The sequence below is a fragment of the Lithobates pipiens genome, unplaced genomic scaffold (genome assembly GCF_037356315.1).
Source record: "Lithobates pipiens isolate NorthernLeopardFrog02 unplaced genomic scaffold, aLitPip1_a1.2 Scaffold_19, whole genome shotgun sequence".
NCBI lineage: Eukaryota > Metazoa > Chordata > Amphibia > Anura > Ranidae > Lithobates > Lithobates pipiens.
Genome location: NW_027507764.1, coordinates 162873977 through 163012351, shown reverse-complemented (window position 1 = coordinate 163012351; position 138375 = coordinate 162873977). Strand labels below are relative to the sequence as shown.

The 138375-nt window shown below is 43.1% G+C and overlaps 1 protein-coding gene across 1 annotated transcript; it reads right to left on the bottom strand.

The window, feature by feature from the left end:
- Nucleotides 1–17294: 17294 nt before the first annotated feature.
- CMC1 (C-X9-C motif containing 1) lies at nt 17295–116854 on the bottom strand. Its single transcript, XM_077491453.1, has 4 exons — nt 116751–116854; nt 92968–93060; nt 31245–31335; nt 17295–18246 (listed from the first exon to the last, which is right to left on the bottom strand). Exons 1-4 carry the CDS (start codon nt 116767–116769, stop codon nt 18126–18128), a joined length of 324 nt encoding a protein of 107 aa, XP_077347579.1. The 5' UTR covers nt 116770–116854; the 3' UTR covers nt 17295–18125.
- Between the last annotated feature and the right edge of the window lie 21521 nt (nt 116855–138375).

The window sequence follows — 138375 nt, the reverse complement described above, 5'->3', positions numbered from 1 at the left end:
ATTAAACATTTCTACATTTTTAATGGCTTTGTGTTTGGTGGAAATAAAATATTTATCTTAGGCACAGTACAGATGCAGGCAAATTATGCATACACCATGGGTTATAGGTGTGTATCATCAGGTATTGGATACTGGCAAAGCTTTAGTGGCCTCCCTTATAACCCTACCTCACACTATGAGTCCACAGTTTTGTGCTATTTTCTGAAGGTGATGGAGCTTTTCTATTTTACTGATAAAATCACAGTAAACAAAATTTATTATGTTTAATATTTTATCTTCCAACTCAATCAAGCCCTCGCTGTCTTCTAATGCCAACAGAGAAGCAGAGTATCTGGATTGGCACAATCTCAGAAAAAACTTGGGAACTTTATTCAGACCTGACACTGTGGGGGCGGCCTATTATGTTGCTTTGGACATTGGATCCTGCATGGGTCCTCATCTTGGCACTTGGTGCAACGTGAATTGACCACAGGGTACTATACACCGAGTTAGAGAGCACTGACACCACATCAGCACCGTGATAGAGAGCACTGACCAGTCCTTAAAAAGATCTTTGTCTTTTTAAGTATGTACCCCATACTCATTCACATAGGGTGGGGGGCTGGGATCTGGGGGCCCCTTATTAAAGGGGGCTCCCGGATTCCTTTAAGCCCCCTGCTTGCAGACCCTGACAACCAATGGCCAGGGCTGTCGGAAAGGGGCCCTTGTCCTCATCAACATGGGGACAAGGTGCTTTGGGGTGGGGGGATGCAGGGTGCACCCTTCCCCAAAGCACCCACCCCCCCATGTTGAGGGCATGTGGCCTGGTATGGTTCAGGAGGGGGGGCACTCGCTCGTCCTGCCCCCTTTCCTGACCGGCCGGGCTGCATGGTATGGATTTTGGGGGGACCACCACGCCGTTTTTTTTGGCATAGGGGGTTCCCTTAAAATCTATACCAGACCTAAGGGCCTGGTATGCCCTTGGAGGGGAACCTATGCCGGTTTTTTAATTAGAGAGGCAACATTGTCGCTTCTTTCTTGCCATCGCTGCAGTAGGAAAATGTGTTTTCTCTTATATTCACCGACTGACACAGCTCCTCTCTTAGCCATTGGGTTGTTACACCACCTTTAGGAGAAGACTAGGCATTACATGTTATGAAAAACACAGAAGTTTTAGTTCCGCCCAAGGGGCTGTCCCTTAGGTGACAACCCCCCATCCTGCCATGCAGCCATCAGTTTTATTTTGCCTAGTGAAGGAGAAGGACCTAGGAACCCTGACGGGCCCATCGGTCCGTGTTTTTTTCTGCAGCTTTGCTTTTTGTGCAAGATGAAAGATCCTGTGATCTGCTATCAACAGCTGACTGAGTGACAGGCTGGATATCCTTATCCTTGTAGTCTCCCAAGCCTGGCCAGCAAGCGTGCGCAGACCAGAACTCCGCGCTGGGTCGGCCACGACGTACCTCAGCTCCAGAGGTGGTCGGTGAACTTTTATGCTCCGGGGTGCACATATGACCGGGCTAATGATGGGCTAATGATGTCTGCATCACAGTGTGCCGAGGCCAACAGCCACCCCGTACTGATCGGAGAGTGGGCCTGTGATGGAATGTCTCCCAGCTCTGCAGGACTGGTAAGTACAGCTCTCCCTGCCTCGGTGGGGCTGAGCAGCTGGGCATTCCCTGGGGGTTGATTCGGGGATCCCTCACCTCCCTCTCTTCTCTCCCTGTCCCTATCTTCCCCCCTCCCTGTGGGAGATGCTGCATGTGGCTGCTGAGTGGTGTGTGTGTCTACAGGGGCTCTCCTGTGGGGGGGGGGGAGCTGCGCTGGCTGGCTGTGCCCTGAGATGTGTTTTTTATTTCCCTGGAGGTGTCTGTGATCTCTGCAACACTGATCACTGTAATTTTATATCACTGTCCCTCATGGTTTTTCAGTTGAAGCAGCCATCTTAGGTGTGGGCAAGGGACAGAATGCTCTCCTGTTTCTCGGCGGCTATTTTCCCTGTGGTTTTGTCCTTTATACTGGACGCCCGGCGGCCATTTTCTCGAAGCCTGAGCACAGTTTTTTCAGCATTCCCAGTGCTTTATGTCCCTATGCTGGATGCTTGGCGGACATTTTCTTTGAGCCTGAGTACATTGAAGAGCGGTTTCAGTGCTATCAGCAGCAGCTTTGACTGACACAGAGCGGATTTCTCTGCACCCGGGAGCTGACAGAGAGCACGGGCACTACTTGCTGGACAGCGCAGAACCTGTCAGGTTGGTGAGTCCTGCGGGAAAGAGCCCCTCAGCCAGCAGAAGTTAGAACGGTGGGACCATCACTGTCCTAAGTCCCCTTCAGGTGGCAGACAGGGTAGGGTCAGCATGGCTTCGGAATGCGCAGTGCCCATGGACACTTTGTGGGCGGTCCTGAATTTGTTCGTTGCCAAGATGGAGGTGGTGCATTGGCGCACAGGTGCTAAAAAGCGGCCCCTGCCCCCTGTCCTCTGGGGAGAGCTCTGACGCAGACTTGGGCCCTGCTGAGGCTGGTGACCCCTGCTCTGACGTTTCAGAAGACGCTGACCAGGACTGTTCGGACAGTGTGGATAAGTCCCCGTCCGGGTCCATGCGCGATAAAGCACTTGTTGGAGTTATCACAGCTGTGCATGATACCCTGAAGATTCAGGAGCCAGCAGATCCCTCTGCTGATGTAGCGGCCCCTTTTGGGTCCCGTAAGCCAGCCGTTCACCTAAGGTGTTCCCGTATCTGACTTATTTTGACAAGTTTGTTTACAAGGAATGGGGTCAACTGCAACGGACCTTTAAGGTCCCCAAATACATGGCGGTGCATTAGCCCTTTGAGGAGAGCCTTCTCAAAAAGTGGTCGGCTCCTCCGGTCATGGACCCCCCAGTATCCAGGTTAAACAAAGTAACCACGATCCCGGTAGAGTAGACTCCTGCATTTAAGGATCCCACAGACAGGAAGGCTGAGGCAGTGTCTTGGTCTTTGTTTACGGTTGTGGGGTCAACCATGCGTCCTGGGATTCGCACTTGTGTCGCAGACACTAAATGAGTGGACAAAATGGTTGCACTGCGAATTGGGAGAACAACAGGCTTCTCCTGTCTGCGTGGAACTAGCACACCAACTAGTGCAAGGCCTTAAGTACATTTGTGACGTGGCCCTGGATACCCTACCTCTGTTATCCAGGGTTTCATTGTCAGCAGTGGTGCTGAGGCACCTGATTTGGTTAAAATGCTGGTCTGCTGATCAGGCATCCAAGAAAGCCCTGACGGATCTTCCCTTCCTTGGTGACCGGCTCTTTGGAGCCTCTTTAGATGACATTATTAAAAATGGCACAGGTGGAAAGAGTACACTACTCCCACAGGCTAGGAAGGCTAAGGAGCCATGCCGTAGGCAAGGGCCCTCATTTTCCTCTCACAAATGGCTTTTTCGTCCGCGCGGAGCTTCGGGCCAAATGTACCCAGCCCGACAGGACGACCACGGAAGGACAAAAGCGTCCCTGGAACCGCAAGTCTAACAAGCCTGCGAACAAAAGTGCTACCACATGAAGGTTTGCCCCCACCCACAACTTGGGTGGGGGGTCGCCTTCGGGAGTTTGCAGCCGGTGGACCTCTCGACTGTCCGACCAATGGGTCTGCTATCTAATTTTCTCCGGCTACAAGATAGAGTTCCTCTCTTGGCCACAAAACAGATTCTTCCCCTCCAGCATACCAGTACTCCTGGCTCACCGGGAGGCCCTCTTAGGGGCAGTAAGGGACCTGCTGAATCGCGGGGTAATTGTACCTGTTCCGGAATCTGAACATTTCCAGGGGTTCTACTCAAACCTGTTTGTCGTTCCCAAGAAGGAAGGGGTATGTCCAATCTTGGATCTAAAAGCCCTCAATTACTTTGTAAAAGTACAGAGGTTCAGAATGGAATCAGTTCGCTCAGTAGTCGCTGCACTCCATCAAGGGGACTTCCTGGCATCCTTAGACATCCAGGATGCGTAAATGCGCACCTGCACACCCATATGCCTCCGGCATCAAAAGTTTCTGTGATTTGCAGTCGGGGAAGCCCACTACCAGTCCTCTGAGTCTTTACCAAGGTATTAGCTCCTGTTTTGGCATTGCTACGGCAATGCGGAATCGTGATCGTGGGTTACTTGGACAATCTCCTCCTGAGAGCTTCTTCCGCCTCAGAGTTAGAGGAGGATGTGGCGATCACCATGCAGACCCTGCAGGAATTTGGGTGACTTAAAAAAGTCAGTGATCGTACCGACTCAGCGTTTGGAGTACCTAGGCTTGTTGCTGGACTCCATGGAAGCAAGTGTGTTTCTCCCTTCAGACAAGCTGCAGACTGTCAGAGCCGCGGTAAAGCTGCTGATGAACCGCAAGTGGTCGTCGCTTTGCCTCTGCATGCGAGTCCTGGGACTCATTCAAGCCTCCTTCAAGGCACTACCATATGCCCAGTTCCACACCAGAATCCTGCAGAAGGAGATTTTGACAAAGTCGACAGATCCAGGTGAGCTAGTTAGTCAGGGATTCCCTGATCTGGTGGCTGAGGTCCCCGGTACTTCAGTCCGGGAAGTCGTTCCTACCTCTGAAATGGATGGTGATCACAACGGACGCCAGCCTATCTGGCTGGGGTGGAGCAATGGGACTCTGGTCAATGGAGGAATCCAAGTTGCCGATCAATCAACTCGAACTGAGAGCGATCAGGCTATGTCTCTCCACATGGTCGATGAGACTGCGAGGGCGTCCGATCAGGATCCAGTCACCAAGGAGGAACAAGAAGCTCGGTCACCGCACGGGAGGTCGCTCACATACTTCGGTGGGCAAAGCGGCATGTACCGGCCCTGTCGGCCATTTACATCCCGGGAGTGAACTGGCAGGCGAACTAAGTCACCAGATGCTGGACCCAGGAGAATGGGCGTTGAATCCGGAGGTGTTTAGGCTACTGTGCCTGAGGTGGGGCACACCAGACGTGGATCTTCTGGCCTCCCGTCTCAATCGGAAGGTGTAGAGATTCGTGTCCAGGACAAGAGATCCCTGGGCAGACACGTCAGATGCGCTGGTGGCTCCGTGGATCAGTACCAGCTGATCTACGCTTTTCCTAGACTGAAACTGTTACCACGTCTGCTTCGCAGAGTGGAGGCCGAGCAGATCCTAGTAATACTGATTGCCCCAGATTGGCTCCAGCGTCCTTGGTATGCAGACCTAGTACGCCTGGTGGCAGACGCTCCCTGGCGACTGCCCTGATGCTTCTGTCTCAAGGTCTGATTCTCCATCCTGCTTTACCATCGCTGGCTTTAACAGCATGGCTATTGAGAGTCAGGTGTTGAGGAACCGGGGTTTGCTGGACTCGGTGATCCCAACTATGTTGCGAGCACGGAAATCTTCTTCTTGGAAGATATATCATCGTACCTGGAAGGCTTACATCTCCATGTGTGAGGTGAAAGGATGGCATCTGCGCTCCTTTTCTATATCCAGGATCCTGCTGTTTCTTCAGCAAGGAGTAGACCAGAAATTGACCATTAAGGGACAAATATCAGCTTTGACTGTCTTTTTTTCAGCGATCACTGACAGCTCACTCTCTAGTGAGTACTTTTGTCCAAGGGGTCCGGCGTGTTGTTCCTCTGGTGCGTCCACCGTTACCTCCGCGGGATCTGAATTTGTTGTTGTCAGCGCTGCAAAAAAACACCATTTGAAAATATCAGAGAGATCCCTCTGTTGACTCTTTCCCAAAAAGTGGTCTTTCTAGTGGCTATCACAATGGCCAGGAGGGTTTCGGAACTGGCGGCCTTGTCCTGCAAGTCGCCCTATCTGGTTTTCCACAAGGATAAGGTGGTGTTGCGTCCGCAACCGTCTTTTCTGCCAAAGGAGGTCTCAGCGTTTCACATCAATGAGGACATTGTGTTACCATCTCTGTGTCCTAAGCCGACACATCCTAAGGAGGTGGCCCTTCATGCCCTAGACGTGGTTCGGGCTCTGAAGGTGTATTTGTCTGCCACGGCTCCCTTCCGGAAGTCAGACTCACTGTTTCGGTGGCTGGTCCAAAGAAAGGCATGGCGGTCTCATCGGCCACCATTTCCAGGTGATTAGGCAGATTGTAGTACAAGTCTATGCCTTAAAGGGGCAGGTGCCTCCCTTTCCGGTCACGGCCCACTCAACGAGGGCAATCAGAACGTCTTGGGCCTTCCGACATCAAGCGACTGTCACTCAAGTGTGTAAAGCGGTGACCTGATCGTCTGTTCACACCTTCACAAGATTCTACAAGGTAGATGTCAGTGCATCGGCTGATGCCTGTTTTGGCCGCAAAGTTTTGCAGGCGGCTGTGTAGTTGCAATTGCATACACGTTTTTTCCTTTTTTTCCTGTTTTTTGGGGTAAAAACGCAGTACCTTTTAAGTTAATGCACTGTGGCATTCGTTTCCGCAGTTTCGGTGAGGTTTGAGGGTAGTGTCTCTCTGTTGAGGAGCATCCTGTTTTTTGTGTAGTGTTTTTTTCCCACACACTGTTGTTTTTGTGGGTAAAGTTATACTAGTTCCCACTTGCCAAGGTGAATGAAGTTTTTATGCTGTTTTCCCACCCCTCGTTTTGGCACTGCTTGGGGATATCCCAATGGTTAAGAGAGGAGCTGTGTCAGTCTGTGAATATAATAGAAAATAGGATTATTTGACACTCATGGTAAAATCCTTTTCTCTGTAATTCACTGACTTACACAGCACCCGCCCCTCCTAATTTTCTTTACGCTGTACTGCTTGTTGACGTACTGATGGCTGCATGGCAGGCTGGGGGGTTGTTACCTAAGGGACCGCCCCTTGGGCGGAACTAAAAGTTCTGCATTTTTCATAACAGGTAATACCTACTCTTCTCCTAAAGGTGGCGTAACAACCCAATGGCGGAGAGGAACTGTGTCAGTCGGTGAATTACAGAGAAAAGGTGAATATAAAAAATACTATTTTTCCTATTTACTGATGTAAATAAGCATCTCACCCAGTTCTGCCTAGTGACAGTGGCACTGATCTCTGCTCCCTGTCTTCGGAGAAGAGATCAGTGATGTGTCACACACAGCCATGCCCCCCAACGTTTGAAACACGCCCCAGGACACACTTAACTGCCACCTAGTGGTTAACCCCTTCACTGCCAGTGTCATTTACACAGGAATCAGTGCATTTGTATAGCACTGATTGCTCTATAAATGACAATGGTCCCAAAAATGTGTCAAAAATGTCCGACATGTCCGCCATAATGTCGCAGTCATGATAAAAATCGCTGATCGCCGCGATTACTAGTACAAAAAAATTTATAAAAATGCCATAAAACGATTATAAACTTTGCGCAAACCAATCAATAAACACTTATTGCGATTTTTTTTTTAACCAAAAATATGTAGAAGAATACCTATCGGCCTAAACTGAGGAAAACGTTTTTTATATATTTTTGGGGGGTAATTATAGCAAAATGTCAAAAATAATGTGTTTTTTTCAAAATTTACACTGCAGGGGTGATCAAATACCACCAAAAGAAAGCTCTATTTGTGGGAAAAAAAGGACGGCCGTTTTGTTTGGGAGCCATGTCACACGACTGCGCAATTGCAAGTTAAAACAACACAGTGCCGAATCTCAAAAAGTGGTCTGGTCTTTGGCCAGCAAAATGGTCTGGGGCTTAAGTGGTTAAAAGGTGTCAGTCAGGAGAATGGTACAAAAGAATTTCCAAGGCATTAGATATACCATGGAACACAGTGAATACAGTCGTCATCATCAAGTGGAGAAAATATGGCACAACAGTGACATTACCAAAAACTAGACATTTTTTTTAATGAGTTTTATCCATATTGCCGAGACCCGACAATTTATTACAGCTGCGATCAGTTTTAAAATACTTTTTCCTTTAGAAATGTAAGTTTGCCACATCAGCGTTTCCAAAATTACACAATTTGCCACGCAATTAATACGTAATTTTGCTGTGGCACTGTTCTAAACATGGGAAAACTGCACCATTTTACAGGCATACTATAGACTCCCCCCAGGCATTATTAAAATCACTGCTCCCGAGAAAACATCAGTTTTTAAAACGGGGAGGGGGGGTGGGGTGGGGTGTCATCCTTAGTTCCAAGTACCTGCAAAAATTATACAAAATGACAGTGTAACCTCTAAGAAAGTATTGCTTGTGGGGTATCAAAGCAGAAAGGGTAGACTCTCAATTTGTTTTGTGAGTGAACCCTGCATTATGCGGACAGAGGGTAACCTGGAAACTACAGAAAAAGAAACCACAGAAAAAACTTATATACATAATAAACAGAAGCCTGGCCCTTGTGTGTGCCCCCATGCCTGCTGGTAATGGGGGCCTTTTGGAGTTCCCAGACCAAATTTGGCCCTGGCCATTTTTTTTGGATGCAGTGTTGGTGAGCTAGTATTACTCTGTTGTACTATAGAATGATTATTTTGATTTATATTTATTATGTAGTTTCCAGGTTATCCTCTCTCCTGATGAAGCATGGTATTCCATCCTATTTGAATATCCCACAAGCAATACCTTTTTTGAAGGTACATTGTTATCGTGCATGCTGCAACTTGGTACCAGCATGCAATAAAATCCATCTCCACTACCAAGAACTCTGGTGAAAATAGGCTGGTGCTTAGACTTTGCGCCTTTAGTAATACCACATCATTCACCTGGCTTAAGCATTGACTTAAGCATTTCAGCATCAGTTTGCAATTTGTGCCCATAATGCTAACACCATGGTGGAATATAACATGGGCAATCCTGCTGGCCATGGGTAACCACCTGGATTGCCCATATTAAAAGCCTACCCATTAGTAAGTAGGTTAAATGGTAAGCACATAAATTAGAAATGACTGGTGTAGGTGGTTCCATGTATTTATGGGGCTTGATTTACTGAAGACAATTAAACTGGTCACTTTCAAGGGAAGGTGCATTTTGCAAGGGAATTTTCTCTAGAGCTTAGTAAATGAGGTCAAGCTCTGCTGACATCTATCGTCCACTCATGTGCAAGCAAAATGTTTTTTTGTTTCTTCTTGCAAGTGATTGGCTAGTCTTTGCAAAGTAAACTTTCACCATGTTCCCTAAACTCTGGGGAAAACTGAATTGAATTGCCTTTATTAAATCAATCCCATAAAATGTTATGGAATTTGTGCTATAAATTAGTACTGTAAATGCTGCTTAGCTTGCCTATAGTATATCCAGTGACACAGATTTATTGCAGCTCAAAATATAAAAAACCGGATCCAAAACTCACATCATATTTCGGATAGTAAAAATGTAAATATATTTTCTTTTATTGACTAGATAATTTTTCATTGTTCTCCATACTAGATACGAAATGTATAGTTATTTTGATCCTGTATAGTTATCAAATACCAATGTTTTCTTTCGTACAAGTGAATGATATTCATAAACCATACATTATTGTTCTATTGATATCTTGTAGCTTTCCATTATCTTGCTCACATCTACAGTCTGTAAATAATGGGAGACGTATCAGGCACAAACGTATTGTGACCAGTGAACACAGCAGACTCGGGGGATTGCAATCTCCAACAAAGTAATAGAACAAAACTCAATATGCATAAAACAAATCCTGTTCACTAGGCTTTAGCTGATAGAATCAACTACCTGTGTAATAACAAAGCAGAAGAAGCCTTTTCTCATGTGGCTGAAAATATTCTGCCTCTGATCATTAATGTATCTTTTTTTAATTAATATACTGGCCACAATTTTCAAAGGTAATGAGAAAATAAACCTTGATGACTCTATGATTAAAGCATTGTTGTATGTATGACTGCACATGTACAAATTCTCATATTCTTTCAAATATGCTTCAAGTACAATTCAGTGGACAAGTTAAAACCCCTTTATAATATGTATTTGTATTATTATAGAGAATGTCTCTTTATTTTCTATAGGAAATAGGAATTTTTCTGCATGGGCAGCAGCAAGAAACCTTCCAGGAGAGTTTGGAGATGCTGTGCAGCTTCTTCTTGGCTGCACGCCCTGAATCTGGCAGCACCTTGGACATACGAGTCTAAACTTTGGAAAGCGGGGGGTTAGGCTTAAGAGAAGGGATGTCCTGTACAGACCAAGGTTCAGTTTGTGTGCCATGCAGTGAAAATAACAAGTTTGGATACTGAATTCAAACCCTATTGAAGTCAATACGAGCTGAATCTATGAAATCAATTATCTACATTTTCAAGGGTAATAAGCAAAAGTTGGGCAAAAACAGGCACGGGGGGCTGGGCACTGCCCTTGGGGACATGTACCAATGCAAACTTTTTTTAAATACCATTTTGCATGGGAGAGCCGATTATATTATTGCTTACAGCATTTCAATTTCACTATTCCTTGCACCCTGCTCAGCAGATTTCCTAAACCTGCCTCTGAATTGGTGCTTTTCTAGAATGTATAAAGTACGATATTTACAAAGAAAAAAAATTGCACTTAAATTGCTGGCTATTTACATTTCCCTGCAAACCTCCTTTATCTTGTAGAAAACGTCATGGGGCCCCTCAAAGTACATACCAGACCCTCATCAAGAAATATGCAGTTTTTTTACAAAAAAAAAAAAAGGAGGCCATCTGGACTATTTAAATTACTGCCCAAAAGTTTTTGTTTTATGCCACTTGTGCTCTAAAATAAAAGCACGCCCCTCCTCCAAATTCCATATGAGAACCTTCAGGTCTGGAGCAGATTTTTGGGGGTAGGCACACAAAAGAAAAGTAGAGGGTCCCCACTAAAATCAACTCCAGACTCTAGATCTGATATGGCTTTTAAGGAGGAACCCCACGCAAGAAAAAAAATGATATGGGTCCCCAAAAATCCATATTAGGCCACATGCCCTCAACATGGGATGGGGGGAATGTTGATGAAAAGAAAGGCTTCTTCCCCAAAACTCTGCCCCAGTGGTTGTGAGGTTTCGGACGTGATTATCAGAATCTGGCAGCTCCAAATAATAAGTAAATAAGGGTAATAAGTATGAAATGTTGTAATAACGTGCCACACCCTTATACATCTTTATGTATACATAGACCCTACCCAAGCTGTCTGGCACTGTCGGCCCCCTTATGGTGGCGGTCTTTTGACCTTGTTGCTATTCTGTTGTATGGTGACTCAACGGTTGGACATACTGTCTTGGGTACCCTGTGCACTATTAATTACTCCAGCGGCTTGCCATCTGAGGTGAACACGGCTCTTGAGGGCAGCCATTGTATCCGGACTATCACATATTTTGATTCTGTAAGCCTGATGAATCATCTTGATTTAGCTGTGAAACGTGTAGCAAATTAACGCCCTCTTTTCCCTCTGCCTCTCTCTCTGATTACGCGACTCCATCTCAGATTGATTGTTAGAGCTGTACACTTTCAACTGTTACTTGGTTATCTTGTATATGACAAAATATCTGTGATAGATGAGGGGAATGTGGAAACAATGGTATCCTGTCCAAATTATTAATGTGTAGACGTTTTTTCATATTTTATTTAACCACTTAAGGACCAGGCTTTTTTTTTCAGACTCTGTGTTTACAAGTTAAAAACACTTTTTTTGCTAGAAAATTACTTAGAACCCCCAAACATTATACATTTTTTTCGAACACATATTTTTTATATCGTGAATGATAATGTTACGCCGAGTAAATTGATACCCATCATGTCATGCTTAAAAATTGCGCCCGCTCGTGGAATGGCGTCAAACTTTTACCCTTAAAAATCTCCATAGGCATCGTTTAAAAAAATTCTACAGGTTGCATGTTTTGAACTACAGAGGAGGTCTAGGGCTAGAACTATTGCTCTAACGATCGTGGCGATACCTCACGTGTGGTTTGAAGTATGCGTTCGCTTCTGCACGCAAGCTCGTTGGGACTGGGCGCTTTAAAAAAAAAAAAAAAATTCTTATATATTTTTACGCTGTTTTTTTTAAAAAGAGAATTTGGGTCACTTTAATTCCTATTACAAGGAATGTAAACATCCCTTGTAATAGAAAAAAGCATGACAGGTACTCTTAAATATGAGATCTGTGGTCAAAAAGACCTCAGATCTCCTATTTGGGCTTAAATGCAATAAAAATAAAAATAAAAATAAAAATTGTCATTTGAAAAAATGACATTGAAAAAAATGTGCCTTTAAGAGGCATGGGCGGAAGTGACGTTTTGATGTCGCTTCCTCCCTGCTATGGTAAGGAGACAGATGGGGGCCATCTTAGCCTCACTCGTCTCCATACCCAGGCACTGAAAGGACCCAATCGCCTCTGCTGCTGCTGACGGCTCCGGTCAGCGGCGGGAAGGGGGTGGCACCTCTCCCGCCGCTGATAACAGTGATCTTGCGGCGAATCTGCCACAGAGACCACCATTATCATTTACCGAACCACCGCCTGAAGAGATTGATACCTCGGTTGTGGCAGCAGCTGCTGCCGTTACCGAGATATCCCTCTTCAAGAATGGATGTACATCGTCGTGCGGCGGTCGGTAAGTGGTTAACCACTTCCAGCCCAAGGACGTCATACGACGTCCTTGACTTTCAGTGGGAATATCTGAATGATGCCTGCAGCTACACTCATCAATCAGATATCCTCTTTTTCAGCTGGCGATTCTGCGCACCGTAAGAATGATCATAGTGGCAGTTCAGCAACTAGATCATTCTTACAGGCGATGGGAGGGGGCATTCCCCTCCCGCCGCCCTCCGGTGCTTCTTTGGGCTCTCCCGTGCCTCGGGGGCCCAGAGAAAGAATCGGCCGCCGCCGCATAGCAATCATAGAGATGTCTAGTGACCAGATGGTCACCAGTCATCTCTTTGAACGTTGGAGGCCCGGGCGCATCGTTATGACATCATGTTCGAGCTGTGCTTGTAAACAAAGCTGCGATCGTGGCTGGAAAGCATGGGATCATTAATTTTTTTTGATCTCATGCTTTCCAGCCTGGAGGCGAGATGTGGGGTCTTACTGACCCCACATCTCTCCATAAAGAGGACCTGTCACACATCAGTCCTATTACAAGGGATGGTTACATTCCTTGTAATAGGAATAAAAGTGATAAAAAAAATTAAAAGAGAAAATGTAAAAATAAAAAAATTAAATAAAATAAGCAATAAAAAGAAAAAAAAAGTAAAGCGCACCTATGCCCAGCTGCTCGCACACAGAAGTGACAACAATTCTAGCACTAGTTCTCCTCTGTAACTCTATACTGGTAACCTGTAAAAAAAATTAAAGCGTCGCCTATGGAGATTTTTAAGTACCAAAGTTTGGCGCCATTTATGAGTGTGCACAATTTTAATACGTGACATGTTGGGTATCGATTTACTCGGCTTAACATCTTTCACATTATACAAAAAAATGGGATAACTTTACTGTTTTGTTATTTTTTAATTCATGAAACTTTTTTTCCCCAAAAAACGAGTTTGAAAAATTGCGCAAATACCGTGTGACATAAAAAGTTGCAACGACCGCCATTTTATTCCATAGGGTGTCTGCTAAAAAAAAACATTGCTTGTGTTGGGTCTATATAAATAGCGGGCGCATGGTACATAAGCACACACAATGATTTGACAAGTTCTGCATTAAATAAAAAAATAAAATCTGCCATGGTAAATCTATCCTTGATCATGTCGTAAGGTCCTTGTCAATCATTATAAATGCTAATTGGGGAAAAAAGTCCTGCTGATTTGCCACACTCCTCACCACTAATTACAGCTCCCTAAGTTTTCATATGAAGTAAACAAAAGGGGCAGGGATGGTGCCTGACATCAATGGCCAACTACCAGTGTAGGGCCAGCTTTAGGCCGGCCAAAGACGATGCAAATTTCTTTCCTGCAACCACAAGTTGCAGGAAAGAAATTTGCACAATTCCATCATCCACACAGACACTGCTGACAGGGGAACCCCTCCTGCTGAGCAATTTTCCCCTAAACGTTCTCATTGTCTGTGTACTGCGCATGCCTCTGACTTCTGATTCACCTTTGCATTTCTAACTGCTAATTCTCAGCAGGCCAGGTCTGTACCTTAATGCGGGATTAGTCCTACAGAATAACTTCATAAATAATCCAAAGGGAAACAATAATGGTTCGAAGTCAATATTTATAGATTTATTTTTTTTAGGTTTACAAGCTGTTTACATTTTTATATTTCTATTATTATACAACCTATATTTTTACAAATATTTTGTTCTTTTTCAAAAGATTTTATTGTATTTTACAAAAAAAAAGCTGAACAGTGGTGTTGCCCACACAGGGGCTGTACATAGTAAGTAAAATACAGAACAAGTTGGTAGAATATTAAATGTAGGACAGAGAAAGGAGGACGTTAGAAACAAATGTGGAGTAGACCAGGGTTTGGGTGTCTCGGGTAGAGTGATTAAATCCATGACTTGGGTTTTGACACTAAAATCTAGCAAGGATAGGAACAGGTAAGACAGATAGTTGAATTGGGGATGGAAGGAGGTGGGGGGAGAAGGTACAGGTGTGTAAGTTCAAGAGTTCAGATTAATAAGAATGTTCAACAAACATTTTGTTTCTTAAAGTAAACAGCGGTAGCTTTTCCTTTGGAACAGGATGGGGATAAGTCATTTCTCTGATCAGTCAGCTGTGCATGTAATTTGAACTTTCGCTATTCAGCTCTGTAAACAGATCTTTTGTAGAAGCAGTTAAGATTACCCTGGCAAACATGTAAAAAGTGTAGAGCACCACCTTCTGGCTGGAGAGTTTGTATGACGTATTTTTTTTTGCAATATTTATTTATCGACCTAATATATTTGACACCATATATTTCCTTCAATGCTTCTTTCATCATTATTTCACACTGGTGCACACGCTCTTAAAAACTGATGCATTTCCAGAAGAAGTCTTCATACAAGTCTTAGGCCCCTTTCACACTTGCGCGACATACCAGACCCTTATCCGAGCACATGACCTGGCAGGTCAGGAAAGGGGAAGAGCGAGTGCCCCCCTCCTGAACCGTACCAGGCTGCATGCCCTCAACATGCAAGGTGGACGCTTTGGGGCAGGGGGGCTCTGCACCCCCCACCCCGAAGCACCTTGACACCATGTTGATCAGGACAAGGGCCTCTTCCCGACAATCCTGGCCCTTGGTTGTTGGGTCTGCAGGTGGGGGGCTTATTGGAATCTGGAAGCAGTCTTTAACAAGGGGGCCCCCAGATCCCTGCCCCCCACCATTGTGCACCCCTACCCATTCACCTAAAAAAAAGTGTCAAAAATAAAACACAGTACATCTGTTTTTAAAGTAATTTATTAGGCAGCTCCAGGGTCCCTTCCGACTAATTCTCCCCTCTCCGGCTCTTCTGCCTCCTCTCCTGATGTCTCCTCACCCTCTCTGGTTCTTCTCCATGCTCCACTGATATCCTCTAGCCCTCTCAGGTTCTTCTCAGTCTTTCTGCTGTCTTCTGCCAGGTCTTCTCCACTATCTTCTCGCTCTTTTGCTGGGTCTACTCTGCTGCCTTCTCCCTCTGTTCTTCTTACGATGTTGACTCAACACTCTCTCCCGCTCTAATGCTGGGTGCGCCCCATGCCAATATAAGTAGTGGCACATCACGTACCCAGCATTAGAACAGGGGAGAGCATTGAGTCAACATCGGAAGAAGGACAGAGGGAGAAGGCAGCAGAGAAGATCCAGCAAATAGTGAGCAAAAGAGTGAGAAGATAGCAGGGAATACCTGGCAGAAGACAGAGGGAGAAGAACCGAAGAGGGCTAGAAGACATCAGCGGAGAAGACTTGGAGAGGGGAGAAGAAGTCAGGAGAGACCCCGGGGGTGCCTAATAAATTACTTTAAAAACGTGTACTGGGTTTCATTTTTAACACTTTTTTATAGGTGAATAGGTAGGGGTACAGAATCCGGGAGCCGCCTTGGTAAAGTGGGCTTCCAGATTCCGATAGGCTCCTTGCCCACAGACCCCGATAACCAAGGCCAGGGTTGTCGGGAAGAGGCGCTTGTCCTCATCAACATGGGGACAAGGTGCTTTGGGGCAATCCCCCCCCACCCCCATGTTGAGGGCATGCGGTCTGGTACGGTTCAGAAGGGGGGGGGGGGGGGCGCTCGCTCGTGCTTATCCCCTTTCCTGATCTGCCGGGCTGAGTGCTCGGATAAGGGTCTGCTATGGATTTTGGGATCCTCCACACCCCTTTTTACAGCATGGGTGTTCCTCTTAAAATCCACACCAGACGGAGGGGCCTGGTATGCTCTTGGAGGGGGAAACCTTGCCATTTTTTTTTTTTTATTTGGTGTTGCTCTTAAAGATCATCAGAGCACAAGTCGCATGCCAAAGTCGGATCCGTTAATACAGCGATCCTACTTCAGTGATATTCAATGGGCTGAAGTAGGATCAAAGTCGGACCAAAATAGCGCATGGAATACTTTGAAGTCATACGAATATGAATTGTTGACATTGGAAATCATGGGGAACGACTTGTCATGCTATTTTGTAGTCCCAATTCATGGGACAAGTCGTACAAGTGTAAAAGGGGGCCTTAAAGGGGTTCTGCACTCATAATAACATATTTGCCCATTCTGTTGCCTCTAGACCGTACATTTGATAATGCCACATGTTTTTTTTTTTATTAATCTACCTTTTGTAATTCGTAGTTTTTTATTTTCCTCCCCTGCGGCGATGGGCGGTCTCTTGCGGGGATCAGCATCATTTCCTGCTGAAGCCCGCACTGTCTCCTGGGATCTCGTTCAAGTAATCCCAGGAGACATTGCGGCTAATGCACCCGGAATCTCGCGAGATTTCGGCTAATACACCCTAAATCTCGCGAGATTTCTGCTGTAATAGCCGAATTCACGCGAGATTTAGGGTGTATTAGCCGAAATCTCGCGAGATTCCGGGTGCATTAGCCGCAATGTCTCCTGGGATTACTTGGACGAGATCCCAGGAGACAGTGCGGGCTTCAGCAGGAAATGATGCTGATCCCCGCAAGAGACCGCCCATCGCCGCAGGGGAGGAAAATAAAAAACTACGAATTACAAAAGGTAGATTAATAAAAAAAAAAACATGTGGCATTATCAAATGTACGGTCTAGAGGCAACAGAATGGGCAAATATATTATTATGAGTGCAGAACCCCTTTAATCTTTATATTATAAACTATAATATTCCTAGTGGGATATTCATAGGGTATTCCATCACATAACTGTGTATTTAAGAAATAGCTTTAATTATAGGGAAATGCTCGGAGATGAAACAGAACACATTAAACCGAACCTTAAATTCATTTATAGTACTATTGATTGTTTTTTAGCTGTGGCCCAAATGTTATGACATTATCCTGAGACCCCAGTAAAATGTTAAAAAAATGTAACCACAAGCCAAAACTTTTTCTTTTTTTCCATTTTGGAGTATAGGAAGATTACACCTTTTTTGTGTCATCTGTGTCCCATAAGCAAGATTTCTCTTCACTTAGGAAAAAATAGGGATAGAGTGGATCTCCCCAACGGGGGCACAGACAGCAATACAAACTTGACAGGGTCTTCCAATTCCTCTTCCCTGAATCCAAAACTAAAAAAAAATGTTTTTCCTTTTATCACATACTGCTAAGTACCCTATCAAATCCATGCACAGGACATTGCTCACGTCTCTAAATGTATGCATATTTTATTTTTTTTACACTTATGCAGAAAAAAGGAAAAAGAGTGCAAGAATGTTATTATTCATTGTTGGTTATGAATTAAAGCTGGCCCGAGATTTTTAGTAAGCTTTTTTGTTATTCAGCCAGTGGACTTGGCAGGCAGAAAAAAAAAACACAAGCACAAGCCCTGTGGATGTCGAAAAGATCGGCTACACATCAAAACTCAATCCATCTATGGTATACTTTTAAAATATGAAAGTGAAATTTGAATAGTGGAGCATTGTTAATATGCGGCACATTTGCTTTATTCACGTCATACTATCAGGGGTTGACGAAATTTGGTTCTCTTCTCTAGAAAATCAGTTATCGACCCAAATCTGAAGTGAAATGTTAGTACTTATAGATCAGGCATTACTGTACAATAGATCAAGGTACAGATCTATAAACCACAAAATTATTTCACATACAATATCTTCCATTTTTTTTATTTTTGAAAAAGTAAAAAAATAAAAATAAAAAAAAAGATACACAGAACTCACAGAATCACCATGCAATTTAGGTACACATCATAATAGATAATTAGAAGGGTAAATGTTACATGCTGGTTGGTAATTTCTGTTCTCTTTTTCTGGCAGGAATACCAGTTCTTCTAAATTCTTCTCTTTCCTTTAAATATTCTTGCTTACATTCTTCATAAAAAACAGGATCTTTATAGCTAGGAAATAAATAAAGAACATTTATGTTTTAATAAAAAAAATTCTAATCTATATTAATTTAACAGATTACAGATAAAAAACGAAGCCCCATTTTTACAGGAGACACTGAAAGGCAAGATTTTTTAATTAATTCATACAGATATTGGACCTTTAGTGCCTACAAGTGTTATACTTGAATAAAAAACACAAAGGAAAATGTTCCCTTTTAACCACTTGCTGACCAAGCCTTTTCTGGCACGTTGTTTACAAGTTTAAGACCCCTTTCACACTGAGGCGCTTTACAGGCGCTAAAGTGCTAAAAATAGCGCGTGCAAAGAACCTCTCCCGTTTCTTCAGTGTGAAAGCCTGAGGGCTTTCACAATGGAGTGGTTGCGCTTGCAGGACGGTAAAAAAATGTCCTGCAAGCCGTATTCTTTGTAGAGCTGTAGGAGTGGTGTATACACAGCTCCTACCTATTGAAAACAATGGGGCAGCGGCGCTAAACCGCCACTGCAGCAGCGCTTTGCGGGCGGTTTTGACCCCTTTTCGACCGCTAGTGGGGGTTAAAACCACCCCGCTAGCGGCTGAATAGCACAGCTAAAACAACGGTAAAGTGGCGCCAAGAATAGCGCCGCTTTACCGCCGATGCCCGTCCCAGTGTGAAAGGGCTCTAAATCAGTATTTTTTACTAGAAAATTTCTTAGAACCCCTAAACATATATATTTTTTAGCAGAGATCATAGAGAATAAAATGTTGATCATTGCAATATTTTATGTCACACTGTATTTGTATAAATATATATATACGGTAGTTGTGCACATAAGTTTACATACCCTGGCAGAATTTATGATTTCTTGGCCATTTTTCCGAGAATATGGATAACACAAAAAAACTTTTCTTTCACTCATGGTTAGTGTTGGCTGAAGCCATTTATTATCAACTGTGTTTACTCTTTTTAAATCATAATGACAACAGAAACTACCCAAATGACCCTGATCAAAAGTTTACATACCCCAGTTCTTAACACCGTGTATTGCCCCTTTTAACATCAATGACAGCTTGAAGTATTTTGTGTTTGAGGCTCTTTATCTTCTCATGCGCAGCTTCCTGGCTGATGAATGCAAATATTCCTCCACTATTTTTTAATAACATACTGCATTAAATTTTGACCAAATTGTGCCTTTGTAGCTCACACATCCCCAAAACATCAGCGAAGCACCTCCGTGTTTCACAGGAGGAATGGTGTACCTTCGTCATAGGCCTTGTTGACTCCTCTCCAAATGTAGTGTTTATGGTTCTGGCCAAAAAGCTCAATTTTGGTCTCATGACTCCAAATGACTTTGTGCCAGGTTGTTTGAGGCTGGTCTCTGTGCTGTTTGGCGTATTGTAAGTGGGATACTTTGTGGCATTTGCGTAGTAATGGCTTTCTTCTGGCGACTCGACCATACAGCCCATCTTTCAAGTACCTCCTTATTGTGGGAAATGCAAAAGAGAACCCTGCGCTAAGATTGAAATACAATAATGTAGATAATACATTGAGCTGCTCTCCTCAAAGTGCAATTAACCAACTTTGTGAAATGTGGGTTGTATGTGATAAGGGGGCGCTAATATAGAAACAAAACACGATTGGTGAAATCGTGACAGATGCAGTGCAAATTAAAATAATGTACATATATGACATTAGTACCTCAATACAAAAATGCACATATAAGTGAAAATTACTACCTCAATACAAAAATGCAAATATTATAAGTGAAAACAAGAATCCAATATAAAGCAGCAATAATATCTTATTGCAAAATTAATCAGGTGCAAAAAAAAAAAGGGACAAATGATCAAATAGGTGAAACAGCAAAGATGTCCATATCACTGAAGCGAGTTGAAACTATCCACCATCACCAACGAAAACGATAATGGAAAACAAATGGACACCCAGTGAGTAATGGTAAGTAGCCTACTTACCAAATCACCATGACCCCTTTAGTTAACCACTTAACAACCGCCCATTGCCGATTAACGGCTTCAGGGCGGTTGTTTAACTCTGAGAGGCCGTTAATTAACGGCCTCCCAGAATTCTGCTCTCACGCGCCCCCTGGGGCGCGCACACGAGATCATCCGTGACCGCCGAGATCATCCGTGACCGCCGGGTCCACTGCATCACGGATCACGGTAAACGGCCGCTCGTCGCGGCCATTTACCACGTGATCACTCCGTCAAATGACGGAGTGATCACTTGTAAACAAACCGGCGTCATGTTATGACACCGATTCCTCCCTCCCCCTCTCTGTACCGATCGGTACAGCGGAGGGGAAAGAGATCGGTGTTAGCAGCGCTGTGGGCTGCATCTGCAGTGCCCACATCGCTGCTCACCGAATTTAACCCCTCAATTCCCTGCCAATACTCTGCAATACCCTGCAATACTCTGCAGTACCCTGCCATTACTCTGCAGTACCCCCCAATACTCTGCAGTACCCCCCAATACTCTGCAGTACCCCCCAATACTCTGCAGTACCCCGCCATTACTCTGCAGTACCCCGCCATTACTCTGCAGTACCCCGCCATTACTCTGCAGTACCCCGCCATTACTCTGCAGTACCCCGCCATTACTCCGCCATTACTCTGCAGTACCCTGCCATTACTCTGCAGTACCCTGCCATTACTCTGCAGTACCCTGCCATTACTCTGCAGTACCCTGCCATTACTCTGCAGTACCCTGCCATTACTCTGCAGTACCCTGCCATTACTCTGCAGTACCCTGCCATTACTCTGCAGTACCCTGCCATTACTCTGCAGTACCCGCAATTACTCTGCAGTACCCGCCATTACTCTGCAGTACCCGCCATTACTCTGCAGTACCCCCCAATACTCTGCAGTACCCCCCAATACTCTGCAATACCCCCCAATACTCTGCAATACCCCCCAATACTCTGCAATACCCTGCCATAAATTGCCATACCCAGCCATACTCGGAGATACCCAGCCATACTCTGTGATACCCAGCCATAGACACCCCCCCACCCCTCACCGCCCTCCGGTGCTTCTACCAACTTGCCAGTACGATCAAAGCCAGAGTCTTTTTTTTTATTTTTTATTTCAGGCTTCCCAGCCTAGAGGTGAGATGTGGGGTCATACTGACCCCCAGATTTCACTGTAAAGAGGACCTGTCACCCCATATTCCTATTACAAGGGATGTTTACATTCCTTGTAATAGGAATAAAAGTGATCAAAAATTTATTTTTGGGGAAAAAAATTTCAAACTAAAATAAATAAAGTAAAATGAACAATAAAAAAATAAAATAAAGCGCCCCTGTCCCCATGTGCTCGCATGCAGAAGCGAACGCATACGTAAGCCCCATCCACATATGAAAACGGTGTTCAAACCACACATGTGAGGTATCGCCACGAACGTTAGAGCGAGAGCAATAATTCTAGCACTAGACCTCCTCTGCAACTCAAAACATGTAACCAGTAAAAAAAATTTAAAGCGTCGCCTATGGGGATTTTTTAAGTAACGACGTTTGGCGCCATTCCACGGGCATGTGCAATTTTGAAGAGTGACATGTTCGATATCTTTTTACTCAGCATAACTTCATCTTTCACTTTATGCAAAAATTGGGCTAACTTTACTGTTTTTTTTGTTTTTTTTAAGCACAAAACTGTTTTTTCCCCAAAAAAACACGTTCGAAAATTTGCTGCGCAAATACCGTGTGAGATAAAAATTTGCAACGACCACCATTGTATTCTCCAGGGTCTTTGCTAAAAAAAAATATATAATGTTTTGGGGTTCTCTGTAATTTTCTAGCAAATAAATGATGATTTTTACATGTAGGAGAGAAATGTCAGAATTGTCCTGGGTGCTCCAGAACGCCTGATGGCGCTCCCTGCATGTTGGGCCTCTGTATGTGGCCACACTGTGTAAAAGTCTCACACATGTGGTATCGCCGTACTCGGGAGTAATAGCAGAATGTGTTTTGGGGTGTAATTTGTGGTATGCATATGCTGTGTGTGAGAAATAACCTGATAAAATGACAATTTTGTTAAAAAAAAAAAGGAAAAAAAATCTTGATTTTGCAAAGAATTGTGGGAAAAAATGACAACTTCAAAAAACTCATCATGCCTCTTACTAAATACATTGGAATGTCTTCTTTCCAAAAAGGGGTCATTTGGGGGGTATTTGTACTTTTCTGGCATGTTAGGGGCTCAAGAATTGAAATAGGCCGTCAGTCCTTCAGGTGTGATCAATTTTCAGATATTGGCACCATAGCTTGTGGACTCTATAACTTTCACAAAGACCAAATAATATCCACCAATTTGTACTTATTTTTACCAAAGATATGTAGTAGTATAAATTTTGGCCAAAATTTATGAAGAAAAAATTACTAATCTGCTAAATTTTATAACAGAAACGAAGAAAAATTCATTTTTTCGCAGAATTTTCGGTCTTTTTTCTTTTATAGCACAAAAAATAAAAAACTGAGAGGTGATTAAATACCACCAAAAGAAAGCTCTATTTGTGTGAAAAAAAGAACAAAAATTTCATATAGGTCCAGTGTTGCATGACTGAGTAATTGTCATTCAAAATGTGAGAGGACCAAAAGCTGAAAATTGGTCTGGTTATTAAGGGTGTTTAAGTGCCCAGTGGTCAAGTGGTTAAAAAGGCAGGTCAGGTGGGACTTTGACAGATTTAAGGAACTGTCAACCTATGCTGGCGAGATCCAATGGGGTATTGCCTGGGAGATCACTCCAATCCACAGTTGCTCAGAAAAGATAAAGAGAGCAGAACCATTTTGTAATAACGTTTTATTAAAAATACACATATAAAACAAATAGCCTCTTACATTAAAAAGTGCCTTGCCTCAGCACTGGAGGGAGATTGCATGTAGAACTGTGTGGATTGTGAAGCAGCTGTACCGCTTGCGTTGTTGGTAGTCGGCGTGAGTTCCACCACCTGGACTGTAGAAACCAGAAGTACAGAGAATGTGACCGGGATGCACCTCGACATACGTTTCATTGTGATGACGACATCAGGAAGCGCTTGTATTGAGGTACTAATTTTCACTTATAATATGTGCAATAAGATATTATTGCCGCTTTATATTGAACTCTTGTTTTCATTTATATGTGTATTTTTGTATTGAGGTAGTAATTTTCACTTGTAATATCTGCATTTTTGTATTGAGGTACTAATGTCACATATGTATATTATTTTAATTTGCACTGCATCTGTCAAGATTTCACCAATTGTGTTTTGTTTCTATATTAGCGCCCCCTTATCACATACAACCTATACCTTCTTATTGTGCATCTTGAAACAGCCACACCACGTTTTCAGAGAGTCCTGTAATTCACCTGAAGCTATTTGTGGGTTTTTGCATCCCAAACAATTTTCCTGGCAGTTGTGGCTGCAATTTTAGTTGGTCTACCTGACCGTGGTGTGTTTCAACAGAATCCCTCATTTTCCACTTCTTGATTAGAGTTTGACCACTGCTGATTGGCATTCTCAATTACTTGGATATCTTTTTATGTCCCTTTCCTGTTTTATACAGTTCAACTTCTTTTTCCCACGGATCCTTTGAAAATTCTTTTGCTTTTCCTATGACTCAGAATCCAGAAACATCAGTGCAGCACTGGATGAAAGATGTGAGGGTCTGTAAGGAGTCCAGAAAATAACTGACCTTTTATACACACACACTAATTACAAGCAAACAGATCACAGGTGAGGATTGTTACCTTTAATAGCCATTCAAACCCCTTTGTGTCAACTTTTGTGCATGTTATCAGACCAAAATCATCAGGGTATGTAAACTTTTGATCAGGGTCCTTTGGGTAGTTTCTGTTGTCATTATGATTTAAAAAGAGTAAACAGTTGATTGATAATAAATGGCTTCAGCCATGCACTAACCACGAGTGAAAGAAAAGTGTTTGTGTTATTCATATGCTCTGAAAAATGGCCAAGAAATCATAAATTCTACCAGGGTATGTAAACTTATGAGCCCAACTGTATACGTATTGCAGTCGGAAAGTGGTTAATAATTTATTCAACAAAAGGTTAAAAAGGTGTAATGATGTACTGTGTAAAATATGGAAATTTTGACTTAACTGTGAGGCCTCATGCACACTAGACATTTTTACGGCTGCTTCTTTTGGATTCAGGCGTTTTTTTTTACGCAGCCAGTAAATATCCCAGCATGTTATCCTATGTGTTTATGCACACATATGCTGTTAGCGTTTTTCTGACAGAGGTATTTTCTGGCTGGAAAAAAAAAACAGAACTAGTGGGTTTTAAAAGGCGTTTTTCAGCTGTAAAAACGCTCTAACTCCGATAAAAGCTTAAAAAACGCTGAAAGACACTGCTATTCGGCATTTATCAGTGTTTTTGAGCCATAAGCTTTTGTAGAAGTATAATTTTGCTTAACCACTTAAGGACCAGGCCTCTTTTTCAGACTCGGTGTTTACATGTTTAAAACAGTTTTTATTGCCAGAAAATAACTTAGAACCCCCAAACATTATATATTTTATTTTCTAACACCCTAGAGAATAAAATGGCGGTCGTTGAAATACTTTTTTTCACACCCTATTTGCGCAGGGGACTTACAAACTTTTTTGGGGGAAAAAACACACTTTTTTTGAATAAAAAAATAAGACAACAGTAAAATTAGCCCAATTTTTTATTTTTATTTTATATTGTGAAAGATAATGTTACGCCGAGTAAATTGATACCCAAAATGTCACGCTTCAAAATTGCGCCCACTCGTGGAATGGCGTCAAACTTTTACCCTCAAAAATCTCCATAAGTGACATTTAAAAAATTCTACAGGTTGCATGTTTTGCGCTGCAGAGGAGGTCTATAGCTAGAATTATTGTTCTCGCTCTACCAATCGCGGAAATACCCCACATGTGTGGTTTGACTACCGTTTTCATATGCGGGCGCTACTCACGTATGCGTTCGCTTCTGCGGGCAAGCTCGTCCGGACGGGGTGTTTTAAAAAAAAAAAAATTTTTCCTTATTTATTTTACTTGATTTTATTTATTTTTACACCGTTTAAAAAAAAAATTGATAATTTTTATTCCTATTACAAGGAATGCAAACATCCCTTGTAATAATGACAGGTCCTCTTAAATATGAGATCTGGGGTCAAAAAGACCTCAGATCTCATATTTGGACTTAAATGCAATAATAAAAAAAAAAAAAAAAGTAATTTGAAAAAATGACATTGAAAAAATGTTCCTTTAAGAGGTATGGGCGGAAGTGAAGTTTTGACGTCGCTTCCACCCTCCTATGGTATAGAGAGGAGTGGGGGCCATCTTAGCCTCACTCGTCTCCATACCCAGCAACAAGAAGCACCTGATCGCCTTTGACGCTACCGACGGCTCCGGTAAGCCGCGGAGGGCGCGGGAGAGCGGCAGGGTGGCACCTCTCCTGCCGCTGATAACGCTGATTTCGTGGCGAACCCGCCACGGAGACCACCATTATCATAAACTTCCTGTAAAGAAGGACATCTTGGTTGTGACAGCAGCTGCTGCCGTTACCAAGATATCCCTCTTCAAAGTACCAACCTATATATACAGGAGGAGGTCTTTAAGTGGTTAAAAAAAGGCTAAAAACCGCTACAGATAAAAAACGCTGAAAAACACTACTGCAAAAATGCTGCAACACTCATTCTACAGCTTTCTACAGCTAACACTACTGGCATTTTTATAACGCCCAGCGTACATGAGGCATTACAGTATAGGACACAGGATGTGTAGTCATAGACCATGGGTTATATGCCAGTACATTTAGGTGATTGGACAAAAAAAGGTTTCTTGTGCACAATCCCCTGTGCACCCTTTTATAACCCTACCGACTCAGTGCGACTCCAGGACTTGTGTCCTGTACTATACCTTAAGACATGAAATTTACAGATAAATCCAAATTCCCATTGCAAAGTAAAAGACATGCGACATATTGTCATAGACCATTGGATGTCCCAAAGCAATAAACTGAGGGTTGGGCAACAATAGCAAACAGCAACAAATAGGCTCACAAGGAAACAAGGGTACATATCAACAGAAGAGGTCCATCACTCAAGGGCGCTAGCATAAAAAAAAAAAAAAAAAGAGTCTCATAGAGCAGAGAGTGCGGTTATATGAGGGTGCACTGGGGGCATTGACAAGCAAGATTTTGCCAGTGTTCAATCACCTGAAGGTAATGGCATATAAACCATGGTCTAGAATTACACATCCTCTAATCCTGCACCCCCCCAAAGTCACTCTGTTGTGTTGCTGCCTGAAGCAGCAAAGCAACCCTCAAACTATATATAGTTATTTACTAACATTTGCAACATGCTTCACAGTTGGTATGAGGTTTTTCCACCAAAATTCTGACTGGTGTGCACACAAACATGTCCACTGTTACTGTGGCCAAACAATTCAATCTTTAATTTATCAGTCCACAACATCTTGTCCAAAAAGGCCTGGTCTTTGTTTATATGTTTAATAGCAAACTCTTGCTCTAATATTCTTTTGGGACAGCAAAAGATTTTCCCTGGCACACTTCCCACGCAGGTTAAATTGGTGCCATCTCTTCGGTTTTATTCGCTGACATCTAATATACAAATCCTGATTTCAACTGTATGGATTTGAAGTAGATGTATGTTGTACTTATTTTCTCCAGGTGACAAACCTGCATTTTCATTCATTATATTATATTTATGATTATGGGAATGAATACACTATGTCTTTATGTGTCATATGCTCAAGTATATCACAGTTGTAGGCACCGTTTGAATTAAGATCTAATGTCTGCCTGTTCGAATATGTGGATAAAGTCAACAAATTTCATGGGAGGAACTTACATTTTTACATGACTGAATGCTGTTTTGTTAATATATTTACACATTTAATTTTACCATGTTTCATGTAACTCTTGCAGTCTTTAGAAGATTATTGTTAAAGGATATCTTAACCAAAGAGAAAAAATTTAATATTTTGCACTGTAGCTTGCCAGTTGTTACTTAGATGTGGTGGCTACATTCCTCGTAATTTATTTTAGGCTTAAAAAGTGTTAATAAAGTAAGTTTTTTTTTTATTATTAAAATAACAAACATGTTATACTTGCTCTGTGTAGTGGTATTGCACAGAGTGGCCCCGATCCTCCTCTTCTGGCGTCCCCAGTGGCGATTTTTGCTTCTCCTCTTCTTTTTAGGACAACCATAGCCAGCCACTTGCTATGGGGAGAAACGTAGTCTGCAAACTCCCGACCTGTGTCTATGGAGCCGTGTTTCAAAGACTTACACAGCAGGACTTTGGACTGCTCCCCACTTTCTCTTCACTGCATTTTATTGACAGCAGCAAGAGCCAATGGTTCCTGCTGCTCCTCGAATGCGGTGTGAAAAGTAAGGGGAGAATGGGTGGAGCCGTGGACAGTGCTCATATCTTCTCCTACTCTTCCACATGAGGGGGGGGGGGGTTTGATTGGGTGGTGCCATTAAGGTAATGCATTAAGGTGAAAAACGTTTTTAGGTTTAGTAACGTTTTAAAATACAGAAAATACCAGCTGATCTTGTCAGAAACACAATGCCCTTGTCACGTCCTGTGAGCTCAACTGAAAGCACACTGTATTTTCTGCTTTCCAAGTTCTCTACTGTAAACTAATAATCCTCCCACTATGTAATGAAGATCAATAGAGGAGAGACCATTTTGTATTCCAAACCAGGAGAGCAAACTGGGTGATAAGCAAGGTTCCATCCAAAAAACAAAGTGAAGGCGTTAGTGTAGTGACTCAAGGACAGGGGGTATGTTATTTGCAGAACTACCAGGTAATAAATCACCTACCCAAATCTAAGGACTGACAAGTTGCAATAAATGATATGTTTGTTTGTTTTTGGCTTTAGATACAAATTAAAATTATTGCCCAATAAAATCAAGGAATGCAGCAATTATCAATTCAAGTATTGCTTACAATAATCAGTTTGTGCTGAAGTTGTAGACTTAATTTTACTATACTGAAGAAGGGTTTAGAACCTCTGTCAGGATTTAAATACCATTTATTTCTTGTTTATGGAGTTTTTCCCTTACTTTCTGCATAGGTAACAAGTGCCAAACAGTACAAGAAAATAGAAAACTCCACTGTGGGGGCCAAAGGCACCATTTATGTTGGGTTCATTCTCTTACAGTGTACTAAAGCACATGCTAATGTGTGTTAGATCATGCATAATGTCTATTTTGTTAGGGCAGCCCATTGATTTTAAATCTTCCCCACTTTATATTAAAAAAAAAAAGTTTCTGGGCTGCAACTGGGTTTTTAATTGGAACTATGCCCATGGACATTCAAGTATTTATATATTGTTAACAAGCAGTAAATGAGACTTGAAACAAGCCCCTACCGTCCTATGTAGCTTCAGACACTATGGAGTAATCCTAAATTTAACAGTAAGCATGTTCACTTTCTTTTCATTAGCTTAGCTCATTATCCTCCTGCTGACACTAGTGACTTGACAGCAAGCAGAGGCTTCCAATGTCTAATGTAAATACAGACAGAAGCACAGGAAAAAAATGACAGAAAAGTGCTCAAGTTAGACTTTAACTTTAAAGCGGAGGTCCACCCTAAAATGGACCTCCGCTCATCGGAATCCCCCCCCCCCCCTCCGGCGCCACAATTGGCACCTTTCAGGGGGGAGGGGGGTGCAGTTACCTGGATAATCCAGGTAACTGCACCCACTTCCGGGATAGCTGTCTGCGGAAAGGGGCGTAGATTACGCCCCTTTCCACAACTGCCCGCCCCTTTGCGCAAGTGCCCCGCTGCCTGCTGGGAAACACACAGTTCCCAGAGGCAGCGGGGACCGTCCGGATTGCGCCGCGCGGCTCGTGCATGCGCAGTAGGGAACCGGGAAATGAAGCCGAAAGGCTCCATTTCCTGATTCCCATACCCAAGATGGCGGCGGCAGGACCCGACAGACGACCTAGCGATCGGCTTCGGGTGCCGACATCGCGGGCGCGCTGGACAGGTAAGTGTCACTATTTTAAAAGTCAGCAGCTGCAGTATTTGTAGCTGCTGGCTTTTAAAAAAAAAAAAAAAACGCGGAGTCCCGGTGGACTCCCGCTTTAAGGACTGCTTTTTGTGAAATTGAGGATGAATTGTTCTACCAAGGTCTGCAACTACAGAGATCAGGGAGGACTTTGGGTGCACTGCAGTGGGCTGATTCACTTGCGGACTTCAGGTCAGTAAAACAAAACTGTGAGGAGCTCCTTGCAATATATTTGGCACAAAGGTACATTAAGACAATGTAATGTTACAATCACCCTAGTGATATCTCCATGGGCACTAAAAAACGAAACTCCAGCAAGAACAAAATCCTACAACGTGAAACTAACATTTAAGGAACGATAGCAACTTTACTGGACGAATTCATCAAGCTATCATATAAAAAGCATGGGACTAAACTTGACTTTTACAAGAAATCTGTCAGGAAGCAAAAAACCCATAAGGGGAAGGCTTAAGTCTTGTGCGCATCTTACAACTGTTGGCCAACCGAGAGTCTGATTTTTGTCTTAAGGGCGTGTGCCAGGATCTTGTCTTGCATACTTACGGTACACAATTGTCGTGCAACAAACACAAATGCAGTGATGTACTACGAGGCATTTCAGCTCATGAGCGCCACTCTTTGGGCCCCTTCTGCTAATTTTGTATTTGGTGAGCATTGATTCCGACAATGCATGTTTGTACTTTCAACTTTTGTGTGACTGATTTGTATACTGACCATACGAAAATCTGACAACAGACCATCCGGTGAAAATTTACTAGTCTGCCATCCAACACTTGTGTTGGCCGAAAGTTGGACAATTGTCAAAAGGAGCATACTAACGGTCAGCTTTTCGAACAACAGTCTGTCAACAGACAATCCCCTGCCAACATTTGCATTGCGTGTACGAGGCTTTAGAAAGAAGCATCTATTTTCTGATCTAAGTTTGTATACTAGTTCCTCTGTCACCCAGTGATTATGAATACACTTAGCTTCAATACCTAAAATCTAGAAAGCAGATAGCATGCTGCAAAGTCCTAGTAACATTTGTGTCTACTGTAGGTAGATGTTTTGGGGCAAGTCCTGCTGTTGCACCCTAGCATGGCAAGAACTTCCCCACCATTGTCTGGAGCAAAGAGAAATACCTACTACTGCTGGGTACAAGGAGCATTCAACTCTCGCCTTCATCCCAAAATGCAGCAGTGAAATTCTAAGTGTTCTTCTCACTTCTGTGGGTGAACTGAGTAGGTGAGGGGAAAAAGGAAGAAATTAATAAGCAGTAGGGGAAAAGGGGGGGGGGGGGTGGAATTTTAATGAACCTGATCCTTTGTCCATTTAAGATTGCACTTTAAGGGCTCATGCACACTGCATCTCAAATCAAATCTCATTTGTTTATGCTTAGAAACTCCCCTCGCATTTTTCAGAGGAGTTTTTGAGTAGAAAAGGCATCCAAGTGACCAAAAAAGCCCAAAAAAGCAAAAAAAGAAAATATGAGGGGAGGGTTTGTGAAAAAAAAATGCGCAAAAACGTGCAAAGCACAAGCTTCTTCAAGCTTTTAAGCAGAGAAATAAAAGCTCAAATGCCTGTAAAATGAGCTTTTCTTTTGAGCTGCAGTGTGCATAAGCCCTAAAGATGCATTAGCTGTTCGCAATGACTGCCACTCTATCAATTATCTGCATTTGTTGGGCAAAATATAAGATACAGCGTCCCCTACAGCCAAGTAAGATAAAATGAGTTGGGTTTCTTTAGCAAAAATTCCTGCTTTTATTTTGAAGAGAAGTCACTTTTCCATTTGAAAACCTCTTACACATTGTCTACCATATAATCAGCAAATAATCGTACTATGCTCTCTGCTCCTTCTCTGTTAGGAAATTAAAGTAGGCTGACTCAGTTCTGTTGATGTGCTGTAACTGAACCCTAGAAGACAACTTCCACACATGTAGCTCATAGTAGGGCAGTCATTCTTCAAATCAGCAAATACTTGAGTGGTAAGAGGAAAGGAAAGAACCACTTACTGCTTTGTGAGACACTCCTTCAGTGCTGCATTTTCATCTCGACATTTTACCACCATGAGAAAACCGCTTTCTTGACAGCATTTTGTGAAAGCTAAAGATAAAAAAAACCACAATAAATAGTTGGTTCATATCTAGTAAATCTCCATTGCTTGTCACGCCTTTCCAATCTGAAGTGGTTAAAATGTTGCATCTGGTTTGTTATAAACCTCAGAACAAGAGGACTATACTGGGATAAGTTCTGTCACACCTAAAGCATGAGGTGAAGATAAGTCTTTTCTTTCACCACTTTAAAAAGCTATTGTACACACAATACTAATTATAAACTGAATATAAATCATGGAACAAAAGTGGAGCAGGTGCCCACAGAAACCAAACAAAAATTAAACAAAAAACAAAAAAGTTTAAAAGTTTTTAAGGTTAGCAAAGCAAGTAATACATAACTGAACCAAAAGGATCGTAGTTGCCCTTTAAGTAGAGCGGGGAAAGGTAAAACCTGTTTAGTAGAGTGGGTAAAACAGTTTTAATGAAATGGGGAAGGGTTTTAACATCTGGCAATTTTTTGATTTTCTAGTTGTGTTCTTGCTGGGAAGAATATCCTCATATCTTGTCCCAGTAACAATGGTCAGAAAATAAGGAAAAAAAAACCCATTGAAATACAGTTAGTAGGGATGGGCAAATGGTTCGGCCCAAGCGCAAGTTTGGCCCGAACTTTGGTATGCGGTGCTCGGGGTAAAGCCGCCGAAACACTGTTAAAGTTTTTGGAACATAAATAATCAAAAGTGCCAATTTTAAAGGCTTATATGCAAGTTATTGTCATAAAAATTGGTTGGGGACCCGAGTCCTCATCCTCACAACCCTTGCCCGATGGTTAGGGGGGTTCTGTGGGCAGGGGGGTTTATCGGAATCTGGAAGCCTCCTTTAACAAGGGAACCCCCAGATCCCAGCCTCCCCCGTGTGAAATGGTAACAAGGTACAAATGTACTCCTACTACTTCACACAAAAAAGTGCCAAAATGTTTAAAAAAAACAAGACGCAGCTTGGAACAAGTCCTTTATTAAAAAATAAAAAAATTAAAATGTTCCACAATGTCCATTCATCTTCTTATATCGCTCCGCCAACGTACCGAAAAAAGAAAAAAAATCTATGACCGACCGGCCTCCATGGAAGGCTCCCGCCGTGTGACACTTCATCTCCTTTGACAGTTCTTATATAACTGAGGGTGGGGCCATCCAGTGATGCACACAGGTGACCCCGTCCCCTCTGATGGCAAAGGGGGCATCAGAGGGGGGCGGGGTGTTCGTGTGTTCTGCCAAATTTTTTGCCTGTTCGCATGTTCTGCTGCGAACAGGAGGGTGTTCTGCTCATCATTAACAGTTAGTTGTCACTGCTGACTCACTGCTGCTCTTATGCTAAAACTCAAATGCAATCAGGCAGTACACTTATCCAGACTAGACTGGGGCAAGCATGCGTCATTTAAATGCTGGGTAGATCTGGAACAGAATACACTTGCAGTTTCTCTTGCTGCTTACCCTGACAAAAGAGGAATGTCCCCAATTTGGCCAAACATCACCTGCTTATAAAGGGCCACATTATTCACTATCATTAAAACTCAGTAATATTGCACCGGGTAATCAGCTATCGTAACAGCCTTTGCACCAGCTGTACAGGATACACAATTATAAGTCTAACCGGTTCAGTTTCAAAGACTTCCTGTGAAAAGGGGGCTGGCTCTCAATCTCCGATATCAGAATCCTGACAGATCCCCAGTTAAAGTGTCTGTTAACCCCCCAAAAAAACTGATCCTGTTCCCTTAAAGCATGTTATACAGCACAGTGCTTGTGTTGTGTAATTCTGCCTGCTGTATCACCTGTAATACCTGGCTGATCCTGCCTGGTTCTGCCCTCACCTCTGTACGCTAACCATAATATATCAGGGCTGCTGAGCCCTGACACCGTGGTCAGCGTACATGCCTCCACCATCTGCTGCTATCTGCAGCTTGCTTCTGTCTCCCTCTGCCATCCTCCTCCCCTTCCCTGCCTGTCAGCTCTCACTAGCGCCGATCTGCTTCTCTCCCTGCTGCTTCAAAACTATCTTTATATCCTGCCCTCTGTCAGTTAAAAAGTTGTACCTTGGTGCCTGTGCTTTAGTTTAAAAAAAAAATGTTTTAAGAGCATTTCCCAGTGATCACATGACTCCTTGGCTCTCTCCCCCCCAGCTGATGTCAGCAGGGGAATCTCAGCCACACCCTCTGGAGCTATCATGGAATCATGCGATTGCTGGGAGATGCTGTTAAAAAGTTAGAAATTGTGGGTGGCGTAGTGGTATAGTGGGTAGCACTCTTGCCTAGCAGTAAGGGCCTGCGTGGGTTTCCTCCAGGTACTCCGGTTTCCTCCCACTATCCAAAGACATGCAGGTAGGTTAATTGGCTTCTGTCCAAAAATTGGCCCTAGTATATGAATGGGGACCTTGGATTGTGGGCTCCTTGAGGGTAGGGACCGATGTGAGTGTGCAATGTACAGAGATAGGGACAACTGTAGACACTCAGGTTGAACTGGATGGACTGGTGTCTTTATTCAACCTTACTAATTATGTAACTATGTAAATTGTATTTTTGTAAAGCACAGGCATTAGGATACAGCTTTTATCTGACAGATAGTGGCTTAATAACCACTTTAAAGCTCTACCAAACCATACAGGTTAGACATTAAACTTAACACTTTGGAATCCAGGAATGTCTTTACTAACATCCCAACATCTTTTGAATCACATTGCCTAGATCCAAATTCATTACAACATACCCTGCCTATCACTCACATTACGGCTTGCAATACATTATACAATTTTGTTATACAATTTTCCTTTAGATTTAGCAAAACCATATAATCTGAGGTCAAACTTAAACACTTTCAAATTGTATGCAATCAGACAGGCCCTTGCACTACATAGTTGAAGATAAATCTAAGGGCCCGTTCACAACACACGCAGTGCTTTTTTTCTCTGCTTCAAAAGAGCATTGAAAGTAGGTTATATGGGTTCCAAAGGCATAGTTCACATCAGCGCAGTGTGTTCCAGGGCTTTAGAGTTCCAGAAACAAAAGTACAACATGCTGCTTCCTGCACAGAACTGTACCGAAATTGGTAAAACACATCAAAAAAGCGTTAAAAAAAATGCACATGCAGAAAAGCATCCAGAATGGATCTGGAAGAAATATGGCTAGCTTACCTTACCTCACCGATTATTCACCAGGAGCCTATCTGTATAACACAGGTGTCCAATTGCAAAAACAATGTCTATGGGCCGGTTCACACTATTGCGATGCGAGAACCCTGCAAATCAACTGCGGGTTCCCACATCGCACCCGACACGCACGGCAGTTCACACTGCCATATGCAAACTGCTGGGGAGTGTCATTATATGTTAATGACACCCCCAATTCAGCTCGCATATCGCACTGCGAACTGACAGTTCGGACATGAATCAGATTGCATATGCGATCCGATTCTGGTCCGAACAGAAAAAAAGGTCCTGTGCGTGTTTGCACTGAATGCGGTGCGATATCAGCCATACTATCTGTATGGCTGACATCGCACCGCACAGACATCGCATGTAATGTGAACAGCAGTGCACTGAGAATTACATGCAATGTCTGCCAGCGCAATAGTGTGAACCTGCCCTAAAGCTTGCCATAATTGTGGCAGTTTGTTGAAAAGATCAAACTTTTGATTCCAGTGTCTGTTGAAATCACAAGGCAATCAAGCATAAATGGAGGTTTGGGTGTTATTGATATTGTCTCTGACCAGATCAGGGGTACAAGTCCAGTCACTTTTGAAGAAAGTACCTTCATTTTTTTACCCTTTTCATTACAATACTTCAATAAACTGTAAACTTATTTATCAGTTGGCCAAGTGTATGGCCAGCCTTCGGCTCTTTTCACAAAGCTAAGACACTAGGATAAGTACCCTAATTTTCTAAAAAGACAGTTATTTGCATGCTAAAGCCCATAGTTTAAAAATTACAGGTCAGGTGGCTGACAACAAAGATCCTTATTCTGGTGTTAGTGCTTTGTGAATTGAGACTGTAAATATGTAAAAAAAAAAAAAAAACATCTTATAACCAAGTTAAATCGACTCCTTTGCCAACAATGAATAAATCCACAAAATTCTAAAGTTGAAGAAAACCAGCTCTATTTTTTTAAAACCTAAAACATTTTACTAATAGAACCTTTATACTCTTGATATCCTTCAATGACATATGTAAGAAATGCAAAATACAAATATAGGATGCAATTAAATGGAAGGACCAATACATTCTGCATGATGGCACAAGCTGAATTTATAGCTTCTGAAATTGGTTTACACATGACTAGGGCTTCTAATATGTTATAGCTTTGTGATCAACAAATTAATCCTTCTTGTAAGCATTTTCTCACTCACTGACCAAATCGGATCTTCAAGTCTCGCCATGGCTGGCCTGCAGCCACATACTGTTTGTAAGGTCTTTTTCGTTTATTTAGCACAGGGATTTAATTAGAATCTTTCCTTTCATATCAGATAATAACTGCATTCTTATTTGTTTCGATTGATGCAGGGCTTTTACTTTTTTTTTCTCTTTGTAATGTTAGATTGGGCGTACTATGTGTCACATTATTTTACTTTTACTTAAACATTTAACAATGTGCTTGCTGATACAAAAGCACATCTACTGTATTTTTCTACATTAAAAGTGCTATGTTATAATTTGCCATATACATCGGGTAAAATAAGTATTGAACACATTACCATTTTTCGAGTTAAATACATTTCTAAAGGTGCTATTGGCATGACATTTTCACCACATGTCGGTAACAACCTATGCAATCCATACATAGAAAGAACCCAAAACAATCAAGTTCAGAAATTAAGTTATGTGTAATAAAATGGAATGAGACAGGGAAAAAAGTATTGAATACGCTAACTGAAAGATATATCGGTGGAGGGCTGCAGTGATGGTTATCCTTCTGGAACTTTGTCCTTCTGGTTGTCTTCACATAGGATCAATGGCTCTTAGAGTGATCCACAAGGTTCAGTGGCCCTTCTCCCCCAATTGTTCAGTTTGGCCGGGTGACCAGCTCTTGAAGATTCCAAGTTGTGCCAAACTTCTTCTATTTGAGAGATATGAAGGCCACTGTGCTCTAGATAAACTTTAGTGCAGCAAATGTTTTTTGCAACCTTCCCCAGATCTGTGCCTTGCAATAATCCTGTCTCTGAGCTCTGCAGGTAGTTCTTTTGACCTCATGGCTTTTGCTCTGATACAGTATGCATTGTCAGCTGTGAGGCCTTTTATAGAGGTGTGTGCATTTACAAATCATGTCCAAGCCATTTAATTTAACACAGGTGGAGACCAATCAAGGAACATCTCAGCAACGATCAGGAGAAATGAGAGGCACCTCAGCTAGATTTCAAGTGTTTTTGCAAAGGGTCTAAATACTTATGCTAATGTGATATTTCAGTTTTTCCTTTTTCAAATATTTGCAAACATTTCTAAAATGTTTCACTCCTGTCATTATGGGGTACTGAGTGAAGATTAATAGGAAAAGAAAATTAAGTTAAACAATGGTAGTATCAGGCTGTAACAAAAAAAAAAAAAAGGAAGCAGGTCTGAATACTTTATATACGCTGCTCAAAAAAAAATTAAAGGAACACTTTTAAAACACATCAGATTTCAATGGGGAAAAATATCATGCTGGATAGCTATACTTATACGGACTGGGTAATGTGTTAGGAACGGAAGGATGTCACATTGTTTAATGGAAATGAAAATCATCAACCTACAGAGGACTGAATTCAAAGACACCTTGAAAACCAAAATGAAAAAAAGATGCAGCAGGCTAGTCCATTTTGCTGAAATTTCATTGCAGCAACTCAAAATGGTATTCAGTAGTTTGTATGGCCCCCACATGCTTGTATGCATGCCTGACAACATCGGGGCATGCTCCTGTGACAATGAATGGTGTCCTGGGGTATTTCCTCCCAGATCTGGAACAGGGCATCACTCAGCTCCTGAACAGATCGAGGTGCAACCTGGCCACGTCAGATGGACCAAAAACATAATATCCGGGGGTTCAATTGGATTGAGGTCAGACGAGGGTGGGGGGCATTCAATGGCATCAATTCCTTCATCCTCCAAGAACGGACTGCATACTCTTGCCACATGAGGCCGGGCATTGTCCTGCACCAGCGTAGGGGTCTGACAATGGGTCCAAAGATTTAATTCCGATACCTAATTGCAGTCATTAAAGGCAGCATAATGGTGGTATTGATCCTATTGATGTTCAATAGAAACAATTTAGGAATAGCCAATCATTATATGATATATAATGAAAAAGATGTATAGTAAGAAGAGTTGTATGGCTAGGCATAAAATGACCTCGGTAATCAATAGGATCAATACTACCGTCAAATATATATAATATATTGTTTGTTTATTGCCCACGAGTGCATTATTTGCACTTCTTTTTCAATATCTTATTCATTCATTATTATTGGCAAATACACTCACAGATCTGGGAGATTCTAACTCAATTGGTAAGAGAAATTATATAATATCTCTACAACCATTTATAACCATCTTGACCCAATATGATGATTATCATTTCATTGAATTTGGAATTTGAGTTGATATACCCATAATTTTTTGGAATATATGCTAATATGATTTCTGTATTTTTTCCCTATACTTTCACCTTTAAAATGATGACTCTTTGAAACTTGTACTCTAACCTTGGAAACAATGTTTATGAACTAAATATAAGTTGTTTTTTGCTTTTTTATTTTATGATCTTAGTTATGATTAGTCGCTGCGTCAGTTCCTGAAGAAGCTCGAGTTATGAGCGAAACATGTTTAAAATCGCAGCTCAGCACTTATGCTTTTATGTATAAGAGTGGGGTAATCTTGGAGATATTCTACACTATATCCTGCCTCACTATATGTTTTATGGTTGTATAATGAAGTTTTGTTAACTATTGATGTATGTTGGAAAAATAAAAACATTTTTAGCAATTGATATTTAATTGCAGATTTCACTGATCTGATACCGGTAAAAGTCCCTGGGTTGGTATTTCCCAGCCCATTTTGGTCCTTTTTTTTGCTCTGTTTTACATATCTGACTGTTGGTATGATGTTCTTGTTATGAAATGCTGTATTACCTGTTGCATTTTTGTCTCATCGGTCCACAGAATATTTGCCTATAAGTCTTGGGGATAATCAAGATTATTTTTTTTTTTTTGGTAAATGTGAGATAAGCCTTTGTGTTCTTTTTGGTCAGCAATGGCTTTGGCCTTGGAACTCTCCCATGGATGCCATTTTTGCCCAGTCTCTTTCTTATTGTTAAATCATGAACACTGATCTTATTTGAGACAAGTGAGGCCTGCAGTTCTTTAGATGTTGTTCTGGGTTCTTTTATGACCTCCTGGATGAGTTGCCGTCATGCTCTTGGAGTAATTTTTGTTCCTGAGAAGGTTCACTACTGTTCCAAGTTATCTGCATTTGTGGATAATGGTCTTCCCCCGTGGTTCACTGGAGTTCCAAAGCCTTAGAAATGGTTTTGAAACCCTTCCTAGACAGATACTGTACATGTACTACTTACTTACTTTACTTAGTTTACTTACTTTGCTTCTAATCTGTTCTTGATTTTTTTTTTTTTTTTTTAGATTGTGGCATGATGTGTCTTTTTGTGATCTGTTAGCATGCTTCTCTTTGTCAGACAGCTATTTATGTGATTGCTTGATTCAACAGGTCTGGCAGTAATCAATGCTGGGTGTGGCAAGTGAAATTTAACTCCGCTTTCCAAACAATTGTGTTTAATCACAGTTCATTCATGATTCAACATGGGCGGAGGCAATTACCTTTTCACATAGGGCCAGGCAGGTTTAAAAAGCGTTTTTTAAGCTTAAATAGTAATTTAAAAACTGTATCTTGGATTTACCCGAGTTATCTTTGTGTAATATTAAAATTTGCTTGATGATCTGATTCATTTAAGAGTGAGAACTATGCAAAGATATTAGGAAGGGGGAAAATACTTTTTCACACAACTATATATATATATATATATATATATATATATATATATATATATATATAAGGGCTGCGGAAATTAACGATTAATTGTTCGATTAATCGTTAATTTCTTTGATCGATCAAAATAATTTTGATCGAGGACAATTCGCGGAGTGAGCTCCATGGTCTCGCCCATAGGAAAGGCCGTGGCTTCGGCCTAGCTCTGGAGCCGCGGCCATCTTGGTCCACCCGACGGTGGCCTAGACGCGCGCGCTGACGTCATCATCGCCCGCCTGCTTGTGTCTACTTTGAGGACGGACGGGTCTGCCTGCTGTCTATTCCAGACAGAGCAGACAATCATGAATATTAAGGTATGGGGGAGATGTGGGCAGTACTTTATGGGGGGAGATGTGGGCAGTACTTTATGGGGAGGAGATGTGGGCAGTACTTTATGGGGGGGAGATGTGGACAATACAGCATGTGGGGAAATGTGGACCGTACAGTATGGGGGAGATGTGGACATTACAGTTAAAGTTAAACTAACTTTCTACGTTTTTCTTAAAGTTGAATAAAAAAAATTGTAAAAACTGTATGTGCATTATAATTAATCTAAATTAGCTGATTAAAAAAAAAAAAATCAATTAATCGAACGGGAAAATTTTAATCAGTAACAGCCCTAATATATATATATATATATATATATATATATATATATATATATATATATATATATATATATATTTCCCCATACACACACATACAAACACACACACACACACACATATATACATTATATATATATATATATATATATACATACATATATACACACACATTTATTTTAATGAAAACAAAAATAGCCATAAATTCCTCTTAAATGCAGTAAGTACTATATTAAAAGTACAGTATAAATTCTTGAGCTGTAGGCTAGTGAAGTTATTATGTGAGGTCCCCATGGGAAAATTACTGCTGAACTGCTTTCGGTAAAGAAATAATTTCTCTTGACGCTTCTGAAGGCTGCTTTTATTTAGCAAAGCCATCGGGAGGTCCCTCTCACTTGTTAAGTCACCAGTCTTGTTTGGTTAAAAGGTGCGATATCCCAGGAAGAGACCCTTAGATACAGCAGCAAGCTTGCTTCAGAATGGTGATAAAAAAAGCTCTGCTTCAAGAAGAGCAGCAGAATCATTGTCAGGTGATAAAATAAACCCTTATGCTATGGAGCTACAGACTTGATGCTTATACCCATAAATAAAACAAGGCTGCAGGTTTTATCCATATTAACTTCTCCTCATAAAATCAATGCAAATTGCCATAGTTCAGTCACACATTTTTAAATGCATTAGATCTTTATCACTTTATCTTCCAACCAAAAGGATTAGGTTAGAATATTACAAACACTTATACATAAAGCACATCTACCATTCTGTAATAAACACATGCTACTTTATTTTTTTTCCAGTTATAAAGTTTCTTGGTATTTTTTTAAAAGTGATATTAAAAACGAATTTTTGGCATGTTACCAGGTCCGGGACCTACCTACGGAACAATTAGATGACTCCTTGGGTCCATTTAAAAAAAAAAAAAAAAAAAAACATGTTGTGTGAATGCATCAGTATTGCCACAAAATGAACTAATATTTTAATATGTGCAACATTTTATTTTTTGATATTTGAGTTTTCTTTCGCAGGGCGAATACAACATTCTCAACATTTGAACCCAAGAAAAAATGGTTTACAACATTCACTAGAAGAGTAAATAGTTTAAAACAATAGGCTAAGAATTGTTGACCAGAATATCTTCGCCCCTCTTCCTTCCGGGGGCCGAGAACTCTGGCTCTGTGACAGGCCGGAGTGGCATGAGGTCACTCCTGCGCATGCACGCGGGAGCCGTCAGTCACCGCATGACTCCTATTAGAAACAGCACGATGTGCCCTTTCTAAAGTGCACATTGCAGTAGTCTTCGGCGCCCGTCTTTTTCTTAAGGTGGATGTAAACCCACTCTCCTTTCTAAATTACTGCAATATTGGTTATCTAGAAGGATATATATGCCTCCTGCATGTATACTTATCTGTAAAATGTCTCCCCTCTGTCTGCTATGAGACCCGTAAAATGGCAGATTTTGTAGGTGGGTCTGTTTTCCAGGGCTCAGTGGGTGGAGTCGTGATGTCAGACTCCCCGTCCACCTCTACACTCCCCTTATCAACATGCATTTTCTCCTGTGTATTTCTTACACTGAACTTCTACTATGATCACTAACATCCAGTCAAAACCCAGAAAAGTCCCCACATAACTTCAGCATGCCAAATCATGCTGAGGTGGGGAACAGCTAATCATTGTAGAGCAGCAGAAGAAAGGAGTGGGAGGGAATTAAAAGATAACGGATTTTACAAAGTTTTTCTCTGTCAAGATTTATCTGTTTGTCACTAAACAATAAAAGAGGATTTCTCAGAGCTGGATTAACTTTGTGGCAAGACTGGGCTCAAATGATAGGACATTTTACACTGTACATTATGACATCAAAAAATAAATACATTTTGGGTTTACATCCACTTTAAATGGAGGTTTAAATGGAGGTTTAGGAGATATTTCCAGCACCTGCAGGCAAGCCTTAATATAGGCTTACCTGTAGGTAAAAGTGGCTGCAACAGGGTGTACAACCACTTTAAATGTGTGGTTTTCTATCTTTGATAGTACTGAACTGAACCAAGTAAAGAACTTTCTGTGTAAGCACGATTTTGTAAAATTGATACTAAACACGCACTGTTTAATTTAGACACTTATTTTAACAAAAAAAAAGTAACTTTTTCCTAATTGATATACAACTGTCACATGACCCAGCTGCTATCTGCAAAGGAAAATAAGCAGGAGGAACTGCTCTAGCCCTCTGCTGCTGACAGATGGCTAAAATAAACAGCTTTGGAATACAGAGTAAAAATAATATAAATAAATGGTTTTAAATTGTTATACAAATATATATTTGAAATCAAATCTTTATTATTTTTTGTCAATAACATGGTGTGGACGGACTTCTGATAGTCACAAGCACACCCCTCCAGCCTGTGTCTTAGAACAGGTTGGCGAAGCCTCCCTCAATCTACATGTAATATCCCACCCCCTTTGTATTTAGCTGTTTAGTGGGCATAGAGGAGGAGGGAGGGAGTGGGTGTCATTCTGCACTGTGTTTACGCCTACATGTGTGACTCTATAGTCACTCTATAGTCACATGGGCTGCTCAGACATGATGGGAAGGAAACGCTCAGCAAAGAAACACGACAATGGAGCATGTGTAGAGCTCTCTGCAAAATTCCAAACTGCATTGGGGACTTGGACAGAAATGGGAGATAGAGAACAGCAGGCTCAACCAGGTTTTTTACATAATATAGAAATTGAATCTCATAATGAGTGAACATGAACAGCATGTAATACAGCATTTATATTATAGGATAGTATTTATGATGTTAGTTTGGCGACACTTTCATTAAAAAATACTGCAAAGGAATATAATATGAGGGACACGTTGCACTGACTTGTGAGCGATGAACAGAACGATGATTTTGAATTCCTCAAAAGTAAAATGCAGAACTATGGCCTCTTTAACCTGGGGCAGAGCAGAAGCTCTGTGTGTTCAGGAGGCAATCCTACCATTTCCTGAATGCATTTTATTTTGTCGGGGGGAATTCGAACTAACATTTTGTATATAAACTTGGGAGCGCTTGGCTCGCAGTTGTGGCACAGCCTTACTGACATCAATGAGCAAGTATGACAAGCAGTGCAGCTGGTCAGATTGGGCATACTGGGGTGGCATGTGTACAGTCCGTTTGGCTGTTGTGATTTAGGTGGGCAGGCAGCCCAACAGCTTCTTTTACCACTTTCTGGCCTCCTGTGTGTGAATACGACCTGTCTGCTCTAGGTATGAGGTTCAAGTTTTTCGTAGGCCCGTTTGCCTGCTTGACAAAAGCAAACATTTGACTACTGGCCCCTTTCCACCCATTGGTTGTTAGGACACCAGAAAAAAAACGCAAATTCCATCAAAATACAATGCAGAGATTGGCAAGATAGCAAAGCTCTAAAAATTGTTAACCCATTTGATCCTCTCATATACCACCACCATATAACACCAGATGAGAACAAGGGCAAAGAAACAGGTTCTGTTTAAAGTGTGGTCTCCCAGCACCATGTATTCACTTCTCCTTTATTCCTCCTATGGCTACTTTCTACAACCATCAAAAAAAAAAAAAAAAATTTCCATTACCTCCAAAAGAAATGAAACAAGAAAGACTCGCCGCTCCATGTGTTGGGTGCCCGTCCCAGCTTACCTCCGCAGACAAGAAATGGCTGCACACCACAGTAATGATCCAAGATCCTTTATTGGACATCCCAAGTAACACAACGGGACCAGAATGCCTGGTAGACGTGTTTTGCACAGTTCAGATGTGTGTAAGCATTACCTTGTAATGATGGCCCCCTGGCTGTGCAAGGGGGCCTGTCAGCACAAGTCTGATCATTGGAGGAGAGCAGGCTAAGTTCCCAGCACAGCTAGAGAACTGACAATGCTGTGCTCTCATGCCTAGTATAGTCAGTTTTTAATAAAAAAAAGTAGAAGGATTGGCAGGAACACCAGGAATTTTACACAAAGGAAGCAATTCAAACAGAATAGGATTCTTTTTCATACAAGTACATGGTACAGCAGGCACATGTCAAGAATATAAAATGTTGGGTTTGCATATTCTTTAACAGCAAACCTGTTTGCCCCACATGGGCAAAGCAGAGGTTCACTTTAACAAATTGTTACATTCAAAATGGGAGTATGAAAGGAATAAATGACGCAAGATTACCCAGAAGGCAAAGCAATCCCCTACAGATCACTTGTCTTCAAACATAAAGAGCTTCAAGGGGAATACTACGCACAGCAGGCATAGCCTGTTACAATTTTAAGAATTTAACTGTGAACCTGCATTAGAGAAGCTGTCTGCCATATCACAGCCAGTTAATGGATGTAACCATGATAAGCAAGAGAAAATAAGATTCATTTTAATAAACTTCATTATTAAAACATGGAAATGAGTTTAAAGCTCAACTACAGCAACAAAAACTTTCATACAAATAAATTCCTTAACAGCAAACCAAGATATACATCTACTCTGTGTGCACTAAGCCTTTGCAAACCTGGATATTGCCTTTTTTTTTTTTTTTTTTTTCAAATATAAATTTTATTAAGTAAACTCCGGAAGGGAATACCCCACAATACAGGCATTAAAAAGACGGATATTGCCTTTTAAAGTAGCAGTGACAGTATTACTGTGCTACACATAGCCTGTGGTTTACCCTACTTTACCTACTACAGGCTGCCTACAAACAAAATTAGGGGGAGGACAGATACAAGACCAGTCATCCTGTGTACAGGGACAGAGAGCACCAATGACTTGTCCTTTTTTCTCTAGTAGGAATCCATGGGGTGCTTGTAATTAAATTGTATTGGTTTAGCTTGGATTTCAGCTTTAAAAACTTGCATACAAGTTTTTCTTCTGTTTTCTAGATTAAAATTTTTATCTCAAGAGATTCTCAAATTCAAAGCATGATATAAGATACTAAGCATAGAACAGTCATAGTGTAACCATAAAGACTATATTGTGAGAAATTACCATATACTAAACATCCATAACGTGAATAAAAAAAGGTTTATGGAAAAAAAACTCAATATATTAAAGTGTTAATTACCCCAACATTTCATATTCCTGATAAGTTCCTACTTACTTCCTTTATGTGAAATCCCTGTTGTTCCTGCCAATCCCTCTGATTTCCTAATAAAAAATTACCACACTAAGCAGGAGAACACATAGTGGTCAGTTCTCTAGCTGTGCTGAGAACTCAGTTTGCTCTCCTCCAATGATCAGACTAATCCTGACATGCCTCCCCTGCATAGCCTTTCACTGGGAAGTTCAGTGTGCTATTGTTTCTCCTTAACCACCACCCCGTCCCCGCTTAATGCAGCTCAGAACAGGAGCAGGGAATGTGATGACTTATAAAAAATAAAAATAAAAAATAAAAAGGGGGGGGGGGGGATTTATAATGTTTTTTATATCTATACACAAATGTTTTGCCTTTCATTTCTACAAAATGGATTGTTTTTCAATGTGATCATTTACTATCACTTTAAGTCATGAAAAAAGATCAAAACTGCATAGAATATATGCAGTATATTCAAAGTGATTGTAATATACTTAAATGATTGTAAAGTCTTGTTTTTTTTCCTATAAAAAAAATCAAACATGTTATACTTACCTCTTCTGTGCAGTGGATTTGCGCAGAGCAGCCCGGATCCTCCACTTCTCGGATGCCTCTTCCATGAACCTGGCCCCTCCCTCCCGTTCAGTGCCCCCACAGAAAGCAGCTTGCTATACACCCGAGCCAAGTCACAGCTCACTGTCCATTCAGACAAAGAGCCCTGACCCAGCCTCACTGAAAAAACATAGTAGGAGTGCTCAGAGCTTTAGTGCTAAAAATAACACCTGTAAAGCACCCGAAAAAAGGCTTATCTGCAATCCCAGTGTGAAAGTCCGAGTGTTTTCACACTGGGGCGGTGCGCTAGCAAGACGTCAATAAAAGTCCTGCAAGCAGCTTCTTTTAGGTGCTTAAGGAGCAGTGTATACACCACTCCTAAAGTGCCACTGCCCATTGAAATCAATGGGCAGTGCTGAAGCGCCTGCAAAAAGCACCTCGCCAGCGGTGCTTTTACCCCTTTATTCGGCTGCTAGTGGGGGCTAAAAGCTCTCCTCTACCACCCAAAAAATGCCGCTAAAACTAGCGGCGTTTTACCACCGATGCCCCTGTGCTAGCAGTGTGAAAGAATGTGTTAAGACTGTTAAGAATGCTTGATTTTAAATAAAGAAACAAGAACAAAGATGAAAAGCAGACAATTCCATGAGTGCAACTAGCAAATGCAGTACAAGACAACAAAAAAAACAGATGAAAAAAAGGGGGGGAGGGGGGGAGAAAACATGTCGTGCAGTGAAAACCACTAAGAGGCAAAAGTGTTAGCGTGTGCAGTCAAAAGCCAAACAGTGGCATAGATAAGTCAAGAAAAGCCTTGAATAAGAGGAGAGCTGTATTCAAAAGGTCAGAATTCAGGGAAATCATAAAAACAGAGGAGAGGGGCCTGTGTCATGTACTATATTCCAATATAAGGATTTATTGGGTATGTAAAAAAATAAATAAATACAATTTTTATAGTTATATAATATTACAAAGAAAGTTGTTTTTTTTTGTTTGTTTTTTTTAAACATAGGACTTTCAAAAGCAGTCCAACTAAGGGTTGGGCAACACCACAAACAAAGCCAATAGGCCCAAGTAACAATGTGCTGAAAAAGGCACAACAAACTTAGAAAGAAGCTTGTAGCACCCTATGCCTGAAACTGGCATCTGATGAGGCCTGAACATCCACCTGGTAGAATTTAAACATGTTAACAGAAGCCCAGCTATACGCCTTGCAAAATTAAGAAAAAGATAACTGAATATGGAAAGTCCATAAAACACTAATAGTACAGGTAGAGTGTGCCTAAACAGGGAAGGGAGAAACCTTATCCTATAAAATTATAAGCTCAAATGATAACCTGTCTGATCAACCTAGCAATGGTCCTTGTGCAACAAAAAGGACTCCTTACAAGAAAAAGCTGCCAGAATGTGAAGGCTTCAACAATCTGAAGTGAAACAGGGAGTATGGCAAAGCCTTGAAGGAGGCAACCTATAGACTCAAAACCCTTGTGCATGCATAAAAAGAATGCTTACCAAGGGCCCAGACATGATAATGGAGGAACAGGTTTGTCAGAGGCAGAAAGATTTAGCACAGGGCCAAGTCAAGTTTCATGCCCTGATACTCCGAACTGCAGGATGGGTTCATTTAACTTCCATCGATTAAGGTAACAACCAAACCTTTGTAGAGTCTGTACTGTCTGCTGGATGATGGCTTATAAGGATACTGAGGGAAAAATGCTTTAACATTAGAGCAGAACTAAGTTTGGGGTAGGCATTTTGGTGAAAATCTGAGGCTGTGGAAAGGCTGAAGGAGAGGGCAACAAATTGAAAACACTGATTGCCCACTAAAAAACTAAGTTTGTATTGATGAAGAGGAAAGATGAGAATGTGCAAATAAGCTATCAAATGTATCACTGATGCAATAAAATCCTTTTGAAAGAAGGAGGCTAACTTTTTGCCCCCGTAGAGTCTTTGGGTCCAGAATTGGCCAGACTCCTCAATTTGGTTTGCAAATTGTAAAAGAGGTTTGAGTAGAAGCCTTGAAAGCGTTGTTCTGTTGGTACAGGGAATGATCCCTTGTCTCATGATCTGCTCATCGTAATGGAGAGAGAGATGAGTTTGAAAGCATGAAGCAGAGAGGAGGCAGAGATAAATACTCCATTTTGCAGACCCTGGAAATTATACTCTTGACCCAGGCATCCAAGATTTGCTGCGCCCAGAAAAATACTGGAAAGAAGACTTGGAAACCGCCTTGGCTGATTTTGAGGGCCCTCTCCTCTTACTAAAGTACACTCCTGCCTTAGATAAGAGGTCAATGGACAAAACACTGAAGTTAGCTGGGAGCAGGAGGGATTCAATACCAAGAGGTCTCTGCAGCTCTTTTTTGCCAGTATCTAACCATCTGAACGTAGCTTCAAAAAACTTGTGAGAAAGACTGAACTTCCTGTGTCTCAAACTAAATAACTAAGAAAGAGAAAAGCAGAAACTGTACGGTGGAACAGTGTTTGGCATATGTTGTAGGTCTGTGTTTACAACCAAACACTGTAGAATTTATAGGGTACAGCACGCTATGTATAGCCAGATGATGTGGCATATAGACTGTATAGCACAGCCTATACTGTGGAGCATTGTGGAGTATTTAATGTACAGTGTAGTTTACTCATCCAAACAGTATGGAGCATACAACGTACAGCACAGTGAATACAGCAGAGCAGTGTTGAATGTATTATGTACAACACAGTAAATACAGTCAAGCAATGTTGAGTGTATTATGTAACGCACAAAGTATAAAGCTCAGCAATGTAGAGTATTCAATTATTATTATTATAGAGGATTTATATAGCGCCAACAGTTTGCGTGGTGCTTTATGTTTTAATGCAAACAGTACAGTTACAATACAATTTAATACAGGAGGAATCAGAGGGCCCTGCTCGTTAAAGCTTACAATCTAAAAGGGAGTATTAAGTGATACAAAAGGTAACAACTGTGGGGGATGAGCTGATGAAGAAAATGAAAGTACAGTTGTTAGGTGGAGGCAGGTTAGGCTTCTCTGAAGAGAAAAGTCTTCAGAGATTGCCTAAAAGTGGCTAGGGTTGGAGATAAACAGACAGATTCGGGTAGGGAATTCCAAAGGATGGGAGAGGCTTAGGAGAATTCCTGGCGGTGTCACGTTTGCCACTGTGGCTTCCTCTACAGCAGTGGTTCTCAACCTCTCTAGTGCCATGACCCCTTGATAAAATTTCCCAAGTTGTGGGGACCCCTAACAGTAAAATTATTTTCGTAGCATGGGTTGTCAGCATCCAAGGCAGTCCCTTCCACTACAGTATAAAAACCCCTTATGGTACATTTTAGAATGTACCAGTCTCTTTGTTCTTTTTTTCCCTTTTATCTCCCGCTATCCTAATTTTTTTTTTTTCCCCCTATCTCTCTCCCTAGCCGCATTTCTTGTTCTCTTATTCTTTCTCTTCCTTTTTCACTCTTTTTTCCTATCCCTTCCATGTATTCTCTATTTGTATTATTTATTTATTATTATTATTATTTTTTTTCCTTCTCTTACTTGGTGGGGGGTAATGGGATAAGTGGCAATGCTGGCGGGGAGTTGGAATGAGTGGCAATGCTCGGGGGAGTTCTGATCAGCCAACTTAGGTGTTCTTGATCAAGGTCATCTGCAAAGCTGAGAACTATTAATGGCAATTATAATCACAGGTAGTGTTACTCACTGTCTCAGAATTTGTGGTGTCTTGTAGCAGTAAAACCTATGCCGTAATCAGGAGATAGGGTCTCCTCCAGCCCCTCCCACTTCACATTCCTCACCAGTCAACTGATCTCTAGTCTCAGTCCCCCAGCCATTCGTGAACTGAATGGGCAGCTGAGAAGAGGCTGAGTGGGCGGCCGTGGGCTCCAGGAACAGCCCAGCTGGGTGGCCACAGGCTCCAGGTACAGCCCAGCTTGGCGGCCGCAATAAAAGGCTGAAAGAACAGTGCATGCTTCAGGAACAGCCCAGGATTGGGTGACCCCTGGCAAATCATCATTCGACCCCCAGGTTGAGAACCACTGCTCTACAGCTTGATGTCAAAAAATGGTGCACTGTCCAGTATGTTGTGTAGTATGTAATGTTTCAAAGCGTAGCAATGTGGGTCATATACAACAAAAGTATATTGTATTCAGATTATCTGCAGCAAAAGGGAATTGCACAGTTAAAGTTTAAAGTATATATACAAAAGCCACACCTCTCTATTCTAGGTACAGGCAGAGAGTGTCAAAAGTGAAGTCATTGGACAGGAAAGCACGGAGGACAGAGGGTGGAAAGGGACTACTTAAAACGGCGTTCCACCCAAAAATGGAACTTCCGCTTTTCGGATCCCCCCGGTGTCACATTTGCCACCTTTCGGGGGGGGGGGGGGGGGCAGATACCTGTATAATCCAGGTATTTGCTCCCACTTCCAGGCATAGATTGCCGCAGTATCCGCAGCCATCTACACCATGTCCACCCCTCCTCCCGCTGTCTTTTGGGAGACACACAGGTCCCAGAAGACAGCAGGGACCAGTGAAAATGCGCAGAGCGACTCGCACATGCACAGTAGGGCACCAGGCCGCAAGGCTTAACTTCCTCATTCCCTTATTGAAGATGGCAGCGCCTGCACTCAGAGTCAAGGGACAGATCGGTTTTGGGTGAGGACTAGTGATGGCCGAACGGTTCGCCCGGCGGTCGTTTCGCGGCGAATTTCCGACATTCGCGGTCCGCACGTTCGAACGCCTTTTTCCGTCGTTCGCCGCGGCGGACTTACGTGTTTAATGTATACAAGAACTTTAACCTTTGGTGACACGTTTATCATGTGATACAGGACAGCCAATTGAGACATGACAGCACATGGACACTTGTACATTCCCCCTAACCTATAAATACACCCGATCCGGTGGCCATTTTACATTCTTTCTTCTGTTAAGATAGGGACAGGTTCCTGTGTGGAGTAGGGAGAGATAAACCACTAGCTATTTGGTACACAAAAGTTCTTTTCAGGACTGGTATAGGTGTTAGGTGTTGATAGGTTTGCTGTGCTGCTGATTCTTGCAGCAGCCTGAGTGTCTTTTGTTAGTTTAGAGAAAGGGAAAGGACGGTGTATGCTACAGGGACAGCCAGATTAGTCTTTCATCATCATCATCATCATCATCATCATTAGCTGTTACTATCAAGGTCCACAAAAGAGCTGTTCCAGTAACCACTAATCGTTCTCTTTTTTTGCCAATTTGTATAGGGACAGGAAGGAAGCAGTGTTGTCAGGCAGTGAGGGTAATTTTAAAGACTTGCTGTTATTATTAGTTCCACAAAGGTTCTTTTCAGGACTGGTATCAGTGGTACAGTAATAGGCTTGTACATGTATAATATTCTTTCTTCCAAATATAGAAAGGATATTATACTTGACTGCTGCCCTTCTGCTGCAGTCTGCTAAACATTCACAACTCACTTGTTCCACAAAAGTTCTTATAAGGACTGGTAACTTGGTATAGGGTGCTACGGTACATAGGCTTGAGTGCGGTACAGTCTGCTGTTCTGTAAGGACCGCTATCGGTCCACAATAGATAGGGTTGACGTGCACCACTGCTGACCGCTGCCCTATACTGCAGCAGTCCTTCAGCGGTATAGGGACTGACGTACAGTCTGCTAATCACTAACACACAACCTGCTTGTTCCACAAAAGTTCTTATAAGGACTGGTAACTTGGTATAGGGTGCTACGGTACATAGGCTTGAGTGCGGTACAGTCTGCTGTTCTGTAAGGACCGCTATCGGTCCACAATAGATAGGGTTGACGTGCACCACTGCTGACCGCTGCCCTATACTGCAGCAGTCCTTCAGCGGTATAGGGACTGACGTACAGTCTGCTAAAAACTAATACACAACCTGCTTGGTCCACAAAAGTTCTTATAAGGACTGGTAACTTGGTATAGGGTGCTACGGTACATAGGCTTGAGTGCGGTACAGTCTGCTGTTCTGTAAGGACCGCTATCGGTCCACAATAGATAGGGTTGACGTGCACCACTGCTGACCGCTCACCTATACTGCAGCAGTCCTTCAGCGGTATAGGGACTGACGTACAGTCTGCTAAACACTAATACACAACCTGCTTGTTCCACAAAAGTTCTTATAAGGACTGGTAACTTGGTATAGGGTGCTACGGTACATAGGCTTGAGTGCGGTACAGTCTGCTGTTCTGTAAGGACCGCTATCGGTCCACAATAGATAGGGTTGACGTGCACCACTGCTGACCGCTCACCTATACTGCAGCAGTCCTTCAGCGGTATAGGGACTGACGTACAGTCTGCTAATCACTAACACACAACCTGCTTGTTCCACAAAAGTTCTTATAAGGACTGGTAACTTGGTATAGGGTGCTACGGTACATAGGCTTGAGTGCGGTACAGTCTGCTGTTCTGTAAGGACCGCTATCGGTCCACAATAGATAGGGTTGACGTGCACCACTGCTGACCGCTCACCTATACTGCAGCAGTCCTTCAGCGGTATAGGGACTGACGTACAGTCTGCTAAACACTAATACACAACCTGCTTGTTCCACAAAAGTTCTTATAAGGACTGGTAACTTGGTATAGGGTGCTACGGTACATAGGCTTGAGTGCGGTACAGTCTGCTGTTCTGTAAGGACCGCTATCGGTCCACAATAGATAGGGTTGACGTGCACCACTGCTGACCGCTGCCCTATACTGCAGCAGTCCTTCAGCGGTATAGGGACTGACGTACAGTCTGCTAAACACTAATACACAACCTGCTTGGTCCACAAAAGTTCTTATAAGGACTGGTAACTTGGTATAGGGTGCTACGGTACATAGGCTTGAGTGCGGTACAGTCTGCTGTTCTGTAAGGACCGCTATCGGTCCACAATAGATAGGGTTGACGTGCACCACTGCTGACCGCTCACCTATACTGCAGCAGTCCTTCAGCGGTATAGGGACTGACGTACAGTCTGCTAATCACTAACACACAACCTGCTTGTTCCACAAAAGTTCTTATAAGGACTGGTAACTTGGTATAGGGTGCTACGGTACATAGGCTTGAGTGCGGTACAGTCTGCTGTTCTGTAAGGACCGCTATCGGTCCACAATAGATAGGGTTGACGTGCACCACTGCTGACCGCTGCCCTATACTGCAGCAGTCCTTCAGCGGTATAGGGACTGACGTACAGTCTGCTAAACACTAATACACAACCTGCTTGGTCCACAAAAGTTCTTATAAGGACTGGTAACTTGGTATAGGGTGCTACGGTACATAGGCTTGAGTGCGGTACAGTCTGCTGTTCTGTAAGGACCGCTATCGGTCCACAATAGATAGGGTTGACGTGCACCACTGCTGACCGCTGCCCTATACTGCAGCAGTCCTTCAGCGGTATAGGGACTGACGTACAGTCTGCTAATCACTAACACACAACCTGCTTGTTCCACAAAAGTTCTTATAAGGACTGGTAACTTGGTATAGGGTGCTACGGTACATAGGCTTGAGTGCGGTACAGTCTGCTGTTCTGTAAGGACCGCTATCGGTCCACAATAGATAGGGTTGACGTGCACCACTGCTGACCGCTGCCCTATACTGCAGCAGTCCTTCAGCGGTATAGGGACTGACGTACAGTCTGCTAAAAACTAATACACAACCTGCTTGGTCCACAAAAGTTCTTATAAGGACTGGTAACTTGGTATAGGGTGCTACGGTACATAGGCTTGAGTGCGGTACAGTCTGCTGTTCTGTAAGGACCGCTATCGGTCCACAATAGATAGGGTTGACGTGCACCACTGCTGACCGCTCACCTATACTGCAGCAGTCCTTCAGCGGTATAGGGACTGACGTACAGTCTGCTAAACACTAATACACAACCTGCTTGTTCCACAAAAGTTCTTATAAGGACTGGTAACTTGGTATAGGGTGCTACGGTACATAGGCTTGAGTGCGGTACAGTCTGCTGTTCTGTAAGGACCGCTATCGGTCCACAATAGATAGGGTTGACGTGCACCACTGCTGACCGCTCACCTATACTGCAGCAGTCCTTCAGCGGTATAGGGACTGACGTACAGTCTGCTAAACACTAATACACAACCTGCTTGTTCCACAAAAGTTCTTATAAGGACTGGTAACTTGGTATAGGGTGCTACGGTACATAGGCTTGAGTGCGGTACAGTCTGCTGTTCTGTAAGGACCGCTATCGGTCCACAATAGATAGGGTTGACGTGCACCACTGCTGACCGCTCACCTATACTGCAGCAGTCCTTCAGCGGTATAGGGACTGACGTACAGTCTGCTAATCACTAACACACAACCTGCTTGTTCCACAAAAGTTCTTATAAGGACTGGTAACTTGGTATAGGGTGCTACGGTACATAGGCTTGAGTGCGGTACAGTCTGCTGTTCTGTAAGGACCGCTATCGGTCCACAATAGATAGGGTTGACGTGCACCACTGCTGACCGCTCACCTATACTGCAGCAGTCCTTCAGCGGTATAGGGACTGACGTACAGTCTGCTAAACACTAATACACAACCTGCTTGTTCCACAAAAGTTCTTATAAGGACTGGTAACTTGGTATAGGGTGCTACGGTACATAGGCTTGAGTGCGGTACAGTCTGCTGTTCTGTAAGGACCGCTATCGGTCCACAATAGATAGGGTTGACGTGCACCACTGCTGACCGCTCACCTATACTGCAGCAGTCCTTCAGCGGTATAGGGACTGACGTACAGTCTGCTAAACACTAATACACAACCTGCTTGTTCCACAAAAGTTCTTATAAGGACTGGTAACTTGGTATAGGGTGCTACGGTACATAGGCTTGAGTGCGGTACAGTCTGCTGTTCTGTAAGGACCGCTATCGGTCCACAATAGATAGGGTTGACGTGCACCACTGCTGACCGCTCACCTATACTGCAGCAGTCCTTCAGCGGTATAGGGACTGACGTACAGTCTGCTAATCACTAACACACAACCTGCTTGTTCCACAAAAGTTCTTATAAGGACTGGTAACTTGGTATAGGGTGCTACGGTACATAGGCTTGAGTGCGGTACAGTCTGCTGTTCTGTAAGGACCGCTATCGGTCCACAATAGATAGGGTTGACGTGCACCACTGCTGACCGCTCACCTATACTGCAGCAGTCCTTCAGCGGTATAGGGACTGACGTACAGTCTGCTAAACACTAATACACAACCTGCTTGTTCCACAAAAGTTCTTATAAGGACTGGTAACTTGGTATAGGGTGCTACGGTACATAGGCTTGAGTGCGGTACAGTCTGCTGTTCTGTAAGGACCGCTATCGGTCCACAATAGATAGGGTTGACGTGCACCACTGCTGACCGCTGCCCTATACTGCAGCAGTCCTTCAGCGGTATAGGGACTGACGTACAGTCTGCTAAACACTAATACACAACCTGCTTGGTCCACAAAAGTTCTTATAAGGACTGGTAACTTGGTATAGGGTGCTACGGTACATAGGCTTGAGTGCGGTACAGTCTGCTGTTCTGTAAGGACCGCTATCGGTCCACAATAGATAGGGTTGACGTGCACCACTGCTGACCGCTGCCCTATACTGCAGCAGTCCTTCAGCGGTATAGGGACTGACGTACAGTCTGCTAAACACTAATACACAACCTGCTTGGTCCACAAAAGTTCTTATAAGGACTGGTAACTTGGTATAGGGTGCTACGGTACATAGGCTTGAGTGCGGTACAGTCTGCTGTTCTGTAAGGACCGCTATAGGTCCACAATAGATAGGGTTGACGTGCACCACTGCTGACCGCTCACCTATACTGCAGCAGTCCTTCAGCGGTATAGGGACTAAGAGTTTTGTCACAGGGTCATTTAAAAAATGACATGCAGAGGAAGAGGCAGGCCCTTCCGCAGGGGTGGTAGGGGTAGGGCAGGAGCAACAGGCTTGAGCCAAAGTGGGAAGTTGCAGAAGGTGCGTTCAATTACTTTAAAGGATGCACCAGACTTGGTTGAGTGGCTCGCTCAGCCTTACTCTTCTGCACCCTCCTCATCCTCTCGATCTGCACCCTCTTCTTCACTCTCTGCTATGTGCACCCCCAAAGACACTACCACCAACAACACGACCACCACCACCACCACCACATACCTTCCGCTTGAGTCACTGGAATTATTTTCCGATCCATATCAAGAGGACATTTCTGATGCGCAGCCACTCTTGGTATTGGATCAGGAAGAGGAGGTAGCAACAAGCGCTACTCAGCAGTCTGACGCCAGTACCCAGATCAGCCCAAGGAGGAGGTTGGTCCCCGGTGTTGCTGCCTACTCCGAGATCTCTACTTATAGCGGTGGGGAAGGTGACGTTGATGATGACGTGTCTAGTGATGTCACGTGGGTGCCCACAAGAGAGGAAGAGGAGGGGAGTTCAGAGGGAGATATGGACCAGCAGATAGGGAGGAGAAGCAGCAATGACTTACATTGCACAGCAGGGACAAAGCAGACTGCAAATGTATCAGGAGCGAGTCATCGACCATGTACGGTCACATCTGGCGCTCCCAGGACACCGGCACATGGCTCCGCAGTGTGGGCTTTTTTTAACGTGTCCGCTGCTGACAATAGCGTTGCCATCTGCAATCTTTGCAGTCAACGCGTTAGTCGCGGTAAGCCCAATACTCACCTAGGGACGACCGCCTTAAGAAGGCACATGAGCAGCCATCACCGAGCCCAGTGGGAGCAACGGAACACACAAAGCCACACTGCAGGCTCTCACCGTCCAGCCTCGTCTTCTACTTCTCCTTCTCCTCTCTCCTCACAATTGTCCTCCACTCCACCTTCCATCACGCCAAGCTCACATTTTTCTGCAAAAAGGCAGGCTTCCGTGGGCCTAATGTTTGAGCGTAAAAAAATGATGATGCCGGATAACCCTCTTGCCCAACGGTTGGCGGCTGGCTTGTCAGAACTCATAGCCCGCCAACTACTGCCATATAAACTGGTGGACTCGGAGGCCTTTCGCAAATTTGTGGCCATTGGAACACCACAATGGAAGGTCCCAGGAAGGAAGTATTTCTCAGAGAAGGGCATCCCAGAGCTATATGGCCATGTTCAGCGGCAAGTGAATGTATCTCTGGCACACAGTGTCGGTGCCAAGATACATCTGACCACAGACACGTGGTCTAGCAAACACGGGCAGGGAAGGTATATCAGTTTTACTGCCCACTGGGTGAACCTTCTGACGGCCGTCAAGCATGTAACCCGTGGCACCCGTGTAGATTTGGTTTTACCGCCACGGATTGCATGCAGGCCTGACTCTTCTTCTCCTCCTCCTACTCCATCCTCCTCCCTCTCCTCCTCAGCTGCCTCCTCCTTTTCCGCTGCTAGCGTCTCTTCCACTGCACCGCCCAAGCTCCCCAGAACCTATTCCACATGCCAGGTGAGACGTTGCCATGCCGTGCTGCGTCTGTTGTGCCTGGAAGCAAAGAGCCACACTGGCCCGGCACTCCTTTCAGCTTTGCGTTCACAGGCAGATGAGTGGCTAACACCGCTCAATTTGACAGTTGGTAAAGTGGTGTGTGACAACGGTGCCAATCTGCTTAGCGCATTGAAACAGGGCAAAATCACGCACGTGCCGTGCATGGCACACGTCTTAAACTTGGTCGTGCAGCGATTCCTTGTCAAATACCCTGGGGTCCAGGACATCTTGCGGCAGGCAAGGAAAATCTCGGCCCATTTCAGAAGATCTTACACGGCCATGGCTCGCCTTGCTGACATTCAGCGGCGACACCATCTGCCGGTCAGACGTCTTATTTGCGATTGCCCGACGCGATGGAACTCAACCTTCTATATGCTTGATAGGCTGCTCCAGCAGAAACGTGCAGTTAACGTCTACCTGTATGAACTCTGCGAAAGAAACGGTTCTGGGGAGCTGGGTTTTTTTTCACCGCGCCAGTGGCTGCTCATGCGCGACACATGCAGACTTCTGCGGCCATTTGAGGAGATCACCAAACTGGTCAGTCGCAGCCATGGCGCCATCAGTGACATGGTACCTTATGCCTTCTTTCTGGAGCGTGCATTGCGTCGTGTCATTGATCAGGCTGTGGAGGAGCAGGAGCGGGAAGATGAGGAAGTCGCAATGCTGGATGAATTCCCAGGGGGGGCTACTCTATCTGAGACAAGTCAACAACAGGAGTCTGATGAGGAGTCAGAGGAGGATGGTGCCGGGGCGGATGAGCAGGAGCAAGAAGAGCATGCTTTAAACCTTTCTGGGATCCCTGTTGTGCGAGGATGGGGAGAGGAGAATGAAGAGGACGACATTATCCTGGATGATGAGCAGGAGCCAGGCCACCACACCGCTTCCACTTTAGTGCAAATGGGGGCCTTCATGCTCCAGTGTTTTAATAGGGACCCCCGTATAAAAAGCATGAGGGTCAAGGACCAGTACTGGGTGGCAACGTACTTAGACCCCCGGTACAAACACAAAATGGCGGAAATGTTACCGCCGTCGCAGAGGGCTGTCAGAATGCAGCACTTCCAGGCCTTGCTTCGAGAAATGCTGCATTCTGCTTTTGCGTGCGCTGGCAGAGGAGCAATTCCCACTCCCAGAGAAGGATTTGCGGGTACCAATCCAACAGCGCCTGCAAGAAGAGGCCGGTTTGAAGATGTGTTGGTGACTTCGGATATGAGGTCATTCTTTCAGCCGACCCATCGACAGGTGTCATCCGGATCCAGCATCAGGGAACGCCTAGACCGTCAGGTGTCCGACTACATTGGGTTAACGGCCGATGTGGACGCTCTGAGGAGTGATGAACCCCTAGACTACTGGGTGGGCAGGCTTGACCTCTGGCCAGAGCTTGCCCAATTTGCAATCGAACTGTTGGCTTGCCCCTCATCCAGTGTCCTGTCCGAAAGGACGTTCAGCGCAGCAGGGGGGATTGTGACCGATAAGCGTACTCGCCTAGCTCACCACAGTGTTAACTACCTCACATTTCTAAAAATGAATGAGGCATGGATCTCGGAGGAATTCAACACATGTGACCAGTAGACCATGTATATGTCTATAAACTATTTTTTTAATCAAGCACACAGACCTTCTTAATTCATTTGGCTCACTTCCTTGACCCAAAAAAGCACACCGTACTATATGCCCCTACCCTCCTCTTTGAAGAGGTTGAGCGGTGTCATATTTCTACTGGGGCTGCTTATGATATCCCTGTGCTGTGCTGACTTCCTCCTGGGGGTTCTTATTATGAAGGGATCACACTATCCCTGTGCTGTGCTGACTTCCTCCTGGGGGTTCTTATTATGAGGGGATCACACCATCCCTGTGCTGTGCTGACTTCCTCCTGGGGCTGCTTACGGTGCTGCTGTCAGTGCTGTATGTCACGGTGCTGCTGTCAGCGCTGTATGTCACGGTGCTGCTGTCAGCGCTGTATGTCACGGTGCTGCTGTCAGCGCTGTATGTCACGGTGCTGCTGTCAGCGCTGTATGTCACGGTGCTGCTGTCAGCGCTGTATGTCACGGTGCTGCTGTCAGCGCTGTATGTCACGGTGCTGCTGTCAGCGCTGTATGTCACGGTGCTGCTGTCAGCGCTGTATGTCACGGTGCTGCTGTCAGCGCTGTATGTCACGGTGCTGCTGTCAGCGCTGTATGTCACGGTGCTGCTGTCAGCGCTGTATGTCACGGTGCTGCTGTCAGTGCTCTGTATTACGGTGCTGCTGTCAGATGCCTCTATCACGGTGCATGTGTCATTCCGGTATGTCACGCTGCTGGTGATCATCTCCTGCACCCTCTTCTTTGCCTACCCTGGTCCCTGACCTTCCCTCTCCTCCATTGCCTTCATTAGCTCCATAGTCCTGAATTGTTAGAACAATTTCCCAAATAAAATAAAAATGCTTGTAGTTATCGATCCCAAATTCACCTCATACATGTATTATGTCATTGTCCAGATGGTGGGACTACGTTTTACCCCCTAATAATTACCACGTGGCCGCAAATTCGACATGAAGGTTTGCAAAGTTCGCCTCCCATTGAAGTCAATGGGGCCCGCGGCGAACGGTCGGTTTCGCGAACGTTTGGGTCCGTTCGCATTTCGCGTTCGCGAAACGTCCCGTCGGAAGTTCGTCCATCACTAGTGAGGACATCTTGGGCAGGTAAGCGTTGACTGCTGACTTTTTTTTTTTCCCGGCGGAACTCTGCTTTAAAGGGGTTGTAAAAGCAGAAGGTTTTCTATCTTAATGCATTCTATGCATTAGGATAAAAAGCCTTCTGTGTGCAGCAGCCCCCCTCATACTTACCTGAGCCCTATCTCTATCCAGCAATGTCCATGAGTCCCTCGGCTATCCGGGACTCTCCACCATTGGCTCCCACTGCTGTCAAAGTCACTTAGCCAATCAGGAAGGAGGGGATAGGGCCGAACCGCAGCTCCGTGTCTGAATGGATACACGGAGCTGCAGCTAGGCTCGGGTTCCCCCATAGCAAGTTGCTTGCTGTGGGGGCACGCAACAGGAGGGTGGGGCCAGGAGTAGGAAAGAAGGACCAGAGAAGAAGAGGATCCAAGCTGCTCTGCAAACCCACTACACAGAGCAGGTAAGTATAACATGTTTGTTATTTTAAAAATAAAAACTAGACTTTACAATCACTTTAAAACATTGCCTGTGCTTCTTGTCCTTGTTGAAAGGCAGATAAATATCTCAATGGAGGAAGTGAAGGAAGAGTCTAACTTTACCTATATTACTTTGTTTTTGACCTGGAGTTCTCCTTAATGGCTATGTAAGCAGTTCAGCACAGTCTAGCTACTGTACTGCAAATTATTCCTATTGCTCCAGCTGATTTATACTTCCATAGCAGTGCTATTTTTTTTTTTTTTTTTTTTTTTTTTTTTATAGCTTAAGGGTGTACAACTTACTTCTGTTATCGGGTAACTGCAATTGCCAGTAAGCCAGGTCATGTTCTGCATCATAATCAATGTTCTAAGTTACAAGCAATGCATTCAACAGCCACTGAGATATAACAGCAAGGCTGAAACTTGTTAAAACATAACTACAGACATCAGCATAACTTTGCTAGCATTGCCCTGGCTGCAGCTCAAAAATCTTTACAATTTTTCTACTTAGTAGCTGGCCCTACTGAGGTGTCATCTCACCATGTATATTATCACAACACTTAAGATATTGTGATCACACTCTTCAAATAAATGAAAGTGTTTGCCATGAATAGGGAGGGCTACTTTTATTTATTTATTTTCTGTATGCTCAACACTTTGCAATGATATGATTTGCAGGCGTTAAAACAAAGAGCAGCTGAGGTGGAGGACTGTGCTAAGTGCATAGGAGCACTGAGAAGGATGCAGCGTCATTGCAAGCTGCCAGCAGGGTACAACGTGTTAAAAAGGTTAATTTTCTTTTTCTTGGAAGCCTAAAGTGTCTTAGAAAATCAAGACAAATGCTGTCCAAATACAGCTGCTGATGCTGACTATTCATAAAAAGAGTGAGATTACAGGGCCCGTTTTAGAGGACTCTGTGATATGCAGTAACCCATAGCAACCAAAATGCATATTTCAAGAACGGTAAAATAAAATCTGGTAGGTAGGATAAGAAATATTTTATCCTGTCTTGTTACCTTGTTGATAACCAGGTGTGATTTTAAAATGGTGCTGAAGTTGCAGGTCTTTGATGCCTTTGTTAAATATAGATTAGAGCTGTCAAAGGATTAGTATTTCTTTTCCATCAAATCCTGATATTTACACAGCTCTGCCACACAACCATGCAGATGAGATCAGATTCATTCATTCATTAATTCACTGGACAGTGAAGGAGCAGAAGTAGGACATCTGTTTGCTCACTCTGCTCTCTTCTCCTATTAACAGGTTCTTTATCCAAACAACTGCATGCAGCACAACTAAATGGCTCCCAGTCCTGCCTCTTCCAGTGCTGCTGTATGGGGGAACTATAGGAGACAAATACTAAATAAAATTCAGGAACTAACATTAGCTTTAAAAATAAAATTAAGGCCCTCCAAAACCCCTTGCCTTGAATTGTACTGTCTCCTTTTAATTTGTAAAATGCTGTGCAAACTGTTTGCACTATTCAAATCCTGTATAATAATGATTTAATAATGCATTAGGTGAATTAATAAGGGTCTTTAATATATGCCTTGAAATCGGTCTGAAAATTGGGAGGGGTTGCATTGGATTCCAACAGGTTTAATGTTGGTACCAGTGGTTGCAAGTAGAAATCCAAGGTCCAATCCTAAGGCAAGGAGCTAAAACCATTCGATTCTGGGCTTACTAAAATGTTTACAAACCACTGGAAAAAACAAAACAAAAAAAAAAACGAAGTGCTTCCAATATTGTAGTTAAAAGTGACAGGCAAGTTTCCTCTGCTTACATAATCATAGCATGATTTCACAAATTAAATGTATTGACCAAAAACAAAAAAAGTTTCAAAAACTCACAAAGTCTTAAAATTGTTAATGCAAAAAACATTAGGGCACAAAAAACAAATTGTGTTGCGGTACTCACGTTGATGCCCTAGCTCTGCCCCAAGGTTTATTATAGCACTATAGATATGAACCTATTTTACGGTTTCATAGGCATAGTAAAAAGGATAAAGTTCACCATTTGCAGGTAAAAAATAAAATGTGCATTTATTTCCAAGAAGCCTGCTCAATGTCAGGCTTCAGCAGACTCTCTGCTCATACCTCATATGGGCAGGCAGACAGTTACCTGCGAGCACGAAGATCATTTGACTATAGAAACGTAGAGGTTCATTGAGAACTACAAGCTGTCAACCACGTCTGATGTTACTTGTAGGCATTCATTCAAAGGAAACCAGCGAATGAATGATGTGACCTTGTGGGCGGAGCCCTGCACAGCCGTGCTGTCTTCAAACTGTGACAGCGGGCTCCTCCGCTAGCAAAAGAGCAGAAGATAGCGGAAGGAGCACGGCGAGAAGAACCAGAAAGCGCGGAGGAGTCGGAAGAAGACCCCCGGAGCTGCCATTTCAAAAACCTGTGTAGTGTTTTTTTTATCGACACTTTTTTCCCCAGGTGAATGGGTGTACAATGTACCCCATACTCATTCACATAGGGTGGGGGCGGGATCTGGGGGCCCCCTTATTAAAGGGAGCTCCTGGATTCCAATAAGTCCCCCACCCGCAGACCCCGACAACCAATGGCCAGGGTTGTTGGGAAGAGGCCCTTGTCCTCGTCAACATGGGGACAAGGTGCTTTGGGGTGGGGGGCACCCCCCATGTTGAGGGCATGTGGCCTGGTACGGTTCAGGAGGGGGGTGCTCGCTTGCCCCCCTTTTCCTGACCGGCCGTGCTCGGATGAGGGTCTGGTATGGACCTTGGGGGGACCCCCACGCCGTTTTTCGGTGTAGGGGTTACCTTTAAAACCCATACCAGGCAACAGGACTCGCAAGGTGTCAATCTCGCCGATGAAAGCGGCGACATTGACTTCCTTCTCTAGTCCCATCGTACCTGCAGTCACGTTCAAAATGAACGAACTTTAGTCCATGTGTGGGCAAGTCCGTTCATTTGGAAAATCTGTCGGACCTCCGCCAAAAATTCCGGCCGATTGTCCACCGGAAAGTCCATTCATGTGTGTGCAAGTCCGCTCGTTCGGAAAGTCTGGCAGACCTCCGCTGCAAAGTCTGGCGGACTAGGTCCGCCGGATAGTTCGATCGTGTGTACGCGACCCGAGACTGGGGTGGAGGTTCACCTTCCAGCAGGACAACGACCCTAAACATACAGCCAGAGCTACAATGGAATGGTTTAGATCAGTGTTTCTCAAATCTCAACCTTTTTACCTTCGAGGAATTCCTAGCAAAACGTTTGATATTTCGAGGAAGCCCTGAAAATAGGATTTTTTTTTGTACTCACCGCAAAATCCTTTTCTCTGTAATTCACCGACCGAAACAGCTCCTCTCTTAGCCATTGGGTTGTTATGCCCACCACTAGGAGAATACTAGGCATGAGTTGTTATACAGCACTCAGAACTCTTTAGTTCCGCCCAGGGGTGGTCCCTTGGGCTACAACCCTCCAGCCTGCCATGCAGTCATCAGTACGTCAACAAGCAGTATAACGTAAAGAGAAAAAGGAGGGGCGAGTGCTGTTTCGGTCGGTGAATTAGAGAGAAAAGGATTTTACGGTGAGTACAAAAAATCCTATTTTCTCTTATATTCACCGACCGACACAGCTCCTCTCTTAGCCATTGGGACGTCCCCAAGCAGTGCCAAACGAGGGGTGGGAAAACAGCATAAAAACTTCATCCACCATGGCAAGTGGGAACTAGTGAAACTTTACCCACAAAAAACAACAGTGCGTGGAGAGATCCACCAAAAAACCAGGGTACCCAAAAGGGACCGCTACATCAGCAGAGGGATCTGCTGGCTCCTGAATCTTCAGGGTATCATGCACAGCTGTGATAAGTGCTCCAAAAAGCGCTTTGTTGCGCACGGACCCAGACGGGGACTCATCCTCACTGTCCGAACTGTCCTGGTCAGCGTCATCTGACAAGACAGAGCAGGGGTCACCAGCCCCCAGACGACGGTGGGGGGGGGGGGCAGGGGCCACTTTTTTGCACCCTTTTTCCCACGTGCCGCCTCCATCTTGGCAACGAACGAATTGAGGACCCTCGCCAGGGTGTCCCTGGGCACTGCGCAGTCCGCAGGCGACCCGGTTGCAATTGCCTGGATTTCGGGGGAAGAAACACCAGTTTCTGAAGCCATGCTGACCCTACCCTGTCTGCCACCCGAAGGGGACTTAGGACAGTGACAGTCCTACCCTCCTTACTGCCGCTGGCTGAGGGGCTCTTTCCCGCCGGACTCACCACCCTGAGGAGTTCTGTGCTATCCAGCAAGTAGTGCCTGTAGTCCCTGTTGGTTCCCAGGTGTAGAGGAAACAGTGCTGTGTTGGTGGAAGCAGGTGCAAATGGCGCTAAAAAACGTGTTCAGGCTTAAAAAAAATGGCCGCCGGTGTCCTCTATAGGAACAATCACCAGGAAAATGGCCGCTGAAGCCCAGGAGAGCATGCTGCCCTTGCCCACACCCAAAATGGCCACCGAAGCAGCTCCATGAGGTACAGGGAGAAAACAATGGCAGTGAACTCAGCGCTGTGCAGGACATCAGCAAAACCTCACAGACACCTTCCAGGGGCATGAAGAACAGGACCCAGGACACCGCTAGCCAGCGCAACTCCCCCAGGTGAGAGCCCCCCCCCGGAGAGCCCGGCATAGACACACACACACAGCGCTCAGCAGCATCCCCAGATGGAAGGGGGGGGGGGGGGGAAGAAGAGAGGGAGGTGAGGGACCCCCGAATCGACCGAGGCAGGGAGAGCTGTACTTACCAGTCCTGAAGAGCTGGAAGACATTCCATCACAGACCCACTCACTGATCAGTACAGGGTGGCTGCTGGCCTGGCATACTGTGACGCAGACATCAGTAGCCCCGGTCATATGTATGCCCCCGGAACATAAAAGCCCACCGACTACCTCTGGAGCTGAGCTTTCGGCGTGGCCTGCCTAGCGCGTAGCTGCAGCCTGCACACGCTCGATGGCCGGACTGGGGAGACTACAAGGATAAGAGTATCCATCCATACATTGGTATGATCAGCGAGCTGTTGATAACGGAAGTTCAATAGCCAGTAGCCAATAGCTTCCCTTGCATCGTATGTGGTCCGTCGGACCTGCATACAGACGAACGGTTTTCCCTTTATGAATTTGTGTGCTCCACCAGTCCTCTACCTCAGGGGCTATGGACAGGTCCCTTTCCCACACCACCTGGTAAGATAATCTAGCAGTAGAGTAACTGAACAATTTATATAGTGTAGCGTGTAGCGATACCATCCTCAGAGTAGTATCTTGCACACATCTGTTTTCAAACACAGGTCGAACCATCAGATCATAGCTTTCTTTTTGGAGTGATTTGAGGAAGTGATAAATTTGTTGTAAATGGAAGCTCTCTGTGGGGGGCATCGCCAAAATTCCCGTGAAATGTGAGGGGGGACGTATGCCGCTATGGTCGAAATAGTCACCTATGTGGTACAACCCTTTATTCAACTACCAGCTGAATCAATCGGGTTGAACACCGGGAGGGAAAAGGGGAGTGCCAAAAAAGGAGGAGCCACTGGAACGTGTGCAGACCGCAGAGGCACCCTCCTGCAGCTTGTGGGAGAGCGTAGGGCTCAGTATAGCTTTACGTAGTTTTGGGGAAATCCAGACGATGAGATCCATTGCCAATGGAAAGCATACCTGGGCCTCCATTGTTTCCCAATCCGGACAATGTCTGCTGTGAATTTGACCTAGCTGGGCTGGCTCTGCAGCCACATATTTCCTGAAGTCAGGCACGTCTAATCCACCCATTTCCTTAGGAGCATACGTGTTAATCTAGGGCCTTTAATACCCCAGATGCAATGGAGCATTTTTGTTTGAAACTGTGGCGTTAACAGGGACCTTGATATGCAAAGTTTGAAAAAAATATAACAACCCAGGTAGTTCCATCATTTTCACTGAGGCAATTCTACCCATCCATGACAAAATTCACGTCAGACCATGCATTGACATCCTCTAATGTTGTAATCAGATTTGGATAATTGACCTCATTTTTTTCAGGTACTTATATAGCGCTGTCAATTTACACAGCGTACATATACATTGTACATTTACATCAGCAGCTTACAACCTAAGGTCTCTAACACAGATTTGTGCATATACTAGGGCCAATTTAGATTATTGAGTCTGGATAATTTGTAAGGTCGAAGACGACATATTAACATTCCATGCTTCCGAGGGAGGTGATGAACAGCAACAAGTCATCCGCAAATAAGGAACACTCCTCCCCCCATTCTCAACCCCCAAAATGTCTGAATTCTGGCGTATCACTATCGCCAGGGTTTTGATGGCTATGACATTTTAAATATTTTTAGGTGACTGAACTGCAAGGTTAAAAGTAAGCATTACATTTTTTTAAATTAAAGATTTGCTTTAGAGCCACGTTTTTAACAGGCCATGGCAAATTTGAGATTAAAAGGGCTGTGGTGACCTAGAATATAAATGAAAAAAAATACACTACACACTACATCTGAAATAAATCAATGTCATGTATATGTCACGGAACATAATATTTTTTTTGTGAGTCATCAGGCTCTGGATTTCCCATTTTCAGTTTTTTTATACAAAAATTACCCATGAATCTCATAACTTTTTGGAGTTTTTAAAAAGGACCAAGCGGGTTAAAGTCAAGGTAGGTCATTTAAATGGTCATAAGTAACATCATTTTAAATAATTGTGCAGAATTATCAGCTACAAAATTGTTTTATTACATATTTAGTAAGGTTGAATAATCTTGAAATATCTTATTGTCAGTTTAGGTACAGGTTTTTTAATACATCTATGAGCTTCTAAACTGGTTTATAAAGTCTACATAAGATGCCTACTTTGGCAGTGTTGTTACTATAAGTGGAGGGGTGGAGAATGTAAACTTGTTTTCCGGGACAAGGAAACTTACTGAGAAAAACATGTAAATATAAAATGAAGAACTTACTTAAAAAGTAGAAGTAATAAACAGCAATTGTTTAGTAACAGCTACAGAGTAGGAACTTGTATGCATATTTGGCACATAAAACCCACTCTCATATGCGGTTTGTGGAGTTGTAAAAGAAGCTGAAGCAGATTCCAAAAAGCCATTTCGTCACAAAGCTAGCATGCCTTTAATTTTGTGCCAGATCAAGGTTGATTAGTTTGCTATGATGCAGCCTACAATGTGCAAGTGCTCAGAGAATCTTTAGCAGGAGCATGTAATGAGCCAGGAAGTTGAGAAGATGAGCTGGAGAATGAGATTACACACTGCCGTGTATTGTTCTATGCTGGGTGCGTGAGCTACTTGGAATTGTCATAGTAATGCACAAACCAGCCTGGCCTAGACTGATCATGGTTCAGTTAACATCAGTGAATATCTAAGACCTCAGACTCAATTAATTCTCACCTGATTAGGATCAGTCTGATATTCCAACTAAATCAAATCTCCAGTCAAGTAGAAATCAATATTTCAGATTTTACTTTTAAATCACACTTATAAATAATAAAACCTCTGCCTCTTCGGTTAGACGCAAGACATTTTTCTTAGTTTTTTTATTAATTCTACTGCTATGGCATGCATGACAATTGATTAGAAGGAATTATTTTAATTTGAGCAGGAGCATATAGAAGAATGAGATTAATTTAAATATTGTCAGATGAAACAATATAATTAAAAAAGGGAACTAAAGTTAAAAAAAAATGCTAACAGGCATGGTTTTCATTGCAGAAGAGACGTGCAATGTCTCTTCTGCAATAAAATACATTTATCTGCCTGTTCAATATCCTATGTATAATGTACACTGCATGCGCACCTCAGTTTACATTCCAGCACAGTGCCTGTATGCCGGGATCACTGCACTCCTGCGCATGCACAGGAGTTATGCAATACCACCCCTGCCATTCAAGATGGCTGAAGACCAGCACTTGGAAGAAGCCATTGAGAAAAAGCCAACAAGCCACTTTGCGAGCATCAAGCCGTTAAAACAGGTAATGATTTTTTACCTTTGTTCTGATATAAAGCTGTGTGGGATAGGTGGCATTGTTTTTTTTTTTTTTAACTTCTGCACTATCAGGGTTTTCAACAAAAAATTTTGGTTTTGCCTACAATGTACCGTATATGTATTTTTTATCAAGGATATGCATTCATCATTCTAGCAGTATTAGTTTCAATAGGACATTCACAATAGATCCTACCAGGATTATTCTAGGAATCAAAAGCAAAGTGCAGTAGCCCCAGCAACCAACTAGAGGTTGATTTTTCCATTCATAAACATCAATGTATCACCAGTTTAAAGAGATAGTAAACCCTGATGGGTTTACTTCCTCTTTCATTCCCTGCAAAGGCAAAGCATAATGGATTACTATGCATCGCATAGTAGTCCATTATGTGTCACTTACCTGACACAGGAGCCAGCGATGTCACCGCTGTCCTCTGTTGTCCGGCGCATCCATCTTCTCGGTGGGGTCTCGCAGCTCCGCAGCTGTCATTCGGCGAAGCCGCGTGACGTCACTCCCGCGCACGCCCATGGGAGCCGACACGCACGGCATCTCCATCGTTGACGGTGCCGCGCTCAGTGTGCCTGCGAGCCGCTGTCTACGGCGGATGCGCCGTAGACAGCGGTGCCTGTCTTCAGGCAAATATCTCCTAAACCGTATAGGTTTAGGAGATATTTCTTGGACCTACAGGTAAGCCTTAATCTAGGCTTACCTGTAGGTCAAAGTGTGTTGTAAGGGTTTACAACCTCTTTAAAGTGGTCATGTCAGACATGAAAAGTGAAGAACAGCCCCGTAAAGTGTGTACTAGCCTGAATCCAGAGCACTGAGCCCAATTCTTTTCTAATACCTCTGCACAAGTCACCGATAGAAATCTAAGCTGACACTTTTGCCTCCCGAGAGATGGCCTCCTCCCTCCTCGAGTGCACAGAAGGTGCCTCATAGATTCAGCTCTATATGTTTCTCTGTTAGAGGGGGGTGTGTCCCTTCCCTCCAAACAGCTATCAGATTTCACAGAACCCTGTACTCTAGTTCTGAAGTGTGCGACATCAGATCCCCGCCCCTTGCTTTCTGCTGCTGCAGGATACTGTGTAAAATGTGCGTTTTGAAAGGCTGTAGAGAAGAGATGGCAGCAGATAAACAAGTACAACTCATGTAGGAGCTGTTTCATCTGTATGACCCGAGTCGTGTTACTTCACTGGGTATATATATGCTCACCAGCCACTTTATTAGGTACACCTGTTCAATTGCTTGGTAACACAAATTGCTAATCAGCCATCCACATGGCAGCAACTCAATGTATTTAGGCATCTAGACCTGGTGAAAATGATTTGCTGAAGAATGTGGAAGAAAGGGGACTAAAGTGACTTTGAACGTGGCACGGTTTTTGGTACCAGACAGGCTGGTCTGGTTATTTCAAAAACAGCCCATTTACTTGGATTTTCACGCACAACCATCTCTAGGGTTTACAGAGAATGGTCCGTAAAAGAGAAAACATCCAGCGAGTGGCAGTTGTGTGGACGAAAATGGCTTGTTGATGTCAGAGGAGAATGGGCAGACTGTTTTGAGATAATAGAAAGGCAACAGTAACACAACAAAAAAAAAAACACTTGTTACAACTAAGGTAAGCAGAATACCATCTCTGAACGCATAACACATCAAACCTTGAAGTAGATTGTCTACAGCAGCAGAAGACTACAACAGACGTCAGCTAAGAACAGGAAACTGAGGCTACAATTCGCACAGGCTCACCATAATTGGACAATAGAAGACTGGAAATGTTGCCTGGTTTGAGGCGTCTCGATTTCAGCTGCAACATTCAGATGGTAGGGTCAGAATCTGGCGTAAACATGAAAGCATGGATGCATCTTGCCTTGTATCAACGGTTCAGGCTGGTGGTGTAATGGTGTGGGGGATATTTTCTTGGCACACTTTGGGCCCCTTAGTAGCAATTAACCACTTACAGACCGGACCATTTTGCTGGTCAAAGACCAGACCACTTTTTGCGATTCGGCACTGCGTCGCTTTAACTGACAATTGCGCGGTCATGCGACGTGGCTCCCAAACAAAATTGACGTCCTTTTTTTCCCACAAATAGAGCTTTCTTTTGGTGGTATTTGATCACCCCTGCGGTTTTTATTTTTTGCGCTATAAACAAAAATAGAGCGACAATTTTGAAGAAAAACGCATTATTTTTTACTTTTAGTTATAATAAATATCCCCCAAAAATATATAAAAAAAATTTTTTCCCTCAGTTTAGGCCGATACGTATTCTTCTACATATTTTTGGTAAAAAAAAAAAAAAAAAAAATCGCAATAAGCGATTGATTGCTTTGCGCAAAAGTTATATCGTTTACAAAATAGGGATAGTTTTATGGCATTTTTATTAATAATTTTTTATTATTTTTTTTTTTACTAGTAATGGCGGCGATCAGCGATTTTTATTGTGACTGCGACATTGTGGCGGACACATCGGACATTTCTGACACATTTTTGGGACCATTGTCATTTATACAGTAATCACTGCTATATAAATGCAGTGATTCCTGTGTAAATGACACTGCAGCGAAAGGGTTTACCAGTGTGTGGCAGTGTAGGGGTTAAGTGTTCCTAGGGGTGTGTTACTAACTGTGGGGGGGTTGGGCTTTAATTTAGTGAACACTGATCTCTGCTCCAATCACATGGAGCAGAGATCAGAGTCACTAGTTGCTAGGCAGAATGGAGAAATTCTGTTTACAACGGCATTTCTTCATTCGGCCGATCCGTGAGAAGATCGCGGGTATGCCCGCGGCGATCGAGTCCGTGGGTCCCACGACAGGACTCACGGGGGTCCCGACCAGCGCGGGAGCGCGCCGCCGGTGGCGCACTCCCGATGGCAGGGCGGCAAATTTAAAGGGACGTACAGGTACGCCCATTTGCCTGCCCGTGCCATTCTGCCGACGTACATCGGCGTGCGCTGGTCGGCAAGTGGTTAAGCACGATTTAACCACTTAAATATAGGACACTTTCTACCCTTCCTGCTTAGGACAAGTCAGCTTTTAGGGCTGTCACACTTTGAATGACAATTGCGCAGTCATGCAACACTACTCATACTAAATTTTTATAATTTTCTTCCCACAAATAGAGCCTTCTTCTCAAAAGTGACACACCACCGATCGCGGCTCATCCCGCTGGACATCATACGATGTCCAGTCAGGATAACGCAAACACTGCTCGGCTGTCATTTTGCTATTGCCCAGGTGGGACGTGGTTAAGCGTCATAGCCTACCAAGTATTTTGGCTGACCATGTCCATCCCTTTAGGACTACAGTGTACCCATCTTCTGATGGCTATTTCCAGCAGGATAATGCACCATGTCACAAAGCTCAAATCATCTCAAACATCATAATGAGTTCACTGAACTCCAATTGCCTCCACAGTCACCAGATCTCAATCCAATAGAGCGCCTTTGGGATGTGGTGGAATGAGAGATTCACCTCATGGATGTGCAGCCAACAAATCTGCAGAAACTGCGTGATGGTATCATGTCAACATGGATCAAAATCTCGGAGGAATGTTTCCAACGTCTTGTTGAATCTAAGCTACAAAGAATTAAGGCAGTTCTGAAGGCAAAAGGGGGTCCAACGCAGTACTAGCAGCAAGGTGTACCTAAAAAAAAAAGTGGCCAGTAAGTGTAAGTAAGAGTCTGTAACCACTTTAACAGACCCTGATCAGATTGTAGATTTCAAAAAACTGCAGGTGGAGCTATCATCTCACTGAATCATTAATAAGGGTCCTTTCACACTGATGTGCTTTTGATTCCTTCCCATTGACTTACAATAGACATTTTTGAAAAAAATGCACCAAAGAGATGTTGCCCTGTAAGTGTGGCAGAAGTGCACCAATGTCAAAAGAGCATAAATACAGAAAAAATTAAGGTTAGTACAACCAAAAACACAAATACATATGAGCAACCTACTACAGCAGAATCTAACACATTGTTTAAAAAATAGGTTTAAAAGGCTATGAGTTTTCTATGCGGGGAGGTAAAAAAGTCTTCCTGAGTGAGCACGATTGGAAATGATTATATATCCGCTTCCCAACCAGCCACCGCAGTTTTACTGCAGCAGGCTGGCTCCCCTGCGTGAGCCGCCGTAGCTATACTTCAGCTCGCGGGATCGGGATAGCAGGCACATGCCAGCTGCACAGCAGGGGTACCGATGCTGGTGATGACTGCCGGCCCCACAACGATTGTGAGCAGGAGACACAAATAAGGGATGAGTGTGTGTAAACACACAACTTCCCTGTTCTGTTCTGACAGGAGTGATAGATCGTGTGTGCTTATTAGCTAGGAACCACAATCTGTCACTTCCTCTAATCAGTCCCCTCCCCCTTCAGTTAGAATCACCTCCCAGGGAACACAGTTAACCCCTAGATCGCCCCCTAGTGTTAACTCCTTCACTGCCAGTGACATTTTTACAGTAATCAATGCATTTTTTTAGCATCAATCGCTGTATTAATGCCAATGCTCCCATAATGTCGCAGTCACGATAAAAATTGCAGATTGCCGCCATTACAAGTAAGAAAATAAATAAATAATAATAAAAATGCTATAAACTCTATCTCCTATTTTGTAGATGCTATAACTTTTGCGCAAACAAATCAATATACACTTGTTGCGATTTTTTTTACCAAAAATATGAAGAATACATAGTCCTAAACTAAGAAAAAAAAATTAGCTTTTTTTAAAAAAAAATAAATGGGGATATTTATTATAGCAAAAAGTACAAAATAGTGTTATTTTCAAAATTGTCACTCTTTTTTGTTTATAGCGCAAAAAATAAAAACCGCAGAGAGGATCAAATACCACCAAAAGAAAGCTCTATTTGTGGGAAGAAAAGGACGTAAATTTTGTTTTGGTGCCACGTCACACAACCGCGCAATTGTCAGTTAAAGCGACGCAGTGCCGAATCGCAAAAAGTGCTCTGGTCAGGAAGGGGGTAAATTCTTCCGGGGCTGAAGTGGTTAAAGAGTGCTGGATGCAGGGGTGCGCTGTGTAGAGTGCTAAATTTAGGGAAAGTGCTGTGTACAGAGTGCTGGATTCAGGGGTGCGCTGTGTACAGAGTGCTGGATTCAGGGGTGCGCTGTGTACAGAGTGCTGGATTCAGGGGTGCGCTGTGTACAGAGTGCTGGATTCAGGGGTGCGCTGTGTACAGTGCTGGATTCAGAGAAGCGCTGTGTACAGAGTGCTGGATTCAGAGAAACGCTGTGTACAGAGTGCTGGATTCAGAGAAACGCTGTGTACAGAGTGCTGGATTCAGAGAAGCGCTGTGTACAGAGTGCTGGATTCAGAGAAGTGCTGAAGGGTATGCTATGTACAGAGTGCCGGGTTTATTGTTGCGCTATGTAAAGAATGCAGAGCTCAGGGGAGTGCAACCCTAACACCCCACCCCAAGATTTCTTCGTACCTCCCTGTGTAGGCAGGGCAGATTTGTCCCCAGGGTAACACGTGCCGGAATATGTTAGATCCGGGAGCTGCTGAGTAATGCTGTCCCTTGTAAACACAGAAGGCTTCTATGTTTAACCGGTTCCCGACCAGCGCACGACGATGTACGTCAACAGAATGGCACGGGCAGGCATATTGGCGTACAGGTACGTCCAATCTTCAATGCCGCCCTGCCATCGGGAGCACGTCGCCGGCGGCGCGCTCCCGCGCTGGTCGGGACCCCCGTGAGTCCGGTCGCGAGACCCGCGGACTCGATCGCCGCGGGCATCCCCGCGATCGTCTCACGGGACGGCTGAATGGAGGAAATGCCGTGTAAACAGCATTTCTCCATTCTGCCTAGCAACTAGTGACGCTGATCTCTGCTCCATGTGATTGGAGCAGAGATCAGTGTTCACTAAATGAAAGCCCAACCCCCCCCACAGTTAGTAACACACCCCTAGGAACACTTAACCCCTACACTGCCACCCACTGGTTACCCCTTCACTGCCAGTGTCATTTACACAGGAATCACTGCATTTATATAGCAGTGATTATTGTATAAATGACAATGGTCCCAAAAATGTGTCAAAAATGTCCGATGGGTCCCCCACAATGTCGCAGTCACAATAAAAATCGCTGATCGCCGCCATTACTAGTAAAAAAAAAAAAAATTATTAATAAAAATGCTATAAAACTATCCCTATTTTGTAAACGCTATAACTTTTGCGCAAACCAATCAATAATCGCTTATTGCGATTTTTTTTACCAAAAATATGTAGAAGAATACGTATCGGCCTAAACTGAGGGAAAAAAATGTTTTTTTATATATTTTTGGGGATATTTATTATAACAAAAAGTAAAAAATAATGCGTTTTTTTCAAAATTGACGCTCTATTTTTGTTTATAGCGCAAAAAATTAAAACTGCAGGGGTGATCAAATACCACCAAAAGAAAGCTCTATTTGTGGGGAAAAAAAGGACGTCAATTTTGTTTGAGAGCCACGTCGCATGACCGCGCAATTGTCTTCAGCCCCGGACCATTTTGCTGGCCAAAGACCAGACCACTTTTTGCGATTCGGCACTGCGTCGCTTTAACTGACAAATGCGCGGTCATGCGACGTGGCTCCCAAACAAAATTGACGTCCTTTTTTTCCCACAAATAGAGATTTCTTTTGGTGGTATTTGATCACCCCTGTGGTTTTTATTTATAAACAAAAATAGAGCGACAATTTTGAAAAAAAATGCATTATTTTTTACTTTTTGTTATAATAAATATCCCACGAAAACATATAAAAAATTTTTTTTCCCCAGTTTAGGCCGATACATATTCTTCTACATATTTTTGGTAAAAAAAAAAAAATCGCAATAAGAGATTATTGATTGGTTTGCGCAAAAGTTATAGCGTTTACAAAAAAGGGGATAGTCTTATGGCATTTTTTTTTTTACTAGTAATGGCGGCGATCAGCGATTTTTATTGTGACTGCGACATTATGGCGGGCACATCGGACATTATTGACACATTTTTGGGACCATTGTCATTTATACAGAAATCACTGCTATATAAATGCAGTGATTCCTGTGTAAATGACACTGGCAGTGAAGGGGTTAAGTGTTCCTAGGGGTGTGTTACTAACTGTTGGGGGCTGGGCTTTCATTTAGCGAACACTGATCTCTGCCCCAATCACATGGAGCAGAGATCAGCGTCACTAGTTGCTAGGCAGAACGGGGAGATGCTGTTTACAACGGCATCTCTCCGTTCAGCCACCCCGTGAGACGAACGCGGGAATGCCCGTGGCGATAGAGTCCGCGGGACCCACGACCGGACTCACGGGGGTCCCGGCCAGCACGTGAGCGCGCTGCGGGCGGCACGCTCGTGATGGCAGGGTGGCATTAAATATTGGACGTATCTGTGTGCCAATATGCCTGCCCGTGCCATTCTGCAGACGTACATCGGCGTGCGCTGGTCGAGAACCGGTTAAAAGACACAGAGTGGAGGGGTTTTCCATCAACTTCATATAAATTTTGCTGAATGATCCCATATGGCCATAATTTAAATGTTTTCTTATATAAGCTAAACAAATAAAATAGCATAGATAAGATACATGTACAAGTTTACTATATAGCGAGGTTGTTAAATCAGGGTTAAGTATCTGTTTATCTGGCACAGTTGCACACATGATACACAGCTCAAAAGCTTTTTCTGCAAAGTCCCTTTCAAATTCTAGGCACCATCTAGTCCTTTATAAAAACTTCAAATTCAATGGTTGTAGCTGGAATGTAGATCATTCAATGCTACTTGTGAAATGCAAGTTTGCAACTGAATGATCTACAAAACCAAGCAGGTCAAAAGGGTATACTAAATATATTTACTTACATAACAGAAATTGATTCATGTTAACATACAAGTGCTAGGCTCCACAATAATAGACCAAATTCATTTTACTTTAACTTTGTTTAAATATTATTTAAATATACAAAGAAAAGCTGAATTAAAGTTGAACTCCAGGAACAAAAAAACTCTAATCCCAGAGTTATACATGCACTATATTGCCAAAAGTATTGGGACACCTGCCTTTACACGCACATGAACTTTAATGACATCCCAGTTTTAGCCCGCAGTGTTCAATATTGCATTGGCCCACCCTTTGCAGCTATAACAGCTTCAAGGTCTTTATGGACCTTTCTTTGTACCCTGGTCCAAATCATTTGGTGGAGGGGGATTATGGCGTGGGGTTGTTTTCCAGGGGTTATGCTTGGCCCCTTAGTTTCAGTGAAGGGAACTCTTAAGGCCCCAGCATAACACATTTTCAACAATTTCATGGTCCCAACTCTGTGGGAAAAGTTTGGGGATGGCCCCTTCCTGTTCCAACATGACTGCACACCAGTGCACAAACAAGGACCATAATGACATGGGTGAGCAAGTTTGGGGTGGAGGAACTTGACTGGCCTGCAGAGTCCTGACCTCAACCCCAAAAAACCTTTGGGATGAATGAGAGCGGAGACTGTGAGCCAGGCCTTCTCGTCCAATATCAGTACCTGGCCTCACAAAGGCACTTCTGGAAGAATGGTCAAACATTCCCCTAGACACACTCCTAAACCTTGTAGACAGCCAGAAGAGTTGAAGCTGTTATAGCTGCAGAGGGCAGGCCAACTCAATATTGAACCAATACTCAATATTGAACCCTATGGCCTAAGACTGGGATGCCATTAAAGTTCATGTGAGCGTAAAGGCAGGCGTCCCAAAAATGTTGGCAATATAGTGTATATGGGAGCTTTTACTTGCTAAATGATCTGTATTTTTGTCTCTCCAATTTTAAGATATGCAGACCTATCACAACAGCACATTCCTGTCTGGCAGAGCAGGAAAAATGATTTTCTCCAATGTTGTTAAAATGGACCTGAACTCTAAAAGCAAAATACTTGCTATGTTAAAGGCAGATTTTGAAGTGGTGATTTTTTCTAAGCAGTACCTTTCATGAGGAAATTAAGAAAATAGTAGAACACACTTCCTGAGGGTGCCTAGACACTTATGTACCTACATCCCAATACCTTGGCAATGGTCCTCCAATTGTTAGACTAATGAGGTCTGGAGTGACGTTTCATGATGTCACTCCTGTGCTGCTCACCGTTTTAGTTGCAGGAGGCTCTGACATTAGGAAACAAAACACAGTGTTTACCAAGATGGCTGCCTCAACACAGAGACAGTGTAGAAAAAGGCATTTTAAGTCAGTAGCGGGAAAAGATCAGATGAAGGTAGACCACAGGCAATCCTAGTAACTAGTTTGTTGCCCTCTGCCTGCCTTTTTGGTGAGGCACAGCTTTCAGAGTTCAGTTCCTTCTTAAAGCTCAACTTCAGAAGGTTATTCTCCATTACCAACATTTTTCATCTGTATTAAAAGTGATAAATGCAATTTCTATGCTACTAATGCCTGTGTAAAGCCAGCTAACACCATAAAAAGTAGTAGCTGTGATGTCAAGCCTGGTTATCAAATATTGTGTGCACAAAAAGGAGAACTGTATGGGTGGTTTCCTTCTGCCGCTTACTACTGAGGTGTGCTTGCTCGGAAACTATATCTCCCATGACTCCCACCTACGTGGGAAGATTTAATAGGTGTGTTCTGGACGGGGCTAAACACCTTGTGTTTGCTCAATCAATTTGTAGCGATCTCTCTTTCCCCTTCCCCTCAAAAGCATGCTGGCACATTATACTACCATGCCCTCAAATTTATTATGTTTTCTCATCTTTAAAAGATGTATGGTAATGGTTTTTTTACTTCTACGTACCTAGGTGGATGCAGCATTGGTCCGATGCTGCATCTGTCTCCTGCTAGCTCTAAGACTGATAACCAAGTGATCAAACACCATTGCTCGGCTCTCAGAACTCCCCGAGCAGAGATTTGGTAATGGCCAGTCATCGGCTTCCTGCTCTGCCTCCACCCCTGCATGCTCACTGGAACGCTGGGCTGTGGAGGGAGTGGGCGGCTCAGGCGTGTGGGTGGATCCCGACCATATGGTCGCAATCTTTCCCGAGCCTGGACCGGCTCTGTGATGTCAGCCAATAGCGGGTTTTTGCTGGTAACGGTTCACAGGAGTGCGATCTACAGGAGGAGTACAGCCAAACAAGCTTTGGCTGTAATTCTCCTTTAAGCTAGCCATCACAGGCTGAACCAGAGAAAGCCAGTTCATTTCCCCTTCCAAACAGCATGCATGAATCTCCACAGCTGGTTAGGATATTCAGCAGGTGCAGCACCCACGGCTGTCTAAACAGTGAATGATATGATGCAAGACAATAGTTTTTTACTCAGCTCAGTCAATTTAAAAATTACTTTTGTCAAGCAAGATAGTGCTTGCAGCACCACCGACGGCTGAATTTTCATCCGATTCAGCAACATTTTTTGCCTTTCTCTGGATCAACTGTGGGTATAGGATTGTGTAAATGGGATTGCATGGTATTTTTTTTCCCCCTTTTATAGGTTGAACTAGATTGACGTGTCTTTTTTCCAACCTATGTAACAACACAACCAATGCCCAAAAGATTTTATTACAAAATATTTTCTAACAACGTTATACAGTCATCATGCCTAAAATCTCCCACATAACTGCAATGTTGTTCCCATGTGGTATATACATAGACATTAAAAGTACTCACTACCATGAATATTAAACAGTCAAATTTACAAGAAATGTTCAGTAAAGCAGCTTACGAGTGTTTCGCAATACAAGCTATTATTTTTTTTTATTTTGACTCAGTTTGTGAGCGTTGTCTCATAAAACTAGCAGGATTCAAGCCTCTGGGGTGTGCAGTACTGCATTTGGTTACCGCATGTAACCCGAGATGTGGGGGCTGGAAACACTCCGTTCCTGAGTGTCTTCAAGCCTCTCCGAGTGCATCTGAGCAGTTCCAAGTGTTTCCAGCGCCCCCAGTGCCACGTGAACTGATTATCTGAGTTTCCATTATTTCCTGCGGGGAAACTGGCTTTGATAGGCATGAAGGTTTATGCAAAATTGCAGTTTTTCCTGTACAAGCCAAGGCTAGGCTTTTGGATTACAAGAATTCATCTGGAACAAATTATGCTCGTAATCCAAAGTACCACTGTAGTCAAATGCATTGGAAACAGTTCCACTGTTGGTATATTTCTACATGCTTCATGGCTTTAGGCCACTTCCTAAGGGAATGTGGAAGTCACAGTATTCAAGGCTGGAGGATTGATCATCCAATCCAGAGCTGAAAAGCCAAACCCTCCCCTGGCGGCCATGGGAGCCGAATGGGCAGATCAGAAATCAGACTTTGGTGGACCCATGCATGGCGGGACAAGGTTAATGACCACTTGACTTTAGTGCAGAGGATTTTTCTGGAATTTACACAATGGTGGTACTTTGGATCACTATATCCTGATGGTCAGAAGTTCGACTTTTGCTGGATCGCACGTTGTCTGTCAGTTTCGTCTGCCCTTGAATATTGGAGTTGTACTCCTTTGCTTTTAACCATTCGGCTCCCATGTTAGCCGGGGAGAGGGTTTGGCTTCCTGTTGGTTTTCCCTGGATTGGATGATCCATCCTCAGCCTTGGATACTGCGACTTACACATTTCCCAAAGAAGCATTCTAAAGCCGTGAAACATGTAAAAATATACCAACTGTGGAACGGTTTCCCATGCTTCTGACTCTGTGAACATTTTTTGTGAATGCGATTGTGTAACATTTGCTGGTAGCTGGTACCTTTATTGTCTAAGTATATACCTCATGGGAACAACACTGCAGTCATGTGGGATTTATTTTAGGTATGATGACTGTATAATGTTTATAGAAAATATTTTGTAATAAAATCTTTCTTTAAATTTTTTTTTAACATTGGTTGTGTTGTAAACTCTATAAAACTTATACCGTATTGCCAATTTTAGCATACTCTTTTACAGTAATATGATCTGCGCCATCAAGCTTGCCTGCCCAACATACCACAATTGATCTTTCATAATGTTCATTTTGCGTCATTCGGTAACGCTTAACTGTCAGCAAGGTGCGTTGGGGGATACCTTTTAGAATAAGTGGCACCTCAACACATGTAATGTTCGTTGTCACGTGTTACAATGCAGTAGTGTGAATGGGCTCTTTAGGGCCCTGAACTGCATGATTTGACTGCAATAGACGTCCCAGATGTCTACCAACTCTAGCCATTCTTAAATATTTTGCATAACAAAGAATGCAGCAAAATCACCTAGAACCCCCTTGGAGCATCGGGAAATGACTGTGTCGAAATAGCAGAGCCTGAAATCCTGGAGTCCTTGACAAATAAGCCAGTGGGCCATTGAGAATCCACCCATAACTCAATTCTTAGATTTAGGCATGTTTGGACTTTTAAATGATTCAGAAAGTAGTGTGACATGCAGAATGCAATCTAGTCCTTTGTCAGTTTTTTTGCTGCCCATTAGTATAAGGCTGTCTACATAAATCCAGCTCACAAGGAAAAAGCAATGTATAAAATAAAAAAAAAATAAAAAAAAAAGGAAAAAGAAAAATCTGCTCCTTTATTATAGAGTATACTGATCCAGAACACAAATACATTATTTCTGTAATGTCATTTTGAAGGCATAAGCATGTTTGGCAAAAAGAAAACCTGTCAGTTTGCTGAAATTGATATTCATTAGGGTACTTTTACCTGAATAGGGAACATTTGGGCTTTCTGGTCTTTATCATAGCCCCAGCTGGTTATGGTAGAAGGTTAAGACTTTACCACATTCTGTTCAATTCTGTTTCCTAATTAGTCCTATGAATCTATAGTTGTGAGCACCAAGTGTCCATGCTCAAAAGAAACTAATTAATGCAAGCAAATTAGATCAACTCCAAAGATCCAACAGCCAAACTCTTAGTTAAATGCTCCTTGTTAATAGGAAGTGTAGCTGTCAATAACTGCTGTTGGTGGCTTTAATGAGGCCTGCTTCTTTCATTGAAAGTCATTTCATGTCTCTTTGTCCTTGTAAAAGCTGCTCCTTCCCCTTAAAAAACACCCTACATAGTAATGGTGGTGCTAGTGCGCTCTCTCTCCCTCTCTCTTAATTCTGCTGATAAGCTGGGTTGAGATGACATTGAAAATCAAATGGAATAAAAGTTCACTTCCAAATTATATTTTACATGCTGCAGTAAAAGTCTTGTACTGAATTCGCCTGTTCATTCAGAAGGCAGATACGCATCTGCTATGTATAATTTATGTTTATTTTTTTACTTTATTTTAAGTTTGCTATATAAAGGATTCCAATCTTAAATCGCTCTCATATAGGATACATTTACATATAGGTGCTGGGGGGGGGTCTACTCATTTATATTCAACTACAGTGTGTTAGTTATCTAGAAAGGAAACAAAAAAAAACACAAACAAGTACGGTAATTCAAGATGTAATATACAGGTATAATAACCGTCAAATAAAATACAGTGGAACGGTTTTAGACGACAGTGAAAGAAAAGCTTATCTTAACTTTATACTGAAATTAAGATTTTATTGAAGTGTATTTAGAGTACTAGCAATTAACATCTCAGAAAAAGAAATGCATGAGAATAATTAGGATGGATCAAGAGATACAGGTAGCTGAAGGTTTATGCAAATCGCAGTTTTTCCTGTACAAGCCAAGGCTAGGCTTCACCCACGTCATGCATATCCATAGTATGTGCTTTAAAAAAATATTAAAGTGAGTGAGTGAAACGCTAAAAAGAAAAACACATCTTGCAACAGAATGGTCAACAGAAAAATAAATCTTTGACCGTGTTCTTTCATACTCCATAAAGCCTATTATACCCCTCTAAAATTGTTTTCTTGGGGTCGCCAACCTTCACCCAATTTGCCTCATTGTATTATGCATACAGGCACGTTACGTCATGTTTTGGCACTATCCTAAGTTATTTTGATACTGGATAGATATTTCATATTTTATCTGAACTTTGTTCAATCTAATGACTCCTGATCCTAAATTTGCTTTGTTGGGCATATTCCCAGAGGACTGGCCATTATTTTCTAAGAAAATTTTATTTAACTGTTTGTTATCTATTGCACGTAAGTTGATTTCTCAATGTTGGCTGTCTTCTAACCCTCCAACTTGTGTTCAGTAGTGCATGGCCGTGAATGCTATGTGCTGGATAGAGGGGGTTGTATGAATAAATGTAATAAAATCTGGTCCTCTGTGTTATCTTCCCCATACGTAGTCTCCACTAGAGTGGATGATCTCCCTAGCTCTGCTGATAGAGATGCTGTTCTATGATGGCTGTATAGTGGGAAACTTAACTAAATGACTGATTGTGTTGTAACATTAACATTTCTTAGGGATGACTCCTATATACCAGAACAAAATTGTTATACATCTTTATTAAAAAAAAAAAAAAAAAAAATGTGTGTATATATATATATAAAATATGTATTTTTTTTTTTTTATATGTTTTGTCTATATATGTGTAAAAATCTGAACTTAAATTATTATTATTTTTTTAATGAAACATTTCTTTTTAGGTCTACCACCCCCGGCACCTTTCTTGGGTCAGTAGTATCTTCAGCATTCAATGCGGTAGTTTCAGGTGTGTGGGATGCCTGCATCCCCAGCTCCATGCAGTGGTTTAATCTGTCAATAGCAATGTAAACAGATTTATATGAGCTTGGTCATAGTGGACTGGATTTCCGTATGGTGCATTTATAGGGACAAGCCAAGGTTTTGGGTTTTGAATATTTTCTTTTCTAGTTGTTGATCAGGCCACTTCACCAAGCATAATTCATTATTGAGTACATTGAAGCAGTCTTAGAACGCCTGCCCTCATTACTATAAGAATCACCATGAAGGGAAATATATTTTTTCCGATTATGTTTACATACTGTATAGAATTAAAATATTGTTTGCATTCAGGATATTTAAATATTTTACACTGATTGATGTAATTATCATTCATGTTCTTCAACATTGAGTTCTCTGCAGAATCATTATTTGCTAAACAACTATACAAATAAGTATTATTTATTTATTTATTTAATTCAAGCGATAAAGCTATTCAGGAGGCCTAATTATACATTGGTCATCAGGTGTCAGCCTCACTTTACCTCTTTGAAAGGTCACTACCCTTGAAGCCAGTTGGTTTTAGGTCACCACAAGCCTGAATGTTTGACATTGTTAAACCTAAACCTCCATTAATTTTGAAGGATACAAAATATATAATCACAAAAAAGACAGATAAAACTCTTCAGAAGCTCACTTCGATCTAATATGTCGGTGTACAAATTCTACAATAACTTTATAACTATGTACATATGTGTTTTGAAGCACATTTCTTCTAGAGAAAGACAAAGGAATAAAGGTTGTTTGCACCATACAAACCTGCTTAACTACATATTGTACAAAGATATACCAGTACCTGATGAGTAAATCAACAAAGAAATATGCCCTAGGTATCATGGAATACATTTTACAAACTGATTCACTTAGACACAACCTACCTATACTCTAAGGTTCTAAAGCCGCCAAGTATCTCACACTTCTCTCGTTACACCAGCTCTCATAATAGACCATAACTATTCCCCTCAACTTACTCCCATCAAATGTCATTTTAAATTGTCCTTGAGCCATATACATGTATGGCGTGGAGCTAGAAACAAGCTTGGTTCTTCGCATATGGGTCTTTCCTTGTCACTTGAAAATGTCCTACTCTTAACCCAGTGCAACCCTTGAGGGACACAGTACTCCTTATTGGTGAAGGATTGTTGAACAAACACATGTTAATGAAACCATGCTTGACACTGGCCAGCCTTTGGAGAAGGGAGGCCTGAAGTTATGTTGTGGCCAATCATTTCTACTAAATATCATTGTGTGCCCAGAGGAGAAGTACTATGAGGAAACCTGGGTGTTGTCAAACAACCTTTATTCTTCTACCTACCAAAGATAGCCGTTTTTGTTAAGGTGTATCACATAACAGTTTTTGGCACCATTTTTCAAAATGCTAGTTGGTCATATACAGCAAAAAGACAAGTGTGCCACATAAAGGTTATAATGCGGGGAAACTGAGAATATGTCTTATGATAGAGACTTAACACGGTATTAAACCCAAAAGCAAATATTATATTGAAGCTTACCAATTCCTAGATGTGATGGCTGTATTCATTTGTTAGGCGTTCGTTCCCTTATTTTCATCTGGTGATTCAGCCAGTAAGCCTGTTGATTTTCAACAGAACAAGCTGTCCTGGAAATGTATCAGTTGGAGGGTTGAGAAAAACCATTTAACACCGACAGCGGTGCTTACAATGATCAAATATGTGAAAAATATTACTCCGCGCCCAATGCAAGTCCAGAAAAAAAAGTAAATTATAGGTGATAAATATTTTTAGCTGTCGCAGTTAACTCTATGTGCTTAAAAAACACAGATAACCATAGTCTGAACCATCTTTCTGAAGACATCTAATCAGGACGAATTGCACTGAAGCGTGGTTTAGGTCACTTTCGGTGACATCAGATCTGGTTGCTAAAAACGTATGCCATCTCTGAGGTGGGAGCGTCAGCGGGCATCTTCCATCACAGACAATTGTTTGACACGAATACAAGTGAATGGAATACCCTGTTTTTATAATCTTAATAAACATAAAACGGTTTTACACTATGGGTCCTGGTATTTTTTCCCGCAAGTGGAGGAGTGGTATTATATTATATATATTTTACACACACACATACACCAAAAGAAAAGAAAAAAAATATATACTGTAACTGCTTGTGTAACTGGAGTCTGGCTTTCATTTCTCAATGTATCTAAATCTGCTAATGCATCTAACACTCCCCTACCCCCAGAATGACAATGATGCTGTCTAATGATGCCCCTGTGCTCCTTCATCCAGAGTAGGGGTACTCCATTACAGGAGGTGTGTTACTAGCCAGATCACCAGGTGAAAACAGAGGGGGGGGGGGGGGGGGGAGACTAAAAAAATAAAATGCAGCCACCACATATAATGATTGATAAGCTGCAATAGATTATAGTTCTGGTTTTGGGTTTAATACTGTTTTAACAGTAAAATTCCACATATGATGAAAACACATAACTGAAAAAAATTATGAAAGTCACATTATACACTCAATTACCTATTCTACAACGTGTCCCTGTTCTGATCTACTAACTTTAACAAACTACAAAATAGAAAAAAGTTTTTCACCAGATCAGTTTGGTAGACATGCCCTTGGGAGAGATCCCTGCCCCTTTTTCCACCTAGAATGATAAATTCTCATATATGGCCCCCCACATTTAAATTGTGATAAATGGTTTTCAATTTTATTTTACAAATAAATACCGGTATGTGAAAAGTGTGGCATGCATTGTATTCAGCCCCCCTGAGTCAATACTTTGTAGAACCACCTTTCACTGTAGTTACAGCTGCAAATCTCTTTGGGTATATCAAGCGGCATCATGAAGGCCAAGGAACTAACCAGACAGGTCAGGGATAAAGTTGTGGAGAAGTTTAAAGCAGGGTTAGGTTATAAAAAAAAAATATCCCAAGCTTTGAACATCTCACGAAGCACTGCTCAATCCATCATCCGAAAATGGAAAGAGTATGGCACAACTGCAAACCTACCAAGACATGGTCGTCCACCTAAACTGACAGGGCGGGCAAGGAGAGCATTCATCAGGCAATCAGCCATAAGGTACATGGTAAACCTGGAGAAACTGCAGAGATCCACAGCTCACATGGGAGAATCTGTCCACAGGACAACTATGAGTTGTGCACTCCACAAATCTGGCCTTCATAGAAGAGTGGCAAGAAGAAAGCCATTGTTGAAAGAAGGTCATGAGAAGTCCCGATTGCAAAAAGCCATGTGGGGGGCACAACAAACAAGTGGAAGAAGCGGCTCTGGTCAGATGAGACCAAAATTTTACTTTTTGACCTAAAAGCAAAGCGCTATGTGTGGCCAAAAACGAACACTACACATCACCCTGAACTCCCTATACCCAGGATCGTCATACTAACCAGCAGCCAGCAGGACCTTGAATACGCTACATTAGAGGATCAGTATTAGATTGGTGCTGTATGCCCAAGACATTTTTTTTCAATAGATGGAGTTAACATACATTTTCTTCCTAGCTGAAAATACATATGGGCAGGAGTGGACAAAACAAGGTATGAGTCAGGAGCCTGGCAGTCGATACTAAGTGCTAACGAGATACTTTTGATGAGCCAGGTTAAAGGGGTTGTAAAGGTAAATGTTTTTTCACCTTAATGCATTCTATGCATTAAGGTGAAAAAACATCTGACAGTGCCTGCGCCCCAAGCCCACCCCCCCTGATTTACTTACCTCACCCCTCTAAAGTCCCGCAGTCGTCCTCGACTTCCTCTTCACCACTCAGCCTGGCCGCTGATTGGCTGGAGTGGATGGATGGAAAGCAGCGCAGCCATTGGCTCGCGCTGCTGTCAATCACATCCACTGATGCAGAGCGCCGGGGGGTGGGGCCGTGTGATACAGCGAGTGGCTATAGCCACCGGCTGTATCACGGGAGCGCGCCCGCAGATGCTTCTCACCATGCGAGGGAGCTCGCATGAACGTGCGAAGCACCTGCGGGAGGAAGCAGAGACAGCCGCCGAGGGACCCCAGAAGAGCAGGTTCGGGGCCACTCTGTGCCAAACGAGCTGCACAGTGGAGGTAAGTGTAAAATGTTTGTTATTTTTAAAAAATAAAATTTTTAACTTTACAATCCCTTTAATACTTTTTCAATAGAATAGTTCTAATCTAAACTAAATGTTTAAAGTGCCTAAACACTATTTGGCTAACAAGAAATTACGGCTGCGATTCCAAACCTCAATAGTGGCAAAACGCACCACGCATGTTTGGGTACCATTCACTCTTACTGGCACCTCAAACAAAGCGATTTAACCATGATTGTTGCGCAACAGAAACGTGCATCCCAACCATGCATCGAGCAAAGCACGTCACCCAAAAAGGAGCAGTAGCTTTGATTCTGTTGCGCAACAATCACAGCAAAACCATACCGAGTTTGAGGTGTCATTCAGAATGAATGGCACTCAAACACGCATGGTGCATTTTGCCACGACTGTAGGGTGACTTCGAATGCCATTGATTCTCAAAATTGCCAAGTGTGAATGCAGTCTTGAGATAATTACACTGCTTGCATTTCAAAAATAAATGTATGGTATATTAAGGATTACACAGCCTCAGCATTTTAAATTTACATAGAGTTCAGCTTTTTTTTTTGTTTGTTTTTTTTACATAAAGCAGACCTGAATGAGGACAAGTAAACAAGCAAAATTACTGGACTTAAAGTGATTGTAAGTGTTTTTTTTTTTAAATAACAAACATATCACAATTGCCTCCACTGTGCAGTTCGTTTTGCAGAGTGGCCCCGAACCTCGTCTTCTGAGGTCCCCCAGCAGCTCAAGGCTCCTCCCCACATCAGTTAATCCTAGGAGGAGCCTGAGGGGGTTACCTTGTGGGCGTGCTCCAGAACAGTCAGCATCCATAGCCACTGAATGTATGACTCGGCCCCACCCCCCACATCATTGGATTCAATTGACAGCAGCGGGAGCCAATGGCTGCACTGCTATCAATCTATCCAATCAAGAGCCGAGAATCGTGGGCAGAGGGACAGCACGTCCCCGCCGGGTCAAGTTCCAGGGCTCAGGTAAGTAACACAGGGAGCCGGTCACTGCCAGGTGTTTTTTCACCTTAATGCATAGGATGCATTAAGGTGAAAAGACACAAAGGTTTACAACCCCTTTAATTTCTCACTGTGGCCACACCTCTTCCATCTAAAAAGCAGACATGATGGGGAACTTCTACTGTATTTATCTCAGAAACCTTACCACTTGCCAAAAAGTTACTAAGTCATCGGTGACTACACACAGATAAATCATTTCAGAACTTTTTCACCTTTAATGTGACCTATAAACTGTACAACTCAGTTGAACAACGAACTGAAATCTTTTTAGGTGGAGGGAAAGTAAAATAAAAAACTAAAATGACCCTTAAACTAATACTTTGTTGAAGCATCTTTTGATTTTATTACAGCACTCAGTCTTTTTGGGTATGAGTCTATCAGCATGGCCCATCTTGAGATGGCAATATTTGCCAACTCTTCTTTGCAAAAACACTCCAAATCTGTCAGATTGCGAGGCACTTGTGCACAGCCCTCTTCAGATCAGCCCACAGATTTTCAATGGGATTCAGGCTCATGTTCAGCTTTCAATATTGACTGGTATTTGGAACTGTTCATAATTCCCTCTACCTTGACTAAGTTCCCTGTTCCGATGCTGCCACCACCATGCTTCACTGTGGGTATGGTGTTCTTTTGGTGATGTGCAGTGTTGTGTTTGCGACAAACATTCTTTTGGAATTATGGCTAAAAAGTTCAACCTTGGTTTCATCAGACCATAACACATTTTCCTAAGTTTTTGGTAGACTTTAGATGTGCTTTTGCAAAATTTAGCCAGGCTTGGATGTTTTTCTTAGTATGAAAATGCTTCTGTCTTGCCACTCTACCCCATAGCCCAGACATATGAAGATTACGGGAGATTATTGTCACATGTATCACACAGCCAGTACTTGCCAGATATTCCTGCAACTCCTTTATTGTTGCTGTAGTTCTCTTGGCAGCTGCGGCAGAAGGGCACGAACAGGCAGATTAACGTACTTGTACATTGCACTTTAAGAGGTGGCTCGCTCCGTGACCGCGGATCCGGCGGACCCGATGTCCACGGGGATACCCGTGATCGTCTCACAGTGAGTAAGAACAGGGAGATGCTAATGTAAACAAGCATCTCCCCGTTCTGCCCAATGACACTGTCAAAGATCAGCTCTCCCTGTAATCGGGAGAGCTGATCAGTGACATGTCACAGACAGCCCATCCCCCCCACTGTTAGAATCACTCCCTAGGACACACTTAACCCCTACAGCGCCACCTAGTGTTAACCCCTTCACTGCCAGTGACATTTTTACAGTAATCAATGCTAAAAATTTGCATTGATCGCTGTATTAATGCCAATGGTCCCATAAATGTGTCAAAATTGTCCGATGAGTCCGCCATAATGTCGCAGTCACAATAAAAATGATCGATGGCATTACTAGTAAAAAAATAAAAATGATCAAAAAAAATGCCATAAAATGATCCCCGTTTTGTAGACGCTATAACTTTTGCGCAAACAAATCAATAAACACTTATTGCAATTTTTTTTACACCAAAAATATGTAGAAGAATACTTATCGGCCTAAACCGAGGAAAAAAAAATATTTTCAAATATTTTTGGGGGATATTTATTAAGGCAAAAAGTAAAAAATAATGCGTTTTTTCAAAATTTTCTTTTTGTTTATAGCGCAAAAAATAAAAACCGCAAAGGTGATCAAATACCACCAAAAGAAAGCTCTATTTGAGGGGGAAAAAAGGACATAAATTTTGTGTGAGAGCCACGTCGCATGACCGTGCAACTGTCAATTAAAGCAACTTAGTGCCGAACCGCAAAAAGTGTTCTGGTCAGGAAGGGGGTAAATTCTTCCGGGGCTGAAGTGGTTAAACAATGAGATCCCTCTGATGCTTTGGAAGCTCTCTGCAGACCATGGTCTTTTCTGTAGGATGCGCTTAAGAAAATGTCAGAAAAGACCTACTAGGTCTACTAGGACAACAGCTAAATTTAATTTAGGGTTAATCAGACGTACTTTAACCACTCCAGCTCCAGAAGAATTTAACCCCTTCCTGACCAGGCCATTTTTTTGCAATATGGCACTGCAATGCTTTAACTGACAATTGAGCGGTCGTGCGACATTGAACACAAACAAAATGTATGTCCTTTTCTCCCCCACAAATAGAGCTTTCTTTTGGTGGTATCTGATCTGCAGTTTTTATTTTTTACGCTACAAAAAAAAAAAAAAAAAAAGGCGTCAATTTAGAATTTAAAATTTTTTTTTTAAACAAGCTATTTTGTACTTTTTGCTATAATAAATATCCCAAAAATGTAAAAAAAAAAAATTATAAAATTCCCTCAGTTTAGGCCGATATGTATTCTTAAATAAATAAATCACAATAAGCGTATATTGATTGGTTTGCGCAAAAGTTATAGTATCTACAAAATAGGGGATAGATTTATGGCATGTTTATTTTATTATTTTACTAGTAATGGCGGTGATCAGCGATTTTTATAACTGCGACATTGTGGCGAACAGATCGTACACTCTTTACACTTTTTTGGGACCAGTGACATTTATACAGCGATCAGCGCTAAAAATAGCCATTGATTACAGTAAAAATGTCATTGGCAGGGAAGGGGTTAACTGTGTTCCCCAGGCATGTTCTAACTGGGGGGGGGTGATTGACTAGGGAAGACCAATCGGTGTGCCTACTTAGTAGGAGCACACAATCTGTCTCTACTCCCTGAGAAAACAGGGATTCATGTGTTTACACACAAAGATCCTGGTTCTCGCTCTATCATGAGCGATCGTGGGTGCCCGGCGGGTGCAATACGAGCATCAGCTACACGCGCCTGCTAAAGCGTCTTAAACAGCCGACGTACAACTACGACGGCTCGCACAGGGGAGCCAACCTGCCACCGTACTGTACTGATGCCTATTTAACATGAGTTTGAATGTGACTGCTTAATCCTGAACACAGCTATATATATCCCCAGTTATAAGAGGGTGTGCACACCTTTGCAACCACATTTTTATTTATTTTTTACTGTCCCTCCCCCCAAAAAAATTCAGTTTGTTCTTCAATTGAGTTGTACAGTTTATAGGCCACATTAAAAAGGTGGAAAAAGTTCTGAATCGTTTTACCTTGGTCTAATTTTTTTTACATCACAGGAATCTAACATTTTATATCATTATATATATATATATATATATATATATATATATATATATACATATACACACACATATACACACACACACACACACACAGTATCTCAAAAAAGTGAGTACACCCCTCACATTTTTTGTAAATGTTATTATATCTTTTCATGTGACAACACTGAAGAAATAACACATTGCTACAATGTAAAGTAGTGAGTGTACAGCTTGTATAACAGTGTAAATTTACTGTCCCCTCAAAATAACTCAACAAACAGCCATCAACAAGTCGCGGTGGAAGGTAGCGGACTTGGTGAATCTTATTCTTTATAGAATACTGGAATGTCACTTTTTTTCTGAGATATATATATATAGATATATATATATATATATATATATATATACATACACACAGTATCTCACAAAAGTGAGTACACCCCTCACATTTTTGTAAATATTTTATTATATATTTAAATTTACTGTCCCCTCAAAATAACTCAACAAACAGCCATTAATGTCTAAACCGCTGACAACAAAAGTAAGTACACCCCAAGTGAAAATGTCCAAATTGGCCCAATTAGCTATTTTCCCTCCCTGATGTCATGTGACTCGGTGTTACAAGGTCTCAGGTTTGAATGGAGATCAGGTGTGTTAAATTTGGTGTTATCGCTCTCACTCTCTCATACTGGTCACTGGAAGTTCAACATGGCACCTCATGGCAAAGAACTCTCTGAGGATCTGAAAAAAAGAATTGTGTTGCTCTACATAAAGCTGGCCTAGGCTATAAGAAGATTGCCAAGACCCTGAAACTGGGCTACAGCAAGGTGGCCAAGACCATACAGCGGTTTAACAGGACAGGTTCCACTCAGAACAGGCCTTGCCATGGTCGACTAAAGGAGTTGAGTGGTTGTCTTGGGAAATTAAACATATGAGTGCTGACAGCATTGCTGCAGAGGTTGAGGGGGTGGGGGTTCAGCCTGTCAGTGCTCAGACCATACACCACACACTGCATCAAATTGGTCTGCATGGCCGTCATCCCAGAAGGAAGCCTCTTCTAAAGATGATGCAGAAGAAAGCCTGCAAACTGTTTTCTGAAGACAAGCAGACTAAGGACATGGATTACTGGAACCATGTCCTGTGGTCTGATGAGACCAAGACAAACTTATTTGGTTCAGATGGTGTTAAGCGTGTGTGGCGGCAGGTGAGGAGTACAAAGACAAGTTTGTCTTGCCTACAGTCAAGCATGGTGGTGGGAGTGTCATGGTCTGGGGCTGCATGAGTGCTGCCGGCACTGGGGAGCTACAGCTCATTGAGGGAACCATGAATGCCAACATGTACTGTGACATACTGAGGCAGAGCAAGATCCCCTCCCTTCAGAGACTGGACCGCAGGGCATTATTCCAACATAATAACGACCCCAAACACACCTCCAAGAAGATCACTGCCTTGCTAAAGAAGATGAAGGTAAAGGTGATGTACTGGCCAAGCATGTCTCCAGACCTAAACCCTATTGAGCATCTGTGGGGCATCCTCAAACGGAAGGTGGAAGAGCGCAAAGTCTCCAACATCCACCAGCCCCGTGATGTCATCATGTTGGAGTGGAAGAGGATTCCAGTGGCAACCTGTGAAGCTCTGGTGTACTCCATGCCCAAGAAGGTTAAGGCAGTGCTGGAAAATAATGGTGGCCACACAAAATATTGACACATGGGCCCAATTTGGACATTTTTACTTTGGAGTGTTGAGTTATTTTGAGGGCACAGCAAATTTACACTGTTATACAAGCTGTACACTCACTACTTTACATTGTAGCAAAGTGTAATTTCTTCAGTGTTGTCACAAGAACATATAATAAAAGATTTACAAAAATGTGAGGGGTGTACTCACTTTTGTGAGATACTGTATATATATCAGAAAAAAGTGACATTCCAGTATTCTATAAAGAATAAGATTCACCAAGTCCGCTACCTTCCACTTCATCTTTACTGTGTTACCCATATCACCTGTTCCTGCAATAGACCAGGAGTAGTATGACATTCATACTGGGACATACATTTCAGGGAGCCGCAGCATAGACCGTTGTTTTTCACTAGTTTGGCTAACTGCAACATAGTCCGATTGCATTGTCTTTTCCAGCATTACCTTCTACTTGTTCAGCACATCGCACTTTAGATTTCTCTCTCATCAGCTTTGGAATAAGAACATCTTTTTCTACATGCCGCAGATCTGGTTCTTCTGCAATGAGAAAAAAGCATTTATAGTGGCAACAATGTACTTGTACATGCAAGTCAAAGCTTAACATTTTTCATTACTCTTCTGTTGCGTAGGAATAAATTTTCACCTTCTTTACTGACTGAATTTGTTAGGCTTTACTTTGCTTTAAGACTCTACTTAAGAAATGTGCTAGCAAAGAATAATGATATACTGCTCACATCATACATACCTAGTGGCTAAATAACTGAAACAACAGGATTCACCACTAAAGGACAATGGATCCTGAATATCAATCAGCCATAAAATGTGGCTGGAGTTAAACTGGCTTTTTTAAATAGAGTTTTAAATATACTCCAAGTAAAATTTCCATAAATATTCAGTGGAAATATGGTGATTGGATATTATGCAGAGCCTGATTAATAACAATTGAAGTATTTATAATGAACAGGGTTTTTCATATTAACGGTTCTACATTGTTAAGTTTGACATCAAATTTTAATTTCATTTTAGTCATAGTCTTTTGACTAAAAAGTCTGTTTAGATTTAGTTGTATTTTATGCATCTGAATTGTTTACGTTTTAGTCAGATTTTAGTCGATTAAAATCCTTAATGCGTTTTAGTCAACAAATCTCCAGTACCCACCTGAACTTCTGCTTTCCTCTGAGCTCTGCCTGTCTGTTAAAGCCCCAGCCCCCTGAATCTATCGACAAGCTGTCTGCCTGCTGCCTGGGAGTTCTGGAACAATGCCCTGCAAACCACAGAAGAGGAACTCCTCCAGCAGGTTCGTATCTGTCTGGATGGGACGTGGCGAGTGTTTCCCCTCCCAGCAAGGTAGCAGTGCTTAGCACAGGGTAAAATATCAGACTGTCCTGATCTCTGCCCTGTGCAATCCCCCACTGCCATTTACAGTGCCTTGCGAAAGTATTCGGCCCCCTTGAACTTTTCAACCTTTTGCCACATTTCAGGTTTCAAACATAAAGATATACAATTTTTATTTTTTGTGAAGAATCACCAACAAGTGGGACACAATTGTCAAGTGGAACAAAATCTATTGGATATTTTAAACTTTTTTAGAAAATAAAAAACTGAAAAGTGGTGCAAAATTATTCGGCCCCTTTACTTTCAGTGCAACAAACTCACTCCAGAAGTTCAGCGAGGATCTCTGAATGATCCAATGTTGTCCTAAATGACTGATGGTGATAAATAGAATCCACCTGTGTGTAATCAAGTCTCTGTATAAATGCACCTGCTCTATGATAGTCTCAGGGTTCTGTTGAAAGCGCAGTTTAGATTTAGTTGTATTTTATGCATCTGAATTGTTTACGTTTTTTTTTTGTTTAGTTTTCGTCACTGAAAACAGGCAGATAAGTGGAAGTGGAAGTTCCATTTTTGGGTGGACCTCCGCTTTTAAGTAATGGGGCACTGTTTTTTTCCTCTACAACAGCCATGACATTTGCTTAGGAGTAGAATAAAAAGCTCAGCATCCAGAATAAAATGTTTTCAGGATACTACCATGCAAATCTCATCCACTGGCACAAATAAAACACTGAAGAGGACATGGCAACTATTTTGGTTGAATGGGCTTAAAACCTTTTTTGTGCCTATGGCCTCATGCCCCGATGCTCTAAGAAGAATATTCTTTGAGTTCCCCTCTGCTATTAGTAACATGAAGGACATAGAGGTGAGGGGGGCTTTAAATCTCTTTAAAAGAGCAAAGAGGAAAAAAATGCGCTACGGAGTGAGAATGATATTGGTCGGAAGCTGCAATTCAAATGTACACCAAAAATACACAAAACAGAAAAAGAAAAAAAGAGAACTGCGCTAACCTCAAATTCCCAAAATGAATGGGATATATGTATGTGCTGAACCCACGGTATAAGCCTTAGTGTCTTAATGTCTCTAAGGCCACCTCAAAAATATAGTGCATGCTGCTCCTGGAGCAGAATGCAAGTGCACATCAACCTGCTTACAGCTTTTGATGTCTGAGATCTTTACAAGGTTTTTATTGGTTGAACAGCAAATAAAAATCTAATGAAACATTACAAGTTGGGAGTGATATGTGGAGCAACAGCCATAGCCCTATTGTGTGAAAGATTCGGGATCGCCAGAGGGGGAACCATTACCCGGATATCCTTTGATTGTTTTTGCCTGTGGTGACCCTCTGTAACGGGGGGGGTCGCTCGGATCTGGTAAGGAGCCAATTCATTCATTTGGTGATGGGAAAAGCACATTATATTCCTGGAGAAGATTATTAATTTGTGCACTTCCAATTCAGCTCTTCATACAAAGTTTTTCTTCACTAGTGTTTATTTACCATATGGACACTTTATAGCAATAGTTTGGTATATAATTATATGGACATTACATAGCGTGTTTCAAAATATTTTTTGATAATTTATTTTATGTAATTTTTCAGTTTTGAGAAAATTTCCATTCTTTATTTTTAGGGGTATATGCACAGAGATCTACACAATTTGTACTGTGTTTGGGCAATTCACATCATTGACACTCACTTGTGTCTTATCTTTGTATTTAATTTTACATATTTGTATATATAACAGCATGCACTATATTTTTGAGGTGGCCTTAGAGACATTAAGACACTAAGGCTTATACCGTGGGTTCAGCACATACATATATCCCATTCATTTTGGGAATTTGAGGTTAGCGCAGTTCTCTTTTTTTCCTTTTTAAATCTCTATAGCAATCTTTCAGCTATGGTTGTCAAGTAGGAAAAAAAAAGCACTTGGGAGGATGGCCGGATATATAGGAAATTTAAAAGAAACAAACATTATTTAATGGTTTTATATAGGTTTGTGGATACAAACCCTCTTGAGTGTGAAGAAGTAACCGTGAAGAAGTGCAGGCAGGTCCATGAAAAGAGTGTGCCAAAAGTCCATGATTAAAAATGGCACAAACAACCAGCAAGCTGTGATTAATCACATAAAATAGTTTGGACCATATGAATCAAATCTAACTTTATGTGAGCCCGTTTCAGCAATTTTAGTTTTTACAGACTCCTTCAGGGCCGGTCCACACTGGTGCGATGTCAGAGATCAGATGTGATTCGCACCGCAGTGAAAATCACATGCGATCTCTGATGCGATGCGATTTCAGCCATAAAGATTATATGGCTGAATTTGCATTAAACTCGTACAGGACCCTTTTTTTTTTTGTCCGCAGCAGAATCGGGCGATCTGATTCCTGTCCGAGATTGCAGATCGCACTGCAATAAGCAAACTGATTTGGGGGGTGTCATTAACTTGTACCAGCAGTTCGCATAGGGCAGTGTGAACTGCAGCCGGGAAATGTGCGATGCAGGAATCCGCTTTGGATTCGCAGGGCTCCCGCATCGCAGCAGTGTGAAGAGGCCCTCAAGGTCAGCCTACATAACCAGTCAATGGTTTTCTGCAAAGCTGTCAAAGGCAGATAGTCCGCAAGTCCAAAAGAAATAAGAAATGTTACAGTTTAGAGATAGAATAGAAAATGATGACTTAATTAGCACATAACTTTAACAAGTAAGTTTACCCTGGCTTAGTTACAAGGTGACCCAGATCCATTAATTTCCATAGAGTGCGGAGTCAGCACAGCCCATCTAATCTAAGGTTGCTCAAATTCAGTCCTATATTGAAACCTATTTATGACTTGCATGCTTTAAAACCTGTGCCTGTGAAAATGAGGATTAAACAACTGTACACATAGAATGTGTTGATTAGAGAAAGTCAGATGATGCTAATGAAATTTAACTTTAAAGCCCAATTACACAAAGTAAGGAAACCCATATTTACTAGATTGTGGATCACATGCAGCATACAAGTCCATGTGTCTATACTGTATATTTAGGCTACAGCAACTATAGTGTAATAAAAAGAAAACTGCGAGCATTTTATTAATTTTTTTTAAAATATTGACTCGATTTGCGAGTGCTGACTCACAAGATGAGCAGGATTCAAGCCTCTGGGCTGTACAGTACCGCATGTGGCCAGAGGTGCAGGGGCACCGGTGACATTCGGAGACACTCAGTTCCCGAGCATCTCCGAGTGGCCTCCAAGCGTCTCCAGTGCCCCCCTACCTCTGGCCACATGCAGTACTGCATACACTAGCAGTGACACTGGAACCAATTATCGGAACTTCCATTGATTCCTATGCAGAAACTTGTTTTGATATACGAGTGGTTTGGATTACAGGCGTTCTTCTGTAACGGATTATGCTCGTAATCCAATGAACTACTGTATTTTCAAACTCATGATAACATATAAAGCATAATTAAAGCGTTTGTTAACTCCCCCCCAATAAAATGTATCCTGCTCCTTTAAAGCATGTTATATGATACAGTGCTTGTCCTGTGTCATTTGGCAACCCTGTAACACCTAAAAAAACCTGGCTAATCCTGACAGTTTCTCCCCACCCCTCTGTAAACTGACCACGGTGTATCATGGCTGCTGAGAACAGTCACTGTGGTCAGTTTATGTGCCTCTGTCATCAGCAGCCTGCTATCTGTTCTTCTCTGTGCGCCTGTGTCCTCCTACCCCTAACCCCTGTCTGTGTGAGAGCTGCCCCTTCCCTCTCCTGCTGCTTTTATTACACTGACTAGTATACACCATAAGCACAACTTCTTATTGCAGTGTCCCCCTCTGTGAATGATTTATAAATATAAATGCTGTTAATACCGCATTTAAGAGGCGAGATTGCGATCACATGACCAGCCAAGCTCTCTCCTCCTCCCCTCCAGAGTGACATCAGCAGAAAAATCTCAGTCACGCCCACTACATCTCTCAGAGAAGGAAAGAGAAAAGCTGGCCAGTCGTGATAGCAATCTCGGCAGTGAAATTAGGTATTTGCAGCATCTATTTTTATAAATCACACACAGAGGGAGACAATGCAATAGGAGGCAGGGTGGATGGTTTACACAAGTTAGAGTGGCTTAACAACCACTTTAAGTGTGCTGCCCTATATTTGATTTGATCCTGCCCAGAACCAGTACAGTGCCTTGAAAAATTATTCATACCCCTTTGAAATTGTTCACATTTTGTCATGTTGCAACCAAAAACCTACATTTTTTTTATGGGGGGGGAGTTAGTTTGAAAAAAACATGAATAAATTACTAATGCAAAAAAAAAATACAATATTTAAAATAAAAAACAATTTTAATTAGAGGTCGACCGATATATCGGCCGGCCGATATACAGGTCCTTCTCAAAAAATTAGCATATTGTGATAAAGTTCATTATTTTCTGTAATGTACTGATAAACATTAGACTTTCATATATTTTAGATTCATTACACACAACTGAAGTAGTTCAAGCCTTTTCTTGTTTTAATATTGATGATTTTGGCATACAGCTCCTGAAAACCCAAAAATCCTATCTCAAAAAATTAGCATATTTCATCCGAACAATAAAAGAAAAGTGTTTTTAATACAAAAAAAGTCAACCTTCAAATAATTATGTTCAGTTATGCACTCAATACTTGGTCGGGAATCCTTTTGCAGAAATGACTGCTTCAATGCGGCGTGGCATGGAGGCAGCCAGCCTGTGGCACTGCTGAGGTGTTATGGAGGCCCAGGATGCTTCGATAGCGGCCTTAAGCTCATCCAGAGTGTTGGGTCTTGCGTCTCTCAACTTTCTCTTCCCAATATCCCACAGATTCTCTATGGGGTTCAGGTCAGGAGAGTTGGCAGGCCAATTGAGCACAGTAATACCATGGTCAGTAAACCATTTACCAGTGGTTTTGGCACTGTGAGCAGGTGCCAGGTCGTGCTGAAAAATGAAATCTTCATCTCCATAAAGCTTTTCAGCAGATGGAAGCATGAAGTGCTCCAAAATCTCCTGATAGCTAGCTGCATTGACCCTGCCCTTGATAAAACACAGAGGACCAACACCAGCAGCTGACATGGCACCCCAGACCATCACTGACTGTGGGTACTTGACACTGGACCTCAGGCATTTTGGCATTTCCCTCTCCCCATCTTCCTCCAGACTCTGGCACCTTGATTTCCGAATGGCATGCAAAATTTGCTTTCATCCGAAAAAAGTACTTTGGACCACTGAGCAACAGTCCAGTGCTGCTTCTCTGTAGCCCAGGTCAGGCGCTTCTGCCGCTGTTTCTGGTTCAAAAGTGGCTTGACCTGGGGAATGCGGCACCTGTAGCCCATTTCCTGCACACGCCTGTTCACGGTGGCTCTGGATGTTTCTACTCCAGACTCAGTCCACTGCTTCCGCAGGTCCTCCATGGTCTGGAATCGGTCCTTCTCCACAATCTTCTTCAGGGTCCGGTCACCTCTTCTCGTTGTGCAGCGTTTTCTGCCACACTTTTTCCTTCCCACAGACTTCCCACTGAGGTGCCTTCATACAGCACTCTGGGAACAGCCTATTCGTTCAGAAATTTCTTTCTGTGTCTTTCCCTCTTGCTTGAGGGTGTCAATGATGGCCTTCTGGACAGCAGTCAGGTCGGCAGTCTTACCCATGATTGCGGTTTTGAGTAATGAACCAGGCTGGGAGTTTTTAAAAGCCTCAGGAATCTTTTGCAGGTGTTTAGAGTTAATTAGTTGATTCAGATGATTAGGTTAATAACTTGTTTAGAGAACCTTTTCATGATATGCTAATTTTTTGAGATAGGAATTTTGGGTTTTCATGAGCTGTATGCCAAAATCATCAATATTAAAACAAGAAAAGGCTTGAACTACTTCAGTTGTGTGTAATGAATCTAAAATATATGAAAGTCTAATGTTTATCAGTACATTACAGAAAATAATGAACTTTATCACAATATGCTAATTTTTTGAGAAGGACCTGTATTGGCCGATATTTGCCGTTTTTTAATTAATCGGCATCGGCCGATTGTGCTGATAAAAAGGCCGATTTAGAACAGCGGGACTTGGAAATGACTTCTGTAATAGAAGTCAGTGTAAGTTGCCTGAGTCGTCATAGAAACGACTTTCCTCCTCTCTGGGCAGTCTGCCAAGAAAAGAACAAAAAGATACAATGTTTACACTTGAATGAATGAAATCATCTCAGTGTGTAGAAGTTCTCAGTTTAACCATTTAAAGACTAAATCTTTTCTGACACTTGTTGCTTACAAGTAAAAATCCTGTATTTTCTGCCAGAAAATCACTTAGACCCCCCAAAAATTATATATATTTTTTTTTAGCAAAAAAATAAATAAATTTAAAAACAGTAAAGTTAGTCCATTTTTTTTTTCGTCCAAAAGTTTTGACTACCTGTTTTTATTTAATATATAGGTTTTTTTTTTTTTAAATCTAAATCATACATACAAGTAAACTGATTGGAGGTTTGTTTTGTTTAATAAATGTTTAAATGTAAGAAATTTTCTGTATCACTTATGAAGGCTGCTTTCACACTGGAGCAGGCAGGCGTTGATGGTAAAACGCTGCAAGTTTTAGCGGCTGAAAAATGTCCCAGTGGGAAAGGTGTGTTAGATTTTATGAGATCAAGGGGGATTAAAAAAATAAAAATAAAAAAAAAATAAAAAATCGGCCTAGCATATCGGCCCAAAAAAATCGGCATCATATATCGGCTATCGGCCGCCATGATTTCTAAATATCGGCATCGGCCAGAGAAAAACCCATATCGGTCGACCTCTAATTTTAATCTACATAAATTTAGTATTTCACAGAATCCCCTCATCACAAATCCACCCCCATCACAGACTCCCCTCCATTACAGAGTCCTCACCCATCGCAGACTCTTCTCAGTAACAAAGCCCCTCATCACAGACACGATACAAGAGATGGTCAGAGACTGGGGACCCGATACAAGAGATGGCCAGACTGGGGACACGATACAAGAGATGGTCAGAGACTGGGGACCCAATACAAGAGATGGTCAGAGATTGCATACTGCATTTTTCTTCACCTTTCTTGCACTAAAATTTGCCAATAACGGCCAACAATAAATTCATATTGATTTAAATTGATGACAGTAATTAAAAAGTCAAATATAATACAATTGTATATAAAAATATAAATATTTTTTAAAAACTATAAATTTTCGGTATCAGGTTTTGGCCTAATGCATCCTTCATTTTCGGTACCAAAATTTCCATTCGATGCAGCCCTAGTTATAACCCTCCCTCACTTTATCCAAATTGAAAAAAAATGTTTGCCTTTAGGCTACTTTCACACTGAGGTGCTTTACAGGCGCTATAGTGCTAAAAATATCGCCTGCAAAGTGCCTATCCTGTCACTCCAGTGTGAAAGCCAGAGTGCTAAGCTGGCAGAATGCTCTAAAAAGTCCTGCAAGCAGCATCTTTGAGGTGCTGTAGGAGCAGTGTAAACACCAATCCTAAAGCGCCCCTGCCCATTGAAATCAATGGGCAGGGGCGCTTTTAACTCTTTTTTGGCCGTTAGCAGAGGTTAAAAGCATCGCAAAAACGATGGTAAAGCGCTGCTAAAAATAGAGTCGCTTTATCGCCAACGCCTGCTACTGCTCAGTGTTAAAGTGCTCTAAGTTACACTTTAAAGTGGTTGTAAACCTTCATATGTGCCCAGTAAATTGACTAGCTTCATGTGATACACAGGGATGAAACAAATCCTCCCACATAAGTTGCCCCTGTTTATCTGCAGTAGGGCTAAAACAATTTATCGATTATGAAAATAGATGTCAGCTTTTTTCATAATTGATTAATTGGCCAGCCGATTAGTTGGCCTGCATACAGAATGCATTATTAGTTTACATATCACGAGATACAGTGCAGCACACACACAGCTCAGTACACCCTCCATATATGTCAGTAAGTGCCTGAGAACATGTGAATGTGTGAGGAGCAATGCCTCATGGGACATGTAGTCCTGGGCAGGAAGTGAGTGGTTCTAAAGGCAGGAGTTTTTTTACCTTGCTATAGGGGCATTCTATTCTATAATTTGCAGCTTGCTATTGGGGCATTCTGAAGGCAGGAGGAGCCAGAAGCATCGTTGGGGAACCCCAGAAGAGAAGAATCGGGGTTGCTCTGTGCAAAACCACTACACAGAGCAGGTAAGTATAAGATTTTTTTTTGTTTTTTAGTTAAAAACAACAGACTCAGAGAAGATCAGCATCTGAACCCAGAGAAGGTGGAGGCTGATAGACTGGAGGTAATAGAAGGCATTACAATTACATTTAAAGTACACTTTTACATGGAGGCCAGCCACATTACGTGGGAGCAGGGCACATTACGTGGGAGCAGGGCACATTACATGTGCCCGAGTGTGAAAGGGGTCTAAATAAAAAATGTGATCCGAGTCTGATATTTACCAGATTCAACCTCCAATAGTATATCTCTTCTGTTATTCGCAGAGTGGATTCGAGATTTTGCTCCCTAATCATATAGTTGGTTATATATATTTACCACTGCATAGAGATTTTTAAGAATAAATTGCCTTTTTTTTAACTTTACATATTAAATTATACACCACACTTTAAGGTTATTAACACCTGCCCGAGTGAATGCGGAGCGGTACCATAGACTTGAATGCCTTGAAAGGCTTCAAACGCCTCCTGACTCGACAGGAGGATTTCAATTTTCATAATTCCCTAATAAACATGATAGGAATATACTGTACATGATATGCTGTGTAGAGGTCGACCGATATGGGTTTTTCTCTGGCCGATGCCGATATTTAGAAATCATGACGGCCGATAGCCGATATATGATGCAGATATTTTTGGGCCGATATGTTAGGCCGATTTTATTTTATTTTTTTTTTTCCTTTTTTATTTTATTTTTTTTTTAATCCCCCTTGATCTAACACACCTTTCCCACTGGGGCGTTTTTCAGGCGCTTTTGGGCTAAAAATAGCGCCTGTAAAGTGCCTGCAAAATGGCTCCCCTGAAGTCTGTGTGAAAGACAGAGTGCTTTCACACTGAGGCGATGCGCTGGCAGGATCTTAAAAAAAAAAAGTCCTGCAAGCAGCACGTTTGGAGTGGTGTATACCGCTCCTCCACCACTCCTGCCCATTGATATGAATGGGCACCACTGCCGAAGCGCATGCAATGCAATTTGGCAGCAGTGCTTCATGGGCGCATTTAACCTCTTCCTTGGCCGCTAGCTGGGTTATATGTGCCCCACTAGCAGCCAAATAGCACCGCTAAAATGATGGTAAAGAGCCGCTAAAACTTGCGTTTTACCATCAACGCCTGCCCGCTCCAGTGTGAAAGCAGTCTTCATAAGTGATACAGAAAATTTCTTACATTTAAACATTTATTAAACAAAACAAACCTCCAATCAGTTTACTTGTATGTATGATTTAGATAAAAAAAAAAAAAAAAAACTATATATTAAATAAAAACAGGTAGTCAAAACTTTTGGACGAAAAAAAAAAATGGGCTAACTTTACTGTTTTTATTTTATTTTTATTGTTTAAATAGTGTATTTTTTTCCCAAAAAATGCATTTGAAAGACCTCTGTGCAAATGCCGTGTGACATAAAATATTGCAACAACCGCTATTTTATTCCCTAGGATCTCTGCTAAAAAATATATATATAATTTTTGGGGGGTCTAAGTGATTTTCTGGCAGAAAATACAGGATTTTTACTTGTAAGCAACAAGTGTCAGAAAAGATTTAGTCTTTAAATGGTTAAACTGAGAACTCTACACACTGAGATGATTTCATTCATTCAAGTGTAAACATTGTATCTTTCTGTTCTTGTCTTGGCAGCCTGCCCAGAGAGGAGGAAAGTAGTTTCTATGATGACTCAGGCAACTTACACTGACTTCTATTACAGAAGTCATTTCAAAGTCCCGATGACATCGGCTTTTTATCAGCACAATCAGCCGATGCCGATTATTTAAAAAACTGAAAATATCGGCCGATATATCAGTCGACCTCTAATGCTGTGCCCCTTTGTCCTCATGCATGCTGGAAGCTTTTAAAGTTCCTTTTTTGTCCTTCATGCATATTTGCCTTCACTAACCTTCCCAGCGTGCTCTTATGGGCCCATATACACCTAGCCTAGTCACTTAGCAATGTATTTTGTCAGCTCCATAGTAGTGCTTTCCCCTAAACACCCCCTAAAATGTGTACAAATGTTATGTGTTTCCTTAAATTCATGCAGAGTGCCAGAGGTTTTTTTTTTGGGTGGGCCAAACTCATTAGAAACCCCCCTCCCCCAACTGCCAAGTCTATCCTCTATCTGCTGACTTTGCCAAACCCAATACACATTATACCTAACTCTTTTGTGGTCAGATTTATGGATGAATTCACCTAAGCATGTAGTGCAAGGGCCTGCCTCAATACTTTCAAATGCTACTGTTTTAAGTTTTTTTCTCCTATTATTATCTTCATTGGTAATAGCAGAATGTAAGAATGTGCTTCCATTTGTTCAGTGTTTTTTTTTTTTTTATTATGACACTTCTTACCTGTCCAGTGGGCTGCCAATAGTGTAAGTAAGGAGGGGCCAGTCAAAGTATCACACATTATTTATGCATTCAGCTCTCAATCAAGTGGAGAGGGTTACCCGTCCACCCTAATTTTCTGCAATGGGCCATCAGATAGGGTGAGGAATCTGATAAGGGGACCTTATACTTTTGGCTTTAAATACTAATCTCCAAAAATGTTATACTGATCTTGGCCAAAAATGTGTGTGTCTAATCTGCTTGCAATGTTAGTGTGCAAAATGACAATTTTTTTTTTCTTGTTTGACTTCACAGTTTCCTTCAACGCCACAGGAATGGCAGACTGTGGCCTCCCACTTTGCCACCCATTGGGACTTTCCCAATTGTGGAGGCGCAATTGATGGGAAACACGTCCGCATCGTCCCACCCCCAACTCAGGGTCCTACTATTATAATTACAAGGGGTAAAATAGTATCGTGATGTTGGCGGTGGTGTCAGTGATATACAACTTCCTGTATGTGGATGTGGGGGAAAAATGGCCGGATGTCGGATGGTGGAGTGATCGAGAAGACAGAGTTCTACTGGCGTCTCCAGAGTGGTAGTCTGGGCTTGCGACCACCAGAAGAGAATGTGGAAGGACTCCCCTTCGTCATGGATGAAGCATTTGTGCTGGGAATCCATCTGATGCGGCCATTCCCAATGAGGACCCTCACCCCAGACCAGAGGCTCTTTAATTTCCGGCTGGCCAGAGCCAGAAGAGTAGTGGAGAACACTTTCGGGATAATGGCCAGCCGGTTCCGCCTATTTTTGACTCCAATCCACATGGCAGAATATAAACTCACTCATTTTGTGATTTCATGATGCATTCTGCACAATTTTTTGAAAAAGTACTCTCCGAACTATGTGGCCTCAGTTGGGCCTGATGCAGACTTACCAGAAAATGCCAACCTGCCGGCCCTTGAAGCTGCCCCCCCCAAAGAGCCCGCGAGGTCAGAAACCGATATATGGAGTACTTTGCGGGTAGGGGGCCATTGATATGCCAGACAATGTCTGAGAGGCATTTTTTAAATAAATTTCTCTTTCAAACTGCAATAATATTTGTTTTCATATACTGCTTGGGTTTGTTTTAGGTGTCTCCTAGCTTTTTTTTTTGGGCCTTTTTCTTCAACAGTGCAAACCCAATTTCTGTGCGAGATGAGACGACTCTTTTGTTGCTACACACACACCTTGTTTTTGTTGTCAATGTATGTAGTGCATTACTGACAAAAATATTGTTCATTTTCAGCACCATAACAGAAACGTGTGGAGTCATGAAAATGGCGTGATTGGGGAAAATTAAAAAGCACTGTGGGTGTCATTTACTAAAGGCAAATCCACTATGCACTACAAGTGCACTGCAAAAGTGCACCTGAAACTGCACTTGGAGTGCAAAGTGGATTTGCCTTTAGTAAATAACACCCATTGTCACCACGCATTGAAAAAGGAAGCCACACATTGTTAATTAAACTTTTTACTCAAAGCACATTCACATGTGCGTTTATAAAAGGGGTTTACAACAAACCAACATATTTGGTGTATATAACATTATTTTTGGTAACATTAATATAACTTGCCATTTTTTGTGGAAAAAGGCATGTATCAAAGCATAACATACAGAACTGAGGAACTTACAAAGTTCAACTTTGAAAAGTGAAGACAATATCAGACATGAGTATGTCCAAACTGTGTTGATATTGCCTTGATATTGTCACCCCTGCAAAAGCCAAATTTGGAAGATGCACACAAATTGTGAATCAAACTGGGCATTTTCCTCCTGATTCCATGCCCAATGTCAACATGTGCTATCTCCCATCATGGGGGATCAATGTGCGTGTTTTGAGAGTACAACCCCTTCATCTCAGCTACTTTAGTAGCAAGGAAGGGGTTGCACCAACAAAATGCGTACATTGATCACCCATGATGGGAGATAGCACATGTTGACACACTGTGTGCATCTTCCAAATTTGGCTTTTCAAAAAATATAAAACTTGTTTTCAAAAATGAAAATGGATGATAGCTAGTTTTGGGTGTTTCAGATTTTCCCTAAAACATCAATGATGTTCTTCATTTTTTGTTGAACATCATTAATGTTTTTCTTGAGATTATCTAAATCGCGATTGCACCCCATTATCTCCCCGATGATGATCTGGGCACTTTCACTGGTAAAATGCGATTCTTCAACCACAATATCCACATCACCTAAAAATAAACCAAAAAAACACTGTGTATTATAAATATGCAGGTATACATTGATTAACTTACCTGAAGCTGTGGTCTCAGACACTCGCCTGTTGTGGTGCCAATTTCAACAATCTCTCCTTCCTCCTTTGCTTCTGATATTGGTATTTCCCCTTCTTTGGGAGGTGTGGGGTCCCTGGTTTCCTCAGACGTCCCGAGTCTTCTTCCCCCTATGAGAATGTAAAAAAGGAATATTTAGCACACTGATATTTAAGGACGTACAATTGTATTTTTTGGCAGAGTTCAAAGCTGAAAACATTATTTTTGATACTTTCTAAAGTTGGAATACTTACCTGTTTTGTGCAAGTTTGACAGATGGAAACACCCCTTTAGTATCCACTGGAGCACGTGTGTGGGACAGCCTAATAAAAAGGGTGGGACACCAGAACACCTCCTCCTTTACACTGAATCAAGTCTGCATTTCATTCTATTACAAAGCCCTCTAGACAACAAACTAGAAATAGGCCTGAACAAATGTAGTTAAGTGCAACTTGCCAAAACATTGTCTTTGAAGTCGGCGAACGAACGATGTTTACTACCAACGAACGATTGAACATGAAAGTGGCCATTTTAAACTGTACAACATTAAATAAAAGCACATGTAGCAGTATGCAAATAATAATAATAATATGAACACACGACAACTACTTACTTTTTTGAAGAACTCTCTTGATCCTTCTGTACTGATCGTGCTCCCTCAGTTTCAGGTCTGACCAGTGTTTCCTCAGTTGATCATTGGATCGTCATACCCCAAAATTCTTCTGAAGACTCCTCACAACTTTAGTCATGATCTTGGCCTTTCTGGCATTTGGGTAAGGTCCATACTTCCCATCATAGTCGTTCCTCTTCAATATGTCCACCATCTCCAAAAGACATATTTGAGGCCTTAAATCTTCATCTCCGGGATCGGGACGTTTCTGGCTCCGGGCTTTCCTCGTCCTCCTCCTCGTTAGTGGAATAATTAGTGCGCACCTGCTGTGTCTCCGCCATGTGCTCTCCCCACTGCGCCGAAAGAGAAGGGGCGGGGAACAGACTAGAAAGAATGTTGGGGCGGGCAGAGTTTCACGCATGTGCACTGTATATAAAACGCAACATGCGTTCATCATACGTACGATTTGTGAGCGGAGGAACTGAAGCGCCTATCGTTCAAACTAAGGTACAATTTTAACTTGGTACATCAATAGCCTATACTGCTTCTAGATTGAGGCCTATATTGGGACAAGATTAGGAGAGTTTAGCCTGACATTAGGGTTTGTCTTGTGTTGTGTCTTGCAGAGAATATGGATGGGTTCAACGACCATAGTTTCCTCCCCCTGTTCATAGACAAGTACAGGGAGCTGCCCTGTCTGTGGCAATCTAAACACCCACATTATAGCAACAAATTAAAGAGGCAGGCAGCGATGGAGAAACTGCTGGAGTTGGTGAAGCCAGTGGTCCCCAGGGCAGACATCAACTATTTAGGAATGAAAATTGATGGCATGAGGAGTACATATCTGAGGGAGCGCAAGAAGGTGCAGGAGTCCATGAAATCTGGAGCTGCAGCAGATGAAGTTTATGTCCCCAGGCTATGGTACTATGAGAGTAGAGCTGCACGATTAATCGTTAAAAAAATCGCGATCTCGATTCACCCCCCCCTGACGATCTCTCCTGCTGAGAGTAGGCGATTCTTTCATATAAACAAGTGGAGAGATTATCTGCTCACTCAGCTGTCAAAAGAAAGCATCAGTGCAGACTGCCAAGTTTAGAATTTGAAACATTCTAACGCTTAGGCCTCATGCACACGAGACTCAGTTAAACGCGTGTTCAGATGCAGTTGGACACTTTTTTCAACTGCCCCTGAACTCATTCAATGTTATCCTATGTGTCCATGTACACAGTCTCGTTTTTTGCCGTCTTTATGCAGTTGCGTTTAACCTAGTTTTTCCAGAAGCAAAAAAATGGGTTCAGACGCAAAAATTTCCACGTTTCAGACGCAAAACGCGGCTAAACGCGGCACCCGCGTTTGCGTTTATATGCGTTTTTAAAGGAACCCAATTTTTTGGACCTGAAAACTCAAAAATATGATCTGAGAATTACATTTTGTGACCCGACTTTGGGGGCCCATATCTTGGGGCCACTTATTGTCAGGAACCCCAATTGGTATGCAGACACTGTGGATCTAGCACTACAACATATCCAAATTTGGGGTTCCTATCACCAAGTGACCCCGAGATAGGGGGCCCCAAAGTCGGGTCGCAAAATGTCATGCACTTTTCTGCATCAGAGATACATGGCCTCAAAGTCAACTGTGACCATCTGCGGCAATGTAATTTGGTCATTAGTGTTGGGTGTTATGGTAAGTGGTTATCCATTATTGTTTAGGATTAAGGGTTGGATTAGGGTTAGGGTTGTTTAGGGTTAGGGTTACTGTAAGAGATAGTGTTAGCTGTTAGTGTTAGGCCGCGTACACACGGGCGGATTGTCTGCCCAACTAAGTTCGTCAGACAATCCGACAGACAGTCCGTTCAACTTTTGAATGAACGGACTTGACCACACACGATGAACAGACAGTCCGCTGAAAGCTTGCGCGATGACGTGTACAGCACGTACGACGGGACTAGAAATACGACGTCCAATACACTGCAATGCAACCTTCGGCCGTGTAAATCCTTTCTGAGCATGCGCCATACTTAGTCCGTCCAACTTGCCTACACACGAGCGGACTGTCCGCTGAAACCAAGTTTGGACGGACAAAATTACAGAAATTCCGAAAGACTTAGTCCGTCAGACTGTCCGCTGAAACACTAAGTTGGGCAGACAATCCGCCCGTGTGTACGCAGCCTTAGGGGTTAGTGTTAGGGTTAGGATGACTGGTTAGGGTTAGGATTCTGGATATTTTAATAAGACATTAAAAAATATTATACTACCATATACAGCAGCAAATAATTAAAATATATTAATCAGTACATATTTCACGATAAAAATATATAAAAAAATTGACCAAGTAAATTTAAAACAATTATAAAAAATCTAATTAACTTAGATTTGCTTTTAAATAAAACAATTTGAAACTAGAAAAAATGAATAAAAGCATATATTAAGATTAAAAAATAAATAATTAACTATTTTAATATTGTTTTATATTAGAAATAATGAAAACATGTTAAAAATTGCCACAAGAAAAATTTAGATATTTAAAAAAATTGGATAATTTGCTATAAATAGAGATTTTTTTTTTTTTAAAGGACAGATATGGGATGGGATCCATTTCAAAATATATACCACAGAAAGAGAGGCAAATGCAAGTGTACAACTGCTCTCTATGCTGCTGCTGCTCACTCTGATCACAATAGCAGAAATAGTTAAAAAAAAAACATGCTTTGAGAGCTTGGGGAGGGTCTACATGATGTTATCTTTATAAATGCTTATAAACGCAAATGCGACTGAACGCGCCTAAATGCGTCTAAACACAGCATGCAAACGCGGCAAAACGCGTGTTTCTAAACGCGCGTTTCAGCTTTTTTTGAGCAGAGTTTTCACCTGTGTCTCGTGTGCATGAGGCCTTACTTAGATCAAAGGGATACAACTTCTGTGTAAACAAATAATTGGGGCAGTCTGTCAAGCTTTCAACCACGTGTAAATGCAGGAAGCTTAACCACTTAACGGCTAAACCTTTATCTGACACTTCTTTCTTAAGTTAAAATCAATATTTTTTGCTAGAAAATTACTTGGAACCCCCAAACATATATATATATATATATATATATATATATATAAAATTTTAGCAAAGACCATAGGGAATAAAATGGCAATTTCTGCAATATTTTATGTCACACTGTATTTGCCCAGCGATCTTTCAAATGCAATTTTTGGGGAAAAAATACACTTCAATAAATAAAAAAAACGAAACAGTAAAGTTAGGACAATTTTTTTTGTTTTAAGGTGAAAGATGATGTTACACTGCGAGAATCGTGATCTATCTTCTAAGTGAAAAAATCGTGATTCTCATTTTAGCCAGAATCATGCAGCTCTATATGAAGGCTGCATTTTCTGTCAGACCAGACTGAGTCTCCACTCTTCCTTTGACAATTCGTTCCAGCCCTGCTGAGGCTTCCGATGCACAACCTGGGCCTTCCAGTCAGGAAGGTGTGGAGGAGCCCAGCTTGAGCCAGGTATAGTATTGTTCTACATATTTTTGGAGTAAAAATGAATGATGTTAACTTGATTTTTTATTCACTAATTGCTGATTTTATAAAGTGTTTTACATATCAATAGACAGTAGTGGCCAAAATATTTGGGACAAGAATGAAAAATGCTGGGCTCAGAATGATAGTCTTTTCTATTTGTTAACAATTTGCAACAGTCAAGAGCTGAAAATTGTGTGTGATTGATGAACCAAAAATGAAAACTATGTCCCTTTTTCATACAAAGGAAGACCTCAGCCAGGAGGAGGGCGTGGAATGCGGCAGCCAGGAGGTGGCTGTGGAATGTGGCGGCCAGGAGGCAGGTGTAAGTGGCAGCTAAGATATGGGCAGGCCTAGGAGCCTGACTGAATCACAGGTCCCTCGCCTCCGCCTTCCACCCAAAAGGGCAACAAAGGGGGGGGGGGGGGGAATGTGGAGGAGTCAGCACTCAGACTGATTGGGGAGGCTTCTGCAGCCCTCAAAGCCACCCCCACTTATCTAGAGGCCTTTGCCGCCTTGGCTGCGTGTAAACTGCACGTAATGGAGGAGGGGCAACCCCTTGTGTGAGGAAATCATTGTGAACTTTCAATAAGGGGTTTTGGGCTAAATTACACAAAAAACACACTTGTGTGATTTGGACCATGCTCCTCCTCCTCCTTCTGCCACACCTCCAACACCACAGCCACAGCATGGAAGGAAGCATGGAAGGAAGACCAGAGTGTGATGACCTGGGTTCAGTCTGGTCTGACAGAAGGTACAGGCTCTTGTATGACCACAGCCTGGTGACAGAGAGGTCATCTGCTGCTGTTCCTGATCTCTTGGACTTCTGGACCAGACTGTTCTCCCTTAGATATGGACTCCTCAGGCCACCCATTTAAGCCTTTAAATAATTGATGTGTGCCCTGGGGGCCAAAGGCTTTGCCAATTTCCCCAGTTTCTCCAGCGTTGCCTCCCTCTTTATTTGATTATGACACCTAATAAAGGTTTTTTTGGTTAAAGAAATACTTGCTTATGTGTTTTACTTCAAAAATGACAGTTTATTTGTGAGTAGGCAGGTACATTTCAAAAATACAAAGTCACATTAACAAGGGGCACCAACACCAAACAACCTCCTTGAGATTAAAAAAAAAACAATAAAATAAAAAAAGATAATAATGGTGTTGTGGTAAGTTGGCACACAAAACACACCAAAATAAATTACGAAGATGACCAAAATTTTTAAAAAATGTGAGATCTTGATAAAAAAAAAAAAAAAAACACAAAATAAAAAAATAAAATAAAAAAAAATAAAAAAAAATGATTTGGGAGCTCTGATGAATAAAAATATTCTATACATGAAATCAGGCAAAAAGAATAAAGAAATACGTTTTGGAGAAGTCTGTGTGAATAAACAACTTCATTCTTCTAGCATTATAAAGAAAAAGAGAATGTGCTGCATTAAACAATTTTTAACATTGCAGCGTGACAAATGTGCTATATCCATTACGAACACTAGTTTTACCTGACCGAGCGCTTCTGTCTTAGCCCCTGTACACACGGTCGGAGATTTTGCCAACCAAATCCGTCGGATTTAGTCCGACGGATTGTGTCCGAAACTGTTGCATACACACGGTCGGGCCAAGTTGGCGAAAAATCCAATCTTTCAGAACGTGATGACGTAATTTCGTTACGATGGGACTACATTCAGGCTAGTAGCCAATAGCTTTGATGTAGGCATTTGATCTGAGCATGCGCGGCACTTGGTCCGATCAAAATGCTCTACACATGATCGGATTAGGTCCGTCCGGCCCAGTTGGTTGGGAAATATTTCCAACATGTAGGAAAATTGGGTCGGACGGAATCAGTCTGATGCATACCACACACTGTCGGATTATCTGACGACACGGTCCGATAAGACTCATTCCGACAGATTCTCCGACCGTGTGTACAAGGGCTTAGAATTCATTCTGAGCATGCATGGCACTTTGTCCATCGGACTAGGTTACACAGGATCGAAATTGACACGACTGGATCATGTTGTCGGAAAATTTGAGATCCAGCTCTCAAACTTTGTTGGTTGGAAATTCCGACAGAAAAAGTCAGATGGAGCCCACACATGGTCGGATTTTCCAACATGGTCCAATCGGACATTTTCCGTTGGAATGTCTGACCATTTGTACAAGGCATAAGACCTCATCTGGAATATGCATTTCAGTTTTGGGCACCAGTTCTCAAAAAGGATATCAGGGAACCAGAGAAAGTGCCGAGAAGAGCAACCAAACTGATAAGAGGCATGGAGGAGCTCAGCTATGAGGAAAGATTAGAGGAACTGAATGTATTCTCTGTTGAGAAGAGGAGATTAAGGGGGGATATGATCACCATGTATAATTATATAAGGGGTCTATATAGTGAACTTGGTGTTGAGTTATTCACTTTACAGTCATCACAGAGGACAAGGGGGCACTCTTTCGCCTAGAGGAAAAGAGATTTCATCTCCAAATACGGAAAGGTTTCTTCAAAGTAAGAGCTGTAAAAATGTGGAATAGACTCCCTTCAGAGGTGGTTCTGGCCAGCTCAGTAATTGCTTTAAGGCCTGGATTCTTAACCACTTCCCGACCGCCCCACGCCAATGTACGTCCCTACTTTGGGGACGGAGATCGTTGTTATGGCAGCATTTAGCTGCCATAACAGAAGCAAACGCATACGTGAGTAGCACTCGCATACAAAAACGGTGTTCAAACCACACATGTGAGGCATTGCCACGATCGGTAAAGTGAGAGCAATGATTCTAGACCTCCTCTGTAACAACAAAACATTCAACCTGTAGAATTTTTTAAATATCGCCTATGGAGATTTTTAAGGGTAAAAGTTTGTCGCCATTCCACAAGCGGGCGCAAATTTTTAAGCGTGACATGTTGGGTATCAATTCACTCGGCGTAACATTATACTTCACAATATAAAAAAAAAATTGGGCTAACTTTACTGTTATCTTATTTTTTAATTCAAAAAAGTGTATTTAAAAAAAAAAAATAAGTAACTTGTAAACACCACATCTAAAAAAGAGGCCCGGTTTTACATTTTTTCCCCTGCTGTAGCAAATTGGATCATGCTTTGTTGGGCTTTTTCGCCATCCTTAGGATCAACTGTGGGTATAGGATTGGGTATTGTTTGTTTTTGTTTTTTATGGTTGAACTTTTTAACCTAACTTTGCAACACTGGGGGCACGCGCTGCCAGAGGCATTATCGCATGCTGATTGGACACAAGATGCTAATTAGCGGGTCCGGTGGACTCGATGTCTGTGCCTATGTAAACAAAGCAGATCACCGTTCTGACAGGGAAGAAGATAGAGATCTTGTGGTCCTGCCAAGCAGGAACACCGATCTCTGTCTTCACCCAGTCAGAATAACCCCATGCAGTTAGCAAGCACCCCCGTGAGGACACACTTAACCCTTTGATTGGCCCTGGTGTTAACACCTTCCCTGCCAGTGTCATTAGTACAGTAACAGTGGATATTTTTAACACTGATCACTGTAATAATATCACTGGATCCCAAAAAAGTATTGAAAGTGTCAGTTAGGTGATCCGATTTGTCCGCCACAATGTCACAGTCCCACAAAAACAAAATAAATAAATAAAATTAAAAAATCACCACCATTACTATAAAAAAAAAAAGAAGAATGCCATAAAAATATCCCATATATGCAGCAGAATACATATTGGCCTAAATTGATGAAGACATTTGATTTTTTTTTACATTTTTTTTATTGGATAGGTTTTATAGCAGAAAGTAAAAAATATAATTTTTTTATTCAATGTCGTCGTTCTTTTTTTTAAAGCGCAAAAAATAAAAACCTGCAGGGTGATTATACACCACCAAAAGAAAGCTATTGGGGGGGGGGGGGGGGGGAGGGACATCAATTTTATCACACAGCCGTGCAATTGTCAATTCTCAGGGGCCCTTGCTTAACCACTTGCTGACCAGTGCACGACAATATACGTTGGCACAATGGCAGGGTTGCGCAAATATGTCCCCTTTAAGACGTGCCATTGTGGGACCATGCCCGTGGACTCGATGTCCACCGATCTCCGGCGCCCGTGTCATGGAGCAGTAGAACAGGGAGATGCCTATGTAAACAAGGCATTTCCCCGTTCTGTCTAGTGACACGACACAGATCTACTGCTCCCTGTCATCATCGGGAGCAGTGATCGCTGTCATGGCCTAGCTAGTAGCCCACCCCCCCCCCCCCTTAGATTTACTCCCTAGAACACACTTAACCCCTTGATCGCCCCCTAGTGTTTAACCCTTTCCCTGCCAGTGTCATTTATATAGTAATCAGTGCATTTTTATAGCACTGATTGCTGTAAGAATTACAATGGTCCCAAAATAGTGTCAAAAGTGTCCAATGTGTCCGCCATAATGTCGCAGTCACGAAAAAAAAAAAGACGCAGATCGCACCATTACTAATAAAAAAAATCAATAAAAATGTCATAAATCTATCCCCTATTTTGTAGACGCTATAACTTTTGCGCAAACCAATCAATATATGCTTTTCTTACCAAAAATATGTCAACCGCTTCCCGACCGCCTCACGCAGATATGCTGCGGCAGAAGGGACCATACAGGCAGATTAACATATCTGTACGTTGCCCTTTAAGAGGTGGCTTGCGGGTGCGCGCCTGCCTGGAGCTCCGAGACCGCGATCGTCTCATGGTGAGGAATAGGGATGAGCTCAGGCGTGTTCGCATGGAACACGTGCAGAGCCCGCCAGGAAGTCGGTGCAGCATTGCGCTAATCACAGGCAATGAGACATTGCCCGATCTCTGCAGGCTCCCATCGGGGCAATGTCTCAGTGCCTGTGATTAGCGCGTATTGCCCTGCCAACTTCCTGGTGGGCTCTGCGCGTGTTCCATGCGAACACGCCTGAGCTCATCTCTAGTGAGGAAGAACGGGGAGGGTTTAATGTAAACAAGCATCTCCCTGTTCTGCCTAGTGACACTGTCACTGATCTCTACTCCCTGTGAACGGGAGTGCTGATCAGTGACGTGTCACACACAGCCCCTCCCCCCCAGTTTGAATCACTCCCTAGGACACACTTAACTTCTACAACGCCACCTAGTGGTTAACCCCTTCACTGCCATTTTTACAGTAATCAATGCAATTTTTTAGCATTGATCGCTGTATTAATGCCAATGGTCCCAAAAATGTGTCAAAATTGTCCGATGTGTCCGCCATAATATAGCAGTCACGATAAAAATCGCTGATCGCCGCTATTACTAGTAAAAAAAAAAAAATATCAATAAAAATGCCATAAAACTATCCCCTATTTTGTAGATACTATAACTGTTGTGAAAACCAAACGCTTACTGCGATTTTTTTTTACCAAAAATATGTAGAAGAATACATATCGGCCTAAACTGGGGACAAAAATTGTTTTTTTATATATTTTCTGGGGATATTATAGCAAAAAGTTAAAAATATTGCTTTTTTTTTTTTTATAGCGCAAAAAAATAAACACAGGGGTGATCAAATACCACCAAAAAAAAGCTCTATTTGTGGGGAAAAAAAAAGAACGTCAATTTTGTTTGGGTGGAACGTCGCACGACCGCGCAATTGTCAGTTAAAGCGACGCAGTGCCGAATCGCAAAAAGTGCTCTGGTCAGGAAGGGGGTAAAATCTTCAAGGGCTGAAGTGGTTAAAAAAATATATAATGTAATTTTCTAACCAGAAAAAAAAAAGGATCTGTTATATTTGCCACGTAGGAGAGGGAAAACTATATTTTCAAGTATCAGCGTGAGCTGTAATGGAAGGAGCTGGGAGCACAGAGCTGGAGCAAGTATCACCCAGGACAGTTGTCAGATCCTGAGCTCTCTGCTTTCATTACAAACTGCCTGAAGCACCTCTACCCCTTCCCCTTCTATCCCTGTAACAGATATGTATTCAGTACGTAGCAGGGCTTACCCGCTTTGTCAGAGTCCATGACAAGGAAGACACACTACTGTCTATGGAGAGAGACTTCAATACATTACAGGCTCCCTACACAGCGCACATAACCTTGCCGGGGTCACACTACCCACTACAACACATCTACTTCCGGGGCAGAGAAGGGGCGGGCCTGAACGCTGAGACAGAAATTCCAATGCATTCCAGTAGAGGAGCAGGCTCCTTCCTTGCTGTCTTACGGCTGCAGGAGGTTACAAAAAAAATTAACAGTAATACTGTCACTGGGTGAGTGAAGACGCTCAGAATTTGTAACGGAAGTGACGTTCCGTCGCCGCCATATTGCTACACCCCTCACTAGTTCACAGCAAGGATACAGCGAGAACGCGGCAAGCGGGCATCTTGTTACACCCACCGGACTCTTGCATTTCACACTTATTTGTAACAGTAAACTGACCTTATATAGTGATATAATATATAATTCAGTATTTTGAAATGCGTTTGACTGTTTTATGTTGATTTTTTTCAAAGCAGCAGTTTTCTGTCACGGGATTGCCACTGCTTTTAAATATTTAACATCTAAACAGTCAGATGGATTTTTAAATACTGTATTTCACTATATAAGCTCGGTTTATTGGTAAAAATAAGTGTGAAATGCCAGACTGATGGGTGTAACAAGATGTCCGTTTTCCGCTGTTTTGTCACATATGGCGAGCTAGGGTGACCACATTTCCAAACTGACATTCAGGGACACTCCCCAAAAAAGATGATTTTTGACATTTTTTTTGCTGATTTTTGGGGCAGGGGCATATAAAATCAGCGGACCCGTGAAGAACAACAATATGGCGCGCAAAGCGTGTCGTGGTGAACAGTGGACATGTCTTAAATTGCACTAAATATTGGCTTAAAGGGGGTGTTGTTAAAGATAGTCTGAGATGAGTTATATAGTGCAGAATGTGGTACTGTTAAATAGGGAATGCAGAGTGTATGGTGGTGAGTAGTATGTACAGGAGAGGAGTGTGGAGTGTATGGTGGGGGATAATATGTACAGGAGATGAGTGCGGAGTGTATGGCGGGGGGTAATATGTACAGCAGAATAGTGCGGATTGTATGGCGGGGGGGGGTAACATGTACAGGAGAGGAGTGCGGTATGTAAGGCGGGGGTAATATTTACAGGAGAGGAGTGTATGGCAGTGGGTAATATGTACAGGAGAGGAGTGCAGGGGGTAATATGTATAGGAGATGAGTGCGGAGTGTATAGTGGGGGTAATATGTACAGGAGAGGAGTGCGGAGTGTATGGCGGGGGGTAATATGTACAGGAAAGGAGTGCGGAGTGTATGGCAGCGGGTAATATGTATAGGAGTGTATGGCGGGGTAATATGTACAGGAGAGCAGTGCGGAGTGTATGGCAGGGAGGTAATATGTACAGGAGAGGAGTGCGGAGTATATGGCAGGGTAGTTAGTGGAGAGAGGAGTAAGAGGAGTGCAATACCACCTCCTGGTAGTCTGTCAGCCACTGCTATACCACCTTGGTGGTGGGGCACTCCGAAGGATGTAAGGGGGCACTCTGGAGGCACTAAGGGGGCACCCTGGAGGTTGTAAGGGGGCACTCTGGAGGTACTAACTTAGAGCCCCCTTACATCCTCTGTGGTGCCCCCTTACATCCTCTGGAGTGCCCCCTTACATCCTCCTCCAGAATTGCCCTGAATCTCTAGCAAAGTTCCCAGGATTCCAGACGGTACAATTGTCCCCTCAATAGCAGTCAGTTTGTCTTTGAAGATGGGGAAGGGGCAAGTTGTCAAAGAAGAATACTTGCAGTGATTTTGTTGGATAAGAGTATGCTGTATGTGCTAGGGGGCACACTTTGGGAGGGGAGAGAAATTGTGCAGGAAGGGAGGGTTGAATAAAAAATCTGACCCCCCCAGCACAATTTCTCTCCCCTCCTAAAGTGCCTCCTAGCACATACAGCATGCTCTTATCCCCCAAAATCACTGCAAGTATTCTTTTTTGACAACTTGCCCCTTGTGTCTGTGTCTCATTCTAATATTCTGTACAAACCTCAGATCAGCATGTCTCGTCCTGTTGACTGCTGTGTTCATTCTCCTCCCCTCCTTCTCCTGTCTGTGACATCCGAGCAGAGGAAAAGGGGGAGGGGACTTCAGTTCGTTTGTTAGTGTGAGGTGGGCAGGAGGGGGAGGAATGGAGAGATTCCATGCAGTACACACTGTAATCGCAATGTGTGGGAACAGAAACACCCCACACAAGCTGCAAGCCAAGTGCGGAGATGAAAGAACCAGTGACTCCCAGCAGCACTAGCGTGGAGGAGGATGTGAAATCCTCCTCCGCTTTCAACGCTGGGCAGTGACGTCACTCGTTGCCAGATGCAAGGCTGCTATAGCAACCAGTGATCACGAGGAAGTAGCGGAGGCGGAGCTCGGTCCACCCCTGTTCCCAGATTGTCAGTTTCATTCTGGGACACTGTATTGTAAAGATGTCAATTACGGGATAATCCCGGGCAATCTGGCACTCGTGGGCACCCTAATGGTGACCCATCACATTTGGCTACCTGCTGGACTGCGCGTTTGCGCGCCCGCGCCATAAGTGTTCCAACACTGTGGCGATCTCTGCTTGCACAGAATTTTGTGGCCACACCACTGAGTCCAGGTTCAAGTCCCAACAGCCAAGTGGACATAGAGTTAGATTATAATTATACCGAGCGAAGCGAGGCTGTGCCCAAAGCGTGGCGAGCCAAGTGAGGCCGTGCCCGAAGTATGGCGAGTGAAGCGAGGCCATGCCCAAAGCGTGGCGAGTGAAGCGATTCGGATTTCCAAATTTCCAAATTCTGAATTTTCGAATTTCCAAATTTCCGAATTTTAGAATTTCTGAATTTCCAAAAAAAGCAAAAAAATGAATGAAACGAAAACAAACTAATTTTTTGTCAGTGCACATGTCTACCATACATATGAAAGAAGCTGTTCATCCTATATAAATTAACCAGTTAGCCACTACCCCATGTACATTTACTGTGGCAGGGCGGCCACTCCATGCTAGATCACGTATCCAGCGCTTCCGGGGAGGGGGTGCGCTCCTGCCTCCCGGCCTGTGCTGTGATTTGTTACAGCACAAGCTAATCAGCAGGTCCCGGCCAACGAATGATTGCCAGCATTTGTTGCTCAGTTCTGTCATTCAGGGAAGGGAGCTCTGTGTTGTAAACAACACAGAGCTCTGAACACTACATGGCAATCTTGGTGTTTTATTATTCTCATCAAAGCAAGGGAAAAAAACAGCAAGATCGTTTAATAAAAGCAGCAAATAACACACACAGTAAACATTGTTAGGCACACATTTAACACCTTGATCGCCTGTAGATATTAACCCCTTCCCAGCTAGTGACAGTGTATAGTATTAGCACTGATCACTGTATTAGTGTCACCATTGATGTCAGTCAGCTAGTGTCAGATTGACCACTGCACTATCGCAGTCCAACTATAAGTGGCTGATCACTACCATTACTAGTATGTAAAAAAAAAAAATCCAGTATCTAGGCGCTATAACTCATATACACTTGAGGGGATTTTTTTTACCAAAGACATGTAGCAGATTACATTTTAGCCTAAATTCATGAAGAAATTAGATTTTTTAAATTTTTTATTTGATGTGTTCTATAGCAGAAAGTAAAAAACATTGTTTTGTCTTTTTTCAAAATTTGCCATCATTTTTCATTTATATCGCAAACAAAAAAACCCCAGAGGTGATAAAATACCATCAAAAGAAAGCTCTATTTGTGTGAAAAAATTAATAAAAATGTCATTTGCATACAGTATTGCATGATTGTATTGTGCAAACCCAGCGCTGTCTAGCCCCAAAATATCTATTGTGTACTTGCACTACATCTATCACATAAAATCCAATGGCAGTGAATCAACCATAAAAACAGTTCCATATGTTGTAGTGCAATCAATAATCAGTGCAAAATTGTGCATCAGTAATAAGTATTTCCAAGTGCTTGTAGTTGTGTTATTTTTCCAGTGCCAAGGTTGACAATAATTATTGCTGTGCTCCCCGCCTTATGTGCCCTCCCTCACCAACTTTTCATAGGTTTTGGCCAGTGATCCTCAGACTGTTGTAGATGGTTATTTTTCTTTTCCTCTCAGGGTTTCAGCAGGTAGGGTAAAGGTTCTCATGTGAGTTTAGGGAAATAGAACCAGGAAAGATCCATAGTGTAATTGCATTTTTTTGTTTGTAAAACCGTTTAAAAACAAATTGCACACTTACAAATTATTCCTCTTGCATATAGACATGTGCAAACGCTGATTTAGAGCTCAAGAAATCGAAGCCTGTGTTCCAAAGAGCCGATTGACTTCACCGAAAGTGTCCACCCACCTAATGCATTTCGCTCTGCCCAGGACGCGTCATCAGAAGCTGTGGATTCCGGTGTCTAGTTCTTACTTATATTACTTAACTCCTCCTACTACACCCATATGTTCTCTTTCCAATTTCTCCTACTACACCCGCGCTTGTTCCTTCCTATTTGGTCCGTTTCTCCCCTCCCATCTTAGATTCAAATCTGCCCCACGATGCGGCACTACATTCCACAAATTTTATTTGGTGACACTGTCTGTTCTCCCTTGATGTCACAATTCTTTACTAATTTCCAAATGTTTTCATATTCAGGCTATTCCTTAGTTACAAAGCAGCACTGCACATTCCCATATTTACAATATGATTGTTATTAAAAAGATCCATGTTTATTAACATAATTGTGTACAGATACTGTTGTTGTTTCTAAATTATTTGGGGAGAAGGTGATTCAATAGTAAGAAAGTGAGACTCCATGGCGGTGGTGCAGATGTGCAGGGAGGTACAGTGGCGGGGCAGATGAGAAAAGGGGGTACATTAATGGGGCAGATGGGCAGGGGGTTTACAGTGGTCAGACAGAAGAGCAAGGGGGTACAGTGGTGGGGCAGATGTGCAGGTGGTACAGTGGGGGGAGGGATTAGAAGGGGGTTCCACAGTGGGACAGAAAAGCAGGGGGTACAGTGATGGGGCAGTAAGTTGGGGATTACTGTGGTAGAACAGATGAGAAGGGGGGTTCAGTGTTGGGCCAGATGAGAAGAAGGTTACAGTGGTGGGAAAGATGAGTAGGGGGGGCCCAGTGTTGGGCCAGATGAGTAGGGGGTTACAGTGGTGGGAAAGATGAGTGGGGGTTCAGTGTTGGGGCAGAGGAGAAAGGAGGTACATTGGTGGGACAGATGAGCAGGGGGCTACAGCGGTGTGACAGAGGGGCAGGGGGGTACAGAGGTGAGGCAGATGTTCAGAGGAGACAGGAGGTACACCTGTGAACCACATGAGCAGGGGTTTACAGTGATGGGGCAGAAGAGCAGGGGTTACAGTGGTGAGACAGATGTGCAGGAGGTACAGTGGTGGGGCAGCAGTGAGACAGGAGAGCATGGGGGTACGGCGGTGGAGCAGATGTGCAGGGATCTACAGTGGTGGGGTAGATGAGCATGGGGCTACAGTGGTATGATAGAAGAGCAGGGTGCTACAGTGGTGGGACAGAAGAGCAGGGTGGTTCAGTAGTGGGGCAGATGAGAAAGGGGGAACATTGGTGGGGCAGATGAGCAGGGGGTTACAGTAGTGGGACAGAAAAGCAGGGTGCTACAATGGTGGGACAGATAATCAGGGGGGTACAGAGGTGGGGCAGATGTGCAGGGGGTTACAGTGGTGGGGCAGATGTGCAGGGGGTTATGGCACTGGGGCAGATGAGAAAGAGAGTACATTGGTGGGGCAGATAAGAAAGGGGGTACATTGGTGGGGCAGATGAGCAGGGGGGTACAGTGGTGGGGCAGATGTGCAGGGTAGTACAGTGGTGGGGCAGATGTGCAGGGTGTTGCAGTGGTGGGACAGATGAGCAGGGGGGTAAAGTGGTGAAACAGATTTGCAGGGGGGGGGCAGTGATCTGAGGTGTGAAGGTACATGAACTGGGGCTGATCTGAGGTGTGGAATTGCAGGAAATGGGGCTGATCTGAGGCATGAGAGTGCAGGATGTTAATTTCTCACTAAGTAGTTTACAGCATTTACTTTATAAAAAATCCTTTTCGTGATTAAGAGTGTGAAGTTGACTTTTTTTGTAATAAAATCGGCACGCTCACTTTCTTTGAAAAAAAATTTCGGCACACTGTGCTCAAAAGGTTGCCTACCCCTTTTCTAGGAACTATCCACATTAAGAGTATTATCATCCTTTTTATTTTCATTGTTACTTTTCACCCTTATCTTATATTGTTTATTTTCTTTTTATGGGTGTTATATTCCATGTCTTAGTTGTTTGCTCAATAAGTTTTGCTCATATTGTCCTTCCCCTAACCTTCTTCAAATTATGTATGAAACTATTTATGTCTAGTTCGATGTTTAAACCCACAGGCGTCATAGAATTAAGTCTGTGGATCCAAAAAAGTTTAATTTTGTGAAATTTAGTTTTTTTATCTATTGCCCGCCAGTGGTTTTACTTCCTCAGGTTTAACCTAGACAAAAAAGTGGGCTGCACTGCCCACAGACATCTAAGACATGAAGATCATATACCCCAAAAGTCTTCAAGCAACTCCAAGTTCTTTGTTTTTTTCTTAACCACCTCGCGCCCGCCCTATAGCCGAATGACGGCCGTAGAGCAGGTGCTTTCGTCCGGGAGGCCGTCCCTGGACGTCCTAATGTTTACTTCCGCAATGCGCGCCACCGCGGGCACGCATCGCGGAAGTTCTGTGTTCATAGTGTCCCCCGGGGACAGGCAAACACAGATCGCTGTAAACGGCCAATCACAGCGGCCGTTTACAGCGCGATCGGAGTGTCCAATGGGAGATGATCTCATATGTAAACATATGAGATCATCTCTCAGCGCCGCTCTCCCTCCTCACACAGACAGAGTGTGAGAGGGGAGAGATGAACGGCTGCAGCGGCAGCCGTTGTGCTTTGATTTGATAAAAAAGTAAAAAAAAAAGTGCCATCCTCCCCCAGCAGTGCCATCCTCCCCCAGCAGTGCCATCCGCCCCCAGCAGTGCCATCCACCCCAGTGCCATCCACCCCAGTGCTACCTGCCCCCAGTGCCATCCACCCCAGTGCTACCTGCCCCCAGTGCCACCTGCCCCCAGTGCCACCTGTTGTCAGTGCCATTTGTCCCCAGTGCCATCTGTCATCAGTGCCACGTATAAGTGCCATCTGTCATCAGTGCCACGTGTCATCAGTGCCACATAGTGCCATCTGTCATCAGTGCCACGTATCAGTGCCATTTGTCATCAGTGCCACCTGTCAGTGTCACGTGCCATCTGTTGTCAGTGTCACGTGTCATCGATGCCACTTATCAGTGCCATCTGTCATCAGTGTCACGCGTCATCGGTGCCATGTATTAGTGCCATCTGTCATCGGTGGCACGTATTAGTGCCACGTATTAGTGCCATCTGTCATCAGTGCCACGTATTAGTGCCACGTGTCTTCGGTGCCACGTATTAGTGCCACGTGTCATCAGTGCCACGTATAAGTACCACGTGTCATCAGTGACACATATTAGTGCCATCTGTCATCAGTGCCACATATTAGTGCCATCTGTCATCAGTGCCACGTATAAGTGTCATCATTGCCACGTATCAGTGCCATCTGTCATCAGTGTCACGTGTCATTGTCCTGGTGCTTCAAAAGTGTAATAAAGCGTCAACAAGTTAGATGTGTAATTTATGCTCCTAGAACACATGATGGCGCTACCTGCATGTTGGGCCTCGCTATGTGGCCAGGCTGTGAAAAAGTCCCACACATGTGGTATTGTAATACACAGGAGGAGTAGCAGAATTTTTTTGGGGGTGTCATTTGTGGTATACACATGCCATGTGAGAGAAATAACCTATTACAATGACAATTTTATGGAGAAAAAAAAATGAAAAATCTTAATTTTGCAAAGAATTGTGGGAAAAAAATGACAACATCAAAAAGCTCACCATGCCTCTTACTAAATACCTTGGAATGTCTTGAGGAAGAGGGGTGGTGTTGCGCTCCTTATAATGTATTTTTCTTGTGATGTGTTACCACAATATTACCAAAATATCAATTATATACCTGACTGTTCTTTATCACGGTTATCGGTAAGGTGCATAAGTGCAAAAAACAGTAAAAAATCTAATTTACTTAGCAAATATGTTAAAAGAGCATAGTAATTTTTTCCTTGTGCAAATAAAAAACAAAATAAACAATATCTAAGTGATATAAAAATTCTCAACATAAAAAAGTGTAGCTATAGGTGGTTATATCGCTGTGCAAAGTATATAAAACATAGGCGAATGGTTCATAAACGAATAAAGCAGAGCAAAATATAGTTAAAAAATATATAAATGGCGTAAACACAAATTATTTTAAATCGTCTAACTAAACAAATATTCAGTGCGGTATTGGACTTTTGATCCTTAGTCCAATGTGCAATATTAGTGCAAACGTGCAAAGTGTTTCACTGGAACACTGTGTATAGCTGTCTTGGCATTAGAGTGACACTGTGCCTTTAAGTGCAGAAAATAGGATAAATCTTCAGTGTCACTGACACCCGTGGTAAAAGTAAATGATTACCTTACTGCTGTAAGGTAAACAGCATGTAGCAGAATAAAAGGAGGAGGGGGGGGTCCCTTCAACTCGATCTTTTCCTAGGTATTCGTTTCACTTTTAAGTGGAGCCAGGGGAATGGGGGGAGAGGTAGGGGTGATCCTTTTCTTCCTCTCTTTCCACTGGGTGCTTCAGATCATAGGGTTCTCAATGTACATTTAAAAAAGATAAAGGAGGCCCACCATAGTGTAGTATTTTTTCAATGGAAATAAGACTTTTATTTACATATATTAAAAAAACACTCACATTTTTGTGGGAGTACAATAGCGTTGTAAAAACGAGCGCCGAGCTCGTGTCTCAGTGTCTGAGTGTCTGTTCCGGTATCTGATTAGCCTCGGGTCCTACGCGTTACGTCACACACGTGACTTCAACTGGGAACACTGTATGAACCATTCACCTATGTTTTATATACTTTGCACAGCTATATAACCACCTATAGCTACACTTTTTTATGTTGATAATTTTTATATCACTTAGATATTGTTTATTTTGTTTTTTATTTGCACAAGGAAAAAATTACTATGCTCTTTTAACATATTTGCTAAGTAAATTAGATTTTTTACTGTTTTTTGCACTTATGCACCTTACCGATAACCGTGATAAAGAACAGTCAGGTATATAATTGATATTTTGGTAATATTGTGGTAACACATCACAAGAAAAATACATTATAAGGAGCGCAACACCACCCCTCTTCCTCACAACTTACACAAATTTGGACACGAGTTTGGTCCATACGGTGGATGCAGCACCTATTATTTAAATACATCATAAATTCATTTTAGCGCAGGAGTACCTACTTTACATTACCTTGGAATGTCTACTTTCCAAAAAGGGGTCATTTGGGGGGTATTTGTACTTTCCTGACTTGTTCGGGTCACAAGAAGCGAGATAGGCCACCAGTACATCAGATGTGATCAATTTTGTGTGATTCCCACCACAGCTTGTAGACTCTCTAACTTTCACAAAGAGCAAATAATATCCACTAATTTGGGTTATTTTTACCAAAGATATAAAGCAGTATAAATTGTGGCCAAAATTTATGAAGAAAAATTAATAATTTGCATAATTCTGTCACAGAAACAAAGAAATATGCATTTTTTTTCATTTATAGCGCAAAAAATAAAAAACCCAGAGGTGATCAAATACCACCAAAAGAAAGCTCTATTTGTGGGAAAAAAAGGACAAAAAATTCATTTGGGTACAGTGTTACATGACTGAGTAATTGTCATTCAAAGTGTGAGAGCACCGAAAGCTGAAAATTGGTCTGGGCAGGAAGGGTGTTTAAGTGCCCAGTAAGCAAGTGGTTAAAACCACTTGCTGGCCAAGCCTTCTCTGGCACTTTTTTGTTTACAAGTTTAAATCAGTATTTTTTGCTAGAAAAGGACTTATAACCCTCAAACATTATATATATTAGACCCTAGGGAATAAAATGGCGATCGTTGCAATTTTTTACGTGACTTGTATTTGCACAGCGGTTTTTCAACCAATGTTTTTTTTTGGAAAAAAACTGAAAATTTATATCAAAATACTTACCGTAATTTTCCTTTCCTGATGGATTCCATGGCAACCAACGTGTGGGTTTAGTCCCACCTCCATTACCCTATAGGACAATACTCCCATAAATCTTTGCTCCCTGCCAGAGGCCGTGTTCGGTAACTATCCTACTCCAACCATTTGGGAGGGAACTCCTGCTGCCATGGAGTCCATCAGGAAAGGAAAAGTATGGTAAGTATTTTGATATAAATTTTCAGTTTTCCTGACAGACTCCATGGCAGCCAATGTGTGGGAAATAACTTGCCAAAACACACCCGGGTGGGAAAAATGCTGAATAAACAAAGATTTCTTTGACGCTGTCAACCGACAAAACTTTAACACCAAAGTCAACTGAGGATAGAGCCGCCAGCTCAACACAATAATGAGTCATAAAGGTGTGGATTGAAGACCATGAAGCCACCCTACAGATAACGTCAGAAGCCAAATGGCGTGAGGCCGCCCACGAGTTAGAAAGACTTCTGGTTGAATGCGCTGTTACCACCTGAGGAGGAGCCAAGCCCTTTTCTCTGTATGCCCACTGGATTGCTTGAACTATCCATGCTGCCATTGATCTGACTGACGCCCTGGTGCCCTTGTTCTTCCCACAGAACAGAACGAACAGAAAATCCGACTGACGAAATGGAGCTGTAGCTTCCAGGTATAGCTTTAATGAGCAACCAACATCTAGCGGATGAACATCTGAGGAACCCGAGGACCTGAATGTGGGAAGAGAGATCTCCTGATTCTCATGAAAAACCGAGGTGACCTTAGGGTTTGACCCCAACATTGGAACTAGGACCACCCTGTCCGGGAAGAATGTTAGAAAAGGTTCTTTGACTCCTAGAACCTGGATCTCTGATACCCTCTTTGCCAAGGTGACCGCCACCAGAAAGGCAGTTTTCATGGTGAGTTCTCTGATGGAAAGAGACTTATCAAAATGGGAAAAAAAAGTCCAAAACTAGTGGTAGGTCCCATTTAGGGAACCTGGGTTTCCTCTGGGGTCTCAGTCTCACTGCCCCTTTGAAGAACTGTTGGATAAGGGCATGCTTGGCCCACGAGACCCCTGTGAATGCGGAGATAGCAGAGACTTGAACACCAAGGGAATTAACTGACAAGGGTAGGTCCAGGCCTAATTGCAGAAAACCCAAAACGTCTTGAACTGCAGGTGATGCGTAGGAATTAGTTCTGGAGGACATATAGGATACAAACTTAGCCCAGATCCGTTCATATACTTTATTAGTGCTTCGTCTCCTTGCACTTAAGAGAGTAGGAATGGCCTCCTTAGGACACCCTAGTGCTTCCAACCTTCCCCTCTCAAGAACCAGGCCCTCAACTGTAGGTGAGCCGGACATGGATGGAGAATCGAGCCTTGGGAGAGCAGATCCCGTCTGGATGGGAGAGGAACCAGATCCCGGAAACTGAGGAAAGATAGGAGAGGAAACCAAGGCCTGTTGGGCCAATGCGGAATTATTGCTATTACCTCTACTTCTTCCCATGTGAGTCTCCTCAGAAACTGAAAAACAATCGGGATTGGAGGAAAGGCGTATGCCTTGTGGAACCACCACTGCTCTGTTAGGGCATCTATCCCGTAGGCTTGCGGATCCTTGAACCTCGAATAGAACTTTGTTAGCTTCCTGTTGTAACGGGAGGCGAAGAGATCCACTTCTGGAGAAATCCCCAAGGTAAGAACCCACTGAAAGACATCTTCGTGAAGAGCCCACTCGTTGTTGTCCAAGTGGACTCGTGAGAGAAAGTCCGCTTGGACTTTGAGAACTCCAGGCACATAGGCTGCCGTTAAGTTGGTCAGATTCTTCTGGGCCCAACGCATGATTGGATCTACTTCCCGCAGCAGAGACCGACTTCTGGTGCCCCCTTGCTTCCTTATGTAGGCTACCGCAGTCGTATTGTCCAGCCTGAGGACTATGGATGTTCCCACTATCAAATGCGGGAAGGCCAACAAGGCTAGGAAGGCTGCATGTAATTCTAGAACATTTGACACTATTCCCCGAGAGGGGAAGTCCCAAATGCCCTGAGCCACCTCCGTCAGACAATGCGCCCCCTAACCCTTGTTGCTGGCATCTGACGTCACTGTGATCCATTTGATTGGAAGAAGGGAATGGCAATTTAGCAGGTTCTCTCGACGCAGCCACCATAGGAGGGAACCTCTCATGGTCTGAGTGATACCGATGGACTGGACTTTCTCTCCCGACCATTGGCGAAGGAAGCCCACCTGAAAGGGGCGCATCCTTCATTGTGCCCACTTCACCATCGGTATGGTGGAAACCATGGTGCCTATGATCCTTAGGCAATGAAGAGCACTGAGATGAGAAGAAGAGAGCCAGGCGAACCCTGTCCCGCACTACTGCAACCTTCTCTTCGGGCAGAGAGATGTTACCTCTTGCCGTGTCGAAAAGAGCTCCAAGGAACACGAGAGACTGCACAGGAACTAACTGGCTTTTCTCCAAATTCAGGAGCCACCTGAATTCCTTGAGGGTTGCGATGACCTGATCCCTGTGTTCCAAGAGACAATCTCTGTCCTGAGCCAGAAGAAGCAGATCGTCCAGGTAATGATGAATCCGGATTTTCCTGATTCTTAATAATGCCACGACTGCTAGCAGGACCTTTGAGAATGTACGAGGAGAAGTTGACAGACCGAAGGGAAGTCATGTAAACTGCAAATAAAGCTGGCCTATGGAGAAACAAAGAATTTGTTGGAACTCTGTTGCCACCGGGACGTGGAAATAGGCGTCTTTGAGATCTATTGAGACAAGCCAGTCCCCTGGCTGCACTGACTGTTGGATTGTGGACAGAGTTTCCATCTTGAACTTCTCCTTTCTTATGAAGCGATTTAGATGTGTCAAGTCTATTACAGGTCTCCATGCACCTTTCTTCTTCTGGACCAAGAAAAGAGGGGAATACATTCCCATGCTGCGTTGGTTGCTTGTAATGGGAATAGCGGCGCCTTGATCCAACAAAGATTTTATGTAGGCTACCAGAATTTGCCTTTTTTCTTCTGACATTGGAATGGATGTGGGGACACATTTGAGTTTGGAAACACTGCTGAACATCCAAGTGTGCCCTAAAGAGACCGTCCTGACGGTCCAAAAATCCTGGATCGAGGCCGTCCAGACGTGCCGAAAGTGGAACAAACGAGCTCCTACTCGGACCGTCTGGGTGGGCCTGATCTCAAAAGGACTTGGTAGGCTCCTTTTCCCCCATCGAACTGACCTTTGCTGATTTTTTGAGAGACGTCTGTCTGGACCTTCAAGATCTAGAGAATTCCCGTCCAGGCCTGTAACTGCGTGCCTCCCTGGCACGGTCTTGACCCTGCTTTCTTGGAAACGATCTTCTTTGACTCTGCAGACGCCTGTCCTAGGGAAGAAACCCCGACTTACTCCCAGTGGCCCGAGTTATAGCACTATCCAGCTTATTGCCGAAAAGAGAAGAACCATCAAAGGGAATACGGCACCAGACCTGCTTAGAAGCGGGGTCAGCTTGCCAAGGACGGAGCCACAGGGCACGCTTGGCAGTTACAGAGGAAAGCATAACTCGAGCCACCAGCCGGATAATATCAATCGAGGCCTCCCCCAAGAAAGCCGAAGCCAGCCTCAGTTCCTGAATGGGAGAACCCTTGGCAAGGTCTTCCGAGACGTTTCTAAGTGTCTCATCAACACTATCAGACAAAACTTCCATTGCTCTAGATAGAGTCGCTAAGGCCAAAGCTGGTTTACAGGCCATGCCAGCCGTAAGATAGATCCTCTTCCGGTCAGAATCAATTCTCCTATCCAGAGCGTCCTTGAAAGAGACTGTATCCTCTAGAGGAAGGGTCACGTGTCTGACCAGTCTCATTACTGCCGCATCCACCAGAGGGTAAGACTCTAAATGTTTAACTTCTTCCTCCTTGAAAGGGTAAAGCATCTGAATCTTGGATAGAAGGGAATTATTTTTCTCTACTTTGCTCCACTCACCCGAGATCACTTCCCCCAACTCTGAGAGAAAGGGAAAGCTAATTCGCTCCTTCTTTAGTTGTTTAAAAATTTTCTTTGCTTTGCCGGAGCCACTACCGTCTCTTCCCAGTTCAGCGTTTCCTTGATGGCTTTGACCAAAGGAGGGAGCAAGGAAAAGTCCAAACCAGAACCAGTCTCTTCTTCCTCGGATTCACTATCTGAGAGGACAGCAGACGGATGGCTAGGCAAAGAGGAATCCCACGTGTCCTGGGCCTGAACATCCCTCCTTGGAGACCTCGGAGACTCTACGGGAGACAAATGGGGGGCTTCAAATTTCTTTAAACTGTCCTTGACTAACTTCTCAACCAGAGACTTCAGTTGTTGGTCAGAGTCACTCCTTTGGCCCGTCGCCTTGACATAGCAGGCATCACAAAGGGACTTGTCAGCAGGAACATGTGTCCTACACCCCCAACATAATCCTTCAGCTGCATGACTGGAGCAAGCTGTGGAAGGGCGGGATGGTTCCCGGCTACGGTGACTAGTTCTCGCAGGAGAACCATGACGTCTGGATCTGGAAGAGGAATGCCGGCGGTAGGACCAAATACCAAATACCTGCTACGAGAGGGCTGGCCACTAGCAGGCAGCGAGGAATCCAAAATTCTGGAAGGGTCCATCAGGGCTGGAATAAAACAGCCCCAATTAAACACAGAGAACAGCTAGGAAAAAAACAGATAGTATGTCCTTTCCCCCATAGACACCTATCTATTGCTGAAGTAATCAGGACTCAGGAATGGCACTGCAGGTTTTACCAGCATCCCAGAAGCTCTGCAAGCTGTTCTCTGTTTTTAAAACTGCCGCCTAAATGACATCATCAATTACGCCATGAAAATGCTAGTGCGCATGTGCGAAGCCCGCAACACGCGTGCGCAAACCAAGCCTCGTCCTCGCGCCGGTCCCGCGCATGCGCAGAATGACCAAGCGGCGAATGAGGAAGTAGCTGGGCGGCTGGAACGCAAGGAAACCAGCCGCCCAGCATGCCAGACACACCGTACGAAAGGTGTATGGGGAAACACAGGGAAACCGACAACAACAGGCACAGAACAACAGAGAACGGCTGCCATGGAAAGAAAAATACCACTCCTGTACACGGACACCAGCCGAGGTAGTTCCCCAAACACATGCCGGACTTCTGGGGGGGGGGGGGGGGCGATAGTCACCTGCTAGTAGCTAGGCTCACGACTGGAACGCGGTTTAACCTGTCAGTGACCAGGAATACACCTCTTCAGCGCCTCTTCCATATGCCCCTTTCCATACTCCGCTAGTAGCTAGAGCTTATTGGAAATATGCGACTCCAAGTCGCTCGGCCGGTCCGCATTGCAGGAAAAAATGCAAGTCTTCAGGGTACAAAAAGACACATGCTAGGTCCTTTGGAGGAGGACAAAAAAAGAACACGGCCTCTGGCAGGGAGCAAAGATTTATGGGAGTATTGTCCTATAGGGTAATGGAGGCAGGACTAAACCCACACGTTGGCTGCCATGGAGTCTGTCAGGAAAATACATTTAAATGAATTAAAAAAAACAAAAAACAAAAAAAACTAAATATATACCACAATTTTATTTTATATAGTATGAAAGATGATGTTACGCTGAGTAAATAGATACCTGACATGTCACGCTTTAAAGTTGCGCGTGCTCATGGAATCGCAACAAACTACGGTACTTAAATATCTCCATAGGCGTCCTTTAAACGCCTTTACAGGTTATCTGTTTAGAGTTTCAGAGGAGGCCTAGCTCCAGAATTATTGCTCTTGCTCTAACGTTCACAGTGATACCTCACATGTGTGTTGCGAATTTACCATTTACATATGTGTGTGCAACTGCATGGAGGGTACGTAAAAAAAAAAAAAAATCTTATTTATTTTTACACTGTTCCTTAGAAATAAGGATGGCAGGTCTCCTTTGTAGAGAAATCTGGGATCAAAAAGACTCAAAATCTTTACCTTTAAAAGCAAAAGATGAACTTTTTTTTTTATATTTTGCTATAAAAAAACAAATTGTTTACTTCTACCCTGGACCAGAAGTGATGTCATGTTGCCGCTCTGGTCCTCCAAGGCCATAGAGGCGAATAAAGACAATCTAGTCTTTTATTGCCACTGTGACCATCCGGCCGCACCGCCAGATCATTTCTCCTGTGAGCTGATGGAAACGGTAAGCCCGAGAAACACCAGCGAGCAGCGGGGGGGGGGACAGGGGCGTCCCCTCTGCCACTTCTGGAAGAATTTCAGCCACTCATGAGCCACTTGGAATTCTTTCATGAGAAAGCCAGGTGCCGGCTGAAAAAACAATACTGGGTTATGGCTGATATCATCAGCCATGACCCCGGTAAACCACTTGCAAATCGCAATGTATATATACATATTGTGGTTGACAAGTGGTTAATCTAGTAATGTTGCCAATGCTATATCAACATTTAAAGTGTTACTAAACCCAGGACCCTGCATTTACTATATCTGGTCTTCCACAGTAGACAGAACATGGAAGTGCAATTATTTTAGTAGATATAAACTGTTAAGTACCTTTTCTCACCAGCAGGTGTCTGTTTAAAGCTAGTAGGAGGTGATTTAAAGCGGGATTCCACTCTTTTTTTATTTTTTTATTACCTGTCTCACTGGTGGGCGAGTGCTACCTTCGATTGGCATCCACGTCCGGCCTTTATTTGACCCCCGGCGCGACGAATCTTTTCCTCAGGATGACTTATAAAAACCTGCTCTGGTGTTTTCCATTTTAACTGTGGGCGTCTGAAGCCCACAGGCATTTACTTCCTGGTATATGATGACGTCTGGCTCCCAGCATGCTCCGCTCCATCTTGCACATGCTCAGTGAGAGCAGTGACAAGGAAAGAAAAACTTTCATTGTCCCCCATGGATTCTTGGGAAATTTCCCAGGGACCATTGCGAGGACGATAGCCACGCCTACTCCCACGGGAGGACAACCCGGAAGTCAGCTGAAACATCAGAAATAAAAGGTAAGTAAATAATATTTTTTTTTTTCAGGGTTCGTTTAGGTAAGTATGCTATCTGTTGATTTTAATAACATGAACTTTCATTTTTAGGTACCAAACCACTTTAATTCTAATCTGAGGCTGCAGGACCCCTTACCTTCTGTCTGGACAGTGCTAATTGGCCCTTTGTCAATGACATGCATCCTCCGAAGAAAAAAAAATAACTCTCTAGCAATACACACCAAACTGAGCAGAGTGACTCCAAAGGCTCTTTACTATCAGGAGATGGATTGGGGACAGTGGAAGAAGGGGAGAATCAGAGAAGACAGGATCAAACAGCCTTTTTACATATAGCACGTATACGTACATTTTTACGTATAGCAAGCATGGTTTACTGCATATACAGACTGATTTTAATGTTGTGGATTTAGTAACACTTTAAATGATACAACACAAGCCTTACACCGATGAAGTCATCCCTTCATAAAACCTTGATTCAGCCACAAAGAGCATGTCACCACTTAGACCACTCCTCCTTGATGAGAAATGCATCTCACAGGAGTAGTGCCTGTGCAGGGACATGCTGTATGCTGTTTGTGGTACTGTCTTTTATTAAAGGAGAAGTACATCCAAAGCTCATTTGGTTATACTTCTCCTGTGGATTACAGGAGCGTAGTTCGTTCTGCACTTCTGTGACCCATTTTCAGCAGACAATGGGCCAAAGCCTGCTGCCTGCTGACATCACAGAGCTTGTCCAGGTTTAGGCAAGATCGTGACAATGGAGTCGGTATCCACCCCCATACCTGGAGCCGCCTGCACAGCCCAGCAATCCAGTGAGCCCAGGGGGCACAACAGAGAGCTGCTGACTAACAGTCAGCGGGTCTCTGCTCAGGGAGCTGTGAGTACAGAGCGTTCAGTGGTGTTCGATCGCTCTATTCTCAGTGTTAGAGGCACTGGGGGACAGATGTAGCATTCGATCGATGATGCATTTATCTAGGTAAGCAGAATACTAAAAAAAAGCAAAGCCACTCTCTTTTAAATTAAATGGGCTGCAGGGGATTATTAGTTTAGGTTCCCCTTCCCTGTAATATCATTGCCATAATTACAATGTACAAAGTTCATTTTTACTTTAAATGCCTAATAGTGAAGTAGCATAGTTCCTAATTAGGGCACTGACATTACAGAAAGTACAAGGGCAAATTTCTGCATATCCAAGATAGGCACAGGACTGTCATGGGTGATACTCAGCCACCCAAACATCAGGTTGCTGACTGTCAGTAAGACACATTTCCAATAAACTGTTCCAAATTGCCGCCTTGTCTGACAGTCTGGATAGGTACTCATTAGGGATGAGCTTCGTGTTCGAGTCGAACATACGTTTGACTCGAACATTGGCTGTTCGTCCGTTCGGCGAAGTCCGAACATTTTGGTCCGTTCGCGACAAATTCGTGTGGCGCTCACGGCCCACAATGCACTGCGATGGCGCAGTGCATTGCTGGCTCATGATTGGCCAAGCATGCACTGTGACCCCGCATGCTTGGCCAATCGCAGCGCCAGCAGCGAGGAGAGCCATGATTGGCCACAGGCAGGATGCCTGTGGCCAATCATAGCTCAGGCTGTGTAGTGCACGCCCCACACTATATAAGGCCGCCAGCGCGGCGGCCTTGTGTAGTGTGTTGGCGTCTGAAGCAGTGGGTGTTCTGTGTACCTTCAACACAGTACACACCGATCGTTTTCGGCCGATTTTCGATCTTGCTGTTGTGTAGTGGTTATTGTCTGCGTGCCCTGACCTCAGTATACACCGCTATATTCACCTCACCTATATAACTAGTGATCTATCTTTTATAATAGAGCTTGCAGTCAGTAGTGTTAGGAGATTGTGCGTGCTGTCTGCGTGCTCTGTACCCAGTACATACCGCTATATCCACCTACATAGCTGTTCTCTATTTGAGCCCACTTGCCATCTGCAGGAGTTATTGGAAGTTGTGTGTGCCTCCAGCACAGCACAGTATACATCTGTATATACCCCTTTATCTCTGGTGTTCTATAATAAAGGCATCTGCAGGAGTTAGTGGGTGTTGTGTGCCTCTAGCACAATATACACTACCCAACTGCTTTTTTACCCAACTCCCTTCAGGCCATTACCATGTCTGGAAGGCCAGCAAGGAGAGGCAGACAGGCGCGAGCCAATAAAAGAGGGCAAGCAGGCTCTGTGTCTAGAGACAACAGTGCTGGTCGTGGACGCGGTGCATTGTCATCAGCATGTGGCCATGGGACACGCTTGTCCTTTTCGGCAGCTGGACATGTTGAACCGCAACATGCCAATGACTTGGTAGAGTGGATGACCAAGCCCTCTTCATCCTCCTCATCCTCTCTCACCCAGTCTCAGGGTACTAGAAAAGCAGCTGCCAACGCATCGTCTTCCCTCCTCTCAATGTCATCATCAGTGACTCCTTCCCTAGACCCACCACGTCCTCCTGAGGAGTCTCCTGAACTCTTTGAGCACAGTGTTGGGTACATGCTCCAGGAGGATGCCCAGTGTTTTGTGGGCTCTGATGATGACACTCAGCTAGAGGAAGGCAGTAGCGTGAGCGCAGAGAGAGGGGATGCTCAAGAAGGACAGCAATCTGGCAGTCATGTTCCACAAGCTGCAGCATACTGCCAGGTTTGCTACAGCGATGAAGAGGGAGGGGATGATGAGGGCACTGACTCCACGTGGGTGCCTGGAAGGAGAGAGGAGGAGGAGGAGGAGGAGGAGGAGGAGGCGCATGTCCAACGAGGCAGGATGCCCTCCGGGGGCCAGCTTAGGGGCAGCACACCGACTGAATCACACCGCAGAGCTCCGCCTGTGCAGAGCGCTGCCTCTGCGCGTTATTCTAAAAGTTCTTTGGTGTGGGCCTTTTTTGAGACGAGTGCATCAGATCGCACCGCTGCTATTTGCAACATATGTCTCAAGCGTATCTCACGTGGCCAAAACATCAGCCGCTTGGGCACCACATGCTTGACCAGACATATGTTGACCTGCCATGCAGCTCGTTGGCAAGCGTACCTCAAAGACCCACACCAAAGAACAAAGCGGACCTCTCCTTGCTCCTCATCAGCTGGCATCTCCAACCCCACTAGACCTTCAGTCCTCTCTGAAACCTGCTCTGAGAGGAATGAAGGTGTAGAATTAGGTGTGTCACAGCCAAGTGCTTCCGGGAACTCTGCTAGCGGTACACCCACGTCCGATTATAGCAGGCAAATGTCCCTGCCCCAGCTGCTGGACCGGGCGAAAGAAGTTCACTCCCAGCCATCCACATGCCCAGCGGTTGAATGCTAGCTTGGCTAAATTGCTAGCACTTCAACTGCTGCCTTTTCAGTTGGTAGACTCGGCCCCCTTCTGTGAGTTTGTACAATGTGCGGTTCCTCAGTGGCAGGTCCCCAAACGCCACTTTTTCTCACGGAAGGCAATTCCGGCTCTCTACCGGCATGTGGAAGGCAATGTCCTTGCCTCGCTGGACAGGGCGGTCAGCGGTAAGGTGCATATTACCGCTGACTCATGGTCCAGCAGGCATGGACAGGGACGTTACCTGTCTTTCACGGCCCATTGGGTCACTCTTCTGGCAGCTGGGAAGGATGCAGGACAAGGTGCAGTAGTGTTGGAGGTTGTTCCGCTACCACGCCTCCAAAATGCTACTATTGGTTGTGACACACCTCTCTCCTCCACCCCCTCCTCTTCTTCTTCCTCCATAGCCTCTTCCAGTGCTCTGTCCTCAGAACCAGCGGTGCTTCGTAGGCGTTCCAGGGGCTACGCAAGTATGCAGGCAAAACGATGCCATGCCGTGCTTGCGCTGGTTTGTTTGGGGGACAGGAGCCACACTGGGGTAGATGTTTGGTCAGCTCTGCAGGGGCAGGCCGAGAGGTGGTTGACGCCACGCCAGCTCAAGCCAGGAATGGTGGTTTGTGACAATGGCACCAACCTCCTCTCCGCCCTCCGACAGGGACAACTGACCCATGTGCCCTGTGTAGCTCACGTCCTTAACCTGGTGGTGCAGCGGTTCTTGGGCAGGTACCCCGGCTTACAGGATGTCCTGAAGCAGGCCAGGAAAGTCTGTGTGCATTTCCGCCGATCATTTAATGCCTGTGCTCGGCTGGCTGAGCTCCAAAAGGAGTTGAACCTGCCCAAGAACCGCCTTATATGTGACATGCCCACCAGATGGAACTCAACATTGGTCATGCTGCAGCGGCTGCACACGCAGCAGAGGGCCATCAATGAGTACCTGTGCGACTACGGCACCAGGACAGGGTCAGGGGAGCTTGGTTTTTTCTCACCACGCCAGTGGGGCATGATCAGGGATGCATGCACTGTCCTGTCACCGTTTGAGGAGGCCACAAGGATGGTGAGCAGTGACAGTGCATGCATCAGTGACACTGTACCTCTTGTCCACCTCTTGGAGCATACGCTGCTGAACATCCAAGTGTGCCCTAAAGAGACCGTCCTGACGGTCCAAAAATCCTGGATCGAGGCCGCCCAGACGTGCCGAAAGTG

Coding starts and splice junctions, on each gene's coding strand:
- CMC1 (XM_077491453.1), bottom strand. Junction 31,336..92,967: donor ATGTGCTGAACAAGTAGAAG/GTAATGCTGGAA, acceptor TTTTATCTTTAG/CTTTCACAAAATGCTGTCAA. Junction 18,247..31,244: donor AAGGAGTGTCTCACAAAGCA/GTAAGTGGTTCT, acceptor TTTATTTCCTAG/CTATAAAGATCCTGTTTTTT.